The sequence below is a fragment of the Drosophila montana genome, unplaced genomic scaffold (genome assembly GCF_035044405.1).
Source record: "Drosophila montana isolate Dmon_TW-CO22-7 unplaced genomic scaffold, ASM3504440v1 contig_1083_1, whole genome shotgun sequence".
In the NCBI taxonomy this organism is placed as follows: Eukaryota; Metazoa; Arthropoda; class Insecta; order Diptera; family Drosophilidae; genus Drosophila; species Drosophila montana.
The window spans coordinates 1,290,166-1,431,745 of NW_026996074.1; the positions used below are offsets into that span (position 1 = coordinate 1,290,166).

Here is a 141,580-nt window from a genome sequence, read left to right on the forward strand (position 1 = left end):
GAATATCAATTTGAGGAGACTAACAGAGGTCGGAAAATTAAGCATTATAAAACGAATTATCAAAAACAATAGAAATTAAATAAGAGCAAATATATTTACGAAATTCGAGAACAGGATCTATAACTTTAATTTTTCTTTATAACTACGATAAAGAGGAACTTGAAAAAATGAATTCAATAAAATAGTATTCAAATAAACGAACTCAACCATGTAATTGAAGCGGTCAACCAAGGAATAGAAATAGTAAACAAAGAAAGAGAGGAATTTAAAGTACTGGAACTAGTTTTATTTAACTTACAACAATTTACAGAATATATTGAAGATTTAGAAACGGGAATGTAACTAACTAGATTAGGAATTTTTAATCAAAAATTATTAAAACACGACTATCTCACAAACGTTAATTCCGAAAAGCTAATTAACATAAAAAACATCTACTTGGCTTAGATCCGATACGAATGAAATTTTGATTATTTCACACATTCCTAGAGAAATAAAGAAAACCCCATTATACGAAACTCTACCCTACCCAGACGATACAAACACAATACAAATACTACTCACATAATAATAATCTATACAACGAGGACAAGAAAAAATTAACTATTAACCCATGCATATTAGGTATAATAAAACAAACTAACGCTAGTTGCAGATTTTCAAAAACACATCTAATAACACAATCTAACTTTATCGAACCGAATATACTTATAACATGGAACTTACCCAAAATCACAATGAATCAGAACTGTATTAAAAAGGATATCTTAATTGAAGGAAATAACATAATAAAAATTCATAATTGCTCAGTAATACTTAATGAGAAATCTATAAGCAATTTGAACTCAGACTACACATAAAGTATATACGTAAGAAATAATATTACCAAATTAAAACCACTTTCGTACATTCAAACAAAAGAAATAATTTTCGAAAATATTAAAGAAATGAAAATATTCCAAATTATAATAATTACAGTATTTGTTATCATCATATTAATCATAATAATGTATCTAGCATATAAGTTTAAGAATATACCCAAACAAATATTTATTAAGAAACTAAATGTTATTGATCAGCAACCTGCACAACTCCCAGTTGAACAAGAAAATTGTATCCTAGCATTTAAAGGACATTTTTTATTATACTTACCTTTTTCATATACCCTAAACGCGTGAGGACACGCTTTATTTTTAGTGGGGAGGAGTGACATATTCACAACAACAGAATTTTGAATCACTGTTATTCATAAGCTGCATTGCATGGTATAACCCATTGTGTTTACAAATTGGATAATCATAACAATAGCATGCCTTCTGCATCCAAATTCAAATAATGCTAACGGCAGCAAAAATCATAAGGGCAGAATGCCTTCTGCTGCCAAGCTCACATATTGTCAACAATCTCTATATATAAAACTGTTTGTCCTGACACTGACTGACTGATTGGTGATCAACGCACAGCCCAAACCGTAAGAGCTAGGAAGCTGAAACTTTCATTTTATGTGATGTAGGTGTACGTTAAGACGGGGTTTCGGGAAATTCCACTCACAAGTGTGGAAAAATCGCGAAAAACGTTTGTATGTAACTTTTTTGTTTACCATCCGATCGGCCTCAAACTAATTTTCAAAGATCTTTGTTCAAATTCATTTGAGGGGTGTCTGTTCCTCCTTGGTGGAAATGTAGGTCAAAGATTTGGTGGGTAACGTTTCGCGCTCAAATTCGTTTCCAAAATTTTTTTAGTGAATTTTAAGTTTTGTCCGATTTGCATAAAAGTTGTTTGATTCCCGTCCGATCAGTTTCAAAATCATATTCAAGGCTTTTTGAAAACATTGATTTTATAACATACGTGCCACGGGCAAGGCCGGGTTATACCCGCTAGTCATTTATAAACAAAAACTGACCAACAAAAAGGCGCTAGCATAAACAAGCTGCAACTGCTGTCCCTTTGCAAAAAGTCACGAACACCAATTATTATTTAGCTTTAAATATAGCGTAAGCGAATATTTGTTCTCCAGTCTTAATCCAGATGTTCAACATATTAAACTTTTTTTTTTTTGAACATAATTATTATTTATTTTATTTAAAATCTGCCCGTTTTTTGGGCAATAACTAAATGTTTTCTTTGACTGTTGGCAGTTATGTATTGCGTGTATCTATGTGTCTGTTTTGTGTGTTTAGTGTAGGGGAAGCAGTGGAATGTGTGGAGTTAGACTCTTTGGGGGAGGTCAAGTGGGTGTTTCCTTTTGAGCCGTCTTGTTGTTGAGTTGTTTTTTAAAAGGCTGGTGGCAAGATTATTTGGGTGGTTGCCTAGTCTGGCGAAGTATCGATCACTCAGCTTGTCAATAACCTCCTTTACCCAAGGTATATTAAGCTGGCTGTGAATTACCTTATTATCATGGTAAATATGCGCGTTAGATAACACACGCAGAGTTTTATTTTGAAGTCGTTGAACAATGTTCAGGTTGCTCTTGCTGGCGGTACCCCAAAGATGGATGCCGTAAGTCCATGTTGGCTTGATAATTGTTTTATAGATTAAAAGCTTGACGCGAAGCTTCAATTTGGACTGTCTACCAATCAGCCAGTAATATTTTTTCAGCTTGTTTTCAGCCTGCTTTCTTTTGCGCACAATGTGCGCGGTCTTGGTTGACCGCGATGTTCCACCTTTTCAGCCAGCTGTCCAGGGAGTCCAATTGACGCTGCATAATGGAGGACGCGTACTGCGGTGTGTATCATCCGCGTACGTGGCAACCAAGAGGCTCTGATCCGGGCTGACAGGCATGTCGGCTGTGTACACCGTGTATAACAGAGGTCCCAGAACGCTGCCTTGTGGGACTCCGGCTCTGATGTTCTTTATAGATGAAATAGCATCACCGCACTTAGTGTAAAACTGTCTACAGGAGATGTAGTATTTAAGAAAATCGAAGTAGGATGCTGGTAAGATTGCCTTAAGTTTATGCAGCAGACCGGGGTGCCATACCCTATCAAAGGCTTGCTATTCGCTCTACTAACCTATGACACTGCTCCGGTGTTCCGTGGAGTCGCCTGAAGCCGAACTGATGGTCTGGGATCGAACCAGCCTCGTTCAATACTGGCAGCACTCTACGTAAAAAGACTCTTTCAAGCAATTTAGAGAGAGTAGCCAGTAAGCTTATGGGACGATAGGTCGTTTAATATGGCGTGTGACCTGCCATAAGCTATTTGATGGGTCTCCTGGTTCGAGATCCTCTAGGAACCTATCAAAGGCGCTCTTCCTCAAGTCTTTTAGAAGCTCCTTTAGGCGTTTTGTGGCTCTGTTGAGGAGGTTTTTATCCCATGGGCTGCGGGTAGAGAACCAACTACGCCTGAGTCGCCTCTTTTTCGCAACGAGAGCGGCTACCTCAGGAGTCCAAAGATAAAGGTCTCTTACTGGCGTTCCAGGGTTGAAGCTATTTCTCGGGGTAGCTATCTCTGCAGCATTGTGAATTTCTTGAGTTAGGCCTGCTACCACACTGTCGATGTCGTCGGCAGAGGAAAGTGTGGCGTTAGGGTTGACCCTGGTTAGCAGCCGTGTTTTGAATCTGTCTATGTCCATGTTGTTTTTAATCAGCCTTTTGCGCGGCGCTTTTTTCTCGACCGGGGTATTGATATGTAGGGTAACAGCGGTGTGGTCGGAGAATAAGTTCTCGTTGACACTGCATTCTATTTTATTGGAAGCTATACCTTTGGAGATAGCAATGTCCAGTATGTCAGGGATCTTGCGCAGATCCGTGGGCCAGTATGTGGGTTCACCAGGTGAGTGGCAGCTAAGTTCTTTTTTCTGAATGCATCGGTAAAGTGCTTGGCCTTTGGGGTTGTTGGTTCGCGAGTGTTTCACCAGGAGTGTTTGGCATTGAAATCGCCTCCAATTATAAGCCTGGGGCCAAGGCTTTCCAAAAGATGACTAAGCTCGACGTCCCTAACGTTATACCTGGGTGGGAGATACGCAGCCGCGATTGTGAGGTCGCCGAGCGGGCTGGGCAGCCTAACCTGGGCACACTGCACCCAATCTTGTTGGTATGCTGGTAGTTCAATATATTTTATTCCTTTCTTGATGAGCACTGCAGCTCCACCTCGGGCTCTACCGTTTGGGTGGTTGGTGTAAATAATATCAAAGCCATTGATGGAGAAGTACGATCTCTGGGAGAAGTGAGTTTCTGATATTAGGAGTATATCTGTGTTGGTGGTCTTCACAAAGTGTTCGACCTCTGGTCTGCTATTGCACAGACCGTTCGCATTCCAGATGGTGAGGTTCAGCCTTACTTGCATAGCTTACCAACAAAAGTGGCTAGCATTAGCGACATCTGGCTAAATATCTTCTCCATTAATTTTTCCATCATCATCTTTGTGAATTAAAATTTCCTCCTCTAAGCGCGTCCGAGAAGCTGACTTGTGGGTCGATTTTAACTGATGCAAATTCACTCTCGTGAAATAAAGTCTTTTTATTTTCAAACTTATAAATACGTTATTATATATTATACAAGCGGGTATAACCCGGCCTTGCCCGTTGCATGTATAAGATAAATATTCTCAAAGATCTTCGAAAATGTTTTTGTAACCGATTGGACGATAAGCAAAAAAGTTGTATACGACCGTATTCCACTAATTTACCACTGTTGCGTGTGAAATTTCACAAAACGCTGAAACCCGTATTCATTATAAGTTTGAAGCAAATCGGATAAAACTAAAACTTACCAAGAGGAGAGTAAACAAAAATGTTGCATACAAACGTTTTTCGCGATTTTTGCAGAATTGCGGGTGGAATTTCCCGCCTTACCTTTATTTTTCAGCTTTCATTTTTCAGCTTTCCAGCTCTTACGGTATGGGACGTACCAATCAGACAGTCGGTCAGTCAGGACAAACGGTTTTATATATAGAGATGGCCTATGTCAAATCGAAATTTCGATATTTAAAAAGACTCGTCATCGATAGTTAGCAGCTCCTATTCGCTCATTTCGCGTTGACGGTGTTTCTAAACTATCGGAACTGAATCGTCAAGTAGGGGAAATAATGGATGAATTACCCACGATTGTTTCAATATATCTTGACCAATTCTGGCTATGTTATGGTTTTAATATATCAGACAAATATTTTCAATATCAAAATTCTATAATATTTAGCACTATAGGAAGAATCGGTAAGAAAAATTTTTATTGTCCCAAGATATTTTCATCAAGCTCAGCATTTACGAGCTTTTCTCATCCCACGTATCTGCAAAGCCGCATACAAATGTCTACAAAAATATTCAATCTTCGACGTACCACAGAGAGCGCGACGTTCTAGTTTGTTATCATTTTATGCGTAACATCACTAACCAAACATCATATAGACTGGACAATCAGTACAAATGCTGGGGGCAAATGTTTTCAGTGCGGCTGGTCCAAAGTCGCTTTCGTTTTTGTTCGGGTTCGAGACATTGAGTAATAAAGAGACAGAGCTGAAGGCTCACTCCGAGCTTTTTTTACCGTTTTAAAAATCCCGAGAGGTAGATCGGGTTGGTCCGCAAACGCAAAATCCAACTCAAAAATAAAGCTCATTTACTATAGGAAGCAACAACGAAACACTCGCAAAACAACAACAGTGCGCACGAAAACCCATTTGTTTTTTTCGTCGTCCTTCTTGATCTTCAAAAGTTTCTGCGCGATGATGAGGACATAGGAAACTCAGTGCAAAGAAAAGGGACAAATAATGAAACTGTGTTTGTTGCTGCTTTCTCTGTCGTTCAACAACAAGGCGGCGCGTAGAAACAACAACAACACTATTTGGGTTCTAATGTTCTTGTTCCATAGCCGAGTCTCGGCGCAAGTGGGTAGAAAATCGAATCCGTGCAGGCCATGCCATTTAATTCAAAGGGTTATGCACACGGCGCGTCAACATCATATATTATTACGTCACGTTTTAAAGAATTTCATTTCTTGTGATGCTTAGAATATATTTCTATCTTTATTACGTACATTAAAGTAATATATTAATAGGGTCTTTTATAATAATGCATGTATTAAATAATGTATTACTTTATTGTACGCCACGATCGCACAAAAAAGCCTTAAGCTGTGACGTCACATACGCAACAGAATGTTGCAATCTTCTCAAATTCATATACTTCCCTTAGCTTGGCAAGTCTGAAATCGACCCTCATTGGTCGCATCGTATTGTTTTTACACTGAAAAATCGAACAAGATGGCAGTTCAGTGGCAAGTTGGCAATGTGTAAAAACATCGATATGAAATATCGATAGAAGACATTCGTCATTGCAAATTGCAATTCAGAAAAATAAAAACAGGTTGTTTATAATAATGTGCTAGAAAATATTTGCACATTGAATTAAGAGCGTCTATTTAAAAGGCTCACAATGGAAACCAAAGCTGCCAAACTTAAATTACCTTCTCCGGCTAGCTCCACTTCAACTTCCAGTAACAAAATGAACTACGCATTGCAAGTAGCGTTGCAGACAATGAAAGAGCGATGCATACAGTTGCAACGACGCGTGTCCAACATGGAGGAGGAAAACCAGCGTCTGCGTGAGGCCACCATTGGGTCTGCATCGCCCAATAACAGTCATCAGGAAAAAATAGATTACAGTGACGATGTTATAGCGCTTCGTTCCCGTTTAGATGAACTGCAACGCCAAAAAGAGCAGCTCGAGGATCAAATTTACATGGTGTCCCATGAGAATCGGAGGCTTTGGTCGCACCTTTCGAAAATCTCTAAGGACCAGCCGCAAGTAACGAATGACGACGAAGTAACGATTACGTCTCATACTGTTGGCGCGGGGTCAGTTTCTATTGGTGTCAATCAAAACCTGATTCGTTCTAAAACATTTACTCAGCATTCGCCAAATCCACGCTTGCGTCAGAAGATGATAAGTGAAGTCAGTCTTGAAGAGATAACACTAGACGAATTTGGTGCTAGCGAGGTGGAACTAGGTTATCCGTGTGGAATGAATGTAGAAGGTGCAAATACTATTAATGACCTGGATGTCAATGTCGATGCTAAGCAGTGCATGGAAGGCCTGCAGGACTTGCAGCGTGAAGCCATGAAGCAGCAAGAAGAGCTCAATTCCGCGCTTAGACAACTAGAAACTCGTATTGGTAAGTCCGTGATATGTACTATACAGGTTAACTGTAAATTTACTGTCTTATCTTGTCGCAGCGGGTTATCCCTGCCCTGAGTGCGCTCAGAAAAATGTAAACAGGCCTGAAATGGCAGATAAAAGTTTGGAAACGGAAGAGCGCAGTGAGCCTAAACGAAATATCAACGTGAACGCAACAGGCCAAGTAGTCGAAACATTTAACGGGCATGCAAACACATCGCTCTTGCTCTCGCCCCACTTCAATACCATACAAGAAAAGCTTAAGGCTGACACCATAGACAAGACGTGCCCCATGTGCGGCAAACTATACTCTAGCCAAGTTTCCTTTAAGGCATTTCAGGAGCATGTCGAAATGCACTTTATAGATGACACGCTGGATGTGGATGGCAGCATGGAACGGCAGTTCGAATTCATTTCACATGCAGTGGGGGATTTCTGACCAAACAAACTTATCTACTTTGCCACGGAACTCTAACGGCGACAAATATAATTTGTTTCATTATGTAACACTGCGATTGGCATTGTAGACGGTATTACAGTTAAACAGCAGTTGAGCTCAGCTTGGGTTGGACTCAACAGTGATCGTTTAACGTGGTGTTATATAGACTAAGAAGGCATATATCAAGAATTGATTGTTAAATTGATGATGTTTTTGGTTTTAGAAAGGAAATTTAAATATAGTATTAATGTATATCTAATTATGGTTAATATATCTTTAAAATAATGGAACATCAACAAATCCGCTGACACCACTTTTTCCCTAAGGAAGCTGAACTGTCCACCAGTCACTATTAATGGGTCCCTTATACACACGAAGCCTACAATCAAGTACCTCGGCTTGACATTGGACAGGAGGCTGACTAGGAAAGCGGACATCACAAGGATTAACGCTTAAACAAAAGCAGTTAGCCTTGATGTTGAAAATCAGATCGCAGCTTACTCTCAAGAATAAGCTCCTTAATAATAAAGCCATTATCAAAGATATGTAGTCGTATGAAATTCAGCTCTGAGGCGCCACTTCAATCTCGAATATTGAATATCTATAGCAAATCGCTGCATTGCCTGTGCCCACTCGATATGTAAAGACTTACATATACCAACCGTGGCCATGATATTGGCCACAGAACTATTAGAAAACAGCCTCACAGTGCGACGCTGCGCAGAAGCCATCTACTGGGTCTCCCCTTCTGATTCCACTCACTGTGAACGCCACCCTATCATTGAAAGCTTATAATGCAACTGTTTTTCCCTGGTAAAATGTTTGTTCTTTTTTGTTTGCTACAGATACCTTTTGAAGAAAAAGTGGCGGTAAAAATTAGAGAAAACTGGTGATCCATCCGCAAATCTGGTCAATTGGCGGACAACGCTTGCAAAGCGTTGCTTTAAGCGTGCTTTAAGCGTGTTTCACACTTTTATTACATGCAGGCCTCCTCGGGCCTTGACCCTAATGCGGGTCAAAGATATATTGTTCGGTCGCCTATAACATTTTTTTTTAAAAAAAGCACATAAGTAATAAATTACACCCGTAACTGGAGTAAATTGGTAGACAATTTTAAACTTTTTTGTTTACCGCCAAATCGGCTACAAAAAAAATTTTCAAAGATGTTTGTGATAGTTTTTTTGAAAAGTTTTTCTCAAAATTAACCGCTTTTGGTTGGACTAAGCGGGTCAATGAATGAAAGATTATTTTTCGGCTTCAATATTCTTACCACAAGACTAACTGTTTTGACATTATTATTATTTTTATTTAAAATCAGCCCACTTTTTGGGTAATAATTAAACTATTTCGGTAAAACGTTGACAGTTAAGTATTACATGTATCTTTATCTGTTTAGTGTAGGCGCAGATGTAGAAAAGGTAGAGTTAAAAATCTACTCTTTGGGGAAGAATAACATGGGCGGAAAAAATTGTTCCATGAACTTTAATTTTATTTTCAACTATCTATGTAAAATATGACTTTAGATGTTGAGTTCAAGATTGTACGAGTAAATTTAAACTGTCTACGAATGGGTAATATATTATATATATATATTTTATATTTATATTTAAAATTAAAAGCACAAAACATTAAAAAAAGCACTTCAATTGTGCTTTGCCAACGTGAAGTCAGGGAACATCGGTTTATAATGCAGCCAGTCGCCGATTCAAATATACTTAGCACCAATTGTCAATTTTTATTTTTGTTTATTTGATTTACCGTTGAGGAAGATTTTATACCATTGTACAGCTCGTCACTAATTAATCCTGACTTTGGTAAAGTTATCTTAGTAAATAATAAGATTTCCATACCAGAACCTTCTTTTCGATCGTTCCTATGACAGCTATATGATACAGTGGTCCAACGTTGATAGGATTTGGTATATATATGAGGAGCATATCTTGATAAATAAAAAAGTCTTTAACACAAGTACTTACTTTTGAAGTTTGGAGTTTTACTATGCGTCTCATCTCTATATATAAAACTGTTTGTCCTGACTGACTGACTGATTGGTGATCAACGCACAGCCCAAACCGTAAGAGCTAGGAAGCTGAAATTTTCACTGTAGTTACCTTATGTGATGTAGGTGCACGTTAAGACGGGGTTTCGGGAAATTCCACTCACAAGTGTGGAAAAATCGCGAAAAACGTTTGTATGTAACTTTTTTGTTTACCATCCGATCTGCCAAACTTATTTTTAAAGATCTTTGTTCAAATTCATTTGAGGGGTGTTTCGCACTTTCGGAAAACTCATTCCTCCTTGGTGGAAATGGAGGTCAAAGATTTGGTGGGTGACGTTTCGCGCTGAAATTCATTTCCAGTGATCTATATGAAAATTCATTTGAGACGTGTTTCTCACTTTTCGCAGAATTCAAACTTCTTCGGGGGGAATGCGATTCAAAGATTTTTTGGGCGAAGTTTTAAGTTGTGTCCGATTTGCTTCAAACTTATTTTTAAAGCTTTTCATAAGAACTTAATAAGTACCTATTTCAGCGATTTGGAAAATTCCACCCGCAACAGTGGTAAATTGGCGGAAAAAGGTTGTATGAAAGTTTTTTGTTTATCATCCGATCGGCCCCAAACTTATTTTTAAAGATCTTTGTTCAAATTCATTTGAGGGGTGTTTCGCACTTTTCGGAAAACTCATTCCTCCTTGGTGGAAATGGAGGTCAAAGATTTGGTGGGTGACGTTTCGCACTCAAATTCATTTCCAGAGATCTATTAGAAAAATCATTTGAGACGTGTTTCACACTTTTCGCAGAATTCAAACTTCTTCGTGGGAAGTTCTCAATAAGAACTTAATGAATACGTATTTCGACGATTTGGAAAATTCCACCCGCAAGAGTGGTAAATTGGCGGAAATCGGTTGTATGAAAGTTTTTTGTTTACCATCCGATCGGCCCCAAACTAATTTTCAAAGATCTATATTCAAATTCATTTGAGGGGTGTTTCACACTTTTTGAAAAATCCATCCCTCCTTGGTGCAAATGGGGGTCGAAGATTTGGTGGATGACGTTTTGTGTTCAAATTTATTTCCAAAGATCTATTAGAAAAATCATTAGAGACGTGTTTCACATTTCTCGCAAAATCTAAACTCCTTCGGTGGAAAATGCATTTTTAAGATTTTTTGGGTGAATTTTAAGAATTTTCCGATTTGCATAAAAGTTGTTTGATTCCCGTCCGATCAGTTTTAAAATATTTATAACATACGTGCCACGGGCAAGGCCGGGTTATACCCGCTAGTATAACATATATATAAAATCCCATAAGAACGATTGGTCGAAAATTAAGTTGAATGGAAATCTTTTTGTTTTTCAAGATATCTCGAGCATTAACAAGCATTAACTATTTTCCCTTTGCTTCTTAGATTTCTTAATTTTAAGTCCGATTTGTGTTGGGTTATCCTTGTTTTTAGTTTTTTATCGATTGCTTAGAAGCGGGGCATGCTACCAGTTATCGGAAGCAAACTGCACGGGCACTAGAAGGACTAACTTTCAAAATTTCAGGTCTCTAGATCTTATATGTTCTGGAATCGACGCATTAATACATACGGACGGACGGACAGACGAACATATTTAGATCGCCCATTTTCAGTAGGTTTAGGGTATAACAGTAAAAAGAGTAGCCGCTTTAGCTTTGCAGAATATAGTAACATTTTAAATAATTCTAAAGATCTGTTAAGACAGATAGTCATATTTATTTTCCTGAGCAGCTAGAAGCAATATACAATCATATTTTCACAATAACTTCACAATAACTGGCATCCTCAGCATTTCATTTTAAATCCGATTGGGAAATTTCCCAATCAGTTTTATTCACCGTCGACGAGTGCTGCGGCTGCGCTGGTATAAAAGTTTTAGAGCACATTAAAGTCACCTCAGTTGTGCTTAACCAGTAGTCGCAGCAGCCAAAGCTGCCGTTGTTCCAGACAAAAGAAAAACAAAATTTGAACGTACGGCTTATGTATATAGTGCATAAAACATATAACTTATTCAGTTATAAATGAATATGAAAGTATAAAATAAAATGTATCCATATCTCTTCCAAAAATTGTTTTTATTGCTGCCACTTGCATATCAGCCTCCAATAAATGGTAATAGACGGAAAGCACTCTTGTAGAGTGTCAAAAAGGGATTAGGTATTAAATTATAATACTTGAATATTCGTTGAAATTAATTTTAAAAAACAAAAAAATAAAACAATAAATTATTATGACAAGCCCCATTTAGGGGCTGCAAGAAAGTGAAAACTAATGAATTCAACGGTTCGTTTTTGAAACACTCCTAACATTTTTCAGAAGATGGTAGCCTACCCAATGCAGACTGGAACTTTGTCCAAAACGGTGCAGATTGGGAAGGCACATGCGCGACGGGCCTCAGACAGACACCTATTAAACTATCAGTGGATAGTGTAAGTAAATTTATAAGAATCCTGAGAATTTAATACTTTTATTGTCTGATTGCACATTGAATATTGGCTGTATATTGGCTTTGTGCAATGTCCGCCATGCTTTCCGTCTCTCCCATACATTTTGAGTTATTGAAGGCCTCTAAATATTTATCAAAAAGTTTTTCGCATGAACACTTTTACAAATCGAATAAGAGCACATTATACGGGAGTGTCCGACTAGGGGATACCTTAAAATTTCATCTTCCAACACCAAATGCAGATCGCGCTAGAGGAGGTGGGAGAGGGGCGGGGGCGGTCGCTATAAAACGATAAGATAAACTCGTACTGCGCAAGTCTCTAGCTGTTTTCGATTCTGAGATCGACGCTTTCATACATATAGACGGACGAACAAATCGGCTATTGATGCTGATCAATATTTACTTTATGGGGTCGGAGATGCTTCCTTCTGGCTTTGGCAAACAACATTATACCCTTTTTACCCATTTTCAATGGGTTTCACACTCTCCAAACTTAAATTTTGAGCTTTATTGCCCATTGGATAGAGTTCTTGGCACTCGGTTGCATACCAATAGAATATTCTTACTTGTGAAGGTCTTCACTTATGATAAGGGTTTCATATTTAATACTTAAATACCAATTCGATGATCATACCCAAAGCAAATCTGCAATCCATAAAATTTAATTTGATTACGAAATGCGTTTAAATACACAGACGGTAATATATTACAGTGTAATATATTACAGCACATAATATCTGTTGCTTCCGTTACAAACGCTGACAGCTAATTTAATAAATGGTGCGCTGGTGCATTTGAAGAGATTGCTTCCGAATGGCCCAATTTGCTTCAAATTGTACACAATTTTGCGCTACTTTTCCCTATTAGCCTTATCTGTACAAATTGGAAGAGATTGTATGTATGGTGTATGGTGGGAGATACATACTTGTTTTAATGACATGGCTTTTATAACTAGTCACTCATCGTTCCGCTACCACGAATTTTCTTTGGAAATTATGACGAAAGGCTCAATAGTCCGCTGACATTGATTAACAAAGGATACACGGGTAGGTTGAACAGTTTATAATTATAAAAAAAATATATTTTTTTGTATAAATATATATAAATAATAAGTTTCAATGGCTAATTGGGTGCTGCGATGCAGTTGAAATGGCCATACCGGCAACAAGCAATGGAAGGAAGCCTTTCATTACAGGAGGGCTACTCAAGGGGCAATATGTAGCCGATGGCGTCCATTTCCATTGGGGATCGCCTGTATCACGTGGAGCTGAGCATTTGATAGATAGGACACGCCATGATGTGGAAATGCATATTGTGCATCGAAATGTGCGCTATATGAACATCGCTGAAGCTGTAAATCACGACGATGGCATAGCGGTACTGGGAATTATGTTTAAGATAGTCAAAGTGAGTTTCTAACGGTAACCTTTATAAAATCAACAATTTACATGTTATATTTAAAGAATCCAGATCGCGTGTATCCTGGCCTAAAAAAAATATTTACTGCACTCCCAAACGTAGTCGAATATCATAGCGAGGCTGAGCTGCTCGAGTCTCTTACCCTCGGCCAGTTATTGGGTGATTTGAATACGCGCGAATTTTACACCTACAAGGGTTCGTTGACCACGCCTGGTTGCAACGAGGCTGTTATTTGGACGGTGTTTGTTCGGCCTTTGCCCATACCGTTTTCAGATATACATAAATTATGGCATCTTCAAGACTCAAATGGAAATCCTATACGAAATAACTATCGCGAACTTCAACCGCGCAACAATCGTCCTGTTTTCTACCGCACCAATAAAGGTATGAGTGACTTCTAACCTGGCTAGTAAAGTCAGACCATAGATTGTTATTATATAAGTTTGTTTTTCTATTTATGTGCAACCACAAACTGGCCGGCATTTTTGATTTACGAAAAATACTTTTTTTCTGCAATTCCTTCGATTATCAAGAGTTCTTAAATTTTAATGTTTATTTCAAAATAATTAATTGTATTTATTTTATTTAATATGTTTAGGATTAACACGCATTATATATTTATTATTAACCTAATATAAACTTAAGAAGTATATAACAAATTAACAGGAGAAACCATGCATATTGTTATTTCAGTTTCTGTAAAAAAAATTATTAATTTCATGTTTCTCTTTTTCAAATCAATATTCAAGGAGTATAAAATCGATAACCCCCACATTTTTAATGTAGGATCTCGTTTAGATTACATAATTGACGACATATACGAGGAGTCTCATATACCTGGTAAGGGCTTTTTTTTGTTAAATAAATAAAATTACAATTAGAATTTTAAGATTTAAAAAAAAAAGGATCACATGGTTTTTTAAGAAAAATAACTACAAGGTCAATGATCCAACATCGATTTTATCAAAGTTCAGTACTATGCACGCTTTACTTTGTATAACCTGAACCCAATAAAAATGGGTAAACAGGGTGTAATGTATTTGTGCAAATGTATGTAACAGGCAGAAGGAAGTCTCTCCGATCCCATAAAGTATATATATTCTTGATCAGCATCAATAGCCGAGTCGATCTAGCCATGTCCGTCTGTCTGTCCGTCCGTCCGATATTCGATAACTTGCTCCGTTTCAAAGTAATCGCTAAAAATCGATATCGAAATCCTGTTTATGGGCAATTTTGATAAATAATATGAGCTAGAGTCACCAAACTTGACATGTAGCTTCTAGAATCTCTATATATAAAACTGATTATCCTGACTGACTGACTGACTGACTGATTGGTGATCAACGCACAGCCCAAGCCGTAAGAGCTAGGAAGCTGAAATTTTCACTGTAGTTACCTTATGTGATGTAGGTGCACGTTAAGACGGGGTTTCGGGAAATTCTACTCGCAAGTGTGGAAAAATCGCGAAAAACGTTTGTATGTAACTTTTTGGTTTACCATCCGATCGGCCTCAAATTTATTTTCAAAGGTTCAAATTCATTTGAGGGGTGTTTCGCACTTTTTGGAAAATACATCCCTCCTTGGTGGAAAGGGGGGTCAAAAATTTGGTGGGTGATGTTTCGCCCTCAAATTTATTTCCAAGTATCTATATAAAAATTCATTTGAGACGTGTTTTTCACTTTTCGCAGAATTCAAACTTCTTCGGGGGGAATGCGATTCAAAGATTTTTTGGGCGAAGTTTTAAGTTGTGTCCGATTTGCTTCAAACTTATTTTCAAAGCTCTACATAAGAACTTAATAAATACGTATTTCAGCGATTTGGGAAATTCCACCCGCAAGAGTGGTAAATTGGCGGAAAACGATTGTATGAAAGTTTTTTGTTAACGATCCGATCGGCCTCAAACTTATATTCAAAGATCATTGTTCAAATTCATTTGAGGGGTGTTTCACACTTTTCGAAAAATCCGTTCCTCCTTGGTGGAAATGGAGGTCAAAGATTTGGTGGGTGACGTTTCGCGCTCAAATTCGTTTTCAAAGATCTATAAGAAAAATCATTTGAGACGTGTTTCACACTTTTCGCAGAATTCAAACTTTTTCGGGTGGAATGCGACTCAAAGATATTTTGTGCGAAGTTTATAGTTGTGTCCGATTTGCTTTAAGCTTATTTGCAAAGCTCTCCATAAGAACTTAATGAATACGTATTTCAGCGATTTGGGAAATTCCACCCGCAGGAGTGGTAAATTGGCGGAACACGGTTGTATGAAAGTTTTTTGTTTACGATCCGATCGGCCCCAAACTTATTTTCAAAGATCTATGTTCAAATTCATTTGAGGGGTGTTTCACACTTTTTGAAAAATCCATCCCTCCTTGGTGCAAATGGGGGTCGAAGATTTGGTGGATGACGTTTTGTGTTCAAATTTATTTCCAAAGATCTATAAGAAAAATCATGTGAGACGTGTTTCACATTTTTCGCAAAATCTAAACTCCTTCGGTGGAAAATGCATTTCAAAGATTTTTTTGGTGAATTTTAAGTTTGTTTGATTCCCGTCCGATCAGTTCCAAAATCATTTTCAAAGCTTTTTGAAAACATTGATTTTATAACATACGTGCCACGGGAAAGGCCGGGTTATACCCGCTATTAGTATATATATATCAAGTATCTTTCATTTTATACCTATCGCCTGTTGGAAGAAGAGGGTTCAGGGTATCCCCTAGTTGGGAGCTCCCGACTAGAACCTCTTACTTGTTAAGTTTATATCATATGGTAAGCGTATCAAACCCTCATAAAGAATAAACAAGTATGAGGGCTTAGTCGGAAGTACCCCACTAGGGGATACCCTAAACCCTCTTCTACCAACTTTAAATGCAGCCCGTGCTCGAAGCTCGTTTACTTTAGCAGTAATAAAATTAGTTTTAAAAAAGTTCTCTCAATTGGATTCGAAATGCACTACTTGCTATCGCCTTTTTATACCCTTGCAGAGGGTATTATAATTTTGTCGTGAAATGTGTAACGCATAGAAGGAGACATCTCCGACCCCATAAAGTATATATATTCTTGATCAGTATCAACAGGCGAGTTGATATAGCCATGTCCGTCTGTCCGTCTGTCCGTCTGTCTGTTTCTATGCGAACTAGTCTCTCAGTTTTAAGGCTATCTTTATGAAACTTTGCAGAATTCCCTCTTTCTGTTGCACGCAGCTCATATGTCAAAACCAGCTGGATCGGACCACTATATCATATAGCTGCCATAGGAACGATCGGTCGAAAAGTAGGTTCTTGTATGAAAAACATTTTTGTTTATAAAGTTATCTTGACTAAACTTTGTATTTATTAGTTTTACTACGCTCCCCATATATATGCAAAATCCTATTAAGATCGGGCAACTATATCATATAGCTGCCATAGGAACGATCGGTCGAAAATTAAGTTTTTGTATGGAACATTTTTATGTTTTTCAAGATATCTTGACCAAACTCGGTATTTATTAGTTTTACTACGGTCCCCATATATATGCAAAATTCTATTAAGATCGGACAACTATATCATATAGCTGCCATAGGAACGATCAGTCGAAAATTATGCTGTTGTATGGAATTTTTTTGTTTTTCAAGATATCTTGACCAAACTCGGCATTTATTAGTTTTACTATGCTCCCTCCACTTATGCAAAATCTTATTCACATCGGGCAACTATATCATATAGCTGCCATAGGAACGATCGGTCGAAAATTAAGTTGTTGTATGGAAACCTGTTTTGTTTTTCAAGATATCTTAACCATACTCGGCATTAACTATTTTCCCTGTGCTTCTTAGATACGGGCAAAGCACTATGAGCATTTTGAAAAGGTTGGGTCTGCAAGGGTATTAAATCTTCGGTGTGCCGAAGATAGCACTTCTTTCTCGTTTAAAGAATAGATTGGGAGCTGATTTGACGTTATTTGTCGACAGGTCATAGGTCACAAGTTAAAATAGAGAGTTTTGATATTACTTTGCACAGGAGCCTATCCAGTCCATCTTCAAAGTTCGTGTTCTCAGCTTTTTCAATGGCCTGGGGCTACTTCGATTCGAGATGGGGATCATGGTCGGTGGTTCAGCTGAAGTTTGTTTATCGATACATTTAGTTACTCGTAGTGGAGCCGGAAAAATAAAGGGTAACTTTTGTATTTTGCGGTTTCAGCCTAAACATAGAGATTATTGTTAGTTTTAATGTTGTCGGACTTGTTCGAGATCACCAGAGCATCTTCAAGATGTCTTTGATGTTACTTTAGTCAGGTATTTACCAACTTAGGCTTTGATCACCTCCAACGATTTTCGGGCTACCGTCACTGGGGTTAATGTATATATTTTTTCGGATTAGGTACTGCACGCAGGCAACACAAACATTCTAGCTTCCTTCTACAGATACATTCAAAAAATAACATATACACATACATATACACATACTAGCGGGTATAACCCGGCCTTGCCCGTGGCACGTATGTTATAAAATCAATGTTTTCAAAAAGCTTTGAAAATGATTTTTAAACTGATTGGACGGGAATCAAACAAACTTAAAATTCACCAAAAAAAACATTGAAATGCATTTTCCACCGAAGTAGTTTAGATGTTGCGAAAAATGTCTCAAATGATTTTTCTTATAGATCTTTAGAAATAAATTTGAACACAAAACGTCATCCACCAAATCTTCGACCCCCATTTGCACCAAGGAGGGATGGATTTTTCAAAAAGTGTGAAACACCCCTCAAATGAATTTGAACATAGATCTTTGAAAATGAGTTTGGGGCCGATCGGATGGTAAACAAAAAACTTTCATACAACCGTTTTCCGCCAATTTACCACTCCTGCGGGTGGAATTTCCCAAATCGCTGAAATACGTATTCATTAAGTTCTTATGGAGAGCTTTGAAAATAAGCTTAAAGCAAATCGGACACAACTATAAACTTCGCACAAAATATCTTTGAGTCGCATTCCACCCGAAAAAGTTTTGATTCTGCGAAAAGTGTGAAACACGTCTCAAATGATTTTTCTTATAGACCTTTGGAAACGAATTTGAGAGCGAAACGTCACCCACCAAGTCTTTGACCTCCATTTCCACCAAGGAGGAACGGATTTTTCGAAAAGTGTGAAACACCCCTCAAATGAATTTGAACAAAGATCTTTGAAAATAAGTTTGAGGCCGATCGGATCGTTAACAAAAAACTTTCATACAACCGTTTTCCGCCAATTTACCACTCTTGCGGGTGGAATTTCCCAAATCGCTGAAATACGTATTTATTAAGTTCTTATGTAGAGCTTTGAAAATAAGTTTGAAGCAAATCGGACACAACTTAAAACTTCGCCCAAAAAATCTTTGAATCGCATTCTCCCCGAAGAAGTTTGAATTCTGCGAAAAGTGAAAAACACGTCTCAAATGAATTTTCATATAGATACTTGGAAATAAATTTGAGGGCGAAACGTCACCCACCAAATTTTTGACCCCCATTTCCACCAAGGAGGGATGCATTTTCCAAAAAGTGCGAAACACCCCTCAAATGAATTTGAACAAAGACCTTTGAAAATAAGTTTGAGGCCGATCGGATGGTAAACAAAAAAGTTACATACAAACGTTTTTCGCGATTTTTCCACACTTGCGGGTGGAATTTCCCGAAACCCCGTCTTAACGTGCACCTACATTACATAAGGTAACTACAGTGAAAATTTCAGCTTCCTAGCTCTTACGGTTTGGGCTGTGCGTTGATCACCAATCAGTCAGTAAGTCAGTCAGTCAGTCAGTCAGGACAAACAGTTTTATATATAGAGATATACATACATGTCTCTTGGAATGACGCGAAAATTATCGGCATACCGAGACTAGGCAGAATGAGCACACCCTAGCAAAGGACTATGACCCATCAGCCTGCCATACTTCACACTAAAAGCTCTAGAGCGTATTCTAAATATGCACATCAGGTCAAAGGCAGAAAATGGGCAGTATTCTTCCTAGCATCTAGTTCAGACATATCTTATCTCATGGATATGCCCTTGAGTAGAACGGTATTAGTCAACCTAAGCGGCAAACAAATCACTTGAATTGTGAGTAGAGGCACACCTTAGGGTAGAGTAATGTCACTTCTTCTCTGGTTGTTAAATATGAAAGACATTCTTCAAATCGACGAATCGATGTCAGGCTTAATTGTACGCAATATTTTTATAAAATCCCAGTCAAATGTGAAAAAAAAAAAAGCTTGCCGAACGCAAGAGAGCCAAACAGATAGTGCCCACCTATGACAACAACAGGACAACTGACCTCCCCTCGAAGAAAAAGAGGGATGTCAGCCGAATAACTGCAGTAAGTTTTCTCACTAAACTAGAGCAAGAAAGTAACGAAGCATTTACTCTGTCACTACACAGTTTTTATAAACGAGGGGATAAAAAATCCTGAGAGCAACCCAGATAAAATCCCTGATGGAAGTAAGGAGGCTCACGCCTCTATAAACTTTAGCAGGTGGCAACTGTCAATACATGAGGGTGATTGTGGCGACCTCATTAGGGCCACCACCTTAGGACCACAGCCAATTTAACCTACCTACCGTCCATTTTATTTTAGCTAGCAATACCCAATTGGAGTATTAAATGTATCCTTATAAATCAGGTGCTAATCTGAAAATGTTCATAACGTTTTCTCTAGCTAACTTACGCAATTTAACTAATTGGCTGACTTTTGACTTCCTTCTCTATAGCGTGTAAATATCAAACATTTTAAATAAACTTGATCTACTATGCTATGACATGACTATATCGCTTCTGCTATTGGTGCTGACCAAGAATATATGAAAATGTCTGCTTCTGCCTGTAACATACTCATTTAGTCTTTGTGTCGATTTTTATACCCTCAGAGTATACAAATTTACATCAAGACTTAATGAATACGTTTTCCGCTATTTTGGTAAGTTCCACCAAACCTTCGGAAAATTGATGTTTGCAACGTTTTTTTTGAATCGATAAACTTAGTCAGGGCCAAGACATAACTGCTGAGCCTTACTTTGGATACCTGTTTTTAACTGTTACATAGCAGCGAAAGCTTAGCCCATACATTCTCAGACCCCATTTTCGTCAACATATCTGCATTAGACTTTCAAGCTAATTTTCCACAATTTTTGGAAGGATTTTCCATACGTCCTTTCCATCCCAAAAGTAATTGCAGTGAAAATATAGCTTTCGGTATCTTAGAATTTTGGGTTGTGTGTTGATCTCCAAGACGCAAATCGGGGCAAATTGTTTTGTACGCATAGATATTACGATCTCGATAACGACGACGATTGACTCTATATAGGTATTTACGTTTATTTGCCCACAGTACTGTATATTAATAATCATATCTTAGACCAATTTGGTAAGAATATATTTTAATCGACATTTCTCAACGAGAGGCATTTTTCCATTGATATATCGGTACCCTGCGTTGGAAATACGTAATGACGAGTATGATTTGTGCAAATGTATGTAACAGGCAGAAAGAGACATGTCCGACCCCATGAATCTCTATATATAAAACTGTTTGTCCTGACTGACTGACTGACTGACTGACTGATTGGTGATCAACGATGAAGACGGGGTTTCGGGAAATTCTACCCGCAAGTGTGGAAAAATCGCGAAAAACGTTTGTATGTAACTTTTTTGTTTACCATCCGATCGGCCTCAAATTTATTTTCAAACGTCTTTGTTCAAATTCATTTGAGGGGTGTTTCACACTTTTAGGAAAATCTGTTCCTCCTTGGTGGAAATGGGGGTCAAAAATTTGGTGGGTGACGTTTCGCCCTCAAATTTATTTCCAAGTATCCATATGAAAATTCATTTGAGACGTGTTTTTCACTTTTCGCAGAATTCAAACTTCTTCGGGGGGAATGCGATTCAAAGATTTTTTGGGCGACGTTTTAAGTTGTGTCCGATTTGCTTCAAACTTATTTTCAAAGCTCTACATAAGAACTTTATAAATTCGTATTTCAGCGATTTGGGAAATTCCACCCGCAAGAGTGGTAAATTGGCGGATAACGGTTGTATGAAAGTTTTTTGTTAACGATCCGATCGGCGTCAAACTTATTTTCAAAGATCTTTGTTCAATTTCATTTGAGGGGTGTTTCACACTTTTTGAAAAATCCATCCCTCCTTGGTGCAAATGGGGGTCGAAGATTTGGTGGATGACGTTTTGTGTTCAAATTTATTTCCAAAGATCTATAAGAAAAATCATTTGAGACGTGTTTCACACTTTTCGCAAAATCTAAACTCCTTCGGTGGAAAATGCATTTCAAAATTTTTTTTGGTGAATTTTAAGTTTGTTTGATTCCCGTCCGATCAGTTTCAAAATCATTTTCAAAGCTTTTTGAAAACATTGATTTTATAACATACGTGCCACGGGCAAGGCCGGGTTATACCCGAGTGTTTTATATATCAGGACGCCGAGATTAATCGAGTTAGCCACATAGATGCTATTGGAATTAATATTGGGCTAAAGAATCAATTTTTTCTTCACTACCCATACGAGACTTCTAAAACAGTGAAAAGGTAGAGAGGAGGGAGAAAATATTAAATTGACTGAGGGTACAGGGCATTTTTAGTCCGACTAAGCATTCTTACATGTTTTATTTATCACCAAGCTATAACTTAAAGTTGTGTCAGAGCTTTAATTAGAGTGTGAACTGTCCTTAACGACTTTTAAAGTACCTAATTTTGTTAATTATATATCATTTGAAATTAGTAGTTGCGTGTTGTTCTAACGATATTCCATCCCTATCAAGTTCTTTGTTTAAACTCATTACTAAATTTTTTCCGCATGAAAATAGCATTGGTGGGGTAAATATCCAGTATTAACACCTTGTAAGCATAAATTCATTAAGAAAATATAAGAAAAAATATAATAAATAGGAAAAAAGAGTTATTAAAAAAGTAAAGAAATGTATACTAGTATATAGATTGTTAAGTAAATAGGATAAAGACATAGTGACGAGAAATCACCGACCCGCTGGGGGAAATTTATAGCCTGTCCGGTAAGCTATGCCCCTACCCATAGCTGGGAATGGTCAGGGATTTCCCGAATGTATCCTGAAAGCAACGATTTTCTTAGGGGGAGAGAAAGTTCGATGGTGAAAACTATTGTAATCTTTGCATAGTACACGAAAAGAATTGTGCATAGCGCTATATGTTGTGCACGTAGGTTCCTGGTTTGAAGGGAGCAGAGAATTGAAGACGCCCTAACAGAAAAAAAAAGAATCTATGTCGCCATCAATAAAGTTATGTAGGAAGACTACTCCAAGGAATGTCCAACGGTTGGTTAACGACAGAAGATCAAGAAGTAGATGGCTACTGGAGTATGATGGCAACCGAAGAGTGGGTTCCAAATTTAAACCTCGTAAGGCAAAAAGCTGAAATTAATTCTAAGCTGACTCAATACGATCCTGGCTATTATTATACTGCAGAGACCAGATGCAAGAGCAGTATTCAAGGATAGGGCGAACAAGAGAGACGTAGAAGTTGGGTTATTTGGCCTCATTAACGATGGTATATGAAGATTGAAACAGAGTTTAGAATCAAAAAGAACGCCTTGGTCGTTAACTGTTAGCATATGGTTATTAACCGTATAAATGGTTATAAACTCACATAAATAGCCGTTATAATCTTCGGTAAGTGTATCTTGTCCCATCAAAAATGAGTAATAAAGGGTATAATGGCTTAAGCAATTATATGTTACAGGTAAAAGGTGTCATTTCCGACCCAATACAGTATACATATATGTATATTCTTGATCCGGACGATTCGTTCGTCTGTATGAGCTCGTCGATCTCGGAAAGAAGATCCGCAAAACGAGTTTATTTTTATTTGTCAGTATCTCGTCACATTTTCAGAATCTTTAAGCATAACTCGAAAAACTATAAGAGCTCGATGCATCAATATGTAGGCTTTCGATAAATCGCCCCATACCCCCAAAATTGAAAAAAAAACAATCTGTTTAATTAGTCCTAGCAATCAAATAATAGTGAAAAACTGTAAATTTTACTATTTTATTTTACCTCCTATCAAATCTAATCTAATTATCAAATATCTATATAACCTTTTATCTTGTATGTTTATCAAAGATTGCGAAAATACGATATATTGGTCGGAAATAATAAATTAAATGATCCATTGGGCTGCAAAGAGGGGAAAAAGTGATGGAAAAAATTAATGGAAAAATGTTTGAACAATAAAAAATTTGAGCTGTAGCAAATTAATTCATACCGGAAGTAAAAGATGAGAGACATTTTACCAATTATGTTTATTTCTTCGCAAGCAGAAACATATAGTAAATTTAAGTATATGCATATGTTTTAATTTTCAGTTTCTGATGTATGCCTCTGTATACTTTAATTAAAGAACAGCTAGGCAATCGATTTTCAATTAATGACCGCGGCTTCTGAAAGAAACCCATCTAGAAGTCCACCGAACCTGAACCAGATTTTACAGCTCTCTATTTAATTAGAAATACGTTTGGCGCGCCAGTATCAGGCGTTTGGCTGGTTTGGGCACTGGGGAGGACCCAATGCAAATTGTAAAACACGTTGTTAATGCTATGCAAATTTGCAACTTGGCCTAACAAATGCACAGTGAAGAACCGAAGCATGAACGTCGTTCTTATCTATAATGATGCTGCCGCTTAGCAGGTTCTGCACCTATAAATTGTTGTGCCCGATCACAGAATTGTTGCAGTCTTGTTGCAAGCCTTACCCAGAGCGCACATAGCTAGTTAAAAGCATAATAATATTTTGTTATTGTACAGTTACATTTAAAAATGTTTATTTCAAGAAGTTGGGGAATTGAGCTCTGGCTCCAGTTCCTTTTGCTGGCAGTACTAAATTTTACCTGTTCCCCAGCCTATATTCGTACGTTTTAATTGTTTTTAACATGTTTGGCATTGATTATTTATTTATTGTGATTCTTTGCGACCTGTAGAGCTGTCGAATGAATATATCAATGACTTAAGAGCCGATGAAGCAGCCGAGCAGGCAAATGGAGAGTATAACTATGATCAACAAGGCAATGATTGGAAAGGAACATGCCAAGAGGGACTGCTGCAATCGCCCATTGAGTTAATCTATAGCAAGGTAAGTAACAAATAAACTTCAGAGTTCTAGACTTTCTAGCCATTTCTTTCGTGCCATCTCTTAACAGGCTAATGTGACCTCCATACCTCGTATACGGTTTTACAACTACGATCAGCCATTGCAGTCGCCTTTAGTCCTGACAAACAACGGACACACAGGTGTGCGAATATTTAATTTTATTGCTTTAATAATATTTAAGCATATTACAATTCACTTCAGCGAACATGGTTTTGCCACCCACCCGTAATGGGCAGCGTGCATACATCAATGGTGGCTTATTGCCAGGCAGCTTTGAAGCACAAAGTGTTCACTTTCATTGGGGTTCCCCCAGCAGCAAGGGATCCGAACATACTATCAATTATGAGCGTTACGATGTCGAAATGCACATTGTTCATAAAAATACTCGATATGCCGACAAAACTGTGGGAGAAGCCAGTATGTTTGCGGATGGTCTTGCTGTTCTGGGTGTCATGTTTAAGGCTGTGCCAAGGCTGACCTCGCAGCATACTGGACTAATTAGGATCTTTAATCAGTTACCTCTGATTACTGAATACCAGACCAGTACAATGGTAAATGGACGATTAACCGGAGGCCAGTTGCTGGGTAACATTATCACTGGCAGGTTTTACTCATATAACGGTCTGTATTCGAAATCAATTTTTATATTTCTACATACATTATTAAATCAAGTATATATGTAAACATTGCTGTATATACATATATGTAGGATCATTGACCACGCCCGACTGCGCCGAGTCCGTTACTTGGACTGTTTTCCAGGATGTTGTCGAGCTACCTAGACGACAGATCATGAAACTTTGGAATTTGCAGGACTCACGCAGGTATCCTTTAATAAACACATACCGCGAAATTCAGGATACAAATGATAGACCAGTTTACTATAGAAATCTGCAATAAAAATATATAAATAAAAAACACCTAACACCTATGAATGTTATTTAAAATATACTTGACATATGAAACTAAAACTCTTGAGTTTGACATTTAATTTTAAAATAATAACTAAATTTCAATTTAAGCTAAATCGGTAGACATTCTCAAATGAATTATGTATTGAGAAATTATGCAAAGTTAAGTCATTTCAATTATGATCAACACGGAAAGGACTGGAAAGTAAACGGTGGCAAGCAACAATCGCCTATTTCTTTGATTAAAGACAAAGTAAATGCTATTTTGATGCTCATGGTTAACTTTTACAAATTGTACAAATATTCATTAGGCTGTTTGGTCCAAGGCTCCAAAGTTAAGCTTTCTTAACTATAACAAGACACTTTCCGGCCCTCTAAAAGTAATCAACAATGGACATACCTTGACAATGGCAATACCACCTATAGATGATGGAGGCCAACCAGCTGTTTGTGGATGTAAGCTGAAAAGCATATACAAAGCTGTGCAGCTACATTTTCATTGGGGTTCACTAAAAAACAAAGGCTCTGAGCACACCATTAACTCCCAGCGATATGATGGCGAACTGCATATTCTTCACCAGAATAGTGCATACAAAGAGCAAAAGGACGCCATTCGCTTTTCCGATGGCTTCGTGGTATTGGCAGTAATGTTGAAAATTGTACAGGTAAGTTAGGTATTGCATTATATTGGCTTACTTAAAAAATAATATTTTTATTAAGAGCCCCACACTTCAGCCACGGGCCTTAAATAAACTTTGTAGTGAGGCGGCTATGATCAGAGACTTTAATAAAGCTTCAACATTCAATGGTAATTTTACCTTAAGAGATATTTTAACTGGTATAGAAAGGCGAGAGTTTTTTACCTATAAGGGTCAGTATACTATTCACGTATCATATCGAACGAAATTACGCAATTGTATTTATTTATAGGCTCGCTTACAACACCACCTTGCTCTGAGGTCGTCAATTGGTTTGTCTTCCCAAAACATATTGAAATATCAAAAAAATATGTGAGCTAAAAAGCCGTTCGTAAAGTATTCCACTATTAATATACAACATTGTAGTTACGAAACCTGTGGCTGTTGACAGACGACCGTGGAAAGCCTCTGGTAAACAATTATCGTAATTTACAACTTATATACAATCGGACTGTGTATTATCGATGTGAAAAGGCTTCCTAATACTGCACAATACTTTAAATACAACTAACGGCTACTCTGATGCTCATCGGTGGTTGCAGCAAGTTGCATCAACAATTATCGATTTAAAAAAGCATCGTTAATGCATTAAACTGGAATGGTACCACAACTTTTTCTTCAATTCGATTGTACTTACATTAGAAACGTCTTTTGAATAATACATATAAAATATTTTTACTGGCTTTGAATTAGTGAACTCCTATATATAGTATTGTTATGTATTCAAAACTTGCACAACTCAATCAACACAAACAAATACATAGCTGTCTACCAACAATAAAAATTTAGAGCCCTCCTGCTGAAAACAATTGCTCGTTTTTTTCACTTTTAAATTACTATAGTGTCATTCATTTATAATGAAAATATCAAAGTGCCAAAACAATTTTAAAAATCACCAAATTTCATGAAATAGAATATAAAAAGTCTAGAAACAGTCAAGATGAAATGTGAGGACACTGACAGACGCGATAAGTTGCCCATCGTCTTTTCCAAGAATTATTCCGTGCGCTTTGCTGGTCTTGAAAAGCTTCATCCTTTCGATGCAGCCAAAGGAAAGCATATACAACAGGTATATTCATACCTATCCTTAAAGTATACATAAATACCTTTTCATTGCATTATGTTTTCAGTTGCTATGTGCTCAACTTTCGCTTGAATGCGGTCATTTCTACGACCCACTTGAGATTACCAAAAAAGAATTGCTACGAGTACACACTTCCAAGTATTTGAAGTCCCTCAAATGGAGTGCCAATGTAGCTTGTATCGCAGAAGTTCCGGCCTTGATGTTTTTGCCAAATTTTTCAGTTCAAAGTGGATATCTGCGTCCAATGCGTTACCAAACGGCTGGCTCAATACTGGCTGGTAAATTAGCCCTGGAATATGGTTGGGCAATCAACTTGGGCGGTGGATTCCATCATTGCTGCTCGTACAAGGGCGGTGGCTTTTGCCCTTATGCAGATATTACTTTGCTTCTTGAACGGTTGTTTGAGTTGGAGTCTTCCAGAGTACAGAATGCAATGATTGTTGACTTGGATGCACACCAGGGGAATGGCCACGAGCGGGACTTTAAGAATATAGAGACTGTCTACATACTAGATATGTACAATGCGTTTGTTTATCCAAAGGATCACGAAGCCAAGCTCAGCATTCGTTGCGGTGTAGAGTTAAAGCATTTGACAGAAGATGCTTACTATTTAAGGCAATTGAACCGATGCCTGATGCAAGCACTCGCCGAATTTAAGCCAGATGTTGTTATATATAATGCCGGCACCGATATCCTTAAAGGTGATCCGTTGGGTAATTTAGCAATTAGCGCGGACGGCGTTATTGAGCGCGATCGCTTGGTGTTTAGTACATTTCGAGCGCTGGGTATACCTATCGTTATGTTGCTTAGCGGAGGCTACATGAATTCATCTAAGCATGTAATAGCAGATTCAATTGTAAATCTGCAGCGAAAGGGATGGTTAAGTTTGCATTCTTAACTACATAATGCCATGACTGAAATTTGACTTAAAACTGTAAAAATATTGGACACTGTAAGAACGAATACCTCATAAGGAGAATCAATGTGCTGTGAGAAATTGTCAACTGTGCGGTATTAAGTAGAACGACTAGACGTTAAAAATGAACAAACAATATTCAAAAAAAAATATCTAAATAATTTTATTTCTGCTTTTTAAAATAAAACATCAAGATTAAAACTTAGCATAAAGATTAATTATATGCATTAACTGCGACCTTATTTATTGGCCTCCTTATAGGTTCAGTTTTCTGCTTATTTTTATAAATTCTAGTATTAAGCAAACAAGACAAGAAACAAAAACATTTCCATAGATATCCTTTAATTGCTAATTATGATACAAAAATACTCTAATTGCTTGTAACGTCTTTTAAATACAAAAGCTTATATAAACAAATATTTATTTTCTAGCACTTAAAGTAAGCAATTGGAATATAAGGTATCTGTTAGAGGTTTTTAAGTTATCATGGGTTATACATAATAGTTATTGATTATTGCTATGAAATTTATTCAAGTGTTTTTGTGGTTTTTCTTATATTAGGTTTTCCTATTAGGTAGGGAGCTTCCCGATTGTCCTGCCACTAACAGGCCGTTGGCGGTGGCAATCTAGAATTGCAAGTCAAATGAGGTTAATACAAAAGTTAATTATAAATTTAAATCGGGTCACTAAGTATTTTGAAGTGAGAATTGCATGCACAGCTAATAGTTATGTAATAAAGGCGCTCTTGTGGTTTTTGCTGCAGGGCCAACTTCAAATACATCAATTAAATAATCTAAAAATAACAAAGTTAGTTGAAAATTAAGAAAAAAAATAGAAGGAATTGAGAGCAAAATATTGTGTGAAAAATACATGAAATTAATAGCGATATGACCCAATCCAAGTTTAAAATGGTTACCCCCTTGGTCTACGGAGATGTGTAGGTAGAGTTGTTTTTTAAAACTTACGCCGCATTACTAGCAGGCACATCCTCAAAGAGCACCTCCCAGCGTGAGCTGATAATATATATTAAACAGAAGGAAATTATAAACACCACGATGCCAATGCTTAGAGTGGTTATTTCATGCACATTTGACGGACGTAGGAAGATACGTGCGCTGAACTGTGACCAAGTGGATTCAGTCCATGTAGAGTATTGCCCTGAACGCCAATCGTAGTCTGTAATGCAAAAATCATAGATATCTTCGAATCTGACAACTCCCAAATAAACTTAGTACTTACCTTCAATGAGAAATGCCGGACTTAGTGCACTTGTAAAATTCTGCGTTGTACGACGACACTCTCCAGTGCCATTGATGCCGGCAAAATAAAATAGTGGTAGCTGACTGCAGTTTTCTTTTGGCACATTTGGCTCCGGATGTGAGAGCAGATAGCCGAGCAGTCGATATGTCCAACCCGATGATTCTTGTGAACCACCCAGTACACTTATGTACCTACACATTCGATAAACACATGTTTTGATTGATTTCACAATTTACTAGAATTCTTTAGCAATGATACTTACCGCATAGGCGGCAACGGTAGACCGGCTGGACTGTTCGGATATGAAGAAGCTTTAAAAAGAGGACAATCGGAAGATTGCAGATAACAGTAGAAGAACTCATCGGCCAGTATTGAATTGGCCACTTCATTGCCTTGGTATTGTTTGCCCGTTAAAGTCTCATAAAGCGTCATTGCCACTATGGATGAGACATTGCGCACCTTCATTTGCAAGGAATCGGAGTCGAAGTATTTTTTATCGTTTATATCAGCCAATATTGTAAAATCTTCGCTCGTATTGGCATATATAAAGGCCACGTTATCAAGATCATCATATATGGAGTGATAGTATTTATTGCCTGGCACAGCGTTTAAGATTAATGCCGGAAACTTGGTTTCGCGACGCAAAAAGGATTGCGCTGATGTGGGTGGTATTTGATAGCCCACGTTTGATTCGATGTTAACATTAAAACCATATCGCGGTGACTTGGCGTATCGGTTGAGCTTTTGCAACAATTGCTGAGCCAGCGGCGTTGAGGTAAGTGTGTGAAGCTTAATATTTCCTATGTCGTCTAGTGTGCCAATATCCAGCATAAACTCAATGTTTTCAAATGAAATAGGAGTACTAAGTGTGGAGCGGGTAGGAAAAGCCAGATGTTCAATGTCGTAGACAAATCGCTGAGACCCAATGTAGTCATAAGACTCGCCATTAAATGCCACAAAAAGCACATTGCGTTTCGGATCAGGCAGCGTGCTCTGCGCAGGCAACAGTAGGCGCAGCATATGAGCCACTTGGGTTAGAGTAGCCAGGCTCAGGAGCGAATCCATTGCGCCCAAACCTAAAAGTGCGACTGTAAGTAATCATAAAAAATTATCGCTATCTGTACTTACCCAGACCATCGAACATGCTTGTAGTGTCTAAACGACATGACACAATAATAAACTTCTCGTTAGCATTGACGCTGCGTGCAGCATTAGCTTCTAAGTTTTCAGGTGAATTTCGCGGATACAATGTTGCATAAACATTCCGACCCTCCAAGGGATCACAATATTTGCTGCCTCCAAGATTGTTTATAAAATTAGTACGACGCATGCAAACTTCAGAGTTAACAGCTGCTGACATAAAAGACTTTACTTCCACAGCACATAGGCTACGCAAGGCATGGGACGCATAATCAAAGTTGTTAAATTTTTCAAAACAGTTTTCCAGTTTCTCAATTTCTTCAGCATCAGCTATATAGTAAATAGGAAATGGAAAGTCCTCATGCAGAAGGCCAGTGCCCCAACGATTCCAGGTGTTGCCCACGTTGGTAGTATCGCAAGTGACGGTCTCGCTTCTGTTGTCCAATTTTAGACCGCTGTACTGATTGGGACAGTTAAGTTCATGCGAAAATTGTGACATTTTTTTGGGCCTGTTGATTAGCAGTACAACGGATATTATTCTCGGTCCGGCTTCTTTGAGACGTAGCAGGTTGGCTCTTGTAAACAAATGTGGTGGAATCAGGGGAGCGTAAGGAGGTGACGGAGGACTACTGATCAAAAATTCCAAGTCTGCTTCTAAATTTATCAAGTGCAGCACCCCAACTGAACCAGAGTATGTTGCTGTTGTGGAATATAATTCAAAATTATGATTCTCTTTCGCCGGTCCATCCGCCAATGAGCTACTTACATGAGCATCCTGTCTGATGAGTGCCGTTTAAGCGTCGAAAGCAGCTTGCGCCTATAATAGGTTGATATATTTTATCACGCGTGCGTTCGCTAAGAACTACGGAGAACAAACAAAATGGGCTTAAGTGAGTCAGCAGCAAGATGCATACATGTCTAATGAGCAACCTTTCTAGTTATGCTCAGAATGCTTACCAATTGCGCTACTTTGAAGCAACAACAGCAGCCATATCGCAGCTGATTTTACCTCTTGTGCCATTTACTCGTTCTTTGCAGCTTATGCGCCGATGCTCCGGCGTTATGATATATAAATAATATAATATAAAGACAAGAAACTGCACATATGTATCAATGATTTTTTATACGTGTTATTAAGATACGGGTTACTTATCACAACAATTTAAATCCCGCAAGTCACAGTTTTTCAGCAATGTTAGTGATATTCCTCAAACTCATTTTTGTTTGACATTGTTTGTATAGTCGATTGAAGTGACAACTCTTTTTGCGTAATGATTTTTTATTTATCGGTCTTTTGACTTTAAAATATCAAAATATCGATATAAAAAATTATTATAGACGACAGGTTCATTGCAGTGCGGTACACTTAAATTTCCCATGCGAGGGAAATGGGTGGAAACGTAATTAATTAAAGTTTGAAGCCAAAAACTTGGCTCTACTAAAGTCGGGTGATACATGGTAGTAAATACATATGCATATAAAATATATATTTATTTTTATACCCTGAACCCATTAAAAATGGAAAAAAAGGGTATAATGTATTTGTGCAAATGTATATAACAGGCAGAAGGAAGTCTCTCCGACCCCATAAAGTATATATATTCTTGATCAGCATCAAAAGACGAGTAGATCTAGCCATGTCCGTCTGTCTGTCTGTCCATCCGTCCGTCTGTCCGTCTGTCCGAACGCAAGGATCTCAGAACCTATAAGAGCTAGAGAAATTTTAGCTGTAGGTCCTCCTAGTGCCCGCGCAGATCGAGTTTGTTTCCGATATTCGATAAGTATTTCCAAGTAATCGATAAAAATCGATATCAAAATCCTGTTTTTTGAGCAATTTGGGTATATAATAAGAGCTAGAGTCACCAAACTTGACATGTAGAATAGTATATATATATTAAGTAATTTTCATTTTATACCTATCGCCACCTCCCCGCTACCACCTAAAAGCTATAAATCATGTTAGTAAACCAACTTTTATTGCCTACCTAATTAAGCCACAATTTAAATGCAATTGTCATTTTGAGATTACACGAATATATTAGAGTACAATAAGATCTACTACTGAAAAGTTCATCAAGATCGGTTAAGAAACACGAATGAAAATGTGTGTTTGGCCTGCAAACACGTGCAGCAGCAAGCGCAAATTCCAAGAATTTCTGTATACATGTACACACACACATTCATGCGCGTCTGCTTTGAATTCTATCAACATCATTGCAATTGCGATTGTATTGTTTTCTGTGCTGCTATTTTATTTAGTTTTTTTTCTCATTAAGACTTAATTATTGGTGTGGCTATTGAGTAGACGCGGTGGAAAGTAGCGCGGTCAGTTACAAGCTCGAACAATACCGAGGAAACTTTTTTTTTTTTTTTTTTGGCTGGTGTGGCTGTTGCGTAGAGGCGGCTGCAAGTAATGCGGTCAGTTACAAGTTCGAAGCTTTTTTTCGGAGCTTCGGAGCTTTTTTTTTTTTAATTTATCTTTATTACTATTAAAGCAAAGGAGCGCGAGCTGCATTTGGTGGTGGAAGAAGAGGGTTCAGGGTATCCCATAGTCGGGAGCTCCCGACTAGAACCTCTTAGTTGTTAAATAATGGTAAGATTCACATAGGTATAATAAATGTTTTACTTTTATATTATTTTTTTTTGAAATCTCTATATATAAAACTGTTTGTCCTGACTGACTTATTGACTGACTGGAAGCTGAAAATTTCACTGTATCTACAGTGTGATGAAGGTGCGCGTTAAGACGGGGTTTCGTGAAATTCACCCAGTAAATATAGAGAAATCGCGATAAAAACGTTTGTATGACATTTTTTTGTTTACTATCCGATCGGCCTTAAACACAATTTCAAAGATCTTTGTTCAAATTCATTTGAGGGGTGTTTCACAATTTTGGAAAAATCCATCCCTCCTTGGTTGAAATGGGGGTCCATAATTTGGTGGATAACGTTTCGCGCTCAAATTCATTTTCAAGGATCTATATGAAAAATCATTTGAAACGTGTTTTACATTTTTCGTAGAATCAAAGCGTCCTCAGTAAAAAGTGCGATCCTAAGACTTTTTTACTGAAGTTTTTAGGTATGTCCGATTTGCTTCAAACTTATTTTCAGAGCTCTACATAAGAACTTTATAAATACTTGTTTCGGCGATTTGGGAAATTCCACCCACAACAGTGGGGAATTACCGAAAAATATTTGTATATAATTTTTTTGTTTACCATCCGATCGGCCTTAAACTCATTTTCAAAATTCTTTGTTCAAATTCATTTGAGTTATGTTTCACACTTTTCCAAAAGTGCATTCCTCCTTGGTGGAAATGGGGCTCAAAGATTTTGTGGTTGACGTTTCGCGCTCCGATCAGTTTCAAAATCATTTTCAAAGCTTTTAGAGAACAATTATTTTATAACATACGTGCCACGGGCAAGACCGGGTTGTAATTGATGTCTTTGCATTTAGATCTGCATTCAGCACCTTTTTTATATATGTATATACATATATACACTAGCGGATATTGCCCAGCTTGCCCGTGGTAGTTTTGTGCTTCAAATTTTAGATTCCACTCTTTCAAGCAATTCCTACCCGTGTAAAATCCGAAAACCCGTACTATCTTGCATTTCCCCTATTAATTTATATTTTTTTGAAAATAAGTTTTTGGCCGATCGGACAAAATGAAGACTTTGCCCTCACGAAGATATGTGAAAATGAGTATGGAGCCAATCGGATGGTAAGTAAAAAAGTTACGGTTACAAGTTTTCCCCAATTTTTCCATATTTACGGGTGGAATCACGAAAAAAAAAGTTTTAACGTGCACCTTAATCACATAAGGTAACTATAGTACAAATATCAGCTTCCTAGATCTTTTGGTTTGGGCTCTGCGTTGATCACCCATCAGCTACTCAGTTAGTCAGGACAAACAGTTTTATACATATTCTAGTGAGTATTGCCCGGCCGTAGAGAGTTTGGTTTTAAAAATGTTAGATACTAATTTTTAACTTAGCTTTCGGTCGCGGAAATGTTAAATCTCCACTTATACTTGAAAATATGTTTAAAGTCATCGAATAAAGAACTATGTGCTGGAATCAATGGTTTCTGCCCAGACTACTCTTGTGTTGAGAACATTTAAGCTGAAAATAAACTCTTGTTCATTTAAACTTCTTCCATAGTTTTTTATCCAAGAGAGGTAGATTTTGCAAAAAAAAAAACATTTATAACATTTTTACAAAAATCTTTGAAAATAAGTTTGAAGCCGATTCGATGGTAAACAAACAATTTCCAAATTTTCCGCAAAAATTTATACACTCATGGGTGGGGTTTCCAAAACTGCTGAAACACGTATTCTTTATGTAGTGATTTAAAAAAATAAGTATGTGTGCGATCAGACAAAAATAAAAACTTCACCCGAAAAACCATTTCCCATCGAAGCGGCCTGCATTTTACGAAACGTGTGAAATACGGCTCAAATTAATTTTTTTAAAGACCGTTGCAAATGGGACTTTATCCTATTTTTCGCTTACTCAACCTTCGATACGTTATTTCCATCCAAGAGAGGTGGATATTTCGAAAAGTGCAAAACACGTATTAGATGAATTTTTACAAATATGTTTGGAAATGATTTTGAATCCGATCGGATGGTTTTTCGGTTGAAATTATTAATTATGTTCTTATGTAGAGCTTTGAAAAAAAGATTGACGAAGCTTCTATTTCCACCAACGAGTTATTTTCCAAAACATTTCCCAAATGAACTGAAAAAAAATATTTGAAAATGTCGGATGGTAAACAAAAAAGTTTCATTCAACCGTTCTTTTCGATTTTTCCATACTTGCGGGCGAAAACACCGTCACCTGCATCGCATAAGATAACTACTGAGAAATGTTCAGCTTTCATGCTCTTACGGTTTGAGCTCTGCGTTGATCACCAATCAGACAGTCGTTTACTCAATCAATACATATAATTTTATGTATAGAGATACAAGAATAATTAGTTGCTTAGATATGTTATTTAAATTATTTATATGTTAGTCACTTCTATCTATATATAAGCTTAGGTAAAAAGAAAACAATTATTTAATACAAATATATATATATATATATATATAAATATATATAAATATATATATATATATGTTTGAATGATTTATTAATCTTAATAAAGGGCAACATTTAGAACATTTAAAATGCCAAAGATTATATTCCGTACAAGATGTGCGTTAAAATATTGTTAATATTGTTAAAAACATGTGATATAGAAATACATATATATGTATAAGCAACAAAAAGTTGATTTACTAAGTGCAAAATATTAAGTTATGTGTGTAGGATTTTGAGAGCTGATGCTTATTAATATATTTAAGTATCAGACATTTAATTAGGTTCGAGTAAACATTCGAAAACTGCCGTCTATACGAACATTCAAATATATTAATTAGTATTAACGAGACGTTAAATATACAAATAATAAAACGATTTTCAGGATTACAGTTTTTCGATGATTAAACCTCTAATAGCCTCTGTCCACTGACCACATTTCTGAAAATGTCACATTTTTGCAAAATGTGTAAAATGCGGCCTGTACGTTTTTCCATAAGAAAACACATTTCACAAATTTTTCAACAAGGTCACATTTTTGAAAAATGTGTAAATTCGCCCGAACAGTTCGTGTTTATTGCGATGATTTATCGAGTTTTCTATCGATGTTGTAAAAAATGTGAATGTGTTCATTACCATAAACAGCTGATATTGCAACGAAGGCAAGCGGTAAATTTAAATTATAAATTTAAATTTGAATAATCCCACAGTTTGCAACATTTAAAGTTGGCCAAATCCCGCAAAGAGTCCATTAAATGGAGCCCCCACTTCGTGGCCGTATTATTAGACTTTTGGAAGGAAATTTCTGCGGCGCTTATGTAAATTAAAGCAACTCGATCAGCTGTTTATTTAGAGAAGCGGTACTTTTGCCATTCGCATGTTACTGAAAACCGGTAGAACACCAATATGTGAAACATACAAATGAGACATTTCTTAAGCCCAGTGGAGAAAGGCTATAAGTAACTCCAAATGGCTGCACAGTCGGTAATTAGAGGTCTTCAAATTCAATTAAGAACATATTGTTAACGCAAAATGAGTTTACAGTGCTTATCGATACAAATGTATCGATAGGTGAATCAGTGTTATAGCTTAGAATTGCTTCACTATACAACACCAACATTAAAACGTGTGCTGCAGTTATATTTTTTGGTGTGTTTCTGTAAAAACACATTTTTTATATTGTGCCGCGTTTATTGCTTTACAATAAAACATAATGAAACGACTGACCGATGAGCGCACTAAGATTCTCTTTGAAAAACTTGCCAAATAGTAAGTGGCAACACAAAAATTAATATAATGCTTAAAACTAACCACTCAATTTCAGTATTGGCCCAAACGTACAACAACTAATTGATCGTCCTGATGGAACATATTGCTTTCGCGAGCACCGAGATCGCGTTTATTATGTCTCTGAGCGTATATTAAAACTCAGCGAGTGCTTCGGTTACAAACAAATAGTCTGTGTAGGCACATGCTTTGGAAAATTTTCCAAAACCAACAAACTGAAGTTCCATATAACGGCGCTTTATTATTTGGCACCATATGCACAGTACAAGGTTTGGGTCAAACCTTCTTTCGAGCAGCAGTTCCTGTATGGCAATCACATACCGAAATCAGGCTTGGGCAGAATAACGGAAAATGCTGGGCAGTATCAAGGGGTTGTTGTGTACTCCATGAATGACTTGGCTTTGGGATTTGGCATTCTTGCACGCTCCACTACTGAATGTAAAACCGCTGATCCGCTGACTACTGTCTGCTTTCACCAATCTGATATTGGAGAATACATACGCGCGGAAGATTCGCTCTTTTAGTATTAATGAAAATCGCATTTTAAATGTTATGATTTTAAATGCTGGTAGTTTTACCAGATTTGTAGCCTTAGCCATATTTAGATGATTGTGAAATAATTAAGTTATCTATATTTACATATTTTCATTAATCAAAATTGGTTCACTTTACACATGGTACGTAAAATACCGCTAGAAATTAGGAAAAGTTCCAAATTTTTTTAACTTCACCGGTTTTATTTCTTCTATAGAGCTCAGTTTATATTTAAGATTGTTAATGATGGCTAAAATTTAAAATTCCTTGTTCGAACATGCCCTGCTATCTTATTGATATGGCGTTGGCAACCTATTGTAGCAGCAATTAAATGAACATGAGAAAACGAAACGCAGCCTATCCGCTTGGTAAACATATTAAATTGGTAACCTTCAAAAACTTTGGCAAGAACATGTCTAATGAAGAATTGTGTTGAAATTAACAAAATAAAGTACATTGGTATTTTGACCGAAAGAACTTTAGTGCATTTTTATTATTATTTTTATTTTCATTTTTTTTTTCAAGTTCAGTCAATCTCTATATCTATATATAAAACTGTTTGTCCTGACTGACTCATTAGTGATAAACGAAGAGCCCAAACGGGAAAACAATTTTTACTATATATATTGATGGCTCTGGCGACCTTTCCATATTTAAAATATTTGTTGGCTGGCTCGAGGTCCGTGTTTGTAAAGACAAACAATGAAAACAATTTTATTTAATACTTTGCATCCGATATATTTCGGTTGCACATCGGCAAACCGTCTTCAGGGCACTAACACCAAGATACAAAAAACAATTAACAATTAGAATGCGCTTTTTGACGTGGAGATTGATACTGAGGCTGTTTGGCTGTTTAAGAGGTGTCTGTACAAGTGAGCGCAATTTTCTGTGTCTGTCGTGCAGTTTAGTCGTTTGTTGGTTGGTGTGTTAATTATGTGTAGCATTTCCAATGTGTGTGTGTCGCTTGTTATAGTGTTGTTCTTGTTGTAAGATTGTTGTTTCATCAAAATTTGGGGTGTGGTTGCTTTTTATACAATGGGTCATAAGTGCTGTTTTCTGTATATTATTTTGATGTCTTAATTTGAAGTCCGATTTATGTTGCTTCGATTTTGTTGTACCTATGTAGACACTATTGCACTTGTTGTTGTTTTCCCCGCCACATGGTATTTGGTAAACGATGTTGCTTTTGTCGATCATCCGGATTTTCAACTTTATCTTGTTGAAGAATTTTTATAATGTATTCGTCGGTTTGTGTGCTACTTTTATATCTTGTTTGTTATAACAGTCTGAGTTTGTAAGGTGTTTTGTAAGTCGTGGTACATATATTAGGGATTTGTATATTTTAGCAGGTTCTGTTGGCTTTTTTTTTCGATTTGTCGCCTTTTTAATAATGTTTTGATTATATTTTGTGGAAAGTGATTTTTGGTCAAGAGTTTTTTGATTTCATGTTCAATTTCTTTGTGGTATATTGTGTCCGATATGTTAATCATTCTATTCATACAGCCTAGTGCTGTATTGATTATCATACTCTTTGGGTGGTTTAAATTGAAGTTGAGTATTCGTCCGGAGGCTATGGGTTTCTTATACCACTTTATTTTGAGTGTGTTGTCCATTCTGCTTACAATAGAGTCTAAAAATGTTAATTTCCCGTCCTTTTCTAATTCCATGGTAAATTTGATCTGCTTGTGGAAGGAATTCAATTCTTTTAGAATTTTCTCCACTTCTATTTTGTCAGTGACACCTTTTTGACACCTCTTAAACAGCCAAACAGCCTCAGTATCAATCTCCACGTCAAAAAGCGCATTCTAATTGTTAATTGTTTTTTGTATCTTGGTGTTAGTGCCCTGAAGACGGTTTGCCGATGTGCAACCGAAATATATCGGAATCAAAGTATTAAATAAAATTGTTTTCGTTGTTTGTCTTTACAAACACGGACCTCGAGCCAGCCAACAAATATTTTAAATTTTTACTATATACATATATTTTTTTTACGCACATTGGCCTTAAGCATAGGAAAACCAGACCAAAAAATATAATTCAACAAACTCATAGAAACGTACATGAGATAACTTTAAGAGCAGTGAAGACTGTAGATCCATAAGTAGATTATGATATTAACCATAACAGGACTCTACTGTACCAATAACTTGGGAGAGCTGCACGCGCACCTAAAATTTGTTGCTCACAAGATTAAACTATAAATCACAGTTTTACTTGAAAAACTAAAAAAAAAGGGAAACACATAATCCGACGTTGAAAAAATATATATGTATATTTACCTATTTATTGTTATACTTACCTCATGTAATGAAGGTGCAGGCTAAAACGGGGTTTTTTGAAACTCTACCCGCTACCAAACGACTGGCCTCAAACTCATTTTCAAAGATCTTTGTTCACATTCATTTGACACCTCACCGGGGTGTGTTATGCTTTTCGGAAATCTCGTTCCCTCCTTGGTGTAAATGGGGGTCAAAGATTTGGTGGGTGAGGTTTCGCGTTTAAGTTCATTTCCAAAGATCTTTACAAAGAATCATTTAAGGCGTGCTCACACTTTTTGCAGGATACAAACATCTCAATGAAAATTCTATTCAAAAATTTTTTGGGCGAAGGATTTAGTTTTGTCCGATTTTTTTTAATCTTATTTTCAATACCTGCATAAGAATTTAGTGAATACGTGTTTCAGCGATTTTGGAAATTCCACCCCCAACTTTGGAAATTTGGAAAAATATGCAACTTTTTCGTTTATAATCGGTTTCAAACTCATTTTTATACCCTTGCAGAGGGTATTATAATTTTGTCGTGAAATGTGTAACGCATAGAAGGAGACATCTCCGACCCCATAAAGTATATATATTCTTGATCAGTATCAACAGGCGAGTTGATATAGCCATGTCCGTCTGTCCGTCTGTCCGTCTGTCTGTTTCTATGCGAACTAGTCTCTCAGTTTTAAAGCTATCTTTATGAAACTTTGCAGAATTCCCTCTTTCTGTTGCACGCAGCTCATATGTCAAAACCAGCTGGATCGGACCACTATATCATATAGCTGCCATAGGAACGATCGGTCGAAAAGTAGGTTCTTGTATGAAAAACATTTTTGTTTATAAAGTTATCTTGACTAAACTTTGTATTTATTAGTTTTACTACGCTCCCCATATATATGCAAAATCCTATTAAGATCGGGCAACTATATCATATAGCTGCCATAGGAACGATCGGTCGAAAATTAAGTTTTTGTATGGAACATTTTTATGTTTTTCAAGATATCTTGACCAAACTCGGTATTTATTAGTTTTACTAGGCTCCCCATATATATGCAAAATCCTATTAAGATCGGACCACTATATCATATAGCTGCCATAGGAAAGATCGGTCGAAAATTAAGTTTTTGCATAGAAAATTTTTATGTGTTTCAAGATATCTTAACCAAACTCGGTATTTATTAGTTTTACTACGGTCCCCATATATATGCAAAATTCTATTAAGATCGGACAACTATATCATATAGCTGCCATAGGAACGATCAGTCGAAAATTATGCTGTTGTATGGAATTTTTTTGTTTTTCAAGATATCTTGACCAAACTCGGCATTTATTAGTTTTACTATGCTCCCTCCACTTATGCAAAATCTTATTCACATCGGGCAACTATATCATATAGCTGCCATAGGAACGATCGGTCGAAAATTAAGTTGTTGTATGGAAACCTGTTTTGTTTTTCAAGATATCTTAACCATACTCGGCATTAACTATTTTCCCTGTGCTTCTTAGATACGGGCAAAGCACTATGAGCATTTTGAAAAGGTTGGGTCTGCAAGGGTATTAAATCTTCGGTGTGCCGAAGATAGCACTTCTTTCTCGTTTTGCCATTATTTTTTGATACATTTTCGCTTAATTCACGGCTCTTATATGGAAAATGCGGGTCAAAGGTTCAATAAACGATCGTTTATTTTTCCGCTTTAAGATTCTCACCAAAATTTGGATTTTAATTCGATGCACTTTAAAAATATTTTTAAAGAGAAGTAGAGATCAAGATGGTGTGGGTAGATTTCGATTTTCCATTGTGGTAAGGTAACATCTATATTTTTTAACGCCGCATTTTCCACGGACTATGCCGGGCAATACCCGCTAGTTTCTATATATACAAATGTTTGTGACTGATTGGTGATCAATGCACGGCCCAAATCGTAAGAGCTAGTAAGCAGAAATTTTCACAGAAGTTACCTTATGTGCTGGAGATACACGCTAAGACGGGAATTTGGAAAATTCCATCCACAAGTGTGGGAAATCATGAATAACGGTTGAAAGAAACCTTTTTTGCTTACCATCCGATCGGCCTCAAAATCCATTTCAGATATCTATATTCCTTGGTGGAAATTGGGGTCAGCGCTTTGATAGGTGAAGTTTCGGGTTGAAATTCTCTTCTCAGAGTCGATACAAAAAATCATTCGATAAAAAATGCCGGGAGAAGTTTCAGGTTTTGTTCTGTCGGTTTCAAACTTATTTTCAGAGATCTTTTTATTATCAGAACCTATTAAAAAGGGTAAAAAGGGCACAAAGTTTTTGTGCAAATATATGTATGTAACTGGCAGAAAGAATCATCTCCAACCCTATATAGTATATATATATTTTCGATCAGCATCAATGACCGAGTCGATCTAGCTTTGTCCGTATGTATGAACGCGACGATATCAGAACCTATAGAGCAAGTCTCTACTTGAACGCAGGTCATCCTAGTTTATTCGATAGCTTGCCCCGTATCTAACCCTGTTTTTTGAGCAATTCTCTTAGATTTTAATGTGGCATTTGGTGTTGGTAAAAATTGCTTCAGGTTATACCCTAGCGGGCACTCCCGACTAGAGCACTCTGTTTTTTCACAATATCGCAATATAATAACATTCCACCGGCACGGCCGGGCGATACCCGTTGGTATAAATATATTACATATTTCCTGTTATGTACTCTGTTATTAGGAAATAGTGACGCTCCTTTAGCAAAATTATTAGCTGCTGTTCCCGATATAATTCCACAAACTGCCCTGTCGAAGCCTGCTTGAACAGTTCACAAATGCTGGACTTTGGATTGTAAAAAAACAGCAACTGATACCACTGATAGAACTGGCATCAGATCCCTTTATAAGTTAGACAAATTAGTAAAGCATTTAAAGGCAAACTTTAATATATAATAATTAATAAATTTCTATTTGATACAAATCTCTCATTTGCGAGACCGTGCAAGGTCTTATCAATATTTTATTTTTAGTTTTTTCTACGTAAAAACTAACGAATATTACTTCCACCGGAACTCATTGTTTATACGTGATTGGTTATCCGAATTTCTTAAACATAATTTTCAAAGATCAAAGCAAAAATAACATTTTCTTTGCGCAAACAATAATAATACATAATCAGTTTGGTGAATACATAACAAAAAGGACAATGGTGGTAAACCTTGGAATTTTACATAATATTTCGAGATATTTATTATACCCTGAACCCATTAAAAATGGGTAAAAAGGGTATATTGTATTTGTGCAAATGTATGTAACAGGCAGAAGGAAGCATCTCCGACCCCATAAAGTATATATATTCTTGATCAGCCGAGTCGATCTAGCCATGTCCGTCTGTCTGTCTGTCCGTATAGGAATTTAGTATATTGGCTGTGCCAATGGCAACGAGCTCTCGCAAAGCGTCTATAGGCGGCGTACCATTTAAAAAATTAAATAAACAATAATATATTTGACGAAGAACTAACCCATAGCCTTTTCAATAGCAAGTACACGAAACGGGATCGCTGCTCATCTTGTTCCGTTACAACGCGGTAGGATGGCATCATACGCAGCAACAACGGCATCACAATGCATGCAATCCTTAGAAAAGTGTCGGCAAAAAAACCTGTTCCAGGGCCTCCACAAAAGTGTTGATGTTGGCAGTTATGGCCATTCTGAATTAGCAAGGACAAAACTATCAGCGAGAGAGCAGAGCAGAAAGCACAGGGCAACCGGTCCTAAAACAAAGACAATGAGGAAGCCCAAGCCAAAAAGACCCATTAGCGATTCCAGAATGCCACCCAGAAGGGGTAATAATACTGTGCATAATTACTGTAGTTACTTTACTAACAGCTTTTGCTTTTTCTTTTTTAGCATACGAAAACTTTATTAGCAGCACCATTTGTTTTGACTTCCGAGAACATCAATAAGATTTTTTAGCTTTAGTGACATTTTTCATTAGCTTCATTGATGTCACTCTTTATGAGCCTTATTTGATTCATAAACATTAAATGTTAGTATCCTCTGAATAGCAACATGAAATAATGGTTTAACAACTTACGTAAAAGCTCCTTGTATTCTTGATAGGCCCCTCCCAGGGGCTGCGGCCACTGCGGTTTTGTTCTGGATAGTTTGAATTGATGCATTTTGTAGAGGACTTAAGGACATCATTGAAATGTATATGATCCATAGCCGGATTTAAATTCATTTAAAATAAATCAAACCTTAAACCTTTATCTTATTGATTAATGCACATTTTATGCTACTTATATGTTTCTTCATCCCTTCATCCCTAATAGTGCCCTAAATTCGTATAGAGTACGGCTACACTAGCATTAAGCTGCCTAAAATGCAAGGTTCTATATACATAAAATAACTTTCATGCATATGTATATGTATGTTTATTTACGCTGTGCGTTATGTTGAAATTATGTTACGTCTCAATTCTGTAATATAGATTGGCTGCTTTCAAGAATATTATGAATGTTATATATTTAGTCTGATTATATTTGAATTGGGCTGTCGTTGATTTCTGTCATGGATGATTTATATTTAAGACCTATATTAACAGTTGTTTGGATAGATTGTTTTGTACCGAATAGATCAATTATGAATTTTTTAAAATATGTGTATTTTTTTTTTGTATGTTTGCTACTACAATATTGGTGTTAACACTTTAACAAAAAGGAAACATTTACTAGACTATTTTCGATAGGGGTAGGAAAATTATCAAGAAAGTTGTCTTATTTTTTTTTGAATGCATTACATTAAATTTTTTTGAATGCATTTGAACGCATTTGCGTTCATCAATTTTTTATCGACAACTTCTTAGACACCTGTACGACATATCTTGGCGCGTCAAACATACACACATAAATATATATTTATAAAAAGTTTCAGCAAGAATGTTTTCAAAAGCACCTCGTAACATTCGAACATGGCTTTACCAATTCGGTTTATGTATGTTTTGAATTTTTTAAGTTACTTGAAAATGAAATTCAAACTATTATTTTGGTGCCACTTTACAAAATGAAAACAAAATAGCAGAAGAAAGCATCCAGCCCTATAAAGTAAATATATTCTTGATCAGCATCAATAGCCGAGTCGATCTAGCCATGTCCGTCTGTCTGTCCGTTCGTCAGTCCGTCCGTCCGTATGTATGAACGCAAGAATCTCAGAACCTATAAGAGCTAGAGATATTCGATCACTTTCCCCGTTTCCAAGTATTCGATAAAAATCGAAATCCAAATTCTGTTTTTTGAGGAATTTTGGTATTTAATAAGAGCTAGAGTCACCAAACTTGACATGTTACTTCTAGAATAGTATAAATATCAAGTATCTTTCATTTTAAAGCCATCCCCACCTCCCCGCTACTACCTCATAGCTATAAATCAAGTAAATAAACGAATTTGTGCTACCCACAAAAATAAGCCACAATTTAAATGCAATTGACTTTTTTATATTACACGAATATTCTATACAATAAGATGTACTGTAGAAAATTTCATCAATATTGGTTAAGAAACACAGAAATGATAACAGAAAACGTGTTTTGACTTTTCTCCTATCAGCGGCAACAAGCGCAAATACCAAGAATTTCTGTATACATGTACAATCACAAATTCACGCGGGTCTTCTTTTAATTCTATCAATAGTATTGCAAATACGATTGTATTGTTTTCTTTGCTGCTATTTTAATTGATTTTTTTCTCAATAAAACTCAATTATTGGTGTGGCTGTTGAGTAGAGGCGGCAGCAAGTAATGCGGTCAGTTGCGAGTTCGAGCCCTGCTAAAGGAACTTTTCTTTTAAATTTATTTTATCTTTATTATTACTAAAGCAATCGAGCGCGTAGTGCGAGCTGCATTTGGGATTGGAGTCAGAGGGTTCAGGGTATCCCCTAGTTGGGAGCTCCCGACTAGATCCTCTTACTTGTTAAATATTTATAACTGTTTACTTTCTAATTCGGCAAATGATCTCATGATTGACGACAAAAATTTCACCCAATTACCCCAGTTCTCAATCCAATTACCCAAAAGCCATTAAAAAAATGCATATTGGTTTTGTGCAAATGTATGAAACAGGCCGATCAGGACGACGAGCTGAGTCGACTTTGACATATCCGTTGATATATATTATCTCGTAACATTTCCTAAATATCGATAAAACGACTTGATTTTTTAAGCATAACTCAAATTTACTTGTTTTTTAAGTGCTACTAATTGTCGACTTTTGGCGATCCCAAAAATTTGCTAAGCAAAATTTTTAAAATAAATGTAAAGTACCAAAACAGCAGCTAACAATTAAAAATATGTACTTATTTACCACAATAAGCGATTAATTTTGAAGTCAACTTAAACTAACTTATTGTAGCGTTAGATATAAACCTGGCCGAGCAAATGAAACAGATGGCAACCAAAAAAGCTTCCGAACGGAGCTTTTTATATGACAACAATGTCAAGTATGAGCTTTTTGGCTTAGCGAAATGCCATTGAGTAATTTAGCAATTTACTAAAGGGAAACTGTGCACGTTGCTCTCCCAACTCCTCAAATGCTTATTAGGTAAGAGAGCAAATGAATGAATGTTGTTACCATTGTGTATACGTCATTATAAAAGCAACTAAAAACAAATTCAATGTAATTTAAAATATGCTTGTGCAATTAGATTCTGTTTCATAAAATCATATATTCTTTTCTTATTGGGATTTGGCGAAGTTGTTGTAACAGCCCGGCTAGCTCAGTCGGTAGAGCATGAGACTCTTAATCTCAGGGTCGTGGGTTCGAGCCCCACGTTGGGCGAAAAGTTTTTTGCTGTTTTTTTTTTTATAAGAAAATGTTTATACCCTAAACCCATTGAAAATGGGTAAACAAGGTATAATGTATTTGTGCAAATGTATGTAACAGGCAGAAGGAAGTCTCTCCGACCCCATAAAGTATATATATTCTTGATCAGCATCAAAAGACGAGTAGATCTAGCCATGTCCGTCTGTCTGTCTGTCCATCCGTCCGTCTGTCCGTCTGTCCGAACGCAAGGATCTCAGAACCTATAAGAGCTAGAGAAATTTTAGCTGTAGGTCCTCCTAGTCCAGATCGAGTTTGTTTCCGATATTCGATAACTTTCCCCGTTTCCAAGTAATCGATCGAAAAATCGATATCGAAATCCAAACTTGACATGTAGCTTCTAGAATAGTATATACATATCAAGTATCTTTCATTTTATACCTATCGCCTGTTGGAAGAAGAGGGTTCAGGGTATCCCCTAGTCGGGAGCTCCTGACTAGAACCTCTTACTTGTTTAATTATGGTGCGATAAATTGTCACTGATGGCTAGTTCTATACTCGCACACACAAATCGAAAATATGTAGATTATTGAATCCTGACAAACGAGACTTTATAGAAGCTTGAATTATTTTAAATACTTTTTCGATTCGATGCATGTGGCAACGCAAGATATATATTTTAAAATTTAATGTCGGTAAGCGTACTTGACCGGTTAAATATTACTATCGAGATTGTAAAATAAAACAGGGTTTTTTTTGTTTTAATTTTATTTAGTAATATTAAACAGCTACGGAAAAAGTTTGTTCAATGAGCAAGACTTAATTATAAAGTACAAAATGTTTTTGGATGCAAATTTGGTATTTTTTAAGCAAAGTCGAGAGTCACAAGTCCTTTAGATTTTAACTGTGAACTACATATTAAACGTTTTCCACGTGTATACGTGTTAATGTTGTCATAGTAAATTAAGAAATTTGTACCTACAATTACAGAATATATTTCGATTTTATTCAGTGCTTTTATTTATTTCATTTATGTTGAACATACAGACAACTTATATGTTATGCTATTATTTTTGTAGATAAGTGCTAAGTTTTCTACATATTAAATTGAATAAAATTTAATTTCACGCAATATTTGATCATTAATGTATTAATTAAGTACTGACTATTGTTATATAAACCATTAATATATAATATAATATAATATGTATACGATGTATAACGCGACTTGTGTGAGAAGCGAATAAATTTGACGGTGGTATTTATGAAACTTATAGAATATAACGACATTTAGGCTAATGTCTACCAAAATGTGGAATTTCACCATTTGTATAGCTAATTTAATAGCTTACTGAATTTAGAGAGCATTATTGGAGCATTTAAAGTTTCGAATTACAGTTATTGATTTATTGAGGCACATTCGATGGATCACCTAAAGACATTACCGTAAATATTAGATTGGGATTTGTTTGTCTTGGTTTAAGAAGCCTTCTAGAAATGCTTCCTCATGCTCATATGAGCTGAGAATAAAAACGGTGTCAGCAAAGAGAAGAGTGATACCAAAAGGTTAACCAGATATTGATGATTAGCTTCAAAATATCAGAAAAAAAATACATTTTTAAGGATTAATTGGAAATTTGCTTTTGAACTTACCACCACTGCAAATGTCATGCAAAATGTCCTCCACATAGCCATTATCATTATCACAAAGACACAGTTTGGTTTTACTCGACATGAATTTGGAAACCCCAATGGTACGATTATTGTTTTCGAATTGACAAACCATCCCATCTTCACACTCGTGATTGCTGTTGCATCTATGCCGCAGACCTATAACGGAATATACACTTAAGTAAGTAAGTAAAATAATAACAGAATAATCTATAGAAACTGTGCTTTAAAATACACCTCTTTAGATATTGCTTTAAATGTAAAAACCTATGTCAGTTTATAAAATGTTAAGTTGAGATATATATGTATCTACATCTGCGCAATATTTTATAAGCGGTTACTTAAAATAATACAACTAAAATTTGTTATTAAATGCAATTATTCGATTGTATCCTTGCATCTCTGAGAGCATACATATTTCATTCAATATAAAAAAAAAATTATTGAATATGTTTCTGCTTTAATTATGACGGCGTAATGACTTTATCTACTCTATATTTGTAAATGCGATGAGGTAGCTGATTTTATTGTATTAGTTTCTAAGCTTCATCCACATAGAATATAATTGCTTTGAAGACTCTTTCATATAAGTACATATTTTTTATATATATGTATATATAGGACATTGGGATGGTATAATTTTATGAACAATCATACATACTTAAAATGTTCGGAGTCATTATATTAACATGTAATATGTAAGTATATTTGCAATTTTCTGAGCTGTGCATGTCACAAATTGGCACTGCGGCGATTTCATGCCTTGCCGTTCGAGTCACGACATTCTCAAATAAATTTGACATTACGCTACCATAACGAAAATCTCTCCTTAAGTCCCTTTCAACATCGCATCTTGTATGTATGTATTACAACCGCAAATAATAAATAAGCAGACTGGACTAGTATACTACCATGTCATGTAGCTTCCAATGGAACAACCGGGTGCATTTTTAATTTTGTAGGAAATACTCTATGTTTTCAAGATAGTTTAACAAAACTGACAAATTGAAAGTTTTATTTACATATATGGCTGGTATTTTTGAGCCTTGCCCAGTTTAAGTTTACTGTCTTGAACTACATCTTAAGTTTAAATTCATTTAGATATTCGAACATGAGTAAGAAGTCTATCGAATCAAGAACTAAAAGTTGGAATCATTTTTTCTTGACATTTTAGTAAAAAAGCCATAAAGCGAAAAATAAACTTTTGTTCATAAATCCATTGACCCGCATTTTACCACCAAATGTGAAACACGTCATTAATGAATATTCACAAAGGTCTTTAAAAATGAGTTAAAGCCCGAGCGAATGGCAAGTAAAAAGTTTCATACAACCGTTTTCCGCGATTTTTCCACACATACGATATTCACAATTCTTATATGATTTTAAAATATATACAGTCTGATAACGATAGTGATAGTGCAAAGATGACCGAGCACCGAGCACATCGTGTTTGTAACTTAGGCTGAAATCTTGAAAAATTAAAAGGGCTCCTTAAAAATCTTCGTGAATGATGTACATATATGATGGTGCTTTGTTTAATTTTCATTTGCAACCCCTTCGTACTTGAGTTACTGGCAAACAAAACAGACTGCTTCCAAGAGGTTGGGCTCTTGAATAATAAATGTAATGTGCATGCCTCCCAATTAGGTACGTACTAGCTCAGGCATTCACTTGACAGCAAAATAAAAATTTTTTTTACCTTTGAGCACATCTGGACAGAGTCCATTCGAGGGCGGCGAATCATCTCCACATAGGCAACGCATCTTGTAGTCATTGGGATCCTTTACACAACTGGTGCGTTCTGTTGTTGCGCAGTCATCGTGGGTGTTACACTCGCGACCTTTGACTGAAAAGTAAATAAATCAACAATATACAAATTAATGATTCTATAAGCACAAATTTTGATAATCTTTGATTACAAAACTATTTGTCCTGACTGACTGACTGACTCACTGAATGTTTGCCGATCAACGCACAAATGTTTTTTTAGTTACCCTATGTGATGAAGGTGCATGCCAAGACGGAGTTTTGGGAAATTTCACCACGAAGTGTGGAAAATTTTCGGCCTCAAACTTATTTTTAGGGATTTTTGATAAAATTGATTTGAGAAGTGTATCAGAGTTCTCACAAAATCCAACCCTCTTGGATAGAAAATGCAGGTCAAAGATTTTTTTGTAGGTTTAAGTTTCATCCGATTGGATTCAAAGTCTTTTTCAAAGTTATTTGTGAGAATTCATTTGATACTTGCTTAATACTTTCCGCAAAAAGTTTCCGGTGGAAGCTCATTGCAAATATCTTTAAAAAAATTAATTTAGTACAGATAGATGAAAATTTCCATTTGCGAAAATTTAATGCATACAATTTGAAGCAAAAATCTTGGACCGGCTCTATTCTTATTGATTCATATATACGCCCTAGTCATTAGCAATATACATATTTACACATCTGCACATTCTGTCCCGCTTCTCTTGGCTTACACTGCGCGTGATACTCCGATAATTTGACCGAGTTGTCTGCTATTAGCATTGTTGTCATTGCATTTGACTGACTTGTTTGATCAATTTCTGATTTATGCTTCAAAGCCGGAAAACGGTTTACTTATTTGTACTAGCTAGTCGAGGTGCCAGACATGGCAAGTCATTAGGCGCCAGGGGGATGAAGCAGGGTAATGCTCAGTTTTTGTTATTAGGGAAGTAAGATTGTCATTTCATATTGTAGTTTATCATACAATGTTATTTGTTTCAATAACAAGATAATACCTTAGTTGCATTTGGCTCAATATTTTTTTTTTCTTGACATATTTGAAATATTTATAAAAATAAATTAATTTACCTAAAAAACAGTATTTGTATAAAAACATCAAGACAAGACATATATATATATATATATATATATATATATTTGTAAAAATATATTTTGAAAAAATAAAAAATTATTTATATATTTATATATATATATATATATATACATATATATTATATGTAACTATAATATATTTATAAAATATATGTAAAGATGGATCAAAGTATCTCAAGCAAACTGAGCAATAAGGTATTAAAATATACCGCACATGTGCGTTATGTATCCAAGGGCATTGCATTTTTAGCACCCCAAGAAATTTATTACTTTTTATTTTTTTAATTTAATTTCGAATTCCGTAACATACAATTTCTTATATACATACATACATACATACCTAACAGCCACAAAACAATATTCGACTGTACAAAACGGTTTCAAGTGAAAAACAAAAATTCTGCTATTGCTAGAATTCCTTTACCTTGGCTTCGTCTACGAGTTCTACTTACTTATGGGACCTTGCGTGGGCGGCGGTTGATTATTGGTCTTGCCGAATGTAGTTAACGCCGTGGAGCTCACCCCAAAGAGTATGATGAAGACTCCAAAGAGCATAGTCAGGCTGCCACACTGAGTGAAACGCTTCAAGGGCTGCATTTTAGTGCACTTTCAGCGAGCGTGAGTAGGCAAAATTAGGCGCCAAAATACAACGTTTATATAAATTATTTAATCGCTTACTACAAGAGAGTTCTCACGCACTATATTTTTGAAGAGTCTAAATGTATTTGTACTTGAACAACAATTTTTGCACAAGAATAAATGTGAACACAAGAAAACGAAGTGCTTTAATCCGTCGATTTAGTCAAAAATTGTGTGTTCAGAAAAAAGTATTGTTTCCAAGCAACTGAGCAATAGATTTGTATACCTTATATTTCACTCTTTTTTTTTTTTGGATATTCTAAGGATCTGACCCAACAAAGCAAACGAACCAGTCGCCTGCGCGTTCGAAATTCAAGTGATGAATTTCCTGAGGTACACGTAGCTTAAGTTTTGTACACTAACTGCATGGTACGGCTCAGCGGCTCGACGGGGACTTACTTCTCTCTCGCGCTAGTCCGCGGGCCTACCCTTGAGCCCCAATCCGCGTCCCAAGTAGCACCTAAATTTGATAAACCTGACTACGAAGATTGCATACTCTTACAGAGCGTAAAACGGTTAGAAAGAGTATATATATTTATATACTTGTTTTTGTTATATATAAAATATATAATATATAATATAAAATATATTTTTATATGTGTCGAAAGCACGTTGTCCCAAAAAAAAATTATATAACAAATAATTAATAAATACTGTTTTACATTTTAACGCTTTACTGTTTGTATAGGATTATTTGTTATATTTTTCAGCTCGTCTTATTAAATAATTGTAAACTAATGCCTTGAGCTAACCTCGCTGGGAGTTAGGGCGTGTAGGGGCGTCTTCGAATTTAAAGTGAGGTACACCGTCGGGACGATGCGAAAATTCGAGGCGTCTTTTGAACTTTACTAACTCGTAAATTGAGTTTGGTCGCGTTTTCATATATATATATATATATATATATATATTATATATGTTTGTGTTTATATATATATATATATGTGTGTATGTATGTATATACATATGCATATATATATATATAGTTGATACTCTGAAAACCCGAAAAAATATATATACATATATATACCAAGCTGTAACGCACTTGTGGTGGTTTCATGTTAGTTGCGTTAACGAAGAAGAATTTTTTTTGTATTCTTACCTTCGTGCTATTTTTATTGTTGTTTCGTTAAAGTCGAGGCGGCCTCGTGGAGGCTTCGTCCTCGCCCTGGTGTAACTCTTTGTGTGTATTATTATAATGGCGAAGTCATTAGAGCCATTGCATAGCCTAGTTGTGAAACCTCCATCTAATACGTGCACAATTCCCACACAACAATAAAGGGTGGCATTAGCACGCACAACAACAACAACAAAAATCACAAGAACAACAACATCAAGAGTAATTTTTTTTGCTTAAACAACATCAAATACTTATTTTAGCCATTATTTTTATTATGCTTCTTTACCCGGTATTCGGGTCGTGGCTCTAATTACATTTCACTTGCACTACCATCAATGCTGAGTGGGCGCTTGTTGCTTTTGGCTCTCTAGAAAGGTTGCATGCCACGCCCACAATTTTGAAATTGCCAATTTTACAAATCAGCATTTGCATATCAAATAAATGGGTTTCACGAACGAGTGAAAAGGCTGAAAACAAAGTGTTCCATGTGTGTACATACTATCTCAGTTGTTGCCCCTAAGTGCCCCTTAGTGCATACAAAGTATGTACTAGATCGGAATCGGTCTATTTAGTTCGGGCTATTGCCATGGAATATCTCACTCTTGTCGCCTTATGAGGACGATACATTCATTGTATTCGATTGTTTTGATCGGGCTTGATCAAACAACAATATCAATAAAATATTTTTCTAAAATCTTCGGTACCCCGATAAAATAGTTCCGTTTTATTTTATTATATTTTAAATTTTCGAGTATGTCAGTCTTATGCACTTATGTGCCAACTATATATACTATAGCTCTATCGTGAAATTAAATGTATATATATTTCTCTTCGACATTATTGATAAATGTTCTGGCGCAAATCCTAGGAAAATTATGTATGTATATAGAACAAGCACGAACTTGCCAAAAGCCACACAAAAGGAATAAATACAATACAAAATTGGATAGCTGCAGCTATACGTGGAGCCCAGTAATTAAAGAACCATTTCTTTGTCCACAATCTGGCTGCCATGTTATTCTTAACTGATGATTAATTAGTGCGACATAGCCTGCAAATCCAAAGTGCCCAACTGAGCGAGTATATAATTTCCTCACGAAATCTGTGGAGTTGGCAATGAGCATGCTTAGAGGTCATCATATTTGCGCAGTGAAACCAGAACCCAACCCATCCACATCAACTCTATGGTGAATGCTAATTTAGGGTTCTTTAATTTCATATTATCGTCAAGTCTAATTGCACCTAGACCTAGAATATTCTGTTTCAGAGCCGTATTCTGAATGCGAGTTTATTGCTCCGCGTTCTTACATGCATATTAAGTAACCGTGTTCGGATCAATAACAAGATAAGGAATGCGAAATAGAGGTTAACAATAGTTTCGATTTTTTTTTTTGTTTTTTTTTTGTACTAAAATTCCATGCGTACTTTAGCTGACGATTTTTGCTTTATAATACATTTCTCTATGTACTGAAAATTTTACAGCAGTTACCTTATGCGATGCGTGCAACTGCTAAGACGAGGTTTTGGGAAATTCCATAACAAGTGTGGAAAAATCGCAAGCTATTTTTGTATAAAACAATTTTGTTTTTCATCCGATCGGCGTCAGACTTATTTTCAATTAAATTCGTTCAAATTCATTTGAGGGGCGTTTCAAACTTTTTGGAAAATATTTCCCTCCTTGGTGGAAATGTGAGTTCAAGATTTGGGGGGGTGGTGTTTCGGGTTCAAAATCATTTCTTTGAATCTGTATGAAAATTCATTTGAAAAGGGTTCACACTTGCAGAATTAAAGTTTCCTCGGCGAAAAATTCGATTCAAAATTTTTTGGTTGAAGTTTTAAATTTGTCTGATTTACTTTAAACATAACAACCTAATGTATCCGTTCGGCATCAAAATTTTTCACACTTTTCGCAATATCCAACCCTATTGTATGAGAAATGTGGTTGAAAGGTTATAAAAGAGTAGTAATAAGTTTTGTACGTTTCGTAGTTTGTTGAAATTTATTTTGCTCGGATTTTTGCGATATCCTTTGCTCTTAAATGGAAAATGCGGCTCCGTTGATTCCAACTTACTGTTTATTTTTCGGTGGATCTTAAAATGATTCAGATACAAGTGGAGTTCAAAACTTGCCACGGATTTTAAACATATTTATAAATAGATAGCAGTGGAATTCAGAACTTGCCACGGGCAAGGCTTATACTATCACTCTTACGCCAAATTCCACAGTACACACCCCTTAAGGCCAACTTAGCACTGCAGAGAAGCACACAAATATACCTACACACTTCTGTCTTTATGTATGTATACGTATAGATATTGTAAATATGTAAGGTCCAGTGAGTTTTATGTTCAATGGGGAGACTAAGCAAGGGGGCTGGGGCAGTTTTTTTGATATTTCGTTTTCTTATTCGTGTTCGCAGTAAAGGCATTTGACCTTTAAACATAGTGGAAAAACATTCGAACCCAGTGTATAAAATGTGAAAGCAAAGGGAATAGTTAAATAAATACAGTCATCATTGCCATAATGGTGAATAGCTGTAAAATTAATGGACTATATCGGTATATCCCTCCTTTAAATTTAATTCAATAGAATTTATGTATTTATTTATTATTAAATGGTCGACAAAACGAGTGGCAACCAAAGTATTTAATATTATAAGACAAAACTTAAAAGCTAAAACCTAAACAGAAAAAAATTTCTAATAACATCGCCGACACAAAGGGGGATTTAATGTGTCAGTCCGGCCGGCTTATTTTTAAATATATCAAAAACGAGAAGGGGGGGCTATCTTCGGCGCGCCGAAGATTTAATACCCTTGCAGACCCAACCTTTTCATAATGCTCATAGTGCTTTGCCCGCATCTAAGAAGCACAGGGAAAATAGTATATGCCGAGTACGGTTAAGATGTCTTGAAAAAAAAAAAAGTTTTCCATACAACAACTTAATTCAAACCGATCGTTCCTATGGCTCCTATATGATATAGTGGTCCGAAATTAATAGAATTTTGCATATATATGAGGAGCATAGTAAAACAAATAAATGCCGAGTTTAGTCAAGATATCGTGAAAAACTAACAAATTCTCCATACAAGAACTTAATTTTGGACCGATCGTTCCCATGGCAGCTATATGATATAGTTGTCCGATCTTCAGAGGATTTTGTATATATATGAGGAGCATAGTAAAACAAATGAATACCGAGTTTGGTCAAGATATCGTGAAATTAATTTTCAACCGATCTTTCCTATGACAGCTATATGATATAGTGGTCCGATCCAGCTGGTTTCTGCAAAGTTTCATAAAGAATGCATTTTTAAGATTTTTTTGGTGAATTTTAAGAGTTTTCCGATTTGCATTAAAGTTGTTTGTTTCCCGTCCGATCAGTTTTAAAATCATTTTCAAATCTTATTTGATTTTATAACATACGTGCCACGGGCAAGGCCGGGTTGTAATTGATGTCTTTGCATTTAGATCTGCATTCAGCACCTGCAGCAGCCCGTTGGGTGGAAAGGGTAAACTTTTGGCAAACACCTGCACCTGCATATGTAGGTCAAGTGACTGATCACTTAACTAATTTTAGGAAATTTGTGTAAAAAATAAAATCTTTAAAATATTCAAATATACCAAATCCAAAAAAGGAGCAATTGTATATTTATAGTGATAATAATTTTATTGTCTTAAAATATTTAGCTTTTTCATACATGAATTTGATCTGCACGTATTAAGGGGTCAACATTCATTGATCAATTCAAACCCTAAATCATAAAAAGAAGGGTGCGCGACAGACGCGTGCCAATTCAGCCCATTCACACACATTTGTGTCTCTGTGTGTGTGTGTAGAGCTCGAAATTCAGAAATCCAAAAATATTGTCAAATTTGCATCGGACATGCAGGCAGGCACATGCGCATAAATGCTTCTATTCATATACAAAATATACATATACACGCAAGTATGCGTGAATAGCAAGTCCAAAAACTTTTAAATGCACACATGCCAACGCTTAGGTACCCTTTCGAAGAAGAACGAGCTAAAATGAAAGAATTTCCCATCGACGGGGCAAACCCTTTCATTATTTCATATTACTCGTCCCCTCAAAAGGAAAGAAATGCCACCGACTTTTGAGAAAAATTGAATTTGTGGGCATTTTTGCTTGTGCGGACACATAAACAAACAAACATTTAAACGGTACATAGACAAGAGCACTGAGAGTAAGCCGAAGCAGTTTCCTGTAGTGGGAGCGAGATAAAAAACAGCGATGCCGTTCTATCGCACAAATCATATAGATGAGAGTAAGCCAAAGCAGTTTCCTGTAGACTGAGCCAATAAAAAGACAGCGATGCCGTTCTACGACACATGTCAATGTATTCCTTACTCTCTTGCTGTGAGAGCATGCGGGCATGTCTCAAACTGGAACAAAAACGAAGGCGAGTTTGGACCAGCCGCAAAAAAAACGAATGTCACCAACAAAAGTACGGTTTGTCCAGTCTATATGTTATTTGGTTAGTGATTGTATATATCGACTTTTCGATTGATTTTTTGACTAGAGTCTTTATTCCAAAAAAGGTTGTGTTAGCTCTGAAATTCAAGAACACTATCAGACGTGGCTGTACTGGATATACAAGATTCAAGTCTCTACATTTTCACCTTGCGAACGATTATATGCAGCAGCACATACGATTAATTAAATCTATACAATTTACACAAAAGTTCAAAACCGTGCACCCTGTATGTCAAGAAACATGCAAATACTTAAGTGCGTACAAAAGTGAAAGTGCTAAAAGAACCAAAACACAAACAGCCCAAAAATTCAAAAATTAGAAACGAAAAAATCAATGGCGCATACTAAGTAAACTCTTGCAACAATTTCAAGCAGTGCGCTCAGTCCTAGTCCTATGAGAAGGATAATGGTGAAGAACGAAATGCGCGATTAAACCACGCTGAGTGCGGGAAACGAGTTCGTTTGGAAGTATGTTTTGGCCGAGAGGGCCTGTTTCATGCAATTTCTTGGCTGTTGACTCTGTAATATTGATGACGGTTCAGGTGCACGCCATCTATGACATCACCACAGTCCTCACATGCACGGCACTTACTAGTCAACAATTAGTGTGAGTGCTGAGCCCCTAAGGCGCATATAAAAATTTACCGCCAACAATTACTTAGGCGACGCGTTCAGCATGCGAGAAGAGCTATACGGAAAGCCCAACCCATAATTATGCTAATAATTAAGAGCGCCCAACAAAAAGTTTACAAGCACATTCCAAAAATCTGCTCAGAGTGCACATATTTTATTATACCCTGGCTTAATAAATTTGTGCAAAAACAGACAGATATCTGCGAGATCTTAGTCACCTAGTTCAAAGACAAATTGAAATCGGTTGCATATAATAATAAAACATGGAATTAGCCCCGATATTTTTAAAGAAGGGTGTAGAACATAGTAACTTACATATGTTATATGGCGGATATAGCCTGGCCTTGCCCGTGGCACGTATAAAATAAATTTTCACATAAAGCTTTAAAATTATTTTGAAACTGATCGGGCGGCAAACAAATAACTTTCATTCAATTGTTTTCCGCCAATTTACCACTGTTGCGGGTGAAACTTTCTAAATTGCCTAAACACATATTCATTAAGTTCTAATATAGAGCTTGGAAAATAAGTTTGAAGCAAATCGGACAACACTAAAAACTTACCCCAACAAATCTTTGAATCGCATTTCTTGGACTCTGCGAAAAGTGTGAAACACGTCTCAAATGATTTTTCAAAAAAATTTTGTGAAACGAATTTGAGCGCGAAACATCACCCACCAAATTTTTGACCCCCATTTCCATCAAGGAGGAATGGATTTTTAGAAAAGTGTGAAACACCCCGCAAAAGATTTTGAACAAATTTCTTTTAAAATTTAGGTTGAGGCCGATCGGATGGTAAACAAAAAAGTTTCATACAAATGTTGTTTGCTATTTTTCCACACTTGCGGTTGGAATTTCCCAAAACTTCGCCTTAACGTGCACCTACACCACATAAGGTAACAACAGTGAAAATTTCAGCTTCCTAGCTGTTACGGTTTGGGCTGTGCGTTGATAACCAATCAGTCAGTCAGTCAGGACAAACAGTTTTATATATAGAGATATACATACATATAAATACTAGCGGGTATAACCCGGCCTTGCCCGTGGCACGTATGTTATAAAATAAACAAACTTTAAATTCACCAAAAAAAACTTTGAAATGCATTTTCCACCGAAGGAGTTTCGATTTTGCGAAAAATGTGAAACACGTCTCTAATGATTTTTCTTATAGATCTTTGGAAATAAGTTTGAACACAAAACGTCATCCACCAAATCTTCGACCCCCATTTGCACCAAGGAGGGATGGATTTTTCAAAAAGTGTGAAACACCCCTCAAATGAATTTGAACATAGATCTTTGAAAATGAGTTTGGGGCCGATCGGATGGTAAACAAAAAACTTTCGTACAAACGTTTTCCGCCAATTTACCACTGTTGCGGGTGGAATTTCCCAAATCGCTGAAATACTTATTTATTAAGTTCTTATGTAGAGCTTTGAAAATAAGTTTGAAGAAAATTGGACACAACTTAAAACTTCGCACAAAAAATCTTTGAGTCGCATTCCACCCGAAAAATTTTGGATTCTGCGAAAAGTGTGAAACACGTCTCAAATGATTTTTCTTATAGATCTTTGGAATCGAATATGAGCGCGAAACGTCACCCACCAAATCTTTGACCCCCATTTCCACCAAGGAGGAATGGATTTTCCTAAAAGTGTGAAACACCCCTCAAATGAATTTGAACAAAGATCTTTGAAAATAAGTTTGGGGCCGATCGGATGGTAAACAAAAAACTTTCATACAACCGTTTTCCGCCAATTTACCACTGTTGCGGGTGGAATTTCCCAAATCGCTGAAATACGTATTTATTAAGTTCTTATGTAGAGCTTTGAAAATAAGTTTGAAGCAAATCGGACACAACTTAAAACTTCGCCCAAAAAATCTTTGAATCGCATTCCCCCCGAAGAAGTTTGAATTCTGCGAAAAGTGAAAAACACGTCTCAAATGATTTTTCATATAGATACTTGGAAATAAATTTGAGGGCGAAACGTCACCCACCAAATTTTTGACCCCCATTTCCACCAAGGAGGGATGCATTTTCCAAAAAGTGCGAAATACCCCTCAAATGAATTTGAACAAAGACCTTTGAAAATAAATTTGAGGCCAATCGGATGGTAAACAAAAAAGTTACATACAAACGTTTTTCGCGATTTTTCCACACTTGCGGGTGGAATTTCCCGAAACTTCGCCTTAACGTGCACCTACATCACATAAGGTAACTACAGTGAAAATTTCAGCTTCCTAGCTCTTACGGTTTGGGCTGTGCGTTGATTACCAGTCAGTCAGTCAGGACAAACAGTTTAATATATAGAGATACTATATACTGCTGTCGATGCATTATCAGCAGCAGCGGTCATAAACTATTGTGTTTAATTAGCGTATTTTTTACCCTTGCTACTAATATTTCTAACATTACATTTCTTAGCGTAGGTCGCTCTTAGACTCTTAAGCGACCACAAGTGCGCTATCTATTATTATGCTGCTGGCTGCAGCCGTACAAGATGGTGTGAGATATAATTTTACCGAAGCTTAAATTTAGACTCGGTGTCACGTGTTCATGTGTGAACATTTTGCGGAGGGCCGACAAAGGTGATAGCCTGCAGTTTTTTTATTTACAGTTATTTTTCTTATCAGATATACAATAATAATTACGACTTAGATTAATACAATCATTAGAAGGTACGAAAACATTTCAAAGTTATATACTTAATAGTCTGAACTTAACTGTATCATTATAATTTGTCCATCTCTTTGTACTGATAATGGTAAAAGATTTGTGATGAGTTTATTCTGTATTAATATTCCCCTTGCCTTTAGCAGTGTGTAACTCTCCTTAATTTATGTATTTGAATTTTGATGTCTACTTCCGACTAAAAATGGGTTTAGTCCTGGTATTTTACTCTTTGTTTCAATTTCTTTTTTCTGACGTTCGCACTTTATTACTGTAATAATTAATTTGTCTATTCTTGCTTGAGTAACATTATGCATTATTGCATGAATAATTTTCCTACAACTGTAACCGGGGCTAGCCAACCTAATAAATTAAAATCTTTGCAAGCGTGGATAATACTTGTCTTTTGTTTATGTTTTCTGAGCCCTCACAATTGACCTTAATTTTGAATTCGTATTTCAAAGGTTCCCACTGTAGTCTCAATGTTTCTTTATTCCACTTACTTCTTTGTTGTAGGGCATACAAATAATCTTTTGACCAAAACTCTTTCTTCATTCTATTAATCAGTTTCCATTTATCTAAGTTGTCTATTATGCTTTTTAGATGATATTTTAGTGATTCGACTCCGGCCTCCCAAATACCTCCGAAGTGAGGTCCTGCCGGCGGGATAATTTTATCCCACTGGATTTTTTCATTTTCTTTAATAGTTATTACTTTACTTTCCTTAGTATTTTCTACATGTTTTTTTCGTCGTGTGCCTGTATGCTAATAAGCGAGCATACTTTGGTAACTGTTCTTGTGGAACTTCCATCTTGTAATTTTATCTACTATTCTGACTTTATTGTCCTTTCCTCTATCATATACCACTCTTGTGTATGCTTTCCCTGATGCATACGTGAATCCATGCAGCTGTATTTCAAGCTTTATGATAGTCTGATACCATCTAGGGATTCTTATTTCTTTTAATAATGTTAAGTTTTTGTCGCCTTTTAGGAAATCTTGATCTAGCTTTCTTGACGCACCTACGAAATTAGATTCATTTTCGTTGGACTCGACGTTATTTCCAAGGTCCACATACTCTCCTAAGAAATGTCTATAACTTTCCTTAAGCTGCGTATTTCTTTTGCATTTATTTTCTGAGTGTAGAAACAGTGCCATCTCTTGTGGTCTTGATTCTCTTAACTCTTTTTCATCCTTAAGCGGAATGTATCCCTTCCATCTAATGCATTCTTTTGTTGTTTCAATAACAATTTTCTCGCAGATTTCTGTTTCTGCAACTTCTTTTACCTCCTCCTCTAACCTCTCCTACCTCCCAAATTCTCTCCAAATCTTTATAATGCCCGGCTACCTTGCAAACTGGGCCATTTTCCGAAATGTCCTCATTGACTTTCGGTTTATTCTCGTCGTCATTCAATGAGCATAGAGCACTCAACCTTTGTTCTAAATACTCCATTACGTCGGACAATTTTTGAACTTCTTTTGTTCTTTTCACATGATTTTCATATGATTGCAAAGTTTCTCTATTAAACTTAGAAATAATCATGTGTGCAAAAATTACATAAACGTCTTCTGATAAGACCGTTTCAATTTTATTAAATGAATTGATTCATCAATTGAATCAATAAATGCTTTAATGTGCTCTGCTAAATCACTGTTCAGTACTAGCAACTCTATAAGCCGATTTAATTGTTCGGAAAATAGTATCCGTTTGTTTTCATAACGCTTGGTTAACAATTCCCAAGTCGCATTGAAATTTTTTGAGGAGCCTTTAAGCAAATGCGACACCATGCATCTTGCTTCTCCTTTTAATGACGTTCTTAAATAGTTAAATTTAAGAGCTGGACACAAATCCTCTCTTGATTGAACCAACTCTGTAAACAGCTCGGCAAAGAGACCCCACTCTTTGGAATCCCCATAAAAGGTGCGTGTTCGCGCCGCAAGTTAATATATAGTATTTAGTAACGATGTCAGCGATATTTAGTATTTTTGCTTACATTCCTTGAAATGTTAATTGAATTGAATAAATATCGATATTGTCGATCGATGTATTGTACATTGAACTATAATCAGTTTGTCTGGCGAGTAAAAGAGTTCAAGCGGAGCTGATCGGCATTTTTGCTGGGAAGGTAATTTTCCTACTAATTATTAATTTCAACGCTCGTGAAGGACTCTAGCTCGAACATTGGCGCCCGAGCAAGGACCTGAGGATAAGGTCTAAATCCGGAAGAAGCTAAACAAACATAAGCTAATTGGAATTTAGCTTAATTCACCAAGAGAATAGGCCGGCGACTGCGGCGGGAACCTTGTATTGTGAGTTTGACTGCCTTGGTGCATTTAATATTTCTTGCATGCATGTTAAGTTCTATTCTATTTGTGTGAATATAAGTATTATGAATCAAAAAAGTGTCGATAGATTGGTAGATCAGCCTTAAAAAGTGTGTGCAAATTTGTCACATGTAGTATTGGCAATAAAGGGCGTCAAGTATTCATACAAATGTACAGTAACATATTGAGAGTTACAGTTGTATTGTATGCATACGTGCTCAAAGTATAGGAGCTCAATTCTGTGTGCTCACATGCCAACATACATACATCGCGACATAGCAGCAACCTGACTGACTTTGACTTGACATTGAATTTAAATTCCTTTTGCGTGCACAAAAGAAGCGGTTATTTACGTACGCTGAGCATTATTTGGCTCGCTTAAGGTACAGCAGCAAAGGGAATTCAAATTAGTAGTGATCTGCCTCTTTGGAGGGCAAGAGAAAATAAGATTTGTTCACGTAAGCAAAATAGGGCAAGCCGCATTTTATGTGAATTTTGAACCAACAGTTAGTTACAAAATTATACATTGTGGTATAATCAAAGCATTGGGAAAATTATTGTTAAATTTTCGTGCTAATTATTTGTCGGCACAATGGCTCCAAAAAATAGTAAAGAAAATGAAAGTTTTACGACACGGGCCAGCTTAGTGAATTCCTTTACGCGCAACAAAAATTATATTACGAAACGTAATGCTTCAATGACACCTGCAGAGTGGGAAGCACAGTTAAGCCTAATTGAAGCAAATTATAGACAGTTTTGTTTAATCCAAACCAAAGTAGAACAGGAGAGTGATGATGCAAGTGAATATGACAGTCGCCAAGCGATCGAAGAGCTTTAAAAGTGCCTGAGTTGTCAGGGAAGTACACCGAGTGGACCAGTTGGTTTAATACATTCACTGTGCAGATAGGGTCGGATGCTGAGCTTGATGACTTTTCGAAGCCAATACATTTGCGATCTGCTTTAGGTGTCGTTCCTTTAGGAACCATTGACTGTTTGGAATTATCGGGTGTTAAGTACCCTACGGTTACTGCAAGATCGTTATGAAAACCAGGCAATTATTGTTCAATCTCACATAAATGAGCTGTTTAATCTGAAACGTGTCAAGTATGTAGACTCGGAGACTCTGAGGGTACTTGTAGACAGTTTAAACTCGCAGTTAGCGTCCCTTAAATCTCTCGGTAGTGAGCAAGACATTTTCGACGCGGAGTGGGTATTGGGGCACAATATCCACTGGCAGCTAAAGCGATTAGACGTAGTTTCTACATGGAGGATATGTTGTGTAGTGCAGACACTATAGCGAACCTTGTAGAATTGACACAGCAAGTTTGTGAACTGTTATAACTTGGCAGATTTAAGCTACAGAAATGGCGTAGTAATTGTCATGAAGCCCTCAGCAATGCGGACGACTTAGAGCCTTTAATGCTTAAAACTGAAGATGCAGCTAAAGCCCTTGGAATATGTTGGGTGAGTCAAAGCGACCAATTTCAGTTTTCGTTTAACGTCAAATGCTCTACAACTATAACGAAGCGAACAGTGCTATCAGAACTAGCTCAAGTTTATGATTGGGGATTTGAGATTTTTGAGTCCTATACCGATTTTAGGCAAGATATTCGTGCAAGAGTTGTGGCTATTGAAACACGACTTTAATGAAGTGCTGCCGTCAAGTTACGCGGCCCAATGGCAAAGATACCGAGAGGAACTGAAGCTTATAAATCAGTGCTCGCTGCCATGATCGGTGGTTCCCATCACGTTTGAGGTGGACTCAATCGAGCTTACGGGGGTGTAATTGTGCGTGATAAAGACGGAGCGGTTTCACTTGCATTCATCTAAAGGTTTCGCAGGCACGACATATTACAGACTCCACAATTGTGCTCAACTAGTTGTCATCGCATGCAAGCCGATGGACGACTTTCGTAGCAAACCGGGTGGCTGAAATACAAAAGTTAAGCAATATTCAGGGTTGGTATAAAGTAGAGTCAAATTTAAAACCAGCAGATCCAGGGGATTATATCCAACAGACTTGAATAATGCAACCTTATAGTGGGAGGGCCCTGATTTTTTGAGGCATCAAGTAGATGACTGGGCTAACGCGCAATGGCGCTGTAGCGACGAAGCAATACCTGAACAGAGTAAGGGTACGTTTTCACTTGCAGTTAGTTGCCTTGAGACGAGGGAGACTTACGATGTTATCGGGGAATGTAAATTTACAAACGACTTTTTGAAACTTCAGCGCATGTTTAGCTACGTTTATAGGTGGCGTAGAGCTATAAAGCGGCAAATTACAGGGCATCATCAGTGGGACCGAACTGCAGATGAGATGGCTGGAGGCCTTGGCTATATAATTTATAATCTGCAAAATTTAAAGCTGAGTGAGGAATTCATTAGGTTAAAAGATAAAAGACCTATAAAGTCTATAAACATTCAATGCTTGAATCCCTTCATTCAAGAAGAAGAAGGAATTTCGATTGTACGCGTAGGTGGGCGATTTCTAAAGGCCGATCTACCAACTGACACAAAGCATCCTATTTTAATGTTTAAAGATCATATCGTCGTAAAATCACTAATTAATTACACTATTCGAAGCAATTTACATTTCGGGGCTCAATAGTTATGCGCCTTCTTGCGGCAGAAATATTGGATCATCAATATTGGATCAAAATTGGCTCGCAATGTGGTACGAAGTTTCATTACCTGTTTTCGGCTTTGACCTGTCTTGGGCAATCAGGTCATGGGACCGCTGCTCGAGCGCCGAGTGCGAGGCAGTATCTACCCCTTTCAACGAGCGGGACTAGACTTCGCAGGACCAATTTGGACACATTTCAACATACGAGCGAAGCGCCCAGTCAAGGTGTATTCGTATGTGTTCGTATGCTTCCTGACGATGGCATGCCATATAGAGATCGTGTCGGACTTGAGTGCCAGCGCCTTCATAGCGGCACTTAAACGGTTCTTTGCCAGACGTGGCCTAAGCTCCGACCTGTTCTGCGACAACGCCACTAACTTTGTAGGCGCTTCAGAAGAACTGGGCAAAACTTTTGACCAGTCGGGCCAAAGTGTTATCAGCGACACGTGCAGTCACGCTCACCTCAGTTTGGAGGGTTATGGGAGAGCGCAGTGAAGGTCGCGAAACAGCTGCTGGCCAAGTGCGCAAACAGCACGGCTCTCAACTTCGAGGATCTCTCAACAGCAGTTACGCAGGTGGAAGCCGTGACAAATTCGAGGCCGCTGTATCCTTTATCATCGGACCCGAATGACTTAGAAGCACTAACTCCTGGCCACTTTTTGGTTGGCCGTCCACTTAACGCGCTAGTGGAACCATTTAACAAAGCATTGGTAAAACTATCGCTGACCAACCATTGGAAAAGGATTCTCATAGTACACAATATGTTTTGGGGCCGCTGGAAAAATGAGGTCCTCACCTTAATGCATGAACGCTCAAAATGGAGGACAACTGCGAGCAACGTACAGATCGGAAGTCTAGTTCTGATCGCCGAAGACAACGCACCGCCTGGACAATGGTTATTAGGAAGAGTATCCGAATTACATCCCGGATGCGATGGCGCAGTGCGTGTCGTGACTCTCAAGTCCAAGACGGGGTTTCTCAAGCGAAATGTACATAGAATCTGCCCCTTGCCACTGGAGTCAACAAAAGACGGTGTTTTGGAAGGAGCTTCCAAGACTATATATTTAGTATTTTTGCTTACATTCCTTGAAATGTTAATTGAATTGAATAACTATCGATATTGTCGAACGATGTATTGTACATTGAACTGTAATCAGTTTGTCTGTCGAGTAAAAGAGTTGAAGCAGAGCTGATCGGCATTTTTGCTGGGAAGGGAATTTTCCTACTAATTATTAATTTCAACGCTCGTGGAGGACTCTAGCTCGAACATTTTCAGGAGCATTGGTAGCTCCTCCATTTTTAGTTGCCAACCCCCAATTTTTGTTTGACTTGCTACTCATTTCTCCTCGTCCAGATGCTTGGGCTCCTTCTTGTTTTTCAGGCGTCACGTCTAGAAGCGCCGCTGGTGAGGATCGTGGGAGGAGTACTTCTTGAAGAGTTTGCCTTCTGGATGGGCCTTGGCCGTCGCCCTTATGTTCGGCGCGCTGCTCTTGTCTGTACCGCCCGATAGTTTTTTGGTTCGGCGCGCTGCTCTTGGCCGCACCGCTCGAAATTTGATAGTTCGGCGTTCTGCTCTTGGCTGCACCGCTCGAAAAATTTTTATTCGGCGTGCTGCTCTTGGCTGCTCCGCTCGAAATTTTATGGTTCGGCGTGCTGCTCTTGGCTGCACCGCTCTAAAAATGTTTGTTCGGCGTGCTGCTCTTGGCTACACTCTCGAAGTTTGACAAAACCGGCGATCCAAATCCAAACACGTAATCAAATTTGTACTGTACATTAATGTTATTATTCGTTGAATTAAAAAATAAGATTTCCATTTGTCGACAAAACAAGAGTCAACCTAAGTATTTAATACATTAGAATGGCAATATTAATAACTTAAAGCCTAATCAGAGTACAAATATTTCTAATGTCATCACCGACACGGTCGAGGCATTTTATTCGTCCATCCGGCCAGCTATGCCACTTTTCACAACTAAATTTGTCAGTGAAGTTATTAGAGTTTACAGCTAAGAATAGAGGTATTAGTTGTGAAAAAATATTTTTTATATAAAATCTTAAGTTACTATATTATTTTAAAATATAAATAATTTAGAGAAGAGGGAAACGGTATGAAAAAAAATGAAATAGGCTATAGAATGTTACGACAAGCTGTCCGGCTAGCTATTCCTCTACTCATTGCTGAATATTGTCAGTGAGTTCCCGAAGATATCCTGAAATAAACTATTTTATTAGGGGTAGAGATAGTTGTATGGAGAGTACTTGGAAAAATCTATTATAATGATTGCATAATACTCGAAATGAGTTGTGCAGTGCCTAGTGTGAAATATAGGGCGATAATTTCTTGGGGGTCTGTAGGGACCAAGGAGTTGAAGACGCCCCAACAGCAAAGGAGAATTAATGTCGGCAATTATTACCTTATGCAGGAAGACAACACCGATGATTGTCCTACGAAGAAATATTAAGTAGAAGAAGCCTGCTGGAATACGATTACAAGAAGATGATTGGGGTCCCAGTTTAAGCCTCGTAATGATATAAAAGATCCGTAAGTTAATTGAAAAAAAACCGAAAAGCGGCTAGCAGCATCTGAGTCATTGTTTCTTTCTTCTTCCCGAGAGAAAAAGAAGGGGGAAAGTTGAAGAATTACGCTTAAAGCTTACAAAATTATAACACAGATTTTAAACAAATTGCCTTTTACAACGATTAAGATAATTCTCATAACATTGAGAATTCATAAAAAAAAAGTTTGTCTTAGCTATTGAGTATATACCCAAGTCAAGTTTTAACGTTGATAGTCTGGGAGTAAATTGGGGTGGCTTAAAAGAAGTAATAGAAGGGTTGAGTTGGAATTACATTCCTTTTAGAGTTTCCTTTGCGAAAGCAACTGTGGGACTTGTTGGTCACTAATGAATAAAGACTGGGATTACAATTGAGCATTGTAACCTCCAAAGTAGGATGGTATGCATCCCGGATATATTAGCATGAAGGTTATCGTTGAGAAGTACAAGATAAAATGTTTTATTTAAATTAATTGAAATTGAATTGATATGAAACAACGAAAAATCAAGCCCGTATTCTATAAAGTCATGCTGTGATGAAGGTAAAAGGTAATTATTCGCGGTGAATGACCAAGAGATGTTCGGTAAATTAAAATCACCCAACACTATATGTATATAGGTCTTTAACACGCACATTAGTAGAAACTTATCTAACACAATTTATAAGTTTCATGTAAGATTGAATGCAAGAAGAAGGTGGGATATAGGAAAAGGTGATATAAATCGCGAATATATAACTGAAACACTCTTAGCATCAATAGGCGCAGTAAATAAAAAAGATTCAGAATGGAGAGCGGCTTTAATGGCTATTAATACACCTGAACGCAAGGTTCGATTTATTTTTGACAGCACCTTGTATCGAAGGGACTTGAAGGGTGACCGGGATATGTTGATTTCTTTAACCCATTAAAAATGGGTAAAAAGGATATAATGTATTTGTGCAAATGTATGTAACAGACAGAAGGAAGCATCTCATAAAGTATATATATCCTGTTTTTTTTTTTTAGGAATTTTGGTAAATAATAAGAGCTAGATTCACCAAATTTGACATGTAGCTTCTAGAATAGTATATATACATATCAAGTATTTTTCATTTTATAGCTGTGACCACCTCCCCGCTACTACCTCATAGCTTTAAATCAAGTAAATAAACCAAATTATGTTGCCCACCAATATAAGCCACAATTTAAATGCAATTGACTTTTTAAGAATACACAAATATTCTATGGCACTATACTATAGAAATTTTCATCAAGATCGGTTAATAAACACAGAAATTATTAAAGATATTATATGGCTTTCCACGTATCAGCGGCAGCAAGCGCAAATTCCAAGAATTTTTGTATACATGTACACACACACATTCATACGCCTGTTCATTTAATTCTATCAACAGATTGCAATTGCGAATGTATTGTTTTCTGTGCTGCTATTTCAATCCGTTTTTTTCTCATTAAGACTCAATTATTGGTGTTGCTGTTGAGTAGAGGTGACGGCAAGTAGTGTGGTCTGTTACGAGTTTTAACCCTGCCAAAGGAACTTTCTTTTTAATTTATACCCTTGCAGAGGGTATTATAATTTTGTAGTGAAATGTGTAACGCATAGAAGGAGACATCTCCGACCCCATAAAGTATATATATTCTTGATCAGTATCAACAGCCGAGTTGATATAGCCATGTCCGTCTGTCCGTCTGTCTGTTTTTATGCGAACTAGTCTCAGTTTTAAAGCTATCTTTATGAAAATTTGCATTCGTCCCTCTTTTTGTTGCACGCAGTTCATATGTCAAAACCAGCTGGATCGGACCACTATATCATATAGCTGCCATAGGCCACTATATTATAACGATCGGTCGAAAAGTAGGTTCTTGTATGAGAAACATTTTTTTTTATAAAGATATCTTGATCAAACTCGGCATTTATTAGTTGTACCATGCTCCTCATATATATGCAAAATCCTATTAAGATCGGACCACTATATCATATAGCTGCCATAGGAACGATCGGTCGAAAATTATGTTGTTGTATGGAAAATGTTTTTCTCTTTCAAGATATCTTGACCAAACTCGGCATTGATTAGTTTTACTATGCTCCCCATAAATATGCAAAATAATTAGGATCCTATTAAGATCGGACCACTATATCATATAGCTGCCATAGGAACGATCGGTCGAAAATCAGTTGTTGTATGGAACATTTTTTTGTTTATAAAGATATCTTGATCAAACTCGGCATTTATTAGTTTGGCTATGCTCCTCATATACATGCAAAATCCTATTAAGATCGGACAACTATATCATATAGCTGCCATAGGAACGATCGGTCGAAATTAAGTTGTATGGAAAACTTTTTTGTTTTTCAAGACATCTTAACCATGCTCGGTTAATTAACTGTCATTAACTATTTTCCCTGTGCTTCTTAGATAATTGCAAAGCACTATGAGCATTATGAAAAGGTTGGGTCTGCAAGGGTATTAAATCTTCGGCGTGCCGAAGATAGCCCTTCCTTATCGTTTTAATTTATCTTTATTACTACTAAAGCAAACGAGCGCGTCGGGAGCTCCCGACGAGAACCTCTTACTTGTTTAGGCTTAAACTCGTGAACAATCATGTGAGTAGGCCAATATTTAAGATCACAAATAATTGGGAACGAATCATGCAAAACATTAATTTTAAATTTAATATTTCATGAGGAGTAGAGAAATTTAATTTGCTTGTAATATAGGCAGCCACTGATTAGCAAGTAGTGTCAGACGAAAGCCGGGACACTAAAATCTGTTTACGAGGGGCAACAACAATCAAAATAGGAACAGGTAAAGCAATCTGGGCAAGATTGCGCGCAGGTCAACTCTTGCGGGCAAAAATTTCACTGACCAGATCAGGTTCTAAGATGGGGTCTATAGAGTTTACTATAAAGGACACCACAGGGGTGATATTAGGAGAATCGCTTGGAGAAAGCGATAACGACATCATTGGGGATAAATCCAAGTTGAGAGTCACAAGTAAAAGTAAAATTAAATTAATATAGCTTTAGTCAAATGTTGTCTTCTTCGCGACTAAAGCAGTTCACATGGAGCTGACAAAAAATCTGTTGAAGGCTTCTTGATTGCGCTCATGAGGTTTATTTCAACTCGAGGCAGGCCATTTTAGATATGGTCGGACTTTGTGCGCACCAAGAACGAGGTCTGCTTTTCAGTCGCAATCATATCTTTTCAGTTCACAGATTTTGCATAGCTGACTCCATTGATTGGAAATTTATTCCAGCTCGTTCACAGCATTTTGGCGGCCATTGGGAAGTTGCAGTGAAGTTAGCGCAGAAACTTCGAAGACCTTTACGCCCTAGTCTCCCATATAGCGTCAATAGAATAGAATTGCTCACTCCAGTTCATATCTTAATAGATGGACCATCAACGTTCGTTGAACCTGATGTGACGCTCCTACAGCTCAATCGTTTCTTCCCCTCTTCCACCACTAAAGTGGCCACTGGCAAGAATCACCAAGCTAATCTTAAGAAAAGATGGAGTCGCTTGCGTAACTAACTTGCGCACCACAAGAGGAGTGGTAAAGAGAGCTGCAAGCAAATAATGCCTACTGCACATTAAGGTCTCATTTGAAAGGCCGTGTCTATTAATGGGAGGGGAATGTCTGGTTTCACCGCCAAAACTGCGTGAGTGACCCCGCAACTGATAAGAGGGGCAATTTACTTATAACGCTTTGCTGTCACTGGCACGAACCAGAAATAGAAAAAGCTTCACTGCTATTTATGGTAATGAAAGTTTAGTGTCGTTTGATGTTCTGTCATTGTTACCGTGTATACCCACAGACTTTGCTAAAAAAAATGATAAACGAGAAAGGAGGGATATTTTCGACACGTTTCAAATAGTATACCCTTGTAATCATTGTTTGATGAAAATATCCTAAAAACAGAATGTTTTACTATGCAAAAACTAATTTTAAACCGATTCTTACTATAGAGCTACATAATATAATAGTGCTACAAAATATAGTATAATATAGTTGAGAGGATTGTGCATGTATGTAAGGATGTAAGGATATATAAAATTTCAAGTCTCTAGCTCTTATACTTAGGTTCTGAGATCTTTGCGTTCATACATATGGACAAACGGACGGGCAGACGGATAGACAGACGGACATGGCTAAATCGACTCGTCTGTTGACGCTGATCAAGCATATATACACTTTATGGATTCGGATATGCTTCCTTCTGCCTGTTACATACATTTGCAAAAATACATTATACCCTTTTTACCCTTTTTTAATGGGTTCAGGGTTTAACAAGTAAGAGGTTCTATTCGGAAGCTCCCGACTAGGGGATACCCTGAACCCTCTGACTCCATCACCAAATGCAGTTCGCGCTACACGCTCGTTTACTTTTGAAGTAATTAAGATCAATTAAAAAAAAATCTTCCCTTGGCAAGTTTCGAAGTCGCAACTGACCACACTACTTGCCGCCACCCCTACTCAACAGCCACACCAATTATTGAGTCTTAATAATAAAAATACGAATTAAAATAGCAGCACAGAAAACAAAACAATAGCAATTACAATGCTGTTGATAGAAGTTAAAGCAGACGCACATGAATGTGTCCGTGTACATGTATACTGAAATTATTGGTACCAAAAAAATCAAAAAACATGATTTCGATATCGATTTTGTTCGATTACTTGGAAACGGGGCAAGTTGTGTCGGAAACAAACTCGATCTGCGCGGGCACTAGGAGGACCTACAGCTAAAATTTCTCTAGCTGTAATAGGTTCTGAGATCCTTGCGTTCATACATACAGACAGACAGACGGAGATGGCTATATCGACTCGGCTGTTGATGCTGATCAATAATATATATACTTTGTGTGGTCGGAGATGCTTCCTTTTGCCTGTTACATATATTTGCACAAATAAATTATACCCTTTTTACCCATTTTTAATGGGTTGAGGGCTTGAGGTTAATAGCAGTATTCATATCAACCGAGTCATATAAAAAAGACCAATCGGTTGCATGAATACGTTGATTAAGCAAGAAATAGTTTCCTTTGCGAAAGCAACGGCGGGGCTTATTGGTAACTAATGAATACGAAATGAGAGTATTGCAATTGAACATTGCAACCTCTAAAGTAGGATGATATACATCTCCAGGAAGAGATAAAGGAGGAGACCTCCTTTATGATTAGATATTGAATTGATTTGAAGCAACGAAAGGCTTAGCATGCAATCTTTAAGGTCATGCTGTGCTGAGGGAACAATATAATTTTCGGCTGTGAATAATGACGAAGAGATGTTCGGAAAATTAAAATCACCCAACACCATAATTAGGTCATTATCACGCACGTGTGAAAAAACTTCTTTAATAAAAGTAATATGTTTCATATAAACTTGAATATCAGTAAAGTGTCGAATTAGCAGTCTTAGCAGTCTTTTAAAGCCACCACAGTTCTCAATTTGTTTAATTATATAAAATAATACAATTTTTCATGGCGCCCCCGGGTGGACACTTTTAAAAGACAATTGTGTGTAGAAAACAAAATCAAGTGGTTTAACTGCAATGCTGTGGATCGAGAGTGGTTTCAAATTGAAAATAAAAATAAATTCGCGTCGGCCGGAAATATTTAAATAGTAATAAATCTGTCCTGCTGCCATCATTGCAGCAGGTACTGTGCTAAAAATTGAAAGCCCAACTCTATTGGAGATTTGGAGATTCCTACATAATTTAGTATTTGTGCAAATTAGTGCTTCTGAGCGAATGATAATTAGTGTCAAAAATTAATTGTCACTACAATTTCATTTCGCTTAGCTTTGTCGTTCCCCCCTTCTTGCCATCACTCGCAACCACTGTAAATTATACAGTTGTCTGAAACCAAGCGCTTGTATATAAGTGCAGTTTTTGAATTCGTTTGGAAAATTCGATTTTAATTTAAATTAATAATTAGTAAATCGAATTTAGAGTCAAATATGGCTACCAAGGAAAGTTTTGACGATTCAAAAAGAAACGCAATATGTCCGTTACAGGCATAATTCGTTTAAATGAACAAATAATAAAGGGTAAATTAAACCTACAGAGTTAGAATGTAGATGTAGAAATGCTGGCCTCACATATAGATACAGCGTTAAGATATCAGACACAAGTAGAAATTTTTGACCCAGATGATGAGTATCGTGCCGAGCTCGAAAAACTTTGTATAATGACAAAGGCTCGTCTAAGGTCCGTTATCAAGACATTATGTCCTGCCCCAACAGGCATGCCCGTTGCGGCTCCACGCACACGTCTTTCGCATCTGGCACTTCCAAAGTTTAGTGGAAAATACTCCGAGCTTAAGAATTTGATTAGCCTGCTCGTAACTCTAGTTCATAAAGATCATGCGATCCCGAGCATAGAGAAACTCAATCATCTGATCTCATGTCTCTCAGGTGAAGCTCTGGGCACTGTTAGAGCGTTTCAAGTCACTGAGGACAATTATTTAAAAGCATTAGACAGCCTAAAGAGAGTATACGACAATGAATGTCTAATATTTAATGAAAATATTTCGGCTCTCTTTAGCCTGCCAAAAATATCGCAGCCTTCTGCGGCATCATTGAGATCAATGATTGACACTGTCTCCGCCATCTATGGCTCGCTCCTGTCAATAGGTGATGACAAAAAGATTTCTGACGCGATTATCATTCACCTCGTTATGAACAAAGTTGACCCAATGACCAGACGAAAATGGGAGGATCAACTCGATTATGCAATCATTCCACTATGGAGTGATTGTGAAACAGCCTTGAATCGTAGATAACAACACCTTTCTGCTGAAGAATCAGCCAAAGCTTCGTCCGATGGCCCGAAGCCAGATTCAAAAGCTGTTTACAAAAACAACAATCGAGGTTCGTTTTTGTATTCTGTGGCTAATGGAAGAAACGATCAAGTGACTCCAAAATGTTTATATTGCGGTTCCGAAGGCCATTCGATATTGAATTGCTCAGCATATGCCGCGTTATCAGTACAACAGCGGTTTGAGTTCGCTAAGGCGGCTCCTTTATGCATCAATTGCCTTCGGAAGGGGCACACTGTTGCCAATTGTAAGGCAAACAAGTGCAGAGTATGCATAGATACTCTGCCGTTTCTAACACTCGAGCGTTACCACCACCCCTTGACTCCGCACAGGATCAACCATCGACTTCACATGCTATGCATGCGAATGTGTCTGATAGTGTAATCCTAGCTACCGCAGTCGTTAGCATTAAAACGAGAAGTGGCGAGTTCGTTTTGGCTAGAGCTTTACTCGATTCTGGATCACAAATTAATTTTGTAACAGACGAGCTAGCACAACGATTGCAGCTGCGTAGAGAAGAGGCCAGTATCAGCTTACTTGGGATTGCTCAATGAATACTCAAGTAAGAAAGAAGATTCATACAGTGGTGAAGTCGCGAGTCAATTGCAGTGAGTTCTCGTTAGATTTGTGAATTTTGAAGACCATTTCTGGTTACCAGCCTGACCATACGGTCAATGTCAGTGGTTGGAAAATCCCTGAGAATTTGCAATTGGCTGATCCATATTTTCATAAGCCACAAAAGATCGACATGCTCATCGGAGCTGAGACGTTCTTTGAGCTTCTGTCTGTCGGTCAGATTATACAAGGTCCGAATTGTCCGATTCTGCAAAAGACACTTATTGGCTGCATTGTATCAGGGCGTTACACGCCGTTAAGTCATGAAGAAGCCAAGAAGAGTCTTATACCTCGATAGACAAAACATTGCAGAAATTTTGGTCATTGGAAGAGTTGCCTTCAGCCAAAAAGGTCCGAACAGTTGGACAGCAGTTATGTGAGAGCCACTTTCAAGATAATTTGAAAATACTACTGTCAGGTAGATTTAAAGTAAGACTGCCATTTAAATCAGATCCCAATCAGCTTGGTAATCAGGTTGCTAAGCGTCGATTTTTGTCGCTTGAAAGACGCTTGTCTCGAGATCCCGAGCTTAAGCGCATGTACTTGGAATTCATGGAGGAATATTTAACTTTAGGTCACATGTCTGAAATAGATGATCAGATTCCACGTACTCCACACTACTTCATTCCGCATCAGTGTGTTTTAAGACCACAAAGCACATCGACAAAGTTACGCGTTGTTTTCGACGCGTCCTGTCGGACATCGTCTCAAATTGCGTTGAATGACCTTCTAATGGTTGGACCGACCATTCAAGAGGAGCTGTACTCGAGTCTGCTTCGATTTCGACTCCACAAATATGCGTTGACAGCTGACATCAAAAAGATGTATAGGTGATCATGGTGCACGAAGCGGATCGAAATTTCCAGCTCATAGTGTGGAGAAAGAACCCATCTGACTCTTTGAGGTTCTTCAGGTTAAACATCAATCAAACATCAATCAACGTCAATGATCTACTAACTGGTGCTGCATGCGTAGAGAACCTTCAGACAATTAAGTCTGCAGTGTGGCAAATATTCAAAAGCGCATGTTTCGAACTAACCAAATGGTTTTCGAATTCTCCTGAGTTCTCCGCAACAAACGCAGCTAAGTCGATAACGATCTCAGAGTCTGACACAACCAAAACACTTGGCGTGTTGTAGTTGCCGAATGAAGATGCCTTTCAATTCAAGATTGACGATTCATTCATGGGTCTTAGAGCGACAAAACGGAACATTCTCTCGGTGACATCGCGTCTATTTGACCGATTGGCTTGTTAAGCCCTCTGATAATCAAGGCAAAAATATTACTCCAAGAGCTCTGGCTTCCGAAGTTAGACTGGGATGAATCTGTCCCTCAGAGTTCGGATAACTCGTGGCAGCAACTGAAATCTACTCTGATTCAGTTGCAACGAATACAGAGCCAACTTCACCGATCGAGATACATGGTTTTGCCGACGCCTTAATAAGAGCGTTTGGCGTATGCGTATATATACGCAGCCACACTGCAGAAGGTTGTCGTATTTCGTTGTTGACATCCAAATCTAGAGTAGCCCCCCTCAAGACGAAGTCTCTTCCCCGACTTGAGCTGTGCGCGGCTCACCTTCTCGCAGATCTTTGTCATCGAATCAGAAATCTCATAAGATTACCGATTGAAAGGACGGTTCTTTGGTCTGATTCTGAAGTCACGCTTCATTGGATTCAGTCACATCCTTCGTCTTTGGCAACATTTGTGTCAAATCGGGTGGCTGAAATCCAAGAATGGACAGAGAAAGCTGAATGGCGCCATGTACCTACAAAGCAAAACCCAGCAGATATTTTTTCAAGAGGCTGCGATGTCGATGAATTACTTGCGTCGATGTGGTTCGATGGCCCTTCATTTTTGAAGGAACCAAGAGAATCCTGGCCGGTTAACCAGCATCTGATTACAGATGAGATGCGAACTCTAGAAGTCCGCAAAACAGCTGTTGGACTAGCAGCTATGGTAAACCGACCAGATATCTTGGCAACTATCGATAGCTTTTCATTACATGCCAGGCTACTGAGAGTGTTTGCTAATGCTTTATTTAAAAATGTAAAAATCGAGAAGTACAATATGAGAGTATCCCTACGGCGCTCGAAAGGAAAGAAGCTTTCGAGAAAATGGTTGAAGTCATCCAACGAGTTGAATTTAAAGATGACATAGATAGAGTTCGAAAGGGCACACGCGTGGGTCATAGCCTGCAGCGTCTTAAGCCATTTTAACATGAGTATAATGGATCTTGGTGCTCCTTTTCGTTGTTGCGAGTAGGGGGACGACTTGTAAATGCTCCTATTTCATATGATGCCAAGTTTCCGCTACTTTTAAAAAAAAGCTCGCAATTCGCTAGAAGCTTTATTAGATACCTGCATTTGACGAATGACGCTGGCCCAAGAGCACTCGTGAGTCTTCTTCGTGAGCGACTTTGGCTAATCAACGCTCAAGAGGTCTGTCATCAGACAGTGACATCATGTATCCGTTGCTTTAAATGCAAACCTCGTCTGCTAACACAAATTATGGTAAATTTACCAGCAGATCGTCTCCGAGCTCTCCGCCCATTTTCGATCTGTGCTATCGATTTTTGTGGCCCAATTAGCACGACTTTTCGAATGCGTAGAAAGCCTACGTATAAGTCGTACATAGCACTGTTTGTTTGCTTCGCCTCCAAAACGGATCACTTAGAACTAGGATCTGACATATCCACTAATACATTTTTAATGGCTTTTCGGCCGTCGGCCGTCGAGGAGTCCCACAGACCGTCCATTGCGACAACGCGACATACTTCGTAGGAGCAAGTCGCCAATTCGCGAATTCGCATCAAAAAGCGGATGCGAATTTGCGTTCATACCGCCAAGAACTCACTTCGGGGGTCTGTGGGAGGCAGGTGTGAAGTCTGCAAATCCCCTACTCCTACGGACGGTAGGCAGCCTGCTGCTAACGGCCGAGGAGCTGCAGACGACTCTTGTCGCAGTGTCCCCTAGGAGCAATCAGCGAGGACCCAAGCAATGGCGAGGCTCTAACGCCAGGCCACTTAAGGGCTCTGCCAGCAGAGGGGACTCCGGACCAGCAGGGTCTCACCTGCTTGAATCGATGGCGAGCTGTCTCGTTGCTCAAGCAACAGTTTTGGCGGCGATGGTCAAAGGAGTATGTGCTCGGACTCCAAGTGCGGAGCAAGTGGCGCCGTCGCCTGCCAAACGTCGTCGAGGGAGAGCTGGTGGTCGTCGCCGAGGACAATCTGCCGCCCCAGCAGTGGCTGATCGGCAGAGTGACGGCAGTGCACGCAGGAGAGGACGGCGTTGTTAAAGTGGCTAGAACAAGACGGCTAGTTGCGAAAATTTTAAAAGGCCGATCCACAAGTTGGCTCGGCTACCGGTGGAATGAAGCCCCCAAGCGCTTCATGGTGGCCGGTGTTGGCGCAGATGCGCACATTAATTTTAAAAATGAATTTGAAAAACATGAAGTCTAGTGTAAGTTATATTTAGGGCGGAGCGAGAGCGCAATAAAGCTTTATCACTCGCTTTGGAGCGAATTCGCCTCGCTTCGCCGCCTTAGCATAACTCTATATATCTTCAGTTGTCGAATAAAATCAAAGCGATACGCACTAAAACGCTTAGCAGACTTTTAAAGCCACCACAGTTCTCAATTTATTTAATTATATAAAATAATATAATTTTTCATTTAATTAATTTAATTTAATTTAATTTTAATCAATTCGTATTTATTTAAGAAATATTTGTCCAAAATTTCAAGCCTATCCGTTTGGGCGCTACCGGAAGTTGCTTATGAGCAACGTTGGGCAATGGTGGTATATAAAACAAATTTTATTTACAATAAAAACCGCAAACAATTTTATTTGCAAATTTCAGGAAATTAAGTATGATAGGACAAAAGACTGTTTTTATTGTTACTACAGAAAATATGCACTTAGGGCATTTGGAGTTCCTGTCTTGCACAACCTGCAACACCCTTTTCCACGAAATACTACCCAATGTTACACTTTATCGTAACGCCTTGAGTCTGGAGGATTTGGCTGGAACCTATTCTGTTCGATGTTCGATGGGGAGCCACTGGAAGATATTGGGCTCTCCCAATTAGATACAGTAGAGAAATATGTTTCTGCTTCGGATATTCGCATTTGTAATAGATGTTCCTAAGCACCTATAAAAGATTCTTATGTACCATTTCCTTGAGCGGTGATTTGCCTTTTAGAGCTTCATGGGTATATCTGCCAAATCCACTCCTCCCATTCCTTTATTGTACATCATTGCAATCATTGCATCGCATTGCAACATCAATGTTAGCTTTTTCTTTTGGGCTACAACACTTGCACATTCCAACAGGTTTATGGTCTACACATGAAGATATAAGTTGAACTGGCTTATTGTCAAACGACTTCAAACATAAATTAATTTAACATTTCAAATCGAAAGCTCCTCTGCCTTGCTAACTGGCAATTGCTTATTCGATTTTGACGAACTGTACTTGTAGAAAATATGTCAATTTCCTTCAAAGAAATCAGAAGGCTTACTGACGTGAACCAGTTATCAATAGCTTGAAGTTTTTCACAAATATAAAACTACATCTGAACTGCGCGAAAATAGTTAATGCCGAGTAGTTAATATCGATCCAGACGGTTTAGACATACTATGTACTGTGTGCAACAGAAAGAGGGCCATATGCAAAGTTTCATGACAATAGCTTTAAAACTGAGAATAGTTCGCATAGAAACAGACAGACACGGCTATATCGAATCGGCTGTTGCTGCTGATGAAGAATATATATACTTTATGGGGTCGGAGAAGTCTCCTTCTATGCATTTCGAGACAAAATTATAATACCCTCTGCAAGGGTATAAAAATGATTTGTTTGCACAAATTTCTAGGTCTTATAGTTTTTAAAATAGACGCGATTATAAAGACAGGCATGACTAGATTATTGATGTGAATATATTTACATTACGGGTTCGAGGTGCCTCCTTCTGCCTGTTAAATATACTTTAGCAAAACCCCCTTTTACAATTTTCATGGATTCAATGTTTTAAAAAGCTGTTCCTCAAAATAATTATTGACTATTTAATTAGTTATTTCTTCAGAAAGTGCATATTTATTGACATATATATATATTTTTTTATAATATATATATATTATACAAATTACATTTGGTTCCATTTATTGCGGCACGAGTTTCCAATTTATACGAATGCGCAAGTTCCTTCCTCATGAATAAAATGAAATTACCTCCACCGGCATAAGTATCAAGAACTTTGGGGTTGCTAGAGTTGACTGACATATTTAGTACCAATGTTAAGGTTAATTCCCTGGGTCGGCAATCACACTATGCATCAGAATTCAATTTATTGTTACCGCGTTTGATTAATGAAACCGATATTTTTTTATAGATTCAGGGCCCTCCAAAATTAAATGAAATTTTTAATAATATTACAAGTTTTGCGCAAGTTGTGAAATATAAAGTCCCCCTAATAAACCGTTTAAAAAAAAGTATTTTATTTCTTTTGGAACGTACCACCATTTGGAAAAACTGTATTTCCTCTATTTAAAATATATTTCGCATTTTCAAGATATATTGACCATAATTTTAAAATTAAACCGGCCATAGACACGATCTATTTAACATTTCTAGTTTGACAGCTGCGAGTTTGACAAGTTCGAATTTGATAAGTTCGAGCTATGTTCAGAGTCCGACGACAGTGGTATATTTGATGGCTGTTGGGGCTGCTGTTGGGGATTGTGTAAATTATGCGACTGTTTCGATTGAATGGCAATGCCTGATTCATAATTAATGCGTATCCATTGACCCTCACTGTTTTCTTTCCACAAGGAAACATTATTATCACCACCAGTAACAGCAAGAACGTTGCCCGTGGTGGACCAGGAAATACTCCATACTGCATCATCGAACGTGTGCAGTACACTTGATGTCCACTGTGACAAATCAGCATTGCTGCTCCATATAATAACATGGCGATCTTGAGAGGCCGATGCTATCTGGAAGCGTGGCAGCCCAATTGATGGTGCCCATGCCACATCACGAACCCAATCTGAATGTGCTTCGAGACGGTGTTCTTCAATCCATCGATCATTATCATCACGCCAAACCTTGACGAGATTATCGCAGCCACCGCTAACCAAACGTTTTATTGATGCGTTGCGCGAAGTGACACGCTGATCAAAAGCCGGATCCGGTGCCTGTGCCGGGCACCAGGAAATAGCATTCACTCCAATTGTATGTGCATTGGGTATCTTCTTTGCATCCCAAACACCGTACTCCGTGTTGCATGTTAACACAGAAATTGAACCATCTGAGCTGGCACACGCTAGGATTAGACCGTATTCAGGCGGCGCAAAATCCACAGAGTTGACCGAGGAATCGTGATTGCTGTATTCGTATCTGAAAAGCGACAAGAAGGAAATATAAGTCAAATTATTAACATACATATAAACACAAGGCGTTTATAGATAACGAGAGCGTCATCAGCATAAGTACATACATAAAAACGAAACACTCACATCTTAATCCAATCTCTGGGTGTAGTCGATTTCCATATAATTACTTTGCGATCATAAGAGCACGATGCTAATATGTTGCCAAACTTAGGATGCGCCCATGCTACTTGCCATACTGGGCCCTGGTGTCCTTTAAGTTCAGCAAGCGCCTTATTGTTTTTACGTGAGTGAAAAATTCGGACGCTGCCGTCTGACGAACAGGTGGCCAGCAGCAGCCCGTAGAAATCCAGCGCAGCATGGTGAACCATGTCCTCATGCTCTGTGTCAATTTCCTGTAACAAGCTCACCATCACGATTGTACTCAGCTTAATTCAAACAAATATTAAATAGCTCTTATACGCTTCGGCTCGCAATCGTTTGACGTGGAAATTGAGCTTCAAACGATATGCGATATCAGAAACGTGTTCTATCGGTGTTGCTAGACTATCGATTGTTACTTGCAATATTAATTAAATGGATTTACGTTTATTCTTCGTTTTAGAAACGTCCAAATAAGTCGTGGGTGATGTCAATTTATCAAGATTACATTTCCAGCGACCAAACTTATCTTTATTGTGTATTTTATTAAATATAAGCAATTACTTTTAATTACCGATAACGTGGCGACACGATTGCCCGATGTCGTGCAACAACGATATTACTTCACGATGAGTTCCTGATAGTTTTGAACTATCGTCAACACTTTGAGATGAGCGAATGCAATGTGCGTCAAATTAGCGGCGGTGACTTAGCGTCGATTTTTGGTAATTGGTATCGGTAAAGGAATCGGTCACTTTTAATTTTATTTATTTATGTTTATAAGCACAAAACCTAATAAATTTAAATGCATAATTGCCAAAAATTAAATTATTTACTGTGTACATTCATTTGTTTCGGAATTTTAATTTAAAATATGGGTATACCAAGGCAATGAAAAATTAGGTTTCCATCATTCTCTATATATCTTAATTCAGGGATAATGGCCTCGAAAACCGCATATACACGATTAAAGCCTATAGTTTCACCTAAACAACCTTAAAAAATTATAAAAATCGATTTGCACGTTTTTAAGATATTTGTACAACAGTGCAGCAACCTCGTTGCTAGCCCCATACAAAATGACCGTAATAAATAAGGCCCTCAATGCACGCTATACTAACTTGAAGATACATGTTTTAGGAAGCCTTACGCATTAATTCTAAACAAATCGATCAGCCAGTTTTTTAGAAAGCTAATAAAATATAAACACACCTCATGTTGTTCTTTCAAAATGCCTATCGAATTACTATCTCCAACGTGAACCGAACCACTGCTTAGAATCAGTGCTGAATAATGTTATACAGTATTGGGCGGGAACAAATTAATTCAAAATATTTGTATATGTGAAATATTTAATATTTCTCAATTCTAAATGAGGACACCCATTTTCAAATATTGCCACCGTTTTTTGTTAAGCACCGTTATAAAAAAAAAATATTGCCACCATTTGGTAGAAATATGTTTAAATATTGCCGCCATTTTGATGAACAAAATTGTTAAGTAAATATTGCCAGCTAGGTTTTTTGCATTAACATAGGGCATAAATAGAAAAATGAGAATTTTCAAAAAACTGGCTGGACGATTTTCTTGAAGTAAAAAGCAAACTGATTGATAATTCGCGAACTATATGTTAAACTAATATGCATTTAAAGTCATTATCGGAGGAATTAAATATAAATATTGATCAAATATTGCCGCCATTTTGATGAATAAAAATGTTAAGTAAATATTGCCAGCTAGTTTTTTTGCATTAACATAGTTTTGCGGAACTGCTTGTTTCTCGTTGGGCCGCGCCGGCTGGCTCATCGGTTCTCTAGGTGTAGTCCCATCCCTGGCCCGCAGTCCGCAACAATATGGCGCCCAATTGAAGAAGCACTCGGCTTCTTAGAATTCGGTGTGGAAATCCAAAAAAAAAAGATAAATAAAATATCAATGAAGGTACAGAAAGAGTCTCCCTTGGCTTTAGGATCCACACCACTGAAGTCTTATGTGGCACGAGTTGGTGACCCGTAATCGCGCAGCGTGTAGTGGAATCCGAGAAGCACGACGGAGGCAGAGATTACTAGAATATCCCTGAGCATAAGAAGTTTTTCTTGTAGTGGTTGATGGATGTATGGATGTATGCTGACCGTAGTTATATGAGCTTTGGAGACAGGTGACCCAGGACGATGTAGAATCGAGCCTGCGCCGCACCTATCACACAACATACCCCAAGAATGACCAGAAGAGCGACGGGGACGGATCTTGCCATGGTGTCACGGTGGCGATAGCGGTAAGTCACGTTCGCATGTTGGCGAACGTTCGCGACCGTTCATCGCAGCCTGGTGGTAGCCGCTATGACAAAATATCCTGTGATAAAATGTGACAGGGTAGGTCTTGTTAGAGTTTGTTTAATGTTTACTATTTGTTTTGTCCCACTCTGTGTTTACGTTTGGTGTGTGTTGGCCGTAGTTAAATGAGCTTCGGAGACAGGTGACCCAGGACGATATAGATTTGATCCTGCGCCGCACCTGTCACACAGCATGTCCCAAAGGTTCCCAGAAGTGGGACAAAAGCCAAATAGACTCCAAGGTAGCGTTCCTTGAATGCCGTTCGTCAGTCAAACTGACGAGCTGAGCATTTGACGATTGCTCAATTGTTGTCCACTGTCCAAATTATGCGTAGAGAAGTTAGCCTGTGTAAGGATTTGTTTTCCCTCCCCATAAGTATATGAAATTGAAAAAAATAACATAAATAAAAATTATTTTCATGGGTTTTTTTTGTTATTTATTATTCATTACTAGCAAGATTTTTTAGTGGGTGTTTATTTATTTATTTATTTATTTAATAGGGATTATTTGCGATTTTTTTTTTTTAAGGTAGTAAGCCTTATTGAAGAGATGGGGGCAGTTTTCAGATGTCTGATTGGGGTTGCGAAGCTGACGGAGCGGCGGCACTGCCGCCGCCACGTTCGGCAGGAGGTCTAGCGAGAACGCCCATGAATTTCCGGGGATTTCATGAGAGACAGATCACGGCGGAGGGTCATCTGGTAGACTTAGAGAAGGAATTGGCACAACAAGATCGACCTCCACAAAATCTGGAGTTGCCAAAACCGACGAAGGACTCCGTGCTCACATCGGCAGCGAACGTGACGATAGCTCAGGCCCACCTGACGTATCAGTATGCTCTGCCATCTAGCATCAGCGAGTCCATCCGCGGGGAGATGCGAACAGGCTTCATGGAGATGATGAAGGGTATCATTGATGTGCTTAGGCCGCCAGGGAGCCACGCCGGAGAGACTTACACTGCGCCGAAGCCGCCGAGACATGTCGTGCCGGGACCGCGAACAGGCGCCATCCCGAAAGAGCGAAAAGTGCTCCAGCGCGAGGCATTCCCACCGCCGGTGCCACCGAAGCCACACAGACAAGACGCGCGATGAATGGAGTACTCCTCCAGCAGCTCAGTATACGTTGCAGATTCTCAGGCGAAGAACTGGCGTAATCCAAATAATCGCCATTTCCGAGTAGAGGCCCGGACAGCGGATGATTTTAAGCCGGAGGAAGCGTATGCAAACGTACGAGATACAGCGTACTTGAAGCTCTAGCGGTGGAACATCAAGTTCGATGGCGAGGACGCTATGCATTCTGTCGAGGACTTCGTGTTCCGGCTGGAGTACCTGCAGAGGCAATATCAATGCCTGCTCCTGAACGGACGTGCCCGCGAGTGGTACTGGATGCACGTGCGGCATTCTAGAGTCGACAACTGGATGGGGTGGACGACTATATCCACCACATGCGTCAACTGGCCGCGTGATTGCAGAAGCCGCTGAGAGACCGCGAACTGGTGAAAATTATAAAGCTTGGTCTGAAGGAGAGTCTGTCAAAATACATCTATGCTATGGATATACTCACCGTGGATGAACTGCGCCAAGAATGCATAGAAGTGGTGAGGCATATTGCTCGCAAAAGCCGGACTGGGTATGAGCAGCCTTCGCGTTACTCGCAAGGAACGAGGCTGGCAGTTCACGAGGTTGAAGTATCACCACATCGTGCAGAAACCCCGCCTATTGATCTGGAGGAGGCCTTCGTGTGAGGTAGGACACCTTCCCGGCTAGTGTGCTGGAATTGTAGGCAGTTCGACCATGTCTTTAGAGACTGCATGTCCAAAGAGCCGAAGATGTTTTGCTATAGGTGCGGCAAGCCGGGTACATTCTGCTCACAATGCGAGAATTGTCCGGGAAACCCCAGAGGGAGACCGATGATGGCTGGACAGACGTGTTTGATGCGGTGACCGCGGAAAAACAATTGAGGAGCACCTACCAAAGCCAATAATTATTGAAAAGGAAACGGATATAGACCATAAGGACCAGGATAAGAATATTTGTAAGGAAATGAACAAAGGAAGAACATTAAGAGGCTAACCATATGAAGAACGTGTTCGGGCATTCATGTCGGCCCGATATAGAATTTTTGGTGAGCGACAGCTGGAGGAGATGACGCTGGCCACCCGAAGATTGGTGAAGGCTAGAGCGCGCTTCCGCAGACGCAGGATGACGAGGCACCAGGTCATTGAAGCTGTGAAACGGGAGAATAACCTCGACGCGTATTCGCCGAAGTGGAGGTCGCGGGAATCCAAATGAAAGGTTTGTTAGACACAGGAGCCTCGGTCAGTCTGCTGGGAAAAGGGTGTCGAGAATTAGTAGAAGAATTAGGGGTTACGGTGCAACCTTACGTTTCGGTAGTCACAACCGCTGGAGGCGAGGATAAATCGATCATAGGTAGGGTAGGGGGCATCTCGTATAGGGGGCAGCATAAAAAATAACGTTTTTTATCTGCCCGTACCTAAAGCAGCGAGGCTATTTTGGGATCGATTTCTGGCGAGCATTTCACCTGACCATTGACATTTTGGGCCCCGAGAAGCTTATATCCACGGAACACCAAGGGAAAAAGCTATTGGCCGTGTCGATGACGCATTATACGGAAGAAGAGGACGAATTCGAAGGTGAGCTGGCATCATGGGAGTTGTCTAGCGAAGAAAGGATAGAATTGGAGACGGTAAAGCAGGAGTTTTTGTCTTTTGAACGTAGCGGATTAGGGACGACGGACTTAGAGAAGCACACTATCGACTTAGTGGAAGGTGCCCAACCGTTCAAAGATAGACCCTTTCCATTGTCGCCAGCGATGCAGAAAGTTGTGGATGAAGAAGTGGACAAAATGTTGAGTTTAGGGGTTATAGAAGAGTGCAACAACCCATGGAGTAACCGTACAACAGTAGTGCGAAGACCGGGGACCGTTTTTGCCTCGATACACGCAAGCTCAACAATTTGACGGTGAAAGACGCGTATCCACTACCCTGTATAGAAGGCATCCTATCTAGAATAGACCAGACCCACTACATCTCCAGTGTCGATCTGAAGTTCGCGTATTGGCAGGTCGAACTAGACGACAAAAGCAAGCCCTATACTGCATTTACCGTATCAGGTAGGCCACTATACCAGTTTCGCGTTATACCATTTGGTTTATGCAATGCAGCCCAATTTCTGGTTCGTCTAATGGACAAGCTGATTCCCAACGAGCTACGGTCCAACGTCTTTGTGTACTCGGACGATTTATTAGTTATTTCCCCAGATTTTTCAACGCACTTGAAATATCTGCGACAAGTGGGCAAAAGCTTAAGGGAAGCGAACCTCTAAACCGGACTGCACAAATCAAAATTTTGCTTCAAGGCATTAAAATACCTAGGATTCATTATTGGTGGCGGCACGCTTCGCATGAACCCCGAACGGGCTATAGCTATTAAACGAATCACCGTGCCTCGGTCGCGCAAAGAAGTTCACTCATTTTCGGGTACAGCAGGTTGGTACCGGCGCTTTATGCGAGATTTCGCGACAATGGCCGCACCACTGACCGAAATGTTAAAAAAAAGATAGCAGAAAGTTTGTATTGAGTGACGAGGCCTTTGAAAAGTTGAAGATCGCCCTGACTACGGCACCAGTGCTCGTGCACGCGGATTTTTCCAAGCTCTTCTTCGTGCAGCGCGATGCGTATTAGTTCAGCGTGGGAGCGGTGTTGTTTCAAAAAGACCCTGACGATCAGGAACGACCCATAGCATTCTTTTCAGCCAAGTTGAACAAACACCAACGAAACTATTCCGTTACTGAACGGAGTGTTTAGCGTCGATACTGGCCATAAAAAAGTTCAGACCCTACATAGAAGGGACGCCTTTCACATGCATCACTGACGCCAGCTTAAAATGACTGATGTCCATAAAACCTAAGCGGGAGACTAGCTCGTTGGTCATTGCAGCTGCAAAGCTATGACTTTACCATCGAGCCCCGTAAAGGCAGTGAGAACGTGGTAGCCGACACTCTCGCGCAGTGTCGAAGCAGTGGGAAAGCTTTCAGAATGTCTTCTCGAATTTGAGACCACCGAGATCGAATCCGCGGAATATCTGGCGTTGCTCGAACAAGTACGGGCGAATCAAGACAATCTACCAGACCTGAAGGTTGAGGGGGATTTGGTTTTTAAGCGCATGGGGTTCGTCCACTTGGAAGACGAGTTAGAAGGCACCATGGGGAAGCTCGTTGATAGCCGGCTTAATTGCGAAGGCTGATGTCGATGAGACGGCTGGTCATGGAGTGTCGTGAAAACGCTCGAGATCTTACGCCGGCAGTTTTACTGGCCCGGCATGGCTAGTCAGGTAAGGGATTGGGTAAGACAGTGCGTGACATGCAAGGAAGTCAAGGTACCAAACTTCCGCATGCAAGTGGGTCTAGGGCGACCATTCCGGGCGACCATTCCAAAAACTGTATATTGACTTCCGGGGAAAGTACTCACGTTCGAAGCAAGGGTACGCTTGGATCTTCATGGTAGTCGACCATTTTTCAAAATTCACTTTTTGAGCGAGTTAATCGTACCGTATTGTCGGCGATCCGGGCGTATATAGAGCAAGATCACCGCGAGTGGGACCTCTACCTTCCGGAAATAGAGGTGTCCATACGCAATGCCATACACACAGAGACGGGGGTGACTCCTTTCTTTGCCGTTTTCGGATATCATATGTTCCTAAACGGGGCATGCTACAAATTGGCTCGTAGGCTAGGGTCTCTGGATGGTCATGAGATTTCTCATTTGCACCCAGCAGACAAAAAACACCTGATTAGACAGCGAGTCCAAAGCCAACTACACCAGACTTACGAAAGAAGTCATCGGTAGTACAACGCTCGAGCCCGAGTGTTCCAGGCGGAACCCGGCCAAGAAGTCTACTGACGCAATTTTGTGCTAAGCGATTTTGGGAAAGCTTTTAACGCCAAATTTGCAAGGAAGTTCCTTAAGGCCAGAGTAATGCGTCGAGCAGGCAACAACTCGTACCTGCTGGAAGACTTGAAAGGGAACCCCTGGGAGTGTTCCATACGAAGTGGGTGGTGCCGGCTGGGCGAACCAGTAAAGGAAATGCGCACGCAGATTCTATTGTAACGGTCGGATTCGCGTTTACAATAACCTGCGTGGTGATGTTGCATTTGACTATATCGGCAGCATCGATCCACGGCGCCAAAAGAGATGATTACTATTGGCCGCCCGCTCTTAAGCGATTATAAGGAGAGCGGATCGCCTGCCCTTGGATATGCCCTTGGCATAGAAGTTTTCCACAAATTAAAATTAAACAACATTTTTTGCCGTTTAATAATAAAATCCGAATTTAAACATTGTGTCAAAATATACAAAAAATTATAAAAAACTTTAAACTTACGTGCGACACGAGACGAACATATTAAATCATAAGGCTATTAACTAAATAAACGGCTCTCGGCAACGAAGGGACCAGCTCTCGGACTAGAGCGGCCCACGAAGTCACCCCAAAGGCCAGAATTTGGCTCAGCGGCGCACGTCAGCCATATCAGCGGTGCACGTCAGCCAAGCATCGGTGCAACCATAAAGACGGCGAGACGAGCCACGCCGACATCCTCCGAATGAGTCAGTTCCATTTCGCCCCTCCTCGCTCGAGTCATAAACAGAGTCAGACGTAGACTCCTGATTGTGCTCCCTGAAAGAGAGCAGATTTTTTGAAGTTGTTAAATTTAGTTTTTTTTGTTTGTAAATTCTATATATATACATAGGCACTTACGCCAAGCTCCACATTAGAGTGCGAAAATTTGGTACTTGCGCGAACAATACTCACATACATACCTAACTTGAATTACCCCTTTCTATCGCCCCTTACCACCCCCAAAGAGCTCTTTAGGCTGGGTACGGTAGAATTAAGCGATTGAATATATATATCACCTACCTGCAACGATTACCTCATAATTGCTTTCTTGTTTTCTTTTTTGTGGCGACTGGCAATAACTTTGCAGTGTTTCGTCGCCTCTTCTATTTAATGTAGTAAATTAAATAAAATGTATTCTGTAAGATAAATGAAATTTTAGAAATTAATACACAATTGTGATAATTATAAGGCAAAGCAAAGCAATAATACGAATTGAAGCCAATGTCAGCTTGCATAGAATAAATTGCAGAATGGGGATACCCTGTAAAAATAGGGGATAAGAGATGTTAAAATTGTTAATAATAATAAGAAACGCAACCAATTATACGCACCTACTGAAGAGAGAAATGTCCGGCTAAGTCTCAATTGATAGGGAGAGTGGGCATAACAGCCGACACGAGCTGATGCAGGCCATGTAGTGGCCAAAATGACGGAGACGAGATCAGGTGATCGTCTCAGGGTACGCGGGGTCCGGAACCGGGGCCCGATCTGGAAGAGTAAAGTGGGTATATAGTGTTTTCTTTTGTTAATTTATATTGAGCGTCTCACCTTTGTTGTTTACATTTACTTTTTGTTACAGCTGTTAGTGTTGTTCAATTGTTTGTTGTTATCGATTATGTGGTTCATTTTGAATAGTGTTGTATATGTATGTTTTGCTACAGACGTTGTAGTTTTGTTGATATCGATTGTGAGGACTGCGGGCCAGGAATGGGACTACACCTAGAGAACCGATGAGCCAGCCGGCGCGGCCCTCCGAGAAACAATCAGTTTCGCAACAATTGGGCATAAATAGAAAAATAGAAAAATGAGAATTTCTTAAAGCTGGCTGAACGATTTTCTTGAAGTAAAAAGCCAAATATTTGATAATTCGCGATGAATATGTTAAACTACTGTGCATTTAAGGCCATTGTCAGAGATAAATAAAATTAGGATGAAAAATATGTTGAAATATTGCTACCTTTTTGTTATTATACTGTGTATAAATACATAAGATAATGTTTTATTGTAAAATGCCAATACTTCATGTATTACTTCTTTTCTTTCACATATACAAATAATTTGAAATAATTTGTTCCCGCTCAATACTGTATAACATTATTCAGCACTGATTCTAAGCAGTGGTTCGGTTCACGTTGGAGATAGTAGTTCGATAGGCATTTTGAAAGAACAACATGAGGTGTGTTTATATTTTATTAGCTTTCTAAAAAACTGGCTGATCGATTTGTTTAGAATTAATGCGTAAGGCTTCCTAAAACATGTATCTTCAAGTTAGTATAGCGTGCATTGAGGGCCTTATTTATTACGGTCATTTTGTATGGGGCTAGCAACGAGGTTGCTGCACTGTTGTACAAATATCTTAAAAACGTGCTAATCGATTTTTATAATTGTTTTAAGGTTGTTTAGGTGGAACTATAGGCTTTAATCGTGTATATGCGGTTTTCGAGGCCATTATCCCTGAATTAAGATTAATAGAGAATGATGGAAACCTAATTTTTCAACGCCTTGGTATACCCATATTATAAATTAAAATTCCGAAACAAATGAATGTACACAGTAAATAATTTAATTTTTGGCAATTATGCATTTAAATTTATTAAAAAACATAAGTAAATAAAATTAAAAGTGACCGATTCCTTTACCGATACCAATTACCAAACATCGACGCTAAGTCACCGCCGTTAATTTTACGCACGTTCAAAACTATCAGGAACTCATCGAGAAGTAATATCGTTGCTGCACGACATCGGGCAATCGTGTCGCCACGTTATCGGTAATTAAAAGTAATTGCTTATATTTAATAAAATACACAATAAAGATAAGTTTGGTCGCTGCAAATGGAATCTTGATAAATTGACATCACCCACGACTTATTTGGACGTTCCTTATGTGGGCTGACTAATACAAAGATTTTACGGATTTACTTATGTTAATAGTTTTTTTCTGGCTTAATTTAATATATGTACCTTCAATAAGTATGCATTGTATGTATTTGTTATGTTTAATAACATATGCGGTTAACTTGCTTATAATATTAATCACTCGCCAATCAAGACGTATTTTGGTATTTTTTTAAGTATTTTAGTTTTGTTAAAGTCTGTATTTTAGTATTTCAATTTTGAACTTTGGAGTTTTTAAGTTAAAATTTTGCTGTCACTCTGTTATTCAGTTGACAATTTTCCACCCATACAGTACAGAGGCATTTGAAAAGGAAGTAAGGTAATAAAAAAATCATAAAAATGAATTGAAAAGTAAAAAAGAAAGTAAATAAATAAATAATAATAAGAAACCCCTCGGCAAATGCAAACTTGTTACTACATATTTTCAACTATAAGCTCTGCAAATGGAAAATGTGTTACATAACCTTTTAAGGTTACCGAATTGCTGCCGCAGAGGAAGATTAACGCTATTTTATCCGATTTCAGATGCTGTCGCAATCAATTTTAACCGGTGTCCGCGTTCTACGCATTGAGGCACGTCGCAACATTGCCATAGTTGCACCAGCTCTGAACAAGGCATCCGATCCCATCCAGCAACTATTCCTAGACAAAGTTCGCGAATATAAGCAAAAGAGCGCGTAGGTAGCTAATGGAGACACGGTCATTCGATCTTTAATTGTTATTTATTATTTTCAGGGGCGGCAAGATGGTCGACTCCAATCCTGAAATTGAGCGAGAATTGAAAAACGAGCTAGAGCGTGTTGCCAAGCAGTACGGCAGCGATGGAAAGACCGATATGCTTAAATTTCCCGAATTTAAGTTTCCCGATGTGAAGATTGATCCAATTTCACAAGGCGCCAACTAAACAACACTATGAATTCGTTAAATTGTTTTAAGTTATTCTCATCAAGAGGGCTGCCTGTATGAACTTGAATCGAGCAATCGACTATTAAATCGCCACCAAGTAAATAAGAAAACACGAGATCGGAAAAAGAGAAGGCTTGTTATGTAGTATATTGTGTTTCTCCCTCATTAGAGTAGTATCAATTTTAAATGTGCTGGCAGGTTTACTAGATATAATCTATGGTCAGTCTTTATACCGGAGGGTATCATAATTTTGTTAGTATCAACAGACGAGTCGATATAGCCATGTCCGTCTGTCTGTTTCTATGCGAACTAGTCTCAGGTTTAAAGCTATCTTTATGAAACTTTGCTGAAGTCCCTCTTTTTGTTGCACGCTGTACATATGTCAAAACCAGCTGGATCGGACCACTATATCATATAGCTGCCATAGGAGCGATCGGTCGAAAATTAAGTTGTTCTATGGAAAATTTGTTGTTTCCTGTTTTTCAAGATATATTGACCAAACTCGGCATTTATTAGTTTTACCAAAGACAATATAAACACTGCAGCAGCCCGTTGGGCCGAAAAGGTAAACTTTTGGCAAGCACCTGCATATGATCTGCCCATTCACACACATTAGTGTATGTGTGTGTGTATAGAGCTCAGAACTCAGAAATCCCAATATATTGTCAAATTTGCATCGGACAGGCAGGCAGGCACCAACAGGCACACAAGCGCATAAATGCTTCTATTCATATACAAAATATGCTAGTATGCGTGAATGCCAAGTCCAAAAACTTGTAAATGCACACATGCCAACGTTTAGGTACCCTTGCCAACAATAGCGAGCTAAAATGCAGGAATTTCGCATCGACGTGGTAAACCCTTACACCGATTTTTTTGTGCCTACTTTGCTTATGCCCCATCTATATGCTGTTTGGTTAGTTCTATTAGTGAAGGGAAAAGAACGCAATTTTGAACTTTACAAGTGATAAACGTTTTAATTATCTAGTATGCTTGTTGGGTTTCCGCATATTTATACCCTATAGAAGGCATGTCCAGCCCTATAAATTCGATTTAGCTATGTCGGAAACTTCAAAAGCTTGACACTTCAAATTTGAAATCTATGTATATTGTGCAGGATTATGAGTTGAGTAGATTTAGCTTCAAATTTGAAAAATATATATTTTCCTATTTAATACGCATCGCGTATTTGCACAATATCGATAAAATTGATTTTAAGACTTGTTTCGTAAAGTAAAAATATTAGAAATATTGAAAAACTCATTTTATTTATTTATTTGGTATGCCCTTAAAATTTTATAAAATTCGGAAAAACAGAATATATTCAACATAGACTTTCAAATGATGTAGCGCAGGCGGAAAAATAGCTTTGCCGCTGCGCTATTTGCGCACCCATTAAAAATGGGTTAAAAAGGGTATAATGTATTTGTGAAAATGTATGTAACAGACAGAAGGAAGCATATCCGACCCCATAAAGTATATACATATATTCTTGATCAGCATCAACAGCCGAGTCGAACGCAAGGATCTCAGAACCTATGAGAGCTAGCGACTTGAAATTTTAACTGTAATTGAATTTGTAACCTCCTAGTGCCCGCGTAATCGATATCGAAATCCAGTTTTTTGGGAAATGTTTGTAAATAATATGACCTAGAGTCACCAAACTTGACACGTAGCTTCCAGAATAGTATATACATATATCAGGTATCTTTCATTTTATGCCTATCGCCACCTCCCCGCTACCTCCATAAAGCTTTAAGTCAAGTTAATTATCCAACATGTATTGCCCATCAATTTAAGCCACAACTTATATGCAATTGACTTTTTGAGAATACACAAATATTCTATATTCTATTCTACAATAAGATGTTCCGTCGAAAATAGCATTAAGATCGGTTAAGAAACACAAAAGTTATGTGCGCACGTTCTAGCAGCAGCTAGCGCAAATTCCAAGAATTTCTGTATACATGTACACACACATATTCATGCGCGTCTGCTTTGAATTCTATCAACAGCATTGCAATTGCGATTGTATTGTTTTCTGTGCTACTATTTAAATTCGTTAAATTCGTTCGAACTAACTTTTTATTTTTAATTTATCCTTATTACTACTTAAGCAAACGATTGCGTAGCGCGAGCTGCATTTGGTGTTGGAATAAGAGGGTTCAGGGTATCCCCTAGTCGGGAGCTCCCGACTAGAACCTCTTAGTTGTTTTATATAGTGCTCGGTAATATGAACTTCGGTTAAGGTAGCATATCCTTGCTTGGCGTGTTAATCCCAATTCTCATTACTTATACTTATTATGAAATTGTATTATTGTGCAGCTTTCTGGGACAAGCATGCATTTGTACCACTTAATGTTGCCCATTTTCGTATTACAGGGTATGCAAACTTCTTTGCAATATCTATAACCTTACATATAAAAATTAATAGACAAGCTTTACTCAACAAAGCACGAGTCAAAAGCTCCGCAAGATCAAGGCTGATTCCAATAAATAATTGGGCGAGGCTCTGTCTCTATTTTTTCTCTCGGCAGTAGTTTCGTTTCAACCGCTCCCACGAATGCGTTAAATGTGGCTTTAGATCTCAGCTCGTTGAAATTTATAAACGCTTCGCAGTAATAACTAAGTAGGAAGCAAGTAATTAACTTAAACATACTAGGGCCTCTGTACGCGGTATGCATATACTAAAATGATATACTTTGTGGCGAATGCTGTTCATTTTACTAAAAAATGCTATTATGAAATAGTTCTCAAAGTATATGGGCATGGGTAAATTTGTTGGCTTAAATTCATATACGAGTATATGGTAGATATATAGTAATTTGTACGTGCTTATATACGTTCAACTGTACATTAATACGTACCCGCTTCAGTTATGAGTACATTTAATTCGTGTATAGAATGCAAATGAATCAATAAAGTGTTTATTTAAACAGTGAACGTTAGTACTCGAATGTACACACAATAAAAGAGCACACATACATAAATACTATATGCATTCGTTTTTTCTTTTTTTCTTCTATCGAAATTATTTAGTACAAAATAATGTAGTATGTGATAAATGTACGAATTTCAAACGTTTATTTGTAAATTGTCTTTTCTGCGGTGCTGAAATATGTATGTGTATGTAAATATACCTAAAATAAAATATTGTACAAATTTCATACTATTTTAATGGATTTATTTATTTATTTTATACGTACTGTCAGGTTCAGGTCGCTGTGCACAACACTCTACTCAATAATAATGATATATCAGAAATGTATATAAATTTGGTTTTTTATTGTTTCAAATCTAAGATCCAATAAATAATGATGATTCGTATTGGATTTTTATTTAATAATCTATTTAAAAATATGATCACTAAAGTCGATTTTATACATAATATGAAAACAAACTTAAATTTTTTTAGATTTATGTATGTGATCTTGATACTATGTATGTGAGAGTTAAAATGACATTATACTTAATTGGAATATTATTCCTCGTGTTTACTGCAAACGGCAGAGTGCAGCGGGAGTTAAGCAGGTAATTATAAATGTACATTAATTTGTTAGCACCTTTTCAGTCAAATTTATATTTGGTCGGTATCGTAAAACTTAAATATTTAATAAATTTCTTAGTTTAAAAATATGTATAATTACGTATTTTTTCCCCGAGCAAAATGTACTCAATTAACAACTTTACGTTCCTCTAAATGCTCCAAAGATATCTATTTAATATCTGTATGATATTATAATAGCCTAATTCCACTATCAACATTTCTTACATTACTTGCAAATATTAAAAAATGTGATTTTATTGCCTGTACGCCTCCCATAAGAAAAAACAGTGAGATTCCTGAAACTGGGTTAAATTTGATTTAGAATTAAGATGTGCATAGCTGCTCCATGTGCTCGTGCAGTGTGCAATTAAAAATTAGGGTCACAGCAAAAGATTTAACGAAATCTGCTATGAAGCTTGCGTGATCTCTTCAAAGAAAATTACACGTCCACTCTTGTTATTTGCTTACATTCTGTTGGGATTTCATGGATTTCGTTTCATTTATGTCAAAGATGTATGTATGTTTTATGCATTTCAAATTATTTTGATTGCGAAAAAATAAAACTATTAAAACTAAATCAGTATTAAGAATCCCACGAACATATCTGACAATTTACAATTCTAACATAATTGCGATAATTTATCAAATTTCATATCAATATTCTTGAAAATAAGAATATATTAATACCATAAATAACTAGTAAAGCAACCGAGTTTGCGGTAATTTTAACATTTAATAATAAGAAATTGAAATCATCTCTCAGTTTTTAACGTGTAAAGATCTGAAAATTCTGAAAAGTAATAATGAAAAAGGGCCCCTGCTACAAGGCAGTATTATTCGACCTGTGTCAGGCAAACAACTGAGCTGTTTATTTGATCATGTAAATATAAACATTGTTGGATAAGGTGGAATCAGGCTGAAGGTCAGGCAAAAACTAAAAATATATGTATATCAGTGAAATTACTGACACTAATGCCACTTTTTTCCAATCATAACAAAGCTATTAAAATAACGCAATGCGCTTAAAAATAAGAACCTTTTCAATCATTGAAAACAATTCCATAAAAACGAGAAATAAAGGCTATCTTCGGCACGCCGAAGATTTAAAACCCTTGCAGACCGTACCTTTTTTATTTAGCGTCGAATATGATTAAGCTATTTTGAAAACCAAAAAGTGTTTCATACAAAAACCTCATTTTTGACCGATACTTCCTATGGCAGCTATATGGCCAGGGTACTCATGTCAGGACGACGCAAGTACGCCATTACTGAGGGGGTTGTGCAAGGATCGGTGCTTGGACCCTTAGTATAGAACACATGGTACGGCGGAGTGCTTCGAGTTGCCCTACCACTTGGTTACAGCATCGTAAGCTTTGCAGACGATATCGCAATTTTCTAGCTTCTACGGCTCGTGCTGGGTCTTGTCCGTGCCAAGTTATTATTTACAGATATATCTTAGATACAACTTTTTACCAAGTTCCCGCCAGTGAAAAATTCAATCTGTCGTCTATTTAAAAATATGTTTAAAGTTCAGTTCCCGAAAAACAATTCAAAACAATTTTCAAAAAATCTCTGAAAGTGAGTTTTTAAGCTGATCAGGTAAACAAAAAAGTTTCGGAGATTCCGCCAAATTTCCAAAGTTGCTGGAGGAATTTCCAATATCGCCGAAACACGTACACACTTAGTTCGAAACTTTGATCTTATAATCTTTCACCTGCATATGGAGAGGGGACATTTTGCGAAATTTGTGAAACACGTCTAAATTTATTTTCATTTTAATATTTGAAAATGATGTTAAAGCAATAGCTCTCCGCTAATTTACTAAAGTTTCGGATTGAATTTCCAAAATCGCTGACGCACGTTTTGATTAAATTCTTATGTAGGGCTTTTAATATAAGTAACAGTTTTCCGTTTTACAGTTGCGTGTGGAATTTTTTAAATCGTTGTAGTACGTATTAATTTTTTTTTATGAAGTGCATTGCATTGAATATTTTTGAGGTCAGGGGACGAAACGTAAGACTTCGCTCTTAAAACTTTTACCCGCAATTATCATCCGAACGGGAGGGATTTTGCGAAAAGTTTGAAATTTCTTATGGATCTTTGCGAATGAGCCTACGCCGAAAACTTTGACATTAAACCCTACACCCGCATTTATAATCCAAGAAGTCTGATCCGAAAAGTCTGAAGTACCTCGATTCTAACAAAAATCTCTGAAAATGACTTTGAAGCCGATCGGATGGTCAACAAAAACTTTTATGCATCCGTTTTCTGCCAATTACCGAAAGTATTGAATACAATTTTCATAGCTTGAAGCAAAGCAGATAATAAATAAAACTTTGCACAACAATTTTTTAGTCGCCCTTTCCACCGAGGAAGCTTGCATTCTGCTAAAAGGGTGTAACACGTCTAAAATTATTTTTTTTAAGATCATTAAAAATTAATTTGATGGTGTCAGCCGAAGGCTCGAGAGTCGAACGATCACATTTATTCAAATGCTCTATCATGTATAGCTGAAAATCTGATTTATTTTTATCACTAACCATACAACATATAGATGGGACAGCTGGTTCCACACGACTTCGGTTTTATCCGGTCCATAACTTGCTCACTTGCTCAGAGAGTAGGAGTTTTAGAGAGCCATATTCTTTGTATGATAGAGCTGATAGAGCAGTACCACTGATGTTTATTTTGTTCTCAGTAAGTCATGAAAATATAATAAAAATAATTCATATCTAGACTTAGAAGGGCCCTTACCGAAATACTGTGCTCAGGTCAGGAAAAAAAGACTTGCCGTCTACCTTGGCAATGGCACAAGAAATCGAGCCTATTCATGTTAGGAACACAATTTCCTCAAACTTTTCGAAGATTTTGGAGGCGAGAGATAAGAAAAGGGTTAACAAAGAGCAAGGAAAAAGTACAGACTTTAAGAATTACCCTGGCGCCAATTGTAGCTTCCGAGGATTCTACCGACCCGATAAAAAAAATGGATGTAGATTCAACATCTTCTAAATTTCGTGCACAGACTTTTACCGGCAACAAGGTCAGTAGGGTTACAGTTAGGCAGTATCAGCCGGGTAATTTAAAAGGTCAAACAGTTCGAATTGGCAAACTGATCAACGTGAAAGAATTAATCATATAGCTTAGGAGGTTGCAGGTCAGGAAAATTGTGATTATCACCACACAGCATTCAGCTGCCACATATAGTGACTAAGTGACAAAGACCTATATCTAACCCATTTCGGAATTTAAAAACATAATCCACGTTGAAAATTCATTCGATATGAAATCAATCCACGGCCTCGACAATATCTCTCGTAAGTGTATGCTTACAATTTTTGGTGTTATGAGTCTTTTCTTTTTACTACTCTCTACTTTCGATGGTATAATTGGAGTTGACCTTTTAACGGAGGTAGGTGCGACTATCGACTTAAAAAGCAGGGAAATATATTTCACTGGTAGGCTCGAACGGATTCAGTACCACAAGTGAAAAGACGGTATTTGATGTCATCATTCTCTCCAAGAATGAGTCGGAACTTTAATAATCGTTTGATTTAAGAACAGACATGGCGTCTTTTAGTATAGGAGCGGTATTGTCCCAAGGTATTAAATCGATCACAATGATTTCTAGAGCCCTGAAAGACACTGAAATGCACTATGCAACTTACAAAAGGGAGTTGATAGCAATAATATTGGCCGTCAATAGTTTCTGTTACCACCTTTCTGAAGACAGCGTTAATACTTGATACAACGCGGATACTTTGCGACTGTTACTTTCCGGAAATTCACAGGCTGGTCTCAGGAATCGTAACAAACAGCAAAACTCGTGCAAATGCCAAATTTGACAGACATCCCAAAAGACTAGATCTCGGCGCTACCCCAATCCCGTCATATGCTGCTCAAATTATTTACTCGACTGCCGGGAAGTACTTACTCACTGCTCTTGATAAATTTTCAAAATTTGCAATGGTACAACCCATAGCATCACGTTCTATCTTAGACATAAAAGAGATACTTTTACATTTAACTATCGCCTTTCATAAACCTAAACAATTTATTGCGACAACGAAGCTGCTTTTAGTACCGAAACAATAAATGTATGCTAAAAAACCTATGTAAAAAAATTTCTAAGGTCTCGAAATAGAAAACGCTCCACGTCTTCATAACACGTCAAATCAACAAGCGTAGCGCCTGCACAGAACTTTAGGTGACATGGGCAGGTGTCAATACAAAGAAGGATCAAAGACACTGTCGAGATCATTCTACAGGCCACAATGGAGTACAAATGTTCGCACGATTAGGCGGTAGGTAGCATGCCTGTTGAAGTAATACACTCAACACCAAGCGAGATTGTAGTAGACGTACGAAAAAGAATTCACAAAACGCATCAATTGCAGTTAGATATGAACAACCCTAGACAAAATAGATTATTCGGGGTCGCGGAAAAGGTGCTGGTAAAGACCAATAAAATAATTGGAAATAAACGTACCTTCTTAAGCGCAAAAGAAAAAATAAAAGTTGATTTGCTAGATTAAAAAAACGACCCATACAACTTTTATTTTTATATATTTCGTATATTCCTATAAAATTGTACTTTCACTCGTTTATTTTATAGTATGGTGTAATTTTTCACTTTTTCATTAGTCTAGATTTCATTTTTATATAAGTACCTTTCTTATGAGTTGCACCCGGTAATTTAAAAGTAATGCTAAATAAGAATTTCACCCAATTAATTAATTAATTAATTCAATAATTTATTCATTAATTCAACAATAATTAATAATTAATTAAATAATGATTTACTTATTTAATTAATTGACATAATCAACATTATTATAACATTTCCTGAAATAAAATACGTTTGTAAGAAAATAGTACCACTAACCAAAGAACATATAGAACCTGCAGATCAAAATCATATATATGAAAAAGCTAAATAGTTTAAGACAATAAAATGATTAATATTATAAATATATATATATAATGTTTTAAAGATTTTAATTTTACACAAATTTCCGCTGGCCAAAAAATTAGTTTAGTGATCAGTCACTTGGCCTACATATGCAGGTGCAGGTGCTTGCCAAAAGTTTACCCTTTTGGCCCAACGGGCTGCTGCAGGTAATAAGGGGTCAACTTTCATTTATCAATTCAAACCCAAAATCATAAAAAAGAAGGGCGCGCGTAAAACGAGTGCCAATAATAATATTTTTTTGCGACCATGGTAAGCCTATACACACATATTTATGTTTGTGTATAGAGCTCGAAATTTAGAATAGAGCAAAATGCAAGAATTTCGTATCGACGTGGCAAACCCTTTCATATTTCATATTACTCATCCCTTCAAAAGGGAAGAAATGCCTCCGACATTTGAGAAAAATTGAAATTGTGGGCGTTTTTGCTTGTGCGGACATATACACACACAAACACTTAAACGGTACCCAGACATAAAGTGAGCGTTGAGAGCACTGAGAGTAAGTGGGAGCGAGATAAAAATAAACAGCGATGCCGTTCTATCGCACAAATCATATGGAAGCGAGTAAGCCAAAGCAGTTTCCTGTAGTGTAAGCGAATAAAAGACATCATATGTATATCTTACCCTTTTTGGCCTAGATGTCACCGATTTTGTAGTGCCCACATTTCTTGTACGGCATGTCCCATCTATATGTTTTTTGGTTAGTGATAGTAGTTTCCCCACTCCTACATGTCGGCGTAATTTAATAAACTGCGGATATAGATATATGGGTGAAGTTTAAAGTCTTGTCCGATTTACTTCAAACGTATTTTCAAAATCTGCTTTTGGATGATAATTTCAAAAGGTAAAATAGACAACGTTTCGGGTGTAAGCTCAATCTTTAAAGATCCATTAGGTCTCCTCGATATGGGGATCAAAGATTTGTTGGGTGAAGTTTTTCTTTCAAATTCATTTCCATATATCTTAAATTTTTAAACGTGTTTTACACTTTTCGCAGAATGCAAGCTTCCTCGGTGGAAAAGGTGACTCAAAAATTTTTGGGCAATGTTTTGTGTCTCATCCCCTTGTTAAAATATCTATAATCGATAAATCATAGCTTAGTCGTGAACGGGTACGGAACGGGTTCAGCTCTTGGTTCCTGAAAACGATGCTCTGGAGACAGCAATGAGAATTGCACAATTATATAAAATATATTTAAACCTTATTGCTAATGAATAAAATATACGGGTAAAGTCTCTCATTGGTGACCCCGACGTTTGAATAAACGCAAAAGTTTCGGTTAAACATTCAGTCTACTACTAAGCAAAACCCAAAGCCACTTTATCAGTGGGGGCGGGCAAAGTGGGGGCTATCAGTCGTCGGTTATTCGTAACGGACCAATCTACAAAAATTAGATACTTGATCGACACCGGCGCTGATTTCGCTATCCTATCTCCCACAATCAACTTCGGCCTACGCAGAAAAATGGACTGGCAATTTGTGTAGGATATGATAATCAACGTCTAACAGTGGCTGTCGGTTCTGACCGCGTCGTCTGTAAATTAGCAGAGGTCGCTCGTATGATTTCAGAATGTTGACGAATTAGAGTCAGTCGATACCAATAACTCGTAAGCATCGCTCGCACATACAATTTTGTAACTCTTTAAAGTTTAAAACTACATCTAAGCCGCATTCATGTTCTTTTAAGTTAATTCAACAATCAAAATAATAAACAGTTATAATAAAATAACGTTATCGCTGAACATTTGCGTTATACAGAAACCTGGGATCGTACAAATTGTGGGCTCAACCGGGATTTTTGATAGAATTGACAAGTAAAGAACGAATGCAGGACTGTGTGTTAAATAGGCATAAATTGCATATACGTGTGTAGACGGTGGTAAAGTTTGGCGCTGATGTAAATTGCAAAGTTGCGACTTAACATTTTGCCAAAAGGAGACGTGCGCGGAAAAAGCAGCTAAGTGGAGAATTTAAAGGATTGTGAAATTCGGTGACAGCAGAGGCAACGTCGAAGGCAGCGAGTGCGAAGACGCAGCAGCCTAAGTGCACAATTTCATGGTGCTGGCGACAGCAGAAGCAACGAGTAGAAGCAACGAGCAGGAGCAACGAACAGTCAGCGAAAACGGCGAAAAACGACGAACGCAAGAGTAAGTTAAGCAAAGCAAATTCGTGTTAGAGGCGGGAGCAGCGATCGATAGTCGACAGCGCGGAAAAAAAAAACTAGAGGCGGCGAATTAAATTGTGCATGTGCAGAAAGTCGACGTTAGCAGAAGCGGTGACTGTTCGATACATAGGAAATAACACATCAAATTAAATTTTGCATGTGCAGAAAGTCGACGTTAGCAGAAGCGGTGGCTGTTCGATACATAGGAAATAACACATAAAAGCTATCTTGATATTTTCCATAAAATGTATGCAGTTGTATTTTGCATGCTAGAAATAAGCTAATGATAATTTATTGGCAATAAGATCTGAAAATATCAACACTTTATATTTAAAATATTGGTGCAGTTGTAATGATGCAGGTCGATGAGATAATGGTATTGAGAGTCGCGGACATGCGACTAAAATTAGCCGAGCTTGGTTTGCAGACGACCGGTGCAAAACGCGCCTTACAAAACAGATTGTTACTTTATTATGGCTAGGAAAACGATGATAAGTCTGTTATAACAGCCTAAAATAACCCAGAAGAGAATGATGCACCAAATGAAGAACGAACTGAAGAGGGCAGTGTTTCACAATTCTCAGGCTCTGATAGTCTAGACATTAATCAATGGGTTGAAGAGTTAGAGGAGTGTGCGGTAACAATGCAGTGGAGCAGACTACAACTTTTTATATACGCTAAACAGTTGTTAACTGGGGCTGCAAAATCATTTGATCGTAGTTTGCGGGAAGTTAGAGACTGGGTCTTTAAAAGCCGCACTTGAAGAATTTACAATCAAACTGTCCACGGCAGAGATTCATAGAATTTTACAGAAGCGATAAATTAAGAAAGGCGAAAGGCGTTTCTTTTAATTGTTTTAAATGCGGACAGCCAGGGCATCGCGCTGCAAGCTGCGATAAAACAAGAAAATAGCCTAAATACACATATTGTTCAAAATATGGAAGTGATCAGAAAGCCGACTAGCAGTTTTACTTCAACAGGACTTGAGCTCAAAGACATTGTGTATGCAGATGTAAAATTCAAAGGCCTTGTAGATACAGGTGCCGATTTGTGTTTATTTCGAAGAAGCATATTCTTAAAACTTGGAAGTTTAAGAGTAAGTGGCCTTGCAAAATGTCTAACAGGCATCGGGGAAAGTCAAGTTCTAACTTTCGGAAGCATTACCATACCCGTAACCATTAACATGATTGAAATGCAGATAGAGTTCCACGTTATTCCAGATGAGGACATGAGGATTTGAAGCAATTTTGGGAAGAACTATTCTTCACCATATTGACATGCAGGTCACCAAAAACGGAACGCAGTTTTTTCGTCGAATCGTCGACAATAACGTTAAAATTGATAGGAAGCCGCAAGATCAGATAGTACGTTCTTCTTGCACAGAACTGCTCTCGGAATTAGAAGGTATTTGGATGACAGGTACAGAGAATGGAGAAATTACGGATAATCTGAATCTGTCCCATCTCAATCAGGAGTATGTAAGCAAGGTTAGGAATATGGTGCAAAATTACCAACCGCAAAGAAATGTTAATGCGCCCGTCAAAATGGAAATAATTTTAAATAACGAAGTTCCAGTTTTCCAGCACCCTCGGCGGCTAGCACATAGTGGACAAAAAATTGTCGACAATCAGGTAGAAGAATGGCTAGCCAAGAAGATTATTAAACCAAGCGTGTCAGAATTTGCCTCTCCAGTGGTTTTGGTTGCAAAGAAAAATGGGCAGAATCGATTATGTTGCGACTATAGAAAGCTTAACGAAAAAATTGTTTGAGATAATTTTCCAATGGCACACATGGACACAGTATTAGAAAAGCTTCGGTGGTTTCTTTCACATCCCAGAAGATGCAGACTCGCAAAAATACACTTCCTTTGTTACTCAGACCGGTCAATATGAATTTTTGTATGTACCGTTTGGAATTTCAAACTCACCAGCAGTATTTACACGATTCATAATGGCTGTTTTGCGCGACTTAGTTAAGAGCAATGACGCAGTTGTATACATGGATGACGTTATAATTCCAAGTAAGGATATAAACGTGGGGTACTGAAACTAAGTAGAGTTTTGACAGTGGCTGCAAAAAATGGACTGCGCATAAATTAAACCAAGTGCCAGTTGATGCAGACAAAAGTACAGTTTCTAAGATACATAATTGAAGACAACTCAACTAGGCCAAGTAAAGAAAAGGCAGTAGCTAATTTTCCCATACCAAGAGATAAAAAAGCTATTCAACGATTTCTTGGAGTCACGTCATATTTTCGAAAATTTATTGAGGGTTATGCTGTTATTGCAAAACCACTATCCGACTTGTTACGCAAGGACTCCAAGTTTGAGTTCAATCAGCAACATCAGGTTGATTTTGAGCAGTTAAAGGTTGCTTTGACCAGCAAAGCTGTTTTGCAGTTATATAGTCCGGATTTAGAGACGGAAGAACATACAGATGCGTCGAAATAGGGCTATGGGACAGTTATGTTGCAAAATAGTTTTGAAGATGGTTTATATCATCCAGTCCAGCATGAGTCGTAAGACTTACAATGACAATGTAAAAGAAAGATGTTCCATTGAGAGTAGCGCGCTGGGCAATGTACTTGCAGGACTACAATTATATAATGATATGTTTGGTTGTAATCTAATCGAAGCACAGGTATATATGAAGTCATTGTCCTTTACGAATAGTTTCAGATAGAGGCGCAGCATTTACGTCCCATTTATTTCGTGAATATTGTGAAAAACGAAATATTCAACATTTAATGATTACAACTGGAGTTCCACGTGGCAATGGGCAGGTAGAGCGCATGCATAAAATTGTAGTTACGATGCTATCGAAGTTGAGTCAAGGAGCTGCAGGTGCCTGGTACAAACACTTAAGTAAAGTTCAGCAAATCATAAATAGTGTAAAGCCGCGAAGCACTAAAGTCTCACCTTGCAAGATATTAACTGGAATCGACATGTGTATAAGTAGCGAGCCGAACTTAAGAGAATTAGTGAAGCAGTCGTTAATTACAGAGTTCGACGATGAACGTGAAAAATTTAGAGAGGAAGCTCGTGAAAATATTAAGAAAATACAGGAAGAAAATAAAAAAGCTTTCGACTCTAAGAGAAAATCAGACAGACAATATCAAGTTATTGACATGGTAACTATAAAGCGTACACAATACGGGACAGGCTTGAAGCTTAAGGGAAAGTATTTCGGACCGTATAAAGTTGTGAAGGTAAACAATGAGGTAAGAGGTAGAAAAAATAGCATATATAGAAGGCCCGTGTAAGACATTGGGAGTGGCAGAGTTCATGAAACCGTGGCTTGACAAATCCGAGGCGAATTGTCCGTCAGGACAGCCGGATTAGGATATGATAATTAACGTCTAACACGCAGTGGCTGTCGGTTCTGATCGCGTCGTCTGTTAATTAGCAGAGGTCTCTCGTATGATTACAGGATGTTAACAAATTAGAGTCAGTCGATACCAATAACTCGTAAGCATCGCTCGCACATATAATTTTGTAACTCTTTAAAGTTTAAAACTACATCTAAGCTGCTTTCATGATCTTTTAGTTCATTCAACAAACAAAATAACAAACAGTTATAATAAAAAAACGTTATCGCTGAACGTTTGCGTCATACAGAAACCTGGAATCGTACATTTGTCATCGCTGACGAAACCAATCATTGGAGCTGATTTCCTACACGAATACGGGCTGCTGGTCGACGTACGCAGAAAACTCCTTACGGACAGCTCTACAAAGCTGAACATAACGGGCGCAACGTGCAGTGTGGAATTCGACAAACTCCTCACTGTGTCTCCAGTGAGCAACGATCGCTTCGAACTACTTCTTCACGAATACAGTACAGCATCTGATTTAGCACGCGTGACAAGATAAGCGTATCCGTCCGCAAATGCTGAACTGGTACTGCACGTTGACGCGAGTAACTTCTGCCTTGAGTGAGTTGCGAACCGGATCCCTCAAGCCGCTCGGTTTCTTCTCTAAATGGATATCGGAATTGCAGAAAAAGCTAAGTACTTATGACCGTGAGTTGCTGGCGATCATTCTGTCCGTCAAATACTTTGCACATATAATCGAAGGGCGCAGCTGCATATTACTGACCGACCATAAGCAGCTTACCTTTGCTTTATAGCAGAATCCAGACAAAACGACACCAAAGCAAACTCGACAATTCAGCATTATCAGCGAATACACAACGGATATCCAGCACATTGCGGGCTAACAAAACGTCGTCGCAGATACGCTGTCCAGAGTTGAAGCGATCTTTAACGACGATCAAATAGATTTTAAGGAGCTAGCCTTAAGTCAACAAGCAGATGCGGAATTGCAACAGCTTATTGAGCATTCTTCCCTACAGCGAAAACAAATCCAACTTGACGACTAAAGGATATTGTTATACTGCGACATTTCGTCAATTCCATTCATAACTTATCACAGGTAAGCGCGCTACAGTGAAACTCATAACCGAACGTTTTGTCTGGAGAGACATGAAAAGAAACTTCGCTGAAATGGTAAACAACTGCATCAGCTGCCAGCAGTCTAAAGTCAACAGGCACAACAAAGCAGCGCCTCAAAAGTTCAACCTGCCTGAAAAGCGATTCGAACATATCCACATTGATCTAATTGGCCCTTTGCCACTGCCCAACAATTACAGGTACTGTCTGCCGTGCATTGACCGATTCTCACGCTGGCCGGCGGCAGTCCCAATAGCAGACATAACGGCAGAGAAAGCTGTAGCTAAAGCTTTATTGCATGGTTGGATCGCAAACTACGGCATGCCACACTTCATAACTACCGATCACGGCAGACAGTTTGAGTCTAAATTGTTTAAGGAGCTTACACAGTTGACGGGATCCAAGCATCTGCGAACAACAGCATACCACCCACAAGCCAACGGCATAATAGAAAGAATGCACAGGACGCTGAAGACCGCCATTAATTGTCTCACGGATTCCAGCAAGACCAATCGCCTGCCCATCGTACTTCTTGGCCTACGAGCAACATTTAAAGAAGATCTCAACGCCTCTCCAGCTGAAATGGTTTACGGGAGAACTTTAAAGCTGCCGGGTGAATTTTTCCAGAAATCTGCCGAAGAATGCATCGAAAGCTGATGCAGCTGAATCCTGTAAATACATGACACCACGCTACCACCAAAGTATTCGTGCAAAAGGATCTGAAAACATGTACACACATTTTCCTACGTGATGACACAGTCAAAGCGCTCATCAAAGCAACTTACGGGGGGCCATTTCTAGTTATCAGCCGCAACGATAAGCGATTTGTAATCGATATCAACGGCAAGCATAACACTGTAACTATCGACCGTATTAAGGCAGCTTACTTAGAAGCAAACGATGCAACATCATCTTCACCTGCAACTAACTGCTGCAACCAACACCCCATATTACCACTCGTAGCGGACGGAAAGTACTTCCACCCAAAAAATATGTTCATTTTGCAACTTAATTGCAGCATTGAAGGGGGAGTGGATGGGGCAGTCTTATCCCCTTGTTAAAATATATATAATCGATAAATCATAGCTTAGTCGTGAACGGGTACGGAACGGGATCAGCTCTTGGTTCCTGGAAACGACTCTCTAGAGACAGTCATGAGAATGGCACAATTATGTAAAATATATTTAAACCTTTTTGCTAATGAATAAAATATGCGAGTAAAGTGGCACAGTTTCTATAACAATTAGCTTGCATCAAACTTTGAAAATTGCATTGAAAGCTGTGGTAAATTAGGCTGCAGGGTGTAGGCGCAATCATTTGACACGCGTTTCACACTTTTCGTAAAATCCCTCCCTCTTGGATGATAAATGATGAAAGGCTTAAGGGCGATAATTAAATTTTCGACCGATCGGCCTCATATTTATTCTCAAAGCATTACTTCAAAACTAAATATTAACCTGAAATTCCATCGGATCGGCTTCAAACTCAAACTCATTAAGTATGGTGCATGCAGCTTTTAATTCTCGGAGTAATGCTTGTTTCAAAATTAATTTAAAATTGATGCTTGAGTATTATGTGGTGTGATGTTTCAAATTTATACCTCCGAGATCAACCAGTGACTTCACACCGGAAGGACAATTTTCAAAAATTTTGCAAAACCCCTCTTTGATGATATTTGCGGATGAAAGGGTATAAGCGTGAAGTTTTAAGTTTCGCCTGACCGGCTTCAAACTTATTTTCAAAACCCTACATAAGAACTTAATAAATGCGTTTTTAGCGAGTTGGGAACTTCAATCCGCAATTGTGGAAATTTGGCGGCGAATTTGCCAATTTTTAGATTACCATCGGAAGATCCTTGTGAACATTTATTTTTGGCAAAATTCTCCGCTCTTGGATATATAAAGAGGGCAAAGTTTTTAATAAACGAAAGTTTTTTTTTTCTGTCTCAAGATGTTCATCATGAGTTAAAAAATGTTTTCAAATAAACGTGGAGTTTAAGATTGTAGTTTTAATATTTTTCTCGGGCGGTAACAGGGTGTAAAAGTAGTCTGAAGAGAGGCCCTTGTCTCAGAAAAAACCCTTTTTTTTAGTTTTCTTTCGCCAACTATAAAATATCCTAACTTAATATTAAATTAACAAGAACTTAATTTGCGACCGATCGTGTATGTTTATCCTTAGAGCTGGCGGGTTTTGTCATTTTATTGTAAGGCATACTGTTGTGACAGGTAGTTCTGAGCTGCAAATGCAGCAAGACTGGGGACCTGGCGCTGCGGCTATTTAACAGTGAACAGGCATTTCTAATGGGTCCAGTACGCTACCTCTGGATCGCATATACAGCTGAGCTGGCAATATATAATGTCTCCGGATGGCGTCGAGACGATTACAGTGGCTATTCGCAGGTTCGATGTGCATTGGGTGGCGTTGAAAAGTGCGAGATTCCACTCCGGTTTAGAATAGCGGCGCCACCAAAATGTCAATGGGAGGGTGTGGAGACTACCCTGGGATCTTTTATTGTGCCATATCATCTTTAGAGTTTCGTCCTGACTGACTGATTGTTGAATAACGTATAGCCTAAGCCGTAAGAGTTGGGAAGCTGAATATTTTACTGTTACTATCTTATAAGATGGAGGTGTGCGCTAAGTCGATGTTTTTTGGAACTTGGTCGCCAAGTATGGAAAACTGTAACAAAAGTTTGTATTTGTAATAATTCTCCTGATATGTGATTAAAACTTTTCGCAAACTACGCCGCTTTTGGGTGACAAACGCGGGTCAAAGGCGAAATTTCTACTGTAAGCTCATTTGATAAGGTCTTTATGAAAAATCATTTGATATGTGTTTCACATTTTCTTTTCCAGAGGAAAGTTTTGAAGTTTTGTCCGATTGGCTTGAAGCAAAATTACAAATTTGGCGTGAAAATGGCTGCATGAAAATTATAAAATTCTCATTCGATCGGCTTCAAAATCCATTTCGAAGATCTTTCTGAAAATTTATCCGAAATGTGTTTCAAACATTTCGCAATTTCCAGCCTTCGTGGACGATAAATTCGTTTCAAATGGATGAAATTTTGGATGTGCTCATTCGCCACCACTCTCCCAAAATAGAAATTATGTTTGAGATAGACTTGGTCTTTGGTATTTACATAATTTGAAAATTTCATAACGATCAGCCAATAAACACGAAAGTTAATCAAGGACGCATTTCCCATAGTGTGGTGCTAAGGGAAGAAGAAGCATAGGCGCTGAATATATTGTAAAGCAGTATGCATATATGTATGAAAGCAAGGATATTTATAAAAGGCAGGTCGGCGTTGGGTTCAGGGTAGTAGTACTCTACTTTTTTATTCATTTACTTCTTAATCTAAAACTATATATCCCCACCGAGAGCTTTACTTCTTCTTAAAGTGTTCGTCGTGATGCAGGGGATAACGCCATGCCAAAGAGCAGTTTTGAAAAGGAAGATGTCGGCTGGACCAATATCGATGCCGAAGTCGACGTGGTGACGCCCATGGTGCTTTCCCATCTTCAAAAGCTGGGAATAGAACATTTAGAGCTTCCAGACATGAAAGAGAGTATTTCTATTGTAAGTTTAATTTCAGTTAAACGATAATATTAGCAATTAATATAAATAAATAAACTTTTAAGAAGCCTTTTTTCATCACTTACGAGGCTGGCCTTCACCTAAATAACGGAATTGTTTACAACCTTGCTGGAATACAAAGGCACAATAATGCCTTTATGACATATGAGGGAAAATCGTTCTTGAGCAAATTTTATTTAAAAATTAATAAACTTCAGGTACGTAAAGCAAGAATTGAAAAATATTTATGTATACACCTCCAAATCATTTAAATTTAAGAATATTAATTGATAATACTTAATTTGATTTAGATTTGATTTAGTCAATCAGCTGTTTAAACCTGCATAAATATTTTAACTCCGTAAAGCCCTGGATTAAACACATTTATAATTAAAAACTGGAAGAGCTATTGAAAAAATTGAGCAAAATATGTTTTTATTGTCATCAAAATGTGAAATCTTAAACTCTTATAATGTTTGCTCGTGTGATATAATTGATCATACAAACGGATATGGATTCATTGACTTAGCTCATCGTCTTAATCAGGAATAAAAATCAATGAAATCATATATTTTTACTACTTTTTTGGCTTATCATAGAACAAAAGATATATGATATGAAGATACATGAATTAATGCTTTTAAATTTATAAAAATTACTATATAAATGTGTAAAATATATTCTTCTTTATAGTTTGAATATAACTTTTTGCTAAAGTTAATGGCAATTGAGGGATATGGGAAAGTGATTGGCTCATTAGATGACACGATCGTTTATGCTGAGCTTGCTGTCAATGTAATTAATTCAAAGCTTCATCTTCACGACTTTCGTATAATTGAATTCAGGTGCCGTAATAAATCAGAAAAACATTTATATAATAATACGCTTATTTCTCATAATAGCAATATTCATGTACAGTTGGATCAAGCTCGTTTAATTCGTGAATTTACAGGAATTATTTTAAGTCCTATAACAAACCTTTTCAAAGATCGAATCACAACATCGATTGCTGATGGACTTAAGGAACAAATGCAATCGGTAATGGATGATTTTAACAACGAGGATCCCTTGGAGTTACGTAAATTTACAAAGAAATTAATATCAGGAATAACAGGTTCTTCGGCCGAGTCTAGGGAGTAAGTTAAGTATTATAATGGAAACAGGAAAGCTGAAAATGGTTGTTTGAAAATTAAAATAAATATACATCAGGGGCATTAAATTATTTGTTTGTCTTGTGTTTGCATGACCTCATAGACGAGAGGAAACCAAAAACTTTCTTCTACTAACACAAATTGCAGCTCGCGCTACGCCCCACTTGCCTTAGCTTCAAACTTGTTTTTACCTATTTAATGGGTAAAGGGATATAAAGTAGCATTATTATAAAAAAATGAAAAAATATAAGTTTGTTGTCTCGCAAGCAACTTCAACTAAGGGCACTGCTTGCCATCGCATCATATCTGACAGCCATATCAAAAATTAAATCAAAAACAAGTAAGAGGCTCTGTTGGGACTTCCCGAGTAGGGGATACTCTGAACCCTCTTCCTTGCGCGACGAGCGCGCTTGCTTAAGCAGTAATGAACAAGTAAGAGGCTTTAGTCGGGAGCTACCGACTACCCTGGACCCTCTTATTCAAACATCAAATGCAGCTCGCGCTACACGCTCGTTTGCTTTACTAGTAATAAAAATAAATTAAATATGGTGGGCAATATAATTGATTTATTAGTTTGTTTATTTAGTTATGGAATATCGGTAACAAACTCGTTGTGCGCGGGCACTTGGAGGACTCACATACATGCGTTCATACATACGAACAAACGGACGGACAGACAGACGGACAAAGCTAGATCGACTCGGCTATTGATGCTGATGAAGAAGATATATACTTTATGGGTCGGAGATGCTTCCTTCTGCCTGTTACATACAGATTGTATACCGAAGGAATAATTTTTTTTTTAATTTTTTTTTATTACTGCTGAAGTAAACGAGCGCTTAGCTCGAGCTGCATTTGGGGTTGGCAAAAGAGGGTTCAGGGTATCCCCAAGTCGTGAACTTAAGATTAGAGCCTATTACTTGTTATATCCTGAACCCATTGAAAATAAGTAAAAAGGGTATAATGTATTTGTGCAAATGTATGTAACAGGCAGAAGGAAGCATCTCCGACCCCATAAAGTATATATATTCTTGATCAGCATCAACAGCCGAGTCGATTTAGCCATGTCCGTCTGTCTGTCTGTCCGTCCATCTGTCTATGTCTACGTCTATGTATGAACGCAAGGTTCTCAAAACCTATAAGAGTTAGAGACTTGAAATTTTAGCTGTAGGTCCTCCTAGTCCATGCGCAGATCGAAATCCTGTTTTTTGATCAATTTTGGTAACTAATAAGAGCTAGAGTCATCAAACTTGACATATAGCTTCTACAATAGTATATATATATCAAGTATCTTTCATTTTATAGCTACCGCCACCTCCCCGTTATCACCTAAAAGCTATAAATTATGTTAGTAAACCAAATTATATTGCCTAACTAATTAAGCCACAATTTAAATGCAATTGTCATTTTGAGAATACACAAATATTTTATGGTATAATAAGATCTTCTACTGAAAATTTCATCAAGATCGGTTAAGAAACACGAAAGTAAATGTGTTTTGGCCTGCAAACACGTGCAGCAGCAAGCGCAACTTCCAAGACTTTCTGTATACATGTACACACACACATTCATGCGCGTCTGCTTTGAATTCTATGAGCAGCATTGCAATTGCGATTGTATTTTTTTCTGTGCTGCTATTTGAATTCGTTTTTTTTCACATTAAGTCTTAATTGTTGCTGTGGCTATTGAGTAGAAGTGGCGGAAAGCAGCGCGATCAGTTACGAGTTCGAACCTTGCCATTTTGTTTTTTTTTGGCTGGTGTAGAAAGTAATGCGGACATTTGCGAGTTTGAACCCTGCCAAGGGAACATTTTTTTTTTAAATTTATCTTTATTACTACTAAATCAAACGAGCGCGAACCGCGAGCTGCATCTGATGTTGGAAGAAGAGGGTTCAGGGTATCCCCTAGTCGGTAGCTCCCGACTAGAACCTCTTACCTGTTTTAATTTATCTTTATTATGCATTTGCTGTTGGAATAAGAGGGTTCAGGGTATCCCCTAGTTACTTGTAGTTATATTGATGATTACATCTTCTGAGTTCAACCATAGTTGTAATGCAGCGGACTTATGGTTTTCCCATGTTATTAAAAAATCCTCAGTTGGTTTCGAGCCAATCTCTATTATTGATTTATATTTAACTAGCGGGTATAACCCGGCCTTAGCCATAGCACGCATAAAATAAATTTTGTCAAAAACCATTGAAAATGATTTTAAAACTGATCGGACGTTAAACAAACAACTTTCATACAAGCGTTTCCACAAATTTACCACAGTTGCGGGTGGAATTTCCGAAATCACTGAGACACGTATTCATTAAATTCTTATGAGGAGCTTTGAAAATATGTTAGAAGCAAATCGGACAAAACTTAAAACTTCACGCAATCAATCTTTGAATAGCACTTTCCACCGTGAAAGCTTTGATTTTGTGAAAAATGTGAAACACGCCTCAATGATTTTTTATGTAGATGCTTGGGAATGAATTTGAGGGCGAAACGTCACCTACCCAATCTTTGACCCCCATTTCCACCAAGGAGGGATGGATTTTCCAAAAAGTGCGAAACACCCATCAGATAAATTTTGAAAAAGACCTTTGAAAATGTTTTTGCAGCCGATCGGATGGTAAACAAGAAACTTTCATACAACCGTTTTCCGCCAATTTACCACTGTTGCGGGTGGAATTTCCCAAATCGCTGAAACACGTTTTCATTAGGTTCTTATGTAGAGGTTGAAAATAAGTTCGATGCTAATTGGACAAAACTTAAAACTTCATCAAATAAAATTTGAATCGCACTTTCGACCAAGTATGCTTTGATTTTGCGAAAAATTTGAAATGTGAAATTCGTCTCAAATAATTTGTCATATATGTAGATCCTTAGATATGAATTTAAGCGCGAAACATCACCCACCAAATCTTTGACCCCCATTTCCACCAAGGAGGAATACATTTTTGGAAAAGTGTGATACACCCCTCAAATGAATTTGAACAAAGATCTTTGGAATTAAGTTTGAGGTCGATCGGATGGTAGCCAAAAAAGTTGCATACAAACGTTTTTCGCGATTTTTGCATACTTGAGGGTGGAATTTCCCGAAACCCTGTCTTAACGTGCACCTTCATCACATTAGGTAACTACAGTAAAAATTTCAGCTTCCTAGCTGTTACGGTTTTGATGTGCGTTGATTACCAATCAGTCAGTCATTCAGTCAGGACAAACAGTAATATTTATAGAGATAGGCATTTTTTAAGAATACATATATACAATAGTTGTCCCCAGTCCATGACGTATTTGTCGCTGGGGTCTTCTTCTAAGGTCAATTCGAATAATAGCTAATTATTTCTGTGTTCAGTTTTTGCAATGTTGCATACCTGACACTTATTTATTCTATTCTGAATAAGGTTTTTAATATTCGGGAAAGTAATACTTTTCTTTGAAAAGCGAAAAAAATTTCTTTATGTCTGTGTGTAACAGATCTCTGCGAGTGTAGAAAAAACAATCTCTTTTAATTCTGCATAAGTTTATATGTTTGTTAATTTATTGGTGGATCTCATAACCTCCGTTGTTTTATTCGGACTGACAATATGAATGTAGCCCATTTTTTCTTGTACATATTTATTCTTTTAAAAGTTTATTTGCATGACTACAAGTCTTTTCTACATACATGATTATTATTTTAATATTATGAAAGTATTTAATTCCTTCTACTTCATTTGTGTTGGTTTTGGAAATTTGACTTTTCTTGTATAATTATTAGTTGTAGTTTCAGTTTTCTATGTATGACCTTCAATATCCTCTTGGGCACTATGGATAGTTGCCACTATACTGGTTGGAGTTTCTACTAGTACAATTTTATACCCATTATTAGTTGTAGTTTCAGTTTTCTATGTATGACCTTGAATATCCTCTTGGACACTATGTATAGTTGCCACTATACTGGTTGGAGTTTCTCCTAGTACAATTTTATACCCAGCACCCATTGAAAATGGGTAAAGAGAGTATAATGTAAATGAAACACTTGGAGCTTAGATCAGAATTATCCAAAGCCCTTATGCCGCGGAAGCCCCGTCGCCAGAATGCTGACCTAGCGCCTCGTGACTACTTCTGGATGGACACTCAGCGCGCGCATGCGATGCATCGGATGTCGTCGCTGTTAACCAGCAGCAATACAGAGTCAACGAATATGGGCAATGCAGTTTGTAGCGAGGGCATCCGGCATCTCGGCGGGATCGGCAGAAGCGGATTTGTTTGTGTTAACTTGTATGTAACACGCAGAAGAAAGCATCTCCGACCCCATAAAGTATATATGTATATTCTTCATCAGCATCAATAGCTATGTCGGCCTAGCCTTGTCCGTCTGTACATCCGAAATTTTGGACGTAAGTCCTTTTAGTGCTCGCGCAGAAGAGCTTGTTTCGTAATCGATTACTTGCCAAGTTTCCAAGCAATCGATAAAAATCGACGTCGAAATCCTGTTTTTTGAGCAAATCTCTTAGGGTTTAATATCTTAAGTCACCAAACTTGACATGTAGTAAGAACGTGTGCTTATATTGGCACGTGTTTGCAGCAGCTAGCGCAAATTGTTTCCGTATATGTATATGTACAAACTCACATTCATGCGAGTCTTTATGGAAGCACTAACCATAAAATGCATAGACATGTCAAACAGCAGAATAATCGTATCCCGATAAATCGTCAACAAGGGAACCCCAAGGGTGCCTGCGGCCATTTTAGTGTGCCCAGATAGAGTAAGACTGCTAAGAGTGGCAGCCGAACGTCCGGCCTCAAAAGCCGAACGTTAAGTATGAAGCCGCATCTTGCTCAGCGCACAACGTCGCTGCGGCTGATGCTATTTGCTAATATATGTATGTTAGTTTTAAATCCTTACAGCCCAAATACATATGTGTTTATGCATGTGCAGAGTTTGCTTCGCTCCCACTCATTGCTTCTGAAAAACCCCGAGATCTACAAACATACATATGTTTGTATTGGGTAGATGTGCTTCTGTTGTATTTCGAGAACGGCTTTCAGATGCCACTCTCAGCGGTCTTACTCTATCTGGGCACACTAAAGTTGGACAATATTTTAAGTATCTTCCGTTTGGATTCAAGAATATTTACTAAGCCTTAAATACGAAGCGATTTTTGGAAATACCACATGCAACTATGGTAAATTCCTGGAAAACGGTTTTAGGAAATACATTTTTTACCAACTTTTCTCAAAATCCACCTATCTTAGATGTGGGCCATAGGTTGAATGGGCAAAGTTTCAGCTCATTTCAAAAGTTATTCAGGTAAATTTAATAATTCACTCTTTTCGGAAATTCCATCGTGTCTGTGTGGAAAATGTAGGTCAAAGTTTGTATGGCCAATGTTTTAAGAACCGTTCGTTCGGATTCAAATTTATTTTCAAATCTATACATAAAAACTTAATGGATACTGGTTCAGCGACTGGGGTTGAAAACAAAAATTTGTGGACAGGAAAGACCGGGAGATATCTGCTAGTATTTATATATTTAATTGAATAACTTTAATGTTTTCTCTTGTTATAACTATTTTTGAATTGATAAAAATATCTCGAGCCTGTATAGATTGTCACCTTTAGGCAAATTAACAGACGAATGGCTTCATCGGCTCGGCTGTTGATGCTCATCTTAAATAAAGGTATCTGAACGCATAAGATTACTATTTAAAACCGGATACAGATTATTAGAATTCATAACATTTTACAATTTGAATTGTCAAGTTGTAGAACTTTGTGGGCAAATGAAACTATAGCGGAAGCTGGTTGCATGGAGGATATATCACAAAAGATGTGACATTGGTTGTCTTTCAAGCCAGTCAAGGGGCGTGCTATAAACGCAAATATTGATTTATTGATTGAGTGCTCCAATCCTTTGTTAGATGCTGGGACACTCCAAAAGTGATTAGGATCCATACACAGGTGCGAAATATTCTTTGACGGATAGTGCCGTCGGAAAAACTTTTTACGTGTGTTGTCAGTTAAGGTAATTCCCTGTTCTGATATCTTAAAGTGAACCTCTAAAGGGACTACACGCGTAGGCTCTGAGTTCATTTCCAGCACCGCCTTTCGAACTGCATCGTCACCAGTTAGGGATTCCATATCGCCCTGAAACAAGTAGAGCACATTGCACGCCGCACCCTGTGCAAGCATTTGTTTTTGTTTTAAGATGAGTTCGTCGTTATTTAAGATAAGCAGAAGATCCTTATCTGGTATTATGAGAGTGCAAGGAAGAGACATTTGGTTAATTGAATGCTCATATACAAAGGCAGACAAAGACGTAAATATTGGTTCATTGGTACATCCCATAAGGCGGACACCACGAGTTGTTGGCTCTAATAGAAAATGGCGGACCAGTTGATCTCCATATTCTGGTCCTGTCACCAAGCCGGGAGGTGGCTTGGCTACCCGTAAGACCAAGCCAAATGCATTTCGGTAGGTAGTTGAGTTACGAATAAGAAATGTCCCGGGTATCGCATTGCGTAATAAATCAACCGCTTCTTCACGACTCATGTTAGGCTTATACCAAAACTGTGAGAAGTCTTTTGCAAATTTAACTAAACGCGGTTCAACTTCTTTGGTGAGACTGATACCATAGACATGCCGAAGATTCCGATTGTCTTGCTCTGATGCAGAATTCTCGTTAACCATTGGAGTATTTGATATATTGGGTGTTGGATATGGACTGACACAGCGTTCAGAGTTAAATGTTCTTTGAACAAATGGAAAGGTAGGCGTCTTGGATCGCTTCTTTTTCACCAATTGTAATTGTGGATATATTTGTTTGGTAGAAGAACATGATTCAGCATCAGATAGCTCCATGGACCCAATCTGCGCTTCTTTTAGGTCCTTGCTGTCAAGATAAGGCCTGTTTAACGTTTTTTGGAGTTCATCCAAATCTCTCTGAATTGTTTCATCGTGTGCTAACTTTATCGAAATGTCTCTTTTTGAGTGTACATCATGCACTTTACGTTCCATTAGCATATGTTCGAACTCTTGCCGGGAGGGTGTCTTTCGCAGCAATGGACACGAAGCAGAAATGCTGGGTCGAACGGTTTTTCGAATTGTATACGAACAGGCTTCAGGATTTTTGTGTTCAATGATTTTGTTTTCCAGTGTCTCAATGCACACATTTCTGTCGACATGGTTTAAATCGCTTGTATCAAACCCTTCTGGAACGTTTCCATATGTGAATGGAAGTGCATTCTCACGAGCATGGTATGGAATATTATCTTGATCTGTTTCCGAATTATCGAGCTGTTGAGCAGTTTGCACAATTCCGCTCAATGGAACAGATGGTCTATTATACACCGACGCCATTGAAAAATAATGTTTCAAAACTTGATCGTTTATTTTTACAATTCGTAAGATATAAATAGTTTTTCTATATACATATGTATGTATGTATGTGCAGATATAAATGCACACGGTTTACGTCGAGTCGCACAGAACACACGTCTGTTGAGAACCAATACTGATACTTGACTAATTAAAGAAACTATGGACTAGTCATTTCGTACATAATGCTCTTACACAGGGTGTTATTATTGTTACAAGAAATTGGAAATAAATTGATGGAAGTATTTCCAGGACTAGTCTTGATGTAGCTCCCCTAAACCTTACAAAATGTAATCTATTACTATTACTCTTTAATACGCTATAGTTATAGCAATATACAGCATTTTGTTGGGTTTAAGGGAGCTATAATTAGGACAAGTTACAGCGCGTATTGCCAATTTCAACACCTGTGAATTCGCAGGCTGTAAATATGGTCGAATTGATAACAGCAAAGACAATGAAAGACATAAATGTTTAGTATTTAATCATGGAAGTGTACAACTTTGTCGACTCGTATTAAATGTATTTTTTATGAAATATTGGTTGTTCCGAATTTTAAAATCCTATATTTCGTAATAAAAAGAAGCAAAAAAAAAACATTTTTGTAATATCTTTTTAACCATAGTTCAAAATTATTGTAACCTATTTATTACTAGAAATATTATAAGCGTTGCGATTGTTAAAATCGGTGAAATTTACTCAAGTTTTGGTAACATATACGTTTAAAAACGCCAAAAACTAAGAAATAAATAGTTCACCATAGGAAAGAAAAATACTGTCTTCACAGAAAAAATGCTAGATTTGTATGCGAATGTTATTGTTGGACTGTAGACCACATGCTGTTATCTTTTTTAGAAAGCCTTCCAATCTCTTAATGATGAAAGATCTTCATATTCCATAATTTCCAATTGTATGCAGCCAAATATTTTTGGCTTAAAAATAATGCTGATTGCAGCCACAGATCAATTCTATTTTTTCCCTTTGCTACAAAGCAAATAAACTACCTTCGAAAAAAAGTATGTTTTCTTAATGTTTCCAAAACTTTCTTCAAATTATTTCATTTACAATTTATAAAGTATACTTCGGAAAAAATTCGGATAACTAACAGGTAAGTCGAAATATCGGTGTATCAAGAATTTTTCGATCGAAAGTAAAGTGAAAAAGTAATACCGTTTTTTTATATTTTGGTCAGTTTTCAATGCTTGGTTATCCTCTATAATGTCGAAAATAATTAAATCAATACACATTTTGAAAATAGTAAGTTTATAGTATGCGCCAATTTTAAGTAAAATTGGTAATATGAACTTTTTATCATGATGCCCATAAGACTTCGTTGAGTAAGAATTAAAAATGACAACTATTTATTATACAAAAACTATTTTTTGAATATTGGAAACTTTAACATATATTGGTATCACAAAAAATTATTGATCTTAAAATATCTATGTTAAAATAACGCAGTCCACTGTAAATTTTAGTTAATCTAAATTGTAAGCCATACTAGTTATATGCGCATACATCATTGCTAAATTAAATTAAAATAATCCGTTTTTTGTTTATAATAATATAGTTAAGAAATGCACAGAATACTAATGGGTAGGTTCAGGGAGCAATTATTTTAACCCATACCAATTTACAGAGAGGAACAATTCTTAGGATATAATGGATATTTCCTTAATACGCATGTCTCGTTTTGTTCTAGGTGGTGGAATCGGCGCTGTGGTCAGCAGACTTGGCAATTGACTGGAATTGCTGTTGTAATCGCACTTTTCAATAGTTCCAATAGATATATCGGGCTTGCTCTGTGATAGGTTAACTAAAGGTGTTTTTTTTTGCTTCTGACAGAATTTTTTTAGAAATAAATCCCTCCATTCGATTAGCTTGGCAGGCTTAAAGAGTATGTATACACTGCTAATTACTAAACCAGATATCAGCAGTAATAAAATAAATCCGATCAAGAATACCAACGAAGTGAACTGTTTATTATTCACTTCAACTTGATCATTCTTAGGAGTTGTAGGAGGTGTAGTAATGCGGAGTATAGGTCGAATAGGACGATTGGGCAGACGAGCATCTTTTGTTAATGCGATATCGGAACATGACCGAAACTCCTCTTGAGGACCACAGCCAACTGCACCGCTTCCATTGTCACATAAGCCCCAATTATTTCCGGCTATATAGCGCCACTGTAGCACGCATTGATTACACAACAGGTCTGCAAAAATAAAATAAAATAAATACGGAAACAGTGAAAAAAAACTAAATAACTTTACCAGGCAATTGCGCTTTGATTTCATAAATGCGACTACCATTACGGGGATAGAATCGACTGTTCAAGTCTGTTGGACTACGCTGCGAGGGCGAACCGCTTATTATAGGCAACACGTTTTGATCAAGGCAAAACTGCGTAGCACTTGGCTTCGGGCATAACCTAAACTCAAAGTACCTGTGAATAAAATTTTTTAACCGATAAACTTTATTTGTTTACTATTTTTCTCTTACCCCATATGACTTGCAGTCAACTCCACACGAATAATCATTTCGGAGCTCGGCAAATAGCTTCGAACAACAACACCCTGTCCCCATTGGCCACCATATTCATGTGGGCGTGGCTCAGGCAAGTCCCAGGCATCGCCACACTCCCCACATTTTCCTCCATTATGCTTCCACTGTCGAGTGAAACCACCGCAATAGAGTTCATGATCATTGTAGTCTGGCGGAGTTTGAAATCCATAACGCCAAGCCGATGCCCTACTTGGGGGTTCGATAAGTCTTCCATGCGCATCGCCGTAATGAATAAAACAGGAGATAACTAGGCACAAAATAAGAAATGTTCGTGAGTTGGGCTTGATTTGGCTATTTCTAAACCCAGGTTCTCGCCATGACATCCCCTAAAAAAAATAAACTTGAAAATGAATTTAAATAGCTTAAGTCAGATAAACATCTTAAATTCTAAAACATTTTTGTATAAAAAACTTGTTTTTTTTACAAGCATCTCCCGACGCACCGTTCTCCGGTTGCGTTTCGGTTGGGACGGTAAAACTTTCACCACGCATACATGGGATCACGCGTTCCATCGACCCACCCTCCCGCGCAACGAAGTAAAAATTAACCACAAATAACCGCCAAATTTTCGCTATTTTATGCATTACACGCCAAGAAAGAGCAAACCGACGCCACCGGGGTCAAATTAATAATGTTCAAAATCATATTGTTTTAATTATTGTAATTGTAATTATTGTAATAATTAATAATTGTATTTATTCCTGGCACCTTAACAGCCCATTGTCCCTGTTACGATCCAATCAACATGCTAAATAAACGCTAGCTTCGAAACATATTACTGTTCTTGTTGCCCATATTCGTTTTCCTCTTATTTCACTTACACAAAAAAATACTTCTGTTTGAATATAAATAAAATATAAATCATATATTTTTATGAAACAATTTTTGTCACTCATCTATTCGTATGATACAATGTTACGACACTTATCCAACTAAGCTACGCTTTGATTGTTGTTAAATTGTTGTTAGTTAACTCTCAATAATTTGTCAATATATATATTTCTTTTAAATATATTATAATTTATTTTTCTTTGAGAATAATAACAATTTAAACAAACAAAAATAACAATTGTCAACTTTCCGCTGAATTTATGCAGCCGCAAGTCCGACGCTCTGTCACTCAGATTCATGGCGTTACGTTTGCAAAATACAATAATATGGCTCCGTTGTTTTTGATGTTTTTCATACAAACTCCGACCGCCGTTTGCTAGTCGAATTTTTCAAACCCCCGTCTTACTTATCACTATCAACCCACAAAGAAGCATCAGTCAATAATTAGCTTCGTAGCTGGGTCACAGTTAATAGCAGGTCGATAATAATAGAGTTCTCTTGCCTGTTACATACATTTGTTAAACTCCATTTTAAATGAATGAAAGGTACAAAACAAATATTTTATTTTTTGTATGTACCAACTTCTCAGTTGGTTTTTTGTTTATTCGTTATTCGATCGTCATAAATTTTTATTTTTATCTCTCTACACATATTGAGTACAAAAGAACTGGTTTTAAAAAAAATATTATTTTCGACAGGCTAAGAACCAGTCTTAAAAGATGATAATGCCCTTTCGTAAATATACAGTAAAAATTTAAAATGCTTTTTAATGGATAATAAAAAAATTATAAAATTCTGTGCTGATGAAAATTTAAAATGAAAATAAATAATATAATTCTGTACATGTAGAATACAGAGAATTTTATATTGTTAAAATTGAAGAATAAAATAATATAATTAACACCTTATATACTATGAATGTATACAGATGCACGCAGTATTAAGTTTATTTGCTTTCATTGCCTAACTTTCACCTATACAGCTTACATAAAACTTTTTTATATGTTTTCATGCACAGCTCTACACAAAAATGTGTTAGCATTCGCTTATATGTATATATATACATATAGATTCATGCATATGTACCTATTCACAGCCATGTACATATCCATAAACACATATTTTGTACGTCTTAAAAATAAGCCACTCACATGTAGGGGTCTTCTATAGCAAATAATTGGCAGGCAAATGTCTTGGTTACTATATTTCATAGCAAGTTGTGGTATAAAATTTGATACGATGTAACGATGTCACTTTGTTTTTTCGCCGCAATTCTATAAGTCGTGCGTAGATCGCAAATTTGTGGCGGAAGACAAAAAGGGGCCTTTCACTTATTTCTCGCAAAGCAGACGCAGGGTTATCACTTCTTACAACTGAATTTAGTGTGCTGCTCACCAGTGCTTTAAACCAATACTGATTAAGCTCGAGTCAAAGCATGCTGATTTCAGTCCCATTTTCGGCTCTTTGAGTTGCTTAACTGGTTTGGAGAAATTTTTAATGACTGAAGAGCGTTGGTTGACTGAGTATGCTCAAAAAAACGGGTTTATGTTTTATGTTGTCTTGATCTTCACCTAAGAAAGTGCATTCTGCGGAGTATATTGAGAGTGGTCATGGTTCAGATCCCAAGGAACCATAACTTTATGTTTATACCCTGTTTTTCCGTTTCCAGAAGTGGTGCGCTTAAGTAACATTTTACATTATTTCTGACATATTCGGCCGTAAGTTTCATTTAAAATGACACACACAGCTAGTACGGCGTATCCACAAAATCTTATGTAATTTAAATGCACAGCACATATGTGTTTGGTACGAAAAGTGCCAGCAAATTATGTAATAATGGTATTGTGGAATGAGCTGACACATTTGGTTCTTAAAACTTTTGAAATTACTTTTAAATTTTTAGCGAGAAAGTAAGGGTATCTTGGACACGCCGAAGATATAATACCCTTGTAAATATATGAGATTGGTGATTATTACCACATACTTTATGGGGTCGGAGATGCTTTCTTCTGCCTGTTACATACATTTCCACAAATACATTATACCCTTTTTACCCATTTTTAATGGGTTCAGGGTATAAAAAGGATATTTTTTCCCAAAAATGTTCAGATAGCATTTTTTATAAATTTTGTAAGAAACATGTGTTGAACTAACGTTGAAGGGGGAGTCGATCGATACTTCGCCTTTTAGTTCCTTTAAGGGCTTAATGTAGCTCTTAGCCGACCCCCCTCGATCAGAAACTGCAATTTTCTCCCAGCCCAGAAAGCCGCTCTCCGTACTTATCGGATTTCTTAGCCTAGGTCTGTTGGTTAATGTTATTTAACCTTTGTCATATTTGCCCCGTCATTACCTTGACACTTTGACCTTGCGGATGATCAGACGGAACGTTGTAATTCGCTTGTTTTCTATAATCAGTTGCCTGTCTACATTTTACCATAGACGGGTCTGCGTCTTTTGGGTATGTACGCTGTGGTTACCACTGCTTGCTACTAGGGCTTGGTCTTTGCCACTTTGAGTATTTTTTCTCGAGAAATTAGGATTATTTTCGAACCTATCTGTTGCCAGCCGGCTTAAAATTTCTATCGCTCTTCTATCGTTGCTGTTCTTCGTTTCCCTTGACAGGGCCAATGCGGTTGACAAATCCTGTGATTGGGCTGGAAATACGCTCAACATGTAAGACCTCCTAAGACACCCATGCAGCGCATCTGACCTTGCCTTTTGGTTGAGGATTTCGGTCGCAGCTGCCTCGTGTGTCATCACTCTTTTTTTGTGACAAGGGTGAGCCTTTTCTAAACCTCATTATAAAACTCCATAAGGGGCATGTCGCCTTGCATTATATTGTCTAGGTCCTGTTAGAGTGTTCTTAGAGTCGTCTTATCGGCTTAAGAGAAATCTAGTCTGGCGATTATGGCTTTAAAGTTAAGCATCGTGTTCTGCGATGTTAAAATAACTTTCGCTACACACGTTATCTGAGGTGATTATACATAATCTATCTGAGGACTGCTCACCTTAAACTAACCTATCCTATCTCAGTTCCTGTTGTCACTTCTGTCTGAGCTGTACGCTCTGTTGGCCAGGCGCAGCATTAATCCCTGCCTCTAATATCGGTGAATATCGCTCCTGTATATTGTTCAGCTTTACGGAATTTGATCACGAACACCAGCTGTGGACACGCTCAGCTGGCACACAAATAACATGTTCGTTTTATATGTTTTTTTGTATACCCTGAAACCATTGAAAATGTGTAAAAAGGGTATAATGTTTTTGTGCAAATGTATTTAACAGGCAGAAGGAAGCATCTGCGACCCTATAAAGTGTATATATTCTTGATCCGTATCAATAGCCGAGTCGATCTAGCCATGTCCGCCTGTCTGTCCGTTCCCAACCAATCAATAAAAATACTTATCGAAATTCTGTTGTTTGAACATGTCTCTTAAAAGCTAATGCCATCACATAAGAGGCTCTAGTCGGGAGCTCCCGACTAGGGAATACCCTGAACCCTCTTCTACCGACACTAAATTCATCTCGCGCTACGCGCTCGTTTGCTTCAGCAGTAATAAAAATACATTTCAAAAATAACCGTTTCCTCGATAGGTCTTGAACTCGTAACGGAGCACACTATTTTGCAAACGCCTCTACTCAACAGCCACACCAAGAATTTAGTCTGCGAAAAACCCAATTAAAATAGGAGTATATAAAACAATACAACCGCAATTATTTCAATTTCAATTTCTCTAGCTCTTGCGCTTGCTGTCGCTGATAAAAGGAAAGTCACAGCACGTTTTCTGTAATAATTGTGTTTCTTAACCGATCTTGATGAAATTTTCGACAGTACATAGAATATTTGTGTATTCTCAAAAAGTTAATTGCATATAAATTGTGGCTTACTTGGAAAGCAATACTCGTTGGAGTATTAACTTGATTTAAAGCTTTGTGGTGGTAGTGGGGAGGTGACGATAGGTATAAAATGAAAGATACTTGATATATATTTACTATTCTAAAAGCTACATGTCAAGTTTGGTGACTCTAGCTCTTATTATTTACAAAAATTGCTCAAAAACCAGGATTTCGTTACCTATTTATATCGATTGCTTGAAAACGGTGCAATTTATCGAACATCGGAAACAAACTCGATCTGCGCGGGCACAAGGAGGACCTACAGCTAAAATTCTCTAGCTCTTATAGGTTCTGAGATCCTTGCGTTAATACATACGGACAGACGGACGGACGGACGGACAGACGGACAGACGGACGGACAGACAGACAGACGTACAGACAGACGGACATAGCTAAATCGACTCGGCTGTTGATGCTGATCAAGAATATATATAGTTTACGGGGTCGGAGATGCTTCGTTCTGCGTGTTAAATACATTAGCACAAATACATTATACCTTTTTTACTCATTTTCAATGGGTTCAGGGTATAAAAAGAATGAACTTTGTTGGCACCGCAAACGTCGTTAAGTCGCGGCAGTGGTGTTCCCTCGTTTCTTGAGTACGTTGGGTGGTTTGTTAGTACGTTAGTGGTGTCCTATAGGAATTGCCTTATTTACAACCTTTAAATATTCTCGATGGATTCAGCCATTTTGAAATGAGTTGAGGGACAAATCGCAATTTATCGCCTTATTACTCCTCTTAGACTGAATACAAATAAATATTTTCCTATGCTTAGATTCTACTATACTGCCGGCATAATGCTGATCTTGCGTTTCCGCATAAGTCGCAATGCCTCGGCTTATTTGAGGATGCGGTCATTGTCTGTTTCCAAAGTCGCTGACTCCACGCATGCTACGGCTGCGTGATCGTTGCTAGATCTTCCGGTCTTAACTATTATATAATAATAGTAGTGTAGGAAAATGTTGTTTTTATATACCGTGAACCCATTGAAAATGAGTACAAATTATATAAAAACATGATAGCATATGTAGGTAGAAGGAAGCATCTGCGACCCTATAAAGTGTATATATTCTTGATCAGTATCATTAGCCGAGTCGACCTAGCAATGTCCGTCTGTCTGTCCGTTCCCAACCAATCAATAAAAATACATATCGAAATTCTGTTTTTGGGTCATGTCTCTTAAGAGCTAATGTCATCAAACCAGAAATGTTGCTTTTAGAATAATATTCACAGATCAAGTATCTTCCAATTCACAGCGACCGGCATCCTCCTTAAGAAACACAGGAGTTATTAAAAAACAAATAAGAGGCTCTAGTCGGTAGCTACCGACTAGGGAATATCCTGAACCCTCTTCTACCAACACTAAATTTAGCTCGAACTTCGCGCTCGTTTGTTTCAGTAGTAATAAATTACATCAAAAAAACTGTTTCCTCGATAGGTCTCGACTACACTATTTGCAAACGCCTCTACTCAACAGCCACACCAAGAATTCAGTCTGAGAAAAAAACGGACTAAAATAGCAGCATAGAAAACAAAACAACCGCAATTATCATGCTGTTAATAGAATTCAATAAAGACGCGTATGAATGTGTGTGTAAATGTATATAGAAATTCTTGCAGTTTTCTATAGCTGCCGCCAACGCGAGGCTATCCAAAACACGTTTTCACTGGGTTTCTTAACTGATCTTGATTAAATTTTCAGTAGAGCTTATTGTGCTATAGAATATTCGTATATTCTTAAATAGACAATTGATTTAAAAATGTAGTTTAAGTTGGTGGGGAGTTCAAATGTATTTGATTTTTATGGGTTTAGGGTATAACAAAAATATATCTCTCAATAGGACTCGAACATACTACAGTCCGCACTTCTTGCCGCCACCCCTACTCAACAGCCACACCAAGAATTGAGTCTTAATGAGAAAAATACGGATTAAAATAGTAACACCGAAAACAATACAATCTCAATTGCAATTCAGAGAAGACGCGCGGGAATGTGTGTGTGTACATGTATACAGAAATTCTTGCAATTTGCGCTACCTGCTGCTACCACGTGCACAGCCAAAACACATAACTTTTGTGTTTCTGAACCGATCTTAATGATCTTATCGTACTATAGAATATTTGTGTATTCTCAAAAAGTCAATTGCATTTAAATTGTGGCTTACATTGGTTGGCAGTATAAATTGGAGTTTTGACTTGATTTATAGCTATGAGATAGTAGCGGGAGGTAGCGAATGGTATGAAATGAAAGATACTTGATATATATATACTAATCTAGAAGCAACATATCAATTTTGGTGACTCTAGCTTTTATTATTTACCCAATTTGCTCAAAATACAGGATTTCGATTTCGATTTTTATCGATTGCTTTGAAACGGAGTAGGTTATCGATTATCGGAAACAAACTCGTGCTGCGCATGGAGTAGGAGGACCTACAGCTAATTTCAAGCAATTTCAAGTCTCTAGGTCTTATAGGTTCTGAGATCCTTGCGGTCATACACACGGACGGACAGACAGACACACGGACATGACTAGATCTACTCGGCTGTTGATGCTGATCAAGAATATATATACTTAATGGGGTCGGATATTCTTTCTTCTGCCTTTTACATACATTTGCACAAAAAAATTATACCCTTTTTATCCATTTTCAATGGGTTCAGGGTATAAAAATTAACTAACTGCTACATAAACGTTTACGCAAACTTTTTATTATTTATTTTATGGTTTACAGCCAATTTAATTTATTTTTATTAAATCGGTTCCAAATTGTCTTTACGGGACAATATTTCTCAAAAAGGCCTTTGACAGCTGCCCTCGATTACCAACTTGCACAGCTGGGCCAAACACTTACCTGGACCTCGCTTTTAGCGTAATCTTTCATATATCCTGTTTTATGAATGAATAACCGTCTTCGGGTTCCTTTTTTTTAAATACCCGAATTACACTCATTTCGATTCGACAATTTTACAGACAAGTTGCAAACGGCTTAAAACTTGTATTTATTGTCGCCACAACTGTTAGCGAGACAGATGGCTACAATAAGTTATGCAATTTTAAAAACTTCGTTGCATCGAGCTATTTTTTTTTTGTTACCTATTAAAAAATATGTTTTATTTTGCGCTGGAATCGCTCTCGTTGCTGCGATGTGGGACCCCCATATGAGCACTCGGTCCAAGTGGACGCCCAAGTAGGAGAATGAGCTGGTGTGCTCAATGGCTCCTCCATCGAACAGTAGCCCCTGGCAGCTGTCTGGGCGCACCGTGAAAGTGACGCAAGCGGACTTGGCACAGCTTATGCCGACGTTCCAGGAAGCTGTTTAAGCCTGTCGACCTGCAGCAGCCAGTCCTTCACTGCATTTGTTGCAGCTTGTAAGGATTCGTGCGAAGCCAGGAAGGCGGTGTCATCCGCGTAAGTTGCCACCAGCGGTCTCGCGGAGCTAAAGGCTACACTGTTTTGTCCTTGTATGGGGAGGTCCGCCGTGTACAGCATCGGACCGAGGACGCCGCCTTGTGGGACACCTGCTTTAATGACTTTGATAGCCGACCTTTGGTCTTTTACGGCCACTATAAAGGTGCGTACTACCAGAAAGGAGCTAAGGATGCCAAAGTATGGCGCAGGGAGTAGAGCTTTGATCTTGGAGAGAAAGCCATCGTGTCAGACCTTGTCGAATGCCTGTTTGACGTAGAGGAACACTCCGTCGCATTATTGCTTCTGTTAAAACTCCTCCAGTTCATTGTTGATTACCCGGTGGACCTGCCCGGGGCAGCTGTGAGACTTTCTGAAGCCAAACTGATGGTCCGGGAAAGCGTTGGCAACAGGCTTATAGGGCGGTAAGATTCTAGCTGTGTTGGCAGCTTACTACCTGAGCATGAAGTGGAAAAGTATCCGGAGCGCCATGACGCCTTTGCATGGGAGTGCTTTGGCTGCTCTGTTGCCAATTTCGTCGCATCCAGGGGACTTCTTCAGCTCGAACGCTTTCAGCTGAGTCTCGACTTCCGCAGGGGAAATCCGTGATCCGTAATCGAGGAAGTAAGAATTGTTGGCCTTTTAATGCCGTCATGCTGAGCTGTTTCCAGGAAGGTGTCTAAGTTTTCCCTGCGGGTCCTAGTCAGCAGTCATCGGAGCCGGTTGGACGCGTTGACAATTTCCGCTTTGGCAGAGGGATCTCCGTTGCTGATGTACAGCCTCCTTAGACGTCTTTTGTTGGCAAGGACACTCCTGGCTTCTGGGCTTATTAGGGAGCTTCTAAAGGGGTGAGTGCGAGGCAGACTTTGCGGGGCTGCATGTCTGGCAAAAGTTTGCTGCGTGTGATTCGCCACAATGGTAGCAACACCGATCCGCATCCTTGCCAAGTGTGCACTCACTTCTTTGAAGGTTGTCCCCGCACTCCTTGCACACATAGTGTCTTGAGCAGTAGCACTTGGTGTGCCCGTACTTCTGGCATCAGTTGCATTGAACTGGGCCCGACGTCTTGCGAGGCTTCTCCCACGATACTTTCTGTCTGCAAAAAACATTTATGGACTTGATTAGGTTGTTGTTGTCTGCCTTCCTTAAGTCAACAAATCTTACATTGAGTGGCTCGTTATTGACTCTACTAGCCGGGGTGTATATGCGGACAACGTGGTGCCCCTTGTCTGCCAATTGCGCTGAAATATCTTCAGATGGGATCTCGTGGTGGATGTTTCTCAGCACTATGCGGTATGGCCGGTGCCTGTGCCTTTCCACCTCGCATTAATCGTCCGAGTTGCAGAATTGGATGATGCAGTCGCCAGACTTGAGCGCTCTAACGGTGTTCATTAAGGGCGCCGTCTGGGTGGGTTGCAGGTGCGTGGCAAGCTTCTGGTTTGCTGTTTGTTGCCTGCTGGCCCTTGCATTCGAGGTGGATGGTCTATAATTTTCATCTGCACCATTAGCGACGTTGTTGTTGGCAGTTAGCTCTTCCTCCATGTCCATGTGGCTTTCCTCTTCGTCACAGAGGGCCGAGAACCGGTTTTGGCTGCCTTTTGTGGTTTCGGTGGTGCTCGCCTTCTTGCGCGATATACTGGGCGAGAGAACACCACTTTCACTTTTTTTAGAGGCACCCTTTTGGGCTTGAACGGTTCCGTTTGATACCTGGCTGCAGTCTTGGGTATTTGCTCAAAAAAGCATGCAGGGTTCGGTCTAGGGAGAGGTGGGGTAGAAGGGCCCTGGGAGCTGATGCCACGGTGCGACGTTACAATATTCGTTCCTAAGGGCAGGCATTTGTGGTGATGCACGACGTTGTGGTCAGTGTAGTATAAGGCGGAAAGCATTTACCGTAGGGTTATACATAGGTGACGCAGGGTAGTCGTGAATAGGATGAATTGGGTTGTTGGACTCGATTAGATAAATTATTTATTAAAAATTAAACAAGCTGCACTTAATTACAAAAATCACCAGCATTTTTGTAAAAAGTGACTTTGGTGTACGGGAAACGAAACGGTGACTGGAAAGTGTCAGCACTGTCAAGGGCAGTGACTGACTTGCCAGCACTGGCTGTGCTCCTATTGGCTAGTTCTTAGCTTGTGCTAGTGAGACTTGGCAAAAGCTCTCTCACGAAAGCTCTGCTCACACACACACACGCACACAATATGGCTGTATTTAGGCGATCAGCTGGGAGCAGCTTGCTCTCTGACGCTCGCAAGCGGTTGCACTTTTGTAAAATAAACAAAAATTATGCAGCACTTCTATTTTTTTTCGCGCGGTTTGTTTGATTAAGCCCTGGGGCGGGCTTTTTTAGTGTCTCTGTCACTTTTTGTTCGCTTTTTGCACAAAAAACACGACCGATCTCCGAGGAAGTTCAAGGCGACTCTGGCGCGATATTTTAAGTGGCACAGCTTACCTCAAGGCTAACAGATAGTTAGCTATTGAAAGAGGTTTACTTCTTTTCTAGTCCGGAGCTCCAGGAAAACCAAAATGTCAATCAGTCAAAGAAGGGTTCTCAAACTCCATAGACCAGATAGCTGTGAATGCTATTCCAGTAGAACAGGTGCTACAAACCGGCCCAGTGCAGCCGCTAAGCTCACCGTGGTAGCTATCCAAGCTCAAGGTTGTCTCTGTAGTGAGTGCTATGCACAAAGTGTGACATATTTATTCAGCATATCTTCTTCTTTAATATGTTAATATGTAAATTAGCTTTTCTCCACGAGATCTTGGATCCATTTCCATTTGACACGGCACAACAATTAAATCACAATTCGGAGTTTAATACAAGATTTTATTTGCAATGTAGAAACCTTTAGATAGTGATGCGCACTATCCTTGTCCATTCAGCCCCAACTGTACTTCTCTCAAACGATATACTAAGCTATGAATTAACACATAATATGAAACACGACTCAACGCGTCAACGCAAGAACATTACCCATCCAGCTACACTCAAAGGAATTTCTTTTTATACCCTGAACCCATTCAAAATGGGTAAGAAGGGTATAATGTATTTGTGCAAATGTATGCAACAGACAGAAGGAAGCATCTACGACCCCATAAAGTTTATATCTTCTTCATCAGCATCAATAGCCGAGTCGATCTAGCCTTGTCCGTCCGTCTGTCCGTCCGTTTGTTCGTATGTATGAACGCATGTATGTGAGTCCTCCAAGTGCCCGCGCACAACGAGTTTGTTTCCGATATTCGATAACTTGCCCCGCTTCCAAGTAATCGATAAAAATCGATATCGAAATTCTGTTTTTTGAGCTAATTGGTTAAATAATAAGAGCTAATGGGTGATTTTTTAAGAGTAAAATTCAGAAAAATGCATGAAATCTTTATTTGAATCGATAGTACGGTCCATATAATTTAATGTTTGAAGATTATTTCATGCAAATGTTGACCGCAACTGCGCTTCAAATGGTCCATCCGCTTAGTCCAATTTTGGCATACCCTTTCCAACATTTCGGCCGGTATCTCACGAATGTGAGATGTTGTCTTCCAATGCGTCAATTGAAGCGGGCTTGTCTGTATAGACATGAGCTTTAACATAGCCCCACAAAAAAACGCTTAAAGGCGTTATATCGCACGATCTGGGTGGCCCGGTCCCGAACGTGAAATAAAATGTTAAACGAACTCGTCTCTCAATAAGTCCATTGTTACGCGTGCTGTGTGGCATGTGGCACCGTCTTGTTGAAACCACATGTTATGCAAGTCATGCTCTTCCATTTTGGGCAAAAAAAAGTTGGATATCATCTCACGGTAGCGCTCACCATTCACAGTTACGTTACGATTCGCAGCATCTTTGAAGAAGTACGGTCCAATGATGCCACCAGCCCATAAACCGCACCAAACTATGACTTTTTCTGGATGCATTGGTAGCTTTTGCAATTCTTCTGGCTGATCTTCACTCCAAAATCGACAATTCTGCTTATTTACGTACCCATTGAGCCAAAATTGAGCATCGTCGCTGAACACAATTTTTCGATAAAAATATCGGCCAACTTTCCAAGAGCCCATTCACCAAAAATTCTGCATTGCGGTAGGTCGTTCGGCTTCAATTCTTGCACCAGCTGTATTTTGAAAGGATTCACACCTAAATCCTTCCGCAAAATATTCCACGTTGTTGAGTAACAGAGGCCCAATTGCTGCGAACGGCGACGAATCGATAATTGATGGTCATCATTAACACTGGCCGATACAGCTGTGATATTTTCTTCAGTTCGCATTCTACGTAAGCATGTTGGTGGTTTAATGTCCAATAATGTAAATTTGGTGCGAAATTTAGTCACAATAGCCCGAAAAACCGCTTCAGTGAGTCGATTAAACTGACCATAAAATGGAAGCAGCGTGCGATTAACTTTCTTAATAGAGCACGCATTTTGATAATAAAATTTAATGATTTGCAAGCGTTGTTCGTTTGTAAAACGATTCATGGTTAAATTATAGACCAAAATGAAGATGTTTGACAGTGAAACAAAACACGAAACGTGCATCATCTGTTGAAACCAGTGTTGCCCAAAAGATAATAGCTAAAAAATCACCCTTTATAATCGCCAAAATTGAAGTGTAGCTTCTAGAATAGTATACATATATCAAGTATATTTCATTTTATAGCTATCACCACTTCCTCGCTCCTACCTCATAGATATAAATTAAATAAATAAACCAATTTATATTGCCCACCAATTTAAGCCCCAATTTTAATGCAATTGTCTTTTTGAGAAAATACAAATAATCTATAGAACTATATGATCTACTGTAGAAAATTTCATCAAGATCGGTTAAGAAACACATAAGCTATTAAATAAAACGTACTATGGCTGGCAGCAATTGCAAATTGCAAGGGTTCGACATCACAGCAGACCCACTATCTGCCTCCGCCTCTACTCGACAGCCACACCAATAATTGAGTCTAAGTTAGAAAAAAACGGATTAAAATAGCAGCACTGAGAACAATACAATCGCAATTGCAATGCCGTTGATAGAATTCAATGAAGACGCGCATCAATGTGTGTGTGTACATGTATACAGAAATTCTTGCAATTTGCGCTTGCTGCCGCAAACACGAGGTCAGCCAAAATACGTTTCTTTAATTACTTTTGTGTTTCTTAACCGATCTTGATCAAATTTTCTACAGTTGATCTTATTGTGCTATAGAATATTTGTGTATTCTCAAAAAGTCAATTGCATTTAAATTGTACCATATATTGGTAGGCAATATAAATTGGTTTGTTTAGTTGATTTATAGTTATGAGGTAGTAGCGGGGAGGCGGTGATCGCTATAAAATGAAAGATACTTTATATATATATACTATTCTAGAAGCTAAATTTCAAGTTTGGTGGCTCTAGTACTTATTTTATGGCAAATTTGCTAAAAAAACAGGATTTCGTTATCGAATTTGATTGATTACTTGGAAACGGGGATTACTTGCGCGGGCACTAGGAGGACCTACATTTAGAATTACAAGTCTCTGCTAAGGAATTTTTTTTTGTAATTTATCTTTATTACTACTAAAGCAAAAGATCGCGTAGCACGAGCTGCATTTGGTGTTGGAATAAGAATGTTCAGGGTACCCCTAGACAGGAGCTCCCGACTAGAACCTCTTACTTGTTGAATTTACTTTTGTTTAATTGTTTTAATTGTAGTTTGGATCAATCTCGGTTGGGCCCCCTATTTGTGATTTTCTTAATAGTCATATTATGAATTACTAAGTTTATTTTTTTTTATTTCGTTTAAAAGAAGTTAGCTGTGACAATTTAATTTGATAATTATTATTATTTTATGATTTATTGTTATGGGATAATTTTAAGTTACAATTAAAAACAATTGATGGGCAACAAGATCTTTCGGCAACGTTTAAATCCAAAGTCGTAGTCTAATTTCACCACGCGTTGCGCAGCCTGCCATCGGACGCAAAACTGCAAAGCTACAAATAAGCGAAGAAAGCGATCAGAAACAACGGCCTTTGCGTGTTGTTCTTTGTCGCTCGCCTTCTAGAGTGACCACACAAAAATTCTAGTTCCTTATGGACATACGTATACAAAAATAAAATTGCACACTGACTCAAGCATACACGACGCCCATTGCGTTTACTTTAGCAGTTGCGATTTTCTTCTCCTCGCCCCAGAATATCTGAAATGCGTTTTTGAATAGCTTCAGTGTTCATTGTCAGATTTTTATGTAGGGATTGACTTCGACAACCCTACTTGTGAAGTATGTCTATTGTCTGTGCGTGTATTATAAACTTGTTAAAATTTTCAATTTGAGCAGATAGAGTTTTCTTCGACTGTACGCAATGGTCATGTGCTAATATTTTATAGACTAATATTAGACAACAGAAAAGAAATCGTCATGACAATACATCCAGTTCTGCTTCGACCTCCAATCATTTTCATTTACCAACATCGGGCTCTTACTATTAAGAGCTGATTCGAATGAAAACCTCAAATAGTCCGCCTACTAATTACGTGTTGCATGCAACTGACATATTGCTTGTAAGGCAAGCTGGTAGGCTTGTTCCATGCCGTGCCATTCTCGACTCAGCCGCGCAGATCAATTTTATTACTTGTAAACGCTATATCTGGCATTGGTTAGTCGTCCTTACTTTGAACAGGGCAGTTTTACATTTGCCCATACCATCACCGATCATCAGACACATTTCTACATCAATGCTACTATTCCAAGCAACAAACCTCTTGAGATTTTACTCATCGGCACCTCACTTTTTTTCAATCGGATGTCAATTTGGCTAATTCATTTGGCTAAATGTATGTATAAAGTTATATTGCAAGGGATCGAATCTTCAAACTGGATGAGAGGCGAAACGACATACTAAGGTGTTATTCGTACCTAAAGAGTAATACTAAAAATTCCGAGTTGGTCTAAATATCTTGATGAACTAAAAAGTTGTTCATACAAAAACCCAATTTTCCACTGATCGTTCCAATGGCAGCTTATATAAGGAGCACAAAAAACCTAAAAAAAGCCGTGCTTGAATACAAATAAGGTTTCCAAACAACAACCTACTTCACGACCCATCATTTTTATGGCAACTATATGATATAGTGTTCCGATCCGGTTTTAAAACTGACACAACCGGAAAGGGGTATATCCCATAGGCTGTTGATGCTGATCTAGAAAATATATACTTTATGACGTGGGAGATATCTCCTTCTATACGCTGCATATATTATGACCAAATAATACTCTCTAGAAGGGTATCAAATTAAAGGAACTGTTCCCGGTTACAGTAAAAATTACAGTACAAGTAATGATAGAGCGCTTTGACCGGCTATTTGATAAATTAGAACAAATGATTGTAATGCGTTGATTAACCTGAACAATCGAATGTAATCAATAATAGTGCTCCTCTTCCATCGCCATTCTCATCGCCAACAAAGCAAACTACAATGCTCTTGAATTAGGAATTTTCCTCGAACGTCACCAAATGTGTGTTATGTTGCTGAGTGTGACATACTTCTGTCCTAAAACCTACTTTAGAATTTCAGAGTTCTACCTTTACCCAGCAAACAACCCTGCATAACGCTTGCGTGCCGAACCTGCCATGCTTATCAAGTTGTGCCTAAAGCTTCAGTGATCAAGAAGAAGTTGTACTACCGGCTCCAGAGCACAGATCACTTCCCTCTGTTAATTGACTTAAGAGTTGCAGCTTTTACAATGAAAACACTACTAACTAGATTTTTTGGTTATTTATCAACAAGAAAACTAAGCCTTGGTTCGTCCCTAGAAATATAAACATCTCACGTTTTAAACTGGTAAATCTTAATTGATTCTAAACTCCCAGGATATTGACTATGCAGCAAAGCTTTTAGTATGTAACATTAAGGATGCTACCGCTTTTTCAATGCTAGGCCAACAATGCTTTAGTCCTTTCAGTCCAGTCAAGGCCCAAACGGGCACTGCGTTAAAAATGTATGACTTTCCGTAACCTTTGGATGAACAGTACTTTCAAAGGGTAGGTTACCCACCCAGGCAGCTTCAAGCTATACAAAGGAGGAGGCATATGATACCTGTTGCAGATCCAATGCAAGATAGCAGATTACATGCATTTGGCCTCGCCTAAAGATGTTGCTGCTACACGTGTTATTCTAATGAGAGATCCTGATAAATCTATTTACCATCACATCCATTAAGTGCATCTTCAAAAACAACGGGCTTTTCTTGAAAAGGGTTGGTTGTGGTTGTGGTTTTGTTCCTGCTGTTTAATTATTTGCTTCGCTTATGCTACTGTCCAAATGGACAGCGGTAAATATTATTGTGTTAAAGAGAGAACATTATTCCTATCATTCAGAAACATATCGCCTTACTAGCCCACTGCCAATATTTTTTAAATATGAGATAGGATATTTCTTGTTAGAGGTTTGGCAGTCAGTGCAAATAATAACGATGATCATTATTATGTATTTATATAGCATCCAAATTGGTCTAAATACCAAAGGCTATCACGAAAAATAAGTTACTTACAATTTCTAGGGGAGGTATCCAAGAAGAAAAATATTCTAGATTTGCCCGCACACGAAATTTGGTGCCTTAGCTCTGAGATACACTCAAAGAACATGGTATCGATATCGACATTTATCGATTTCATTGAAACGGGGAAAATTTATAATAGTTGTTGAATGGTGATATATTGGTGAGGGCCCTAAGCACCTTAGAGCGCCCCAAATTTCGCAGGGGTGGCAACGCCTAGCTCAGAAGTCAATGCCTTGAGCAAAAAAAAGTGGCAGAGCACAGGCGGGTGCCCGCCCAATGCGCTCGCAGGGTAATGAGCGAAAATATGCCCTTTATGATGCCCTTGGCCTACACGGTCGATGACTTACCCATGCCGATCGTGCCTACGGGTAACAATGCAACAAAGATATGAGTGTATGGGTAGGCAAATTTGGGCATAAATTTTGTTGCTGCCCATAGCAACAGGAAGTCAATTTTGAGTACATGATGGTCGGGCTATGCGCAAACGCACTAGTGGCAGTTTTTTTTCATTTCGGCCAACCAGAAACTTAAATAATCAAACAAATAAATTTTTGGCAGAACACGTTTAAGCCGTTTATTAATAACTAGCACGCATAACCCAGCATTGCCCGTGGCGCGTATAAAATAAATGTTTTCAAAAAGCTTTAAAAATGTTTTGACACTGATCGGTCGGTGAACAAACGCTTTCCGCCAATTTACCAAATCGCTGAAACACTTATTCATTAAGTTTTTATGTAGAGCTTGGAAAATACATTTAAAGCAAATCGGAAAAAAACTTAAAACTTCGCACAACAATCTTTGAATCACATTTCTACCGAAGAAATTTGGATTTGCGAAAAGTGGGATGCACGTCTCAAATGATTTTTCATGTAGATCTTTGGATGGTCAACAAAAAGTTTCATACAAACGTTTTTCGCGGTTTTTCTTGCAAGTGGAACCACGAAACCCCGTCTTAACGTGCACCTTCATCACATAAGGTAGCTACAGTGAGCTACAGGCTGTGAGTTGAGTCAATCAGTCAGTCAGGACAAACAGTTTTATATATAGAGATAATATTTTTAATAAAAGATTAAACTCACCTATACGTATTTAAAGTGGTGCCCAATAAAAATAAATAGCCCGTGTAAAATCAGTTGTACCGTAGTACAGAAATTTAAACATTAAACATACAGGCCACATGCAATATTAAATAAAAGCTAAGCTAACAAGGGTAGATTTGTCAGATGTTATTTATTAATTTAGTAGCTGTTTTGTCTTATTCTGTGTTTATGTTGGATGTGTGCTGACCGTAGTTGAGGTTCGGAGACAGGTGACCCAGGACGATGTAGATTCGATCCTGCGCCGCGCATGAGACACTGCATGCCCCAAGAGTGTCCAGAACTGTGTCAGAGGCCAAATAAACTTCAAGGTAGCTTTGATTGGATGCAGTTCGTCAGTCAAACTGACGAACTGAGCATTTGACGAATGCTTAAATGTTGTCCACTGTCCAGATTGTCCGTAGATTAGTTAGCCTGTATTATTTGTCTTTGTTATTTGTCATTTGTCTTCTCTCCCCCCCGAAGTATATGAAATTGAATTAAAAACATAAAATAATTATTTTTGTGAGTTATTTTTGTTGTCGATGTGTATTTATTTCCTTATCTATTATTATGTGTAAGATTTTGTTGTCGATAGGGAGTTGCCGATATTTATTTAATTTAAGGGATTAGTATGACTGAGTAACAGGTGTCTGACTGGGTTTCTGACGCTGGCGGAGCATCGGAACTGCCACCGCCGCATCCGGCAGGAGGTCTGGTGAGAACGCCAATGAATTTCCGGGAATTTCCTGACAGACATTGGCGGAATTGGCGCAACAAGGTAGACCTCCACGGAACCTGGATTTCTCAAAAGCGTCAAAGGATTCCGTACTCACATCGGTAGCGAACGCGACAATAGCTTAAGCCCACCAGACATATTTGCATACCCTGCCATCCAGCATTAGCGACTCTATCCGCCAGGAGATGCG

At 38.0% G+C, this 141,580-nt stretch overlaps 13 protein-coding genes, 3 long non-coding RNA genes and 1 other non-coding gene across 34 annotated transcripts; 10 read left to right on the top strand and 7 right to left on the bottom strand.

The window, feature by feature from the left end:
• Window positions 1-6,261: 6,261 nt before the first annotated feature.
• On the top strand, window positions 6,262-8,092 carry spn-F (Protein spindle-F). Its single transcript, XM_064692211.1, has 2 exons — window positions 6,262-7,108; window positions 7,170-8,092. The coding sequence occupies exons 1-2, from the start codon at window positions 6,370-6,372 to the stop codon at window positions 7,547-7,549; spliced, it is 1,119 nt and encodes a 372-aa protein (XP_064548281.1). The 5' UTR covers window positions 6,262-6,369; the 3' UTR covers window positions 7,550-8,092.
• A 3,470-nt stretch (window positions 8,093-11,562) lies between these two features.
• Window positions 11,563-14,042, top strand: CAH6 (Carbonic anhydrase 6). 2 transcript variants are annotated; one of them, XM_064691692.1, is made up of 5 exons: window positions 11,563-11,680; window positions 11,885-11,997; window positions 12,970-13,060; window positions 13,159-13,421; window positions 13,478-13,946. In XM_064691692.1, exons 1-5 carry the CDS (start codon window positions 11,614-11,616, stop codon window positions 13,832-13,834), a joined length of 891 nt encoding a protein of 296 aa, XP_064547762.1. In that variant the 5' UTR covers window positions 11,563-11,613; the 3' UTR covers window positions 13,835-13,946. The 2 variants fall into 2 exon arrangements, with proteins under 2 accessions (XP_064547762.1, XP_064547849.1); XM_064691779.1 differs by lacking the exons at window positions 11,563-11,680; window positions 11,885-11,997 and adding exons at window positions 12,728-12,908; window positions 13,967-14,042 and having other exon boundaries at window positions 13,478-13,817.
• Window positions 14,043-24,157: 10,115 nt separating this feature from the next.
• Window positions 24,158-25,498, top strand: CAH5 (Carbonic anhydrase 5). The gene is made up of 5 exons (XM_064685311.1): window positions 24,158-24,323; window positions 24,394-24,545; window positions 24,613-24,703; window positions 24,765-25,184; window positions 25,273-25,498. The coding sequence occupies exons 1-5, from the start codon at window positions 24,233-24,235 to the stop codon at window positions 25,461-25,463; spliced, it is 945 nt and encodes a 314-aa protein (XP_064541381.1). The 5' UTR covers window positions 24,158-24,232; the 3' UTR covers window positions 25,464-25,498.
• On the bottom strand, window positions 24,705-25,599 carry LOC135430773 (uncharacterized). Of its 2 annotated transcripts, XR_010436684.1 has the most exons (4): window positions 25,516-25,557; window positions 25,410-25,454; window positions 25,222-25,341; window positions 24,705-25,160 (listed from the first exon to the last, which is right to left on the bottom strand). It is a non-coding gene; the product is annotated as an uncharacterized LOC135430773 (long non-coding RNA). The 2 variants fall into 2 exon arrangements; XR_010436682.1 differs by having other exon boundaries at window positions 25,222-25,454; window positions 25,516-25,599.
• Window positions 25,554-26,847, top strand: LOC135430638 (carbonic anhydrase 2-like). 2 transcript variants are annotated; one of them, XM_064685487.1, is made up of 5 exons: window positions 25,554-25,727; window positions 25,786-26,139; window positions 26,195-26,345; window positions 26,405-26,484; window positions 26,564-26,847. In XM_064685487.1, exons 1-5 carry the CDS (start codon window positions 25,608-25,610, stop codon window positions 26,585-26,587), a joined length of 729 nt encoding a protein of 242 aa, XP_064541557.1. In that variant the 5' UTR covers window positions 25,554-25,607; the 3' UTR covers window positions 26,588-26,847. The 2 variants fall into 2 exon arrangements, with proteins under 2 accessions (XP_064541557.1, XP_064541495.1); XM_064685425.1 differs by having other exon boundaries at window positions 25,555-25,727; window positions 26,539-26,847.
• A 131-nt stretch (window positions 26,848-26,978) lies between these two features.
• HDAC11 (Histone deacetylase 11) lies at window positions 26,979-28,589 on the top strand. The gene is made up of 2 exons (XM_064685195.1): window positions 26,979-27,241; window positions 27,303-28,589. Exons 1-2 carry the CDS (start codon window positions 27,113-27,115, stop codon window positions 28,152-28,154), a joined length of 981 nt encoding a protein of 326 aa, XP_064541265.1. The 5' UTR covers window positions 26,979-27,112; the 3' UTR covers window positions 28,155-28,589.
• Nct (Nicastrin) lies at window positions 28,311-31,696 on the bottom strand. 3 transcript variants are annotated; one of them, XR_010436611.1, is made up of 7 exons: window positions 31,530-31,696; window positions 31,339-31,434; window positions 30,561-31,271; window positions 29,695-30,508; window positions 29,412-29,623; window positions 29,043-29,348; window positions 28,311-28,965 (listed from the first exon to the last, which is right to left on the bottom strand). XR_010436611.1 is itself a non-coding variant. In XM_064684973.1 (7 exons), exons 1-7 carry the CDS (start codon window positions 31,591-31,593, stop codon window positions 28,774-28,776), a joined length of 2,133 nt encoding a protein of 710 aa, XP_064541043.1. In that variant the 5' UTR covers window positions 31,594-31,696; the 3' UTR covers window positions 28,311-28,773. The 3 variants fall into 3 exon arrangements, 2 of the variants coding, with proteins under 2 accessions (XP_064541043.1, XP_064541128.1); XM_064684973.1 differs by having other exon boundaries at window positions 28,311-28,798; window positions 29,138-29,348; XM_064685058.1 differs by having other exon boundaries at window positions 29,138-29,348; window positions 31,530-31,695.
• A 5,067-nt stretch (window positions 31,697-36,763) lies between these two features.
• On the top strand, window positions 36,764-37,953 carry LOC135431463 (60S ribosome subunit biogenesis protein NIP7 homolog). Its single transcript, XM_064686656.1, has 2 exons — window positions 36,764-36,924; window positions 36,980-37,953. The coding sequence occupies exons 1-2, from the start codon at window positions 36,869-36,871 to the stop codon at window positions 37,464-37,466; spliced, it is 543 nt and encodes a 180-aa protein (XP_064542726.1). The 5' UTR covers window positions 36,764-36,868; the 3' UTR covers window positions 37,467-37,953.
• An 8,515-nt stretch (window positions 37,954-46,468) lies between these two features.
• Window positions 46,469-46,541, top strand: TRNAK-CUU (transfer RNA lysine (anticodon CUU)). Its single transcript has one exon. It is a non-coding gene; the product is annotated as a tRNA-Lys (tRNA).
• A 1,374-nt stretch (window positions 46,542-47,915) lies between these two features.
• sosie lies at window positions 47,916-51,800 on the bottom strand. 2 transcript variants are annotated; one of them, XM_064691375.1, is made up of 4 exons: window positions 51,503-51,800; window positions 49,894-50,040; window positions 48,177-48,353; window positions 47,916-48,112 (listed from the first exon to the last, which is right to left on the bottom strand). In XM_064691375.1, the coding sequence occupies exons 1-4, from the start codon at window positions 51,645-51,647 to the stop codon at window positions 48,015-48,017; spliced, it is 567 nt and encodes a 188-aa protein (XP_064547445.1). In that variant the 5' UTR covers window positions 51,648-51,800; the 3' UTR covers window positions 47,916-48,014. The 2 variants fall into 2 exon arrangements, with proteins under 2 accessions (XP_064547445.1, XP_064547520.1); XM_064691450.1 differs by lacking the exons at window positions 49,894-50,040; window positions 51,503-51,800 and adding an exon at window positions 49,523-49,644.
• On the top strand, window positions 49,658-66,740 carry LOC135434810 (uncharacterized). 2 transcript variants are annotated; one of them, XR_010437306.1, is made up of 4 exons: window positions 49,658-49,841; window positions 49,901-50,047; window positions 62,771-62,914; window positions 65,513-66,740. It is a non-coding gene; the product is annotated as an uncharacterized LOC135434810 (long non-coding RNA). The 2 variants fall into 2 exon arrangements; XR_010437302.1 differs by lacking the exons at window positions 49,658-49,841; window positions 49,901-50,047 and having other exon boundaries at window positions 62,122-62,914.
• A 14,279-nt stretch (window positions 66,741-81,019) lies between these two features.
• On the bottom strand, window positions 81,020-82,435 carry Sec13 (secretory 13). Its single transcript, XM_064692088.1, has 2 exons — window positions 82,067-82,435; window positions 81,020-81,947 (listed from the first exon to the last, which is right to left on the bottom strand). The coding sequence occupies exons 1-2, from the start codon at window positions 82,351-82,353 to the stop codon at window positions 81,176-81,178; spliced, it is 1,059 nt and encodes a 352-aa protein (XP_064548158.1). The 5' UTR covers window positions 82,354-82,435; the 3' UTR covers window positions 81,020-81,175.
• A 2,461-nt stretch (window positions 82,436-84,896) lies between these two features.
• LOC135432932 (uncharacterized) lies at window positions 84,897-90,211 on the bottom strand. 4 transcript variants are annotated; one of them, XM_064688867.1, is made up of 4 exons: window positions 90,185-90,211; window positions 88,897-90,103; window positions 85,972-86,375; window positions 84,897-85,900 (listed from the first exon to the last, which is right to left on the bottom strand). In XM_064688867.1, the coding sequence occupies exons 3-4, from the start codon at window positions 86,012-86,014 to the stop codon at window positions 85,521-85,523; spliced, it is 423 nt and encodes a 140-aa protein (XP_064544937.1). In that variant the 5' UTR covers window positions 86,015-86,375; window positions 88,897-90,103; window positions 90,185-90,211; the 3' UTR covers window positions 84,897-85,520. The 4 variants fall into 4 exon arrangements, 3 of the variants coding, with proteins under 3 accessions (XP_064544937.1, XP_064545014.1, XP_064545090.1); XM_064688944.1 differs by having other exon boundaries at window positions 90,173-90,209; XM_064689020.1 differs by lacking the exons at window positions 88,897-90,103; window positions 90,185-90,211 and adding an exon at window positions 86,482-86,725.
• A 2-nt stretch (window positions 90,212-90,213) lies between these two features.
• On the bottom strand, window positions 90,214-91,092 carry LOC135433163 (uncharacterized). Of its 4 annotated transcripts, XR_010437044.1 has the most exons (4): window positions 90,875-91,092; window positions 90,658-90,814; window positions 90,536-90,587; window positions 90,214-90,462 (listed from the first exon to the last, which is right to left on the bottom strand). It is a non-coding gene; the product is annotated as an uncharacterized LOC135433163 (long non-coding RNA). The 4 variants fall into 4 exon arrangements; XR_010437054.1 differs by lacking the exon at window positions 90,536-90,587 and having other exon boundaries at window positions 90,662-90,814; window positions 90,875-91,024; XR_010437039.1 differs by lacking the exon at window positions 90,536-90,587 and having other exon boundaries at window positions 90,875-91,024.
• A 1,299-nt stretch (window positions 91,093-92,391) lies between these two features.
• On the top strand, window positions 92,392-93,260 carry ATPsynCF6 (ATP synthase, coupling factor 6). Of its 2 annotated transcripts, none has more exons than XM_064687134.1 (3): window positions 92,392-92,542; window positions 92,749-92,900; window positions 92,959-93,260. In XM_064687134.1, exons 2-3 carry the CDS (start codon window positions 92,749-92,751, stop codon window positions 93,125-93,127), a joined length of 321 nt encoding a protein of 106 aa, XP_064543204.1. In that variant the 5' UTR covers window positions 92,392-92,542; the 3' UTR covers window positions 93,128-93,260. The 2 variants fall into 2 exon arrangements, with proteins under 2 accessions (XP_064543204.1, XP_064543281.1); XM_064687211.1 differs by having other exon boundaries at window positions 92,516-92,537.
• A 1,990-nt stretch (window positions 93,261-95,250) lies between these two features.
• On the top strand, window positions 95,251-113,054 carry LOC135431542 (uncharacterized). Of its 4 annotated transcripts, none has more exons than XM_064686782.1 (6): window positions 95,251-95,805; window positions 96,545-96,660; window positions 111,661-111,838; window positions 111,901-112,053; window positions 112,529-112,680; window positions 112,738-113,054. In XM_064686782.1, exons 2-6 carry the CDS (start codon window positions 96,569-96,571, stop codon window positions 112,973-112,975), a joined length of 813 nt encoding a protein of 270 aa, XP_064542852.1. In that variant the 5' UTR covers window positions 95,251-95,805; window positions 96,545-96,568; the 3' UTR covers window positions 112,976-113,054. The 4 variants fall into 4 exon arrangements, with proteins under 4 accessions (XP_064542852.1, XP_064542924.1, XP_064543002.1 ...); XM_064686854.1 differs by having other exon boundaries at window positions 95,251-95,769; XM_064686932.1 differs by having other exon boundaries at window positions 95,251-95,758.
• Window positions 113,055-122,034: 8,980 nt separating this feature from the next.
• LOC135440410 (uncharacterized) lies at window positions 122,035-123,228 on the bottom strand. Its single transcript, XM_064699542.1, has 4 exons — window positions 122,839-123,228; window positions 122,610-122,782; window positions 122,334-122,551; window positions 122,035-122,088 (listed from the first exon to the last, which is right to left on the bottom strand). The coding sequence occupies exons 1-4, from the start codon at window positions 123,222-123,224 to the stop codon at window positions 122,035-122,037; spliced, it is 831 nt and encodes a 276-aa protein (XP_064555612.1). The 5' UTR covers window positions 123,225-123,228.
• Between the last annotated feature and the right edge of the window lie 18,352 nt (window positions 123,229-141,580).

Coding starts and splice junctions, on each gene's coding strand:
- spn-F (XM_064692211.1), top strand. CDS start 6,370: ATGGAAACCAAAGCTGCCAAACTTAAATTACCTTCTCCGGCTAGCTCC. Junction 7,109..7,169: donor ACAACTAGAAACTCGTATTG/GTAAGTCCGTGA, acceptor ATCTTGTCGCAG/CGGGTTATCCCTGCCCTGAG.
- CAH6 (XM_064691692.1), top strand. CDS start 11,614: ATGTATCCATATCTCTTCCAAAAATTGTTTTTATTGCTGCCACTTGCA. Junction 13,061..13,158: donor GATTAACAAAGGATACACGG/GTAGGTTGAACA, acceptor GCTGCGATGCAG/TTGAAATGGCCATACCGGCA. Junction 13,422..13,477: donor TTATGTTTAAGATAGTCAAA/GTGAGTTTCTAA, acceptor TTATATTTAAAG/AATCCAGATCGCGTGTATCC.
- CAH5 (XM_064685311.1), top strand. CDS start 24,233: ATGTTTATTTCAAGAAGTTGGGGAATTGAGCTCTGGCTCCAGTTCCTT. Junction 24,546..24,612: donor TTGAGTTAATCTATAGCAAG/GTAAGTAACAAA, acceptor ATCTCTTAACAG/GCTAATGTGACCTCCATACC. Junction 24,704..24,764: donor GACAAACAACGGACACACAG/GTGTGCGAATAT, acceptor AATTCACTTCAG/CGAACATGGTTTTGCCACCC.
- LOC135430638 (XM_064685425.1), top strand. CDS start 25,608: ATGAATTATGTATTGAGAAATTATGCAAAGTTAAGTCATTTCAATTAT. Junction 25,728..25,785: donor TTTCTTTGATTAAAGACAAA/GTAAATGCTATT, acceptor AATATTCATTAG/GCTGTTTGGTCCAAGGCTCC. Junction 26,140..26,194: donor TAATGTTGAAAATTGTACAG/GTAAGTTAGGTA, acceptor ATTTTTATTAAG/AGCCCCACACTTCAGCCACG.
- HDAC11 (XM_064685195.1), top strand. CDS start 27,113: ATGAAATGTGAGGACACTGACAGACGCGATAAGTTGCCCATCGTCTTT. Junction 27,242..27,302: donor AAGGAAAGCATATACAACAG/GTATATTCATAC, acceptor TTATGTTTTCAG/TTGCTATGTGCTCAACTTTC.
- Nct (XM_064684973.1), bottom strand. CDS start 31,593: ATGGCACAAGAGGTAAAATCAGCTGCGATATGGCTGCTGTTGTTGCTT. Junction 31,435..31,529: donor GCTTCAAAGTAGCGCAATTG/GTAAGCATTCTG, acceptor TGTTCTCCGTAG/TTCTTAGCGAACGCACGCGT. Junction 31,272..31,338: donor TCATCAGACAGGATGCTCAT/GTAAGTAGCTCA, acceptor ATTCCACAACAG/CAACATACTCTGGTTCAGTT.
- LOC135431463 (XM_064686656.1), top strand. CDS start 36,869: ATGAAACGACTGACCGATGAGCGCACTAAGATTCTCTTTGAAAAACTT. Junction 36,925..36,979: donor TTTGAAAAACTTGCCAAATA/GTAAGTGGCAAC, acceptor ACTCAATTTCAG/TATTGGCCCAAACGTACAAC.
- sosie (XM_064691375.1), bottom strand. CDS start 51,647: ATGCAGCCCTTGAAGCGTTTCACTCAGTGTGGCAGCCTGACTATGCTC. Junction 50,041..51,502: donor GCCCACGCAAGGTCCCATAA/GTAAGTAGAACT, acceptor TTTACTTTTCAG/TCAAAGGTCGCGAGTGTAAC. Junction 48,354..49,893: donor CTGTCCAGATGTGCTCAAAG/GTAAAAAAAATT, acceptor ATTCCGTTATAG/GTCTGCGGCATAGATGCAAC.
- Sec13 (XM_064692088.1), bottom strand. CDS start 82,353: ATGGTGAGCTTGTTACAGGAAATTGACACAGAGCATGAGGACATGGTT. Junction 81,948..82,066: donor CCCAGAGATTGGATTAAGAT/GTGAGTGTTTCG, acceptor GTCGCTTTTCAG/ATACGAATACAGCAATCACG.
- LOC135432932 (XM_064688867.1), bottom strand. CDS start 86,014: ATGCCTCACCACTTCTATGCATTCTTGGCGCAGTTCATCCACG. Junction 85,901..85,971: donor CTTGGCGCAGTTCATCCACG/GTGAGTATATCC, acceptor AATTTTCACCAG/TTCGCGGTCTCTCAGCGGCT.
- ATPsynCF6 (XM_064687134.1), top strand. CDS start 92,749: ATGCTGTCGCAATCAATTTTAACCGGTGTCCGCGTTCTACGCATTGAG. Junction 92,901..92,958: donor GAATATAAGCAAAAGAGCGC/GTAGGTAGCTAA, acceptor TATTATTTTCAG/GGGCGGCAAGATGGTCGACT.
- LOC135431542 (XM_064686782.1), top strand. CDS start 96,569: ATGTATGTGAGAGTTAAAATGACATTATACTTAATTGGAATATTATTC. Junction 111,839..111,900: donor TGAAAGAGAGTATTTCTATT/GTAAGTTTAATT, acceptor TAAACTTTTAAG/AAGCCTTTTTTCATCACTTA. Junction 112,054..112,528: donor TAAAAATTAATAAACTTCAG/GTACGTAAAGCA, acceptor TCTTCTTTATAG/TTTGAATATAACTTTTTGCT.
- LOC135440410 (XM_064699542.1), bottom strand. CDS start 123,224: ATGTCATGGCGAGAACCTGGGTTTAGAAATAGCCAAATCAAGCCCAAC. Junction 122,783..122,838: donor TTGACTGCAAGTCATATGGG/GTAAGAGAAAAA, acceptor TTTTATTCACAG/GTACTTTGAGTTTAGGTTAT. Junction 122,552..122,609: donor AATCAAAGCGCAATTGCCTG/GTAAAGTTATTT, acceptor TTATTTTTGCAG/ACCTGTTGTGTAATCAATGC.